Raw genomic sequence first — 133,692 nt, 5'->3', positions numbered from 1 at the left:
TACATGGAGCAAACTTCCCGGAACATAGTAGGTGCTTAATATATGTTAGCTATTATTACTGTTTGCTTTTATTTTATTATAAGTATGAAAGTATACAAGATAGAAACTAAAAATTTCTTTCCTTATTGTATACTTTTGCCTCCCCAGTCTCTGCCTCTGCACCAAGAAAGAATCATCATTAAACATTTGAAATATATCTACCCACACAAGTGGGACTCACTTTACACATGTATGTATTCTCCCTTGTAAGCTTATAGTTGATGTGTATTTCAAAAACTCACAAAAGAAATTTGGAAAATTTCTATGAGACTGAGTCAGATATGAAATACAGAGGGAACAGATCTCAGAGCTTTAGAGGTTTGGAGGTTTGGAGGTATATCTAATTTTCAAAATAAAAACTGCCTTGTTCTACAAGGCTATTCCTATCCACAAAAATAAGGGTCTGGATGAATTTTATTTTTTCAAAAAATTTACCACCCTCTCAAAGCTGCTGATATTATCATCAAAGCAGATATTTAGAAGACTGTGATGCTGGCCCTGACGGTGACCCCAAGAGAAATGTTAACTCTGTACACACACCCTCATTCCCCCATTTACCTGCCAGCCCAGTAGTGCTGTGAAGTCGCAAATCAAAGTGTAAACTCTGGGATTCTCCCTCCAGTGCAGCCGATAAACCCAGCAACCTTGACTGCCAAGAGGTGAGACTTCACTGTTGAATTCCAGGTTCTCCTTTGCCAATGCTTTATGCTGAAAAGTTCATGATAACATATGGTTCCTACACATGCTCTTATAATATTCCCAGGGGGAAGCGTAGTAGCAGGGAGTCCTGGAGTTAGGGTTCATATATGTCACTCCTGGCTGAGCGTTTGCATAGGTACAGGTATATTTTCCTTGTGTCACCACTGACTGAATGCTCATATTTATCATGTCTACCTTGTCTAGAAAAAGTCCACTCAAGGCACATCTTATTAAAACTCAATGACTTTTAGACTCAACAAGCCTTCTATTACAAATCTTCTGTGTCCAGTTACATGTCTCAATACTGGATTTTTTACACAGAGAATATCACTTAATCCTTTTTCTAATTACCCTGTCAGTTCTATAGGTGAATAAACAGAGGCCAAGTTCACTTAGAGAGTGAAAAAAAATGAGATTTAAACCCAGGACTCTCTCACTCGAAAGCCCACGTTATTTTTGCTACAAAAACTACTCAAGACCCAAGAATCACTGAAAGGCTCGTGAGGGAGGGCTTACCAAGATGCCTTCTGGTATCTATATTCTACTTTGGTTAATGTCTTCCTATCAACCTATTGATTTAGCCCTAGCAAGAAGTGCCATCACTTAGCCACGGAAATATTGGCCATAGAGCTCATGGTTGACAGTTCTACTGCTGGGTCTACCTACATCCTTCACAGGCTGTGCAGCCATTTCAGGCATCAGAAGCTCAAATCCTTGCTTCCCCAACCTTAACTCCCACAATCTATGGACAGACAAGGACGTCAAGAAGGTTGAATAACCTCCTAAGAGTGTGAGGACATACTTTCAGGAAGCCAGGCTTCCAGGCTGAATTTCTTGAATGGGAAGGTAACTGTTGTTCTTTCTCCCACAATGGAGAAGTCAAAAGGCAGGTCACATGAGAATCCCCTAGGAAATTCTTCACTTTCATTCTCAGCCCACTTCCAGGGGAGGGGTGGTGAGGGGAGACTGTCAAACAAACAAAAACCAAACAAATAAGTAAAACACTTTTATTGGATCATGGAAAGCATGAGGGCCTGAGGGGGAGAAAAAAAGTAAAAAGAGAAATAAAAAGAAATCATGTATATTCCTCCTGCTACTGAGAGCATGTTGTGGAGAGATTACAAAGGGTTTTATATTCCTAGAAAGAAAGCAAAGTGCAGACATTAAGGGTTACTGTACGAAGGGCACTGACCTTCCTTTTTTCCTGAAGGGCTTATGGACACCACACAAAGAAAAATGGATGTGTACTGGGGAGAATCTCTTTAATTTCTTCTATTTGTCTGAAGGAAAAGGTCAAGGTGAAAGAACTGGAAAGCATGAAAGTGCCATTTTCAGAAAAAAAAAAATTGAATGTCACTGTTATCCTTAGTTATAGGATAAAGAATAAAATATACTCTCCTTTTTGTTTTCATCATATAAAATGACACCTCAACTCATTCCATACTTTCTTAGTTGGAGCACTTCTTCCTCCTGAATATATACGGTACTATAAATCTTAGGGATGATCCTTTCTTTGTGTTTAGTGGAAGCTAAATCAAAGGATTTGACAAGATTTGAAGTTACATTATACACAATAAACTTGACCTCACATTCTCAATCTTCAGAGCTCATGGATGAGACAAGCAAAATGTGGCTTGTTTGTAAAGGGCAGAGCACTCTTCTGACCTTTAAGAGCATTGGTCGTCATGCAGACTTTGGAATGGACAATCATATTTCATGCTTTTAGGCGTGGGCAGGGAGCAGATCACCTTAGAAAAGGACATTTACCCTCACACGCTTCTGAAGGGAAGAGAACATTTCTTGAGTTCTTTCACCTTTAGTCTAATGGGCAAACAGGCTTATATTTTTAGCAAACACTGCTGGAGACCAACTCATTCAGGAAAACAAACATAACATTAACTCTGCAGGTCTCTGAAATGGTTCTGGGAAGTATATGAGCTTGGGTCTCACTTGGAGCCCTTCCAAGATTCATTCATCTACTCGACAAGAATCTACTGGGTGCCTACTAATGGGTCAGGCACTGTTCTAGGTATTGGGGATACAGTAGTGAGCAAGATGAACAAGGCAGATGAGGTTCTTGCCCCTGTGGAATCTATGTGTCTCTCACCCATCACACATTCCCACATGGTCACAAACCCATAACCAGTCTACAGCTTTTCAGCTTGCCTGGTCATTCCCTTCTTGCTCTCTCCTAACCTCTGCTATCTTGCAAGGTGGAATTTTTATTGCTTTGGAGTACTTAGGTCCTGTCAATGAATAACTTGGTTTTCATCTGCTTTTATCCTCTAGTTCCAAAAAACAAAAAACAAAAAAGGAAGGAAGGAAAGAAGGGAGGAAGGGAGGGAGGGAGGGAGGGAGGGAGGGAGGGAGGGAGGGAGGAAGGAAGGAAGGAAAGAAAGATCACTCACCATGTTGTTTCATTTACATGAAAAGCCCACCCACTCTCTCTTGCACCTTTGCAAACCTTTCTGGCTCTTTGAGATGGAGGTGGCCTTCCATGTCCTGCATGAAGACATTCCTGCCTGCTCCTGCCTCCATCAACTCTCCTCTCCTCTGAACCTTGTAGTACTTAAGTAGCCACCGAGATGTTACAGGGGGGTATTGTTGCATACTTTTCCTATTGTTTGCTGTTTTTTATCTCCATTAATCTTGTTTCACCTGCTACATTACACAGCCCTTGCCAGTGAGGACTGTTTTATCCTTTGGTAGTAGCTAGGTCATTGGTATTAGATTTGAATATGAATTGTATACATTTGAAATACACCTTTTCATATGCTAATGTAAAAGCTTTTAATAATTAAGTAAGGTTCTGAGTCATATATGTATATATTCATTTAACATATTCTGAGTTCCTATTATGTCCAAAACCAGGTACTGCTGTGGGGGACAGAAAGGAAGTTGAAAACACAATATATGCCCTTGAGGGGTTCATGTTCTCCTAAATGAACCAGGAAAGGTCAAGAAATGATTCAACAATTTTGAAATTAAAAATAACACCATGTTGTAATTCTTGGCTTCAGTTATCTTAAATTGCTTGTGTGTGTGTATGTGTGTGTGAGTGTGCATTCATGAGTGTGTGTGGTATGTGTTACATTTGGTTTATAAAAGGAAAGGGCCAGCTCTGCCCTATTTTAGAGAACTTTTATATTATGCTAAAACTGTCTACAGGACAGCTAGACGATTGGATAAAAGCTGAAAAAGATTCAGTTGATCATCCAGATGTTGAAAATGTACAGAAGAAATCATGAGAAGATGGACCTGTATCTTCTCAACAATTACCAATTGATTCATGAACTAGTTCGAAGTAATCAGTTGTTCACATTTTTTTCTTCATGCAATTTGAAAAATGGGCATCACTCTGCTCAAAACAATTTTGCATTCTGTATCATTCATTTGTAAATTGGGGGTAAGAAAAAAGTAGCTCTGGATATGGTAGAGAAAATACCATTGGAGGAGATGGGGAAAGTAAGGCCCATTCAATTAGTATGACTCTGTCTATCCACCTCAACACATGATGATTCTCAGCCATTCACATCTTCTTGTTTTTCTTTTAAACACACAAATGAGCACTTCAAGTTCACATCTCAGTTCTCTCCCTTGCTTGCCAAGCCGTTCTGGACAAGTCACACAAAATGCATTTCATCCTTGGTGGGTGTTTGGTCTGTGGACCTGTGTGTGTGTGTGCTTGTGTGTGCACCGCCTGGCTTCAAGATAGACAGATTTCCCCCACACCCCTGGGCTTTGAATGGAGCAGAAAGGGGGAGCTTGTTTTTCACTTCATAATCACAATGCTGACTTATGGAGTGCTTGAGAAAATACCTAAGGCTGTGTCGAAAACAGCTGACTTAGATGTTATACATAGCAACTGTAACTGTCTTAGAAAAGGGAGCCAAAGACAATATTTGTGGGTCCTAGGGCCAAATAATAGTGGGTGTTGAGGCAGATTCGATGTGCAAGGGGATGGAGCATGACATCTTATTTCTAAGTGGGGTATGCTGATTTTGTTTCTGTGTTTCTACAGTCTTTTTTCTGATGTTACGGTATTTTCCACTTTGGGTGTATGTGTGTACCTCTGTACAGATTAAAAACGACTTATAATTTATTCTTTCATCCAAACAATCCTTTTGATTGAAAATAAACTCATGTTTGATATTTTGTTTTATTTTGTCCTTGTTTTGTTTTGTTTTGCTGTACAACAAATGGCAAAGCCAGAAATGGTTCCAGGTAAACTCCTGCAGAATTATTAAATAATCTTTAGATGTCTGTCCTGCCAGTCTAATGTCTTGTATAGCAATGTAACGTGCCTTTTGAGCATGAGAGTTGAAAGGGGGCAAGTGGTTAAATTCCAAAGTAAATAAAAGGAAAAAAAAAAAAGATAATTGGGATTCGGAGTCCGTAAGGTGGCAGATGCCTGCGTCCTGATCCTACTACAACATCCTGGGATCTCTTTGTGGCCTGAAAGACATAGAACCTGTGGAGGAAGGAGAGTTCTAAGGCAAATGCCCCACCCCTATGACTGCAGCTAAATTCTCCATTGATTTTCTAAGTTTCTAGACAGGAACATGCTGCAACACTTAGGCTTTTCACAGGGTGAGAGGACACCCTTGTCATAGATGGTAACTTATCCTTTATATGTTTCTGTCACCAGACGCCTAGCACTTTGAGTATAAGACCACATGGCTTACTCATCTGCATTGCCCCATTGCTAGCACAAATTCTATCAGGTTTGTTCAAGGAATGAAAGAATGAATTTTAAAGGCAGAAAACAGAGAGAATTCTTATGATACTCTCTTCTCTCTACAACTGACTTTCCAACATGAATTTCCATCCTTCATCTTGAACATTACCTCAAGGACTGCTTTGAGATAAAGGTCATAGGAAGGAAAGAGAAGCGTTTGTGGTTCTGTAAGAAAATGCACAACCTGAATGGGGGAATAAAAAAATATGTTTCATGGAAACTGAATGTGGACAATTGAAAAAAAATCATTAGCACAGAAGAATGTGAAAATATCATTGGTTAGCTGAAAGGCATCTCACACACACACAATTTAAAAGCTATATACAAGGCTATGCTCTACAAATTTCCCCATGTTGGAAGTAAGTTTCCAAATGTAATTTTAATGAGCTGCATGCTCTTTCATCGTGCTGTTATACCATATTTATTTTAACCGATCTCTCATTTGGGGGGTTCTGTAGTAAAGAATTAATGTTACCCAAAGAGAGGTTTGGCCTTTCTCTTTGGCTACTGGGAAGTTTTCTGTTGGCTTATCACGAATGTTCTGCGTGATAAGAGTATCTTTATTTACCTTAGGGACTTCTGCCACATCAGACAGTGGAACAATGTGAGGTTGTAGGTTTTAGGCCCTGCAGATTCTGCTCTACAGCCAGAGGGGCTGCAATTAAGTAGGATATGTCACACAGTCACACAGGCAGTCAATTTTGTCTATGTGATTGAATCAAAAAACCCTGGACACCCATCAGGTGGCCTTCTTTGGTTGTCAGTACTCTGTGCATATTGTCATATATTGTTGTCCGAGGACTACAAGTTGCCCATGATTTTACTGGGAAAGGATAAATCAAAGCTCCACATTTGGAATTTTCTGGAACTCTACTCTATGTATATCTTCCCTTGGCTGATTTTAACCTGTATTATTTCCCTTAATAAACCATAACCAAAAGTATAGCAATGTTCAGTGAGTTTTGGAACTCTTCTAGTGAATTCTCAAAACTGAGGGTGTTCTTGAGAGCCCCTAAACCCTGCAGTTGGCCTCAGAAGTGAGAGTGGTTTTATGGACTATGTTCTGTAACGTCACAGGAGTATTGCTATTTCCCTTTATTCTAAGTTGTCAATGATTTTTAAGTGAAACAATGGGTTTAAATTAGCATTTTACAGAAAAAAAGGAAAATTACATTAAGTATATATAGCATTTGTAATATGCGTTGTAAAGGTTAAATGTGTTAAAATATGGCTCTTAGAATTAAAAAACTATGGCAAATTATTTCAATTTTTATAATGTAAATTACATGATAATATATATTACACACCTCTATATGTACCTTTGATCATTTCCTTTCATTAGATTCATAATAGTAGGATTAACAGGTTAAAAGGCCTGCACATCAAGCTTGAAGAATGTGAAGCATTTGGATGTATACCATGAGATAGGGGAAGGGAGGGAACAGCTTTCAGGCTGAGCCACAGAGAAGAGGCAAATGCACAGAAGCAGGGGGGCATAAGAAATTTTTGAAGGCCAGTAAAAGAATGATCTGGGCTGAACAAAATGAAATCTTGGACAGGTGAGTATTTGAGGAAGAGGATCAAGAAGGTAAATCCCATTACGATAGTGAAATCACCAAAGATGCTTAGAGGCCTGCAAGGTAAGGGAGACTGAGAGTCAGGCTTTGTACCATATGAGACTAGCTGCCATTAACGCTCATTCCACAAAGGATTAGAGGGAGTTAATACTCCTATAAAAGACTAAGTTTAAAAGTCGGTCATTTCAGAGCATCCAGAGGGAATAGACAGCAAACAGAGCATATGTCATATGGGCAAAGTCTAGACTCAGAGACTTCTTAATTAAGGATACTTACTAAGACCACAACAATTTTATAGTTCTTACACACATTTTGTAACAATACTAGGCTTTCTTCTGAAAAACAATAGTGAGGAAATAGTCCTAGAACTTTGCTATGAGGTATATTAACACTTTTAATGGAAGCTTCCAACTAGCGCCCCAGCTCCCAGGATAGGCTTTTGCACAAAGTAGGTACTTAATAAATGTTCTATCAAATAATAAACGGATGGACAGACGGACAGATGGATGAAAGCTATTACCCAAATTGCAGGCCTAGTATCAGGAAGGAAATATTAACCTTCTAAAAGTATGGTGTTCAAATATTGTGAGATTTCCAAAGATTGTTTTCTAGAAAATTTGGAAAGATTGGTGGAAATGACTACTCTATTTGAAAGAATGTGCTCAGTGGTCCTAGAAAGGGACAGGAAAAAGATGTGTGGCTTTCCCACAAGGATAATATAGCTCTGTTTACTGCCAGTGTAGCCCAGGTAACAGTTCTCTTTGTGTGCTCCTATAAGGACCTGCTTCGCGGTGTGTGAGCGGTGAGTGGCACAGGGTCCTACATTCAGAAGAACCCGAGCTTTGTTTAATGCTCTGTCTTGAAATTCACTGAACAAGGAGCCCACATTTTCATTTTGCACTGGGCTCTGCAAATTATATACCCGGTCCTGGCTCCTACTGAGAGGTGGTCCTCCAAAGGCTTTGCTGTAAGAGCCACTGAAAAGCTGTCAACAGTAGCTAAATTGTTAACAAGCCTTTCAAAGTTGATGTAACCATCTGAAGAAGTCGGGTCTTAGCAAGGAAGTTTTCTTTACTTACATTAACACTTCAAAACCTACTAAAGATTCCACCCCACCCCCCCACCCCATCTCTTTCCTTCCCTGTCTCTTAATATTTGAATAATTGTCATTCTGGGCTTATCTAGGTCTGCCTTCCCTTTCCTTCCTTCTTAGATCTTTTCCTCTTCTCTGTCTTTCTGCTTTTAGGATTCACTCTTGCCTTTACTCTAGTGAAGAAAACTACATCTAAAGCTAAATTTGAATTTATTAAAAGAAAGTATGAATGTTTCTCATTTTATTTTTCAAATAGGTAAGTCGGTATTCTATATTTCTATGATTCCACAAAAACTTTAATTATAGTTTTCATCATATGGCACTCAGCTAAATTTTTGCCCTTTAAATTTGGGACCTGAACTAAAACAAAACAAAACAAAATAACTACAACAAAAAAAAAAACCCCAAGCAAACAGAAACAATAATAAACATTTTAAGCAAAGCTAAATGATCTCATAATTCTTGAAAAAGATGTTCCATTTTAGGCCCCCAAATACAATTTTTTCTAGAGGAATACTCTTATATTTGTTAGGAGAAATACATTCATATTATCTCTTCTGATATTGGCTCATATCTTACCTCTTTCTAAAAGCAAGATACATAGAGACTAAGTTTTTAGAGCTATCAGTACACAACATATTACCACCAATTAAGCAGCTTAAACCAATACCCACTTATTAACTCATAGTTTTCTATGGCAGAAGTCTGGTGTGGCATGGCTGGGTTCCCTGCTCAGGCTGAAATCAAGGTGTCAGCTAGATGCATTCTCATCCTCTTCTAAGAAAAAGTTGCCATTTTTTTTGCTGGCTGTTGTCTGGGGATAACTCTTGGTAACTAGAAACTATCTCAGTTTCTTGCCTGAGGTCCCCTTCCATCTTACATTTCAAATCTCTCTGACTTCCTCTTTTGTCCCCAGCTGAAAAAAAGCTCTCTGTTTTTAAGGGACTCATGCCATTAGGTTAGGTGTACTAGAAAATCTTCCTATCTGAAGGGCACAATTTCTTTTCCATGTAAAATAATCTAATCACAGGAGTAACACCAGGGAAAGGAGATCGTGGTGGCCATCTGAGTATTCAGCCTACCACAGAATAGTCTAGAAGCAGTTCAGAAAAGGACCCCAGAGACAAATGTACGAAAACTGGCCAGAGATCTTCCAAGTATGATTAGAGTCCAGTGATTAGAGTTCCTGAGAAGTCCACGAGTCAAAACTATTTCAAAATAATATTAAAATATAACTTGCCCTTTTTACTCTCGTTTCTCACAGGTGTATGATGACGCTTTCCAAAGGCTGCATGACTTGTGATATCAGCAGCGATTGAATACAGAAGCAAATATGAGATCCCACTATCTTCTGTTAAAGACATTAAAGAGGTTTGAAAAAATACAGAACAATGCCACTCGTCATTCAACTTGTTTTTGTTTTGGAAGGCACGATTATTTTTTCGCACACATTAAAAAATGTTATTTACAATAAAGGATTTTTTATTGCAATTTAGAATGAAGTACTGAATATATATTTTAAATTTCTGATTTAATTTCTAATGTGGTTAATCTTGATAAACATTAGCAGTACAATAACATAGCATAAACAAACAAACAAAAAAACCCCTTCTCATTTAATGTAGAGTTCCTGAGACTAACAAGTGTGAGAAATGCTAGTTTCAGAAAAAGAAATATTTTTGAGGAAAACTTATTAGGAGAAAATGTGTTTTATCACATTATTTTATTCATAGATAGACGTTCCTTTTTTTTTTTTTTTCCTCACTGTTAGCATTATAGGGGAAAAAGCTCATTCAACTGAGTTTTCCAGAACAGTGACTTACTAAATACTCCCTCACTTGATGGGACAGAGAATAAAAATGTCAGCATCAGACTATATTCTTTCTGGAAGTTGTAACCCTGAGATCCAGGAAGAAATAGCTGGAAGAATCACATTTGGAACCCACATCAAGTTCAAAGTGCTTCTACTTTGTGCTTTTAAGTAACTAGGAAGAAATATATTCTCTTCTCAAGCATGTGAGTCCCGGAACCAAGGTCTCAGTCTCGGCAGAAGGCTGTGCTTCCTCTCTCATTTTCATGCTCAGCTCTCTCTGGCTTGACTATCAAAGGAGCTGAGAAATGAGAGCTCTATGAGGGCTGTGTGCAGAATGCAATTGCGTTGTATAAGGAAATGTTGCAGCCTCATGGTTCCCAATTTGCATAGAAGTGACAGCATGATTCCAATATCAGCTCTGTCACTTATTGTGAGTGTCTTTGGGCAAGTATTTAACTTCTCTGAGCTTCAAATAAAATGTACATGTTAACACCCATCTTAAGAAGGTGTTATGAGCATGAAATAAGAAAATACAGTATATCTGAAGTATTCAATGTAGTGCCTGGTACACAATATGTTATAACCATTGTAACTGTAATAATTAATATTAAAAAAATAAGTAGAGCATGATTTTTCAATTTGTGTTCAAAAATACACTATTCCACACTGCAGGAAACCTATTCTTAGTGTGTTCCACAAAAACAAAGTATTATGTCTCTAAGTCTATTTATAAAATAAATAATAAAATAATAACAATAAAAAATATGGAACACCTGTTATGTGCTAGAAACTGATCTAAGCACTGTACATATATCAACTCATTTAATTTTCACAACACATCCACAGGGGTATTACAATGCTTACCCTTATTTTACAGATGAAGAAATTGAGGCACAGAGACGTTGAGAAACTTTCCTAATGTCACATGTGTAAATAAATGGCAGAGGTGGGCTTCACCTGATAGGTAGCCCTCTTTCTTTCTCTCTACACAATTCAGTCTGAAGTCTTGGGTTTGCATTCTTCCCAGGAAGAAAAAACTATGTGAAGTCAGGGCAGGTGCCTTACATGTATCTTACATATTACAAAACCAAAGGTGCAATAGACAATATTTGTTCATGAATAACTGATTTTATCTTAATACTATATTCAGATTTTAGTTTAAGAGAGAAATCTCATTTTCAAAGAAATATATTTAGTAGCCCCAACAAATGATTATCAAGCCACATCTGAAAATCTTTAAGCTTTCCCCTCATTCTTTGTCTATATATTTCCTACAACCACACTCTCTTATGATTCTGGTTTATCCTACCCCTGAAGTTTGCTCACCATCATGGTACACATTCCTCTCTTATTAAACAATTTTTTTTCATGGTCTCATTTCCTGTTAACTTTGGCTTTTCTACAGCTGTTGAACAAGATAATCAACAGCACCCAAACAATAGCTGACATTTCTTCTGAAATAAAAGCATCAGAATCCATCCTTCAGATAGGAAAGACAGGCTTATGTTTTCAACTGCATGGTACAAAGGTTCTTTTGTGATCCAACAGTAAAGGAACCATTCTTTATAAAAGGATTTTAGAACTTGACCATTGCGGACCCATCAAAGCCGCTTCCAATGGCATTTCCATAAAAATGGCCTATCTTTGCTCACACTTTGGACATTGCTAAACTCTCGCAAAGGTTCACAAACTCCAAATAAGGAACATTTGGCCTTGGTGTACCGCCTACCTCTTGGTAAGCAGTCCCAAACTTGGCACTAGCAGTGGCCAGCCTTGGTTCACAACTTAGCCTCTCCCAGACACCTCCATGACCAATGCAGGTGGTGGCCATCTGTAGATTGCTTTGTGCTCATTCCAAGTGACCCCAGCCAGGGTGTAAGCTATAGCTGAACGTGGCCTGTGGTGGGGCCCATCCCAGGAGGCCCTGGAGCCAGCACACACAGTGGCCAGCTTTGAACTGAGCCAGAGTACCACGGGGCTACCTCTGCAGATGGCATACCCAAAGGGCAGACTGGGCAGGCACTGGAGCCCTGCTAAAGTGAATCGTGCTCCATAGTGTCAGCCCTTGCACAGCAGCTCCTCCACTGTAATCAGAGCCAGTCCTTACAACTAATCCGACCAATGGTCAATCCCTCCCATTGACATGCAAACAGCAACAAAGGCTCAACTATAACAGGAGGGCACACACAACCCACACAAGGGACTCACCTTGGTGACCAGGTGAGACTGCACCACTGGGATACCTACTACATAAGGCCACTCTAGTAAGACTGGGAGACATAGCATTCCTACCTAATACATAGAAACAAACACAGAGAGGCAGTCAAAATGGAGAGACAAAGAAACATGTCCCAAATGAAAGAGCAGAACAAAGCCCCAGAAAAAGAAATAAATAAAATGGAGACAAGCAATCTACCAAATGCAGAGTTCAAAACATTGGTTATACTCAGTGATGTCAGTGGGAACTTCAACTAAGAGACAGGAAACATAAAAATGGAGATGGAAAACAAAAAAGGATCAGTCAGAAATGAAGAATACAGTAACTGAAATAAAGAATACATTACAGGGAATCAACAGTATATTAGATGAAGCAGAGAATTGAATCAGTGATTTGGAAGATAAGGTAGCAGAAAACACTTAATCAGAAGAGCAAAAACAAAAACAACTCTAAAAATATGAGGATAATTTAAGGGGCCTCTGAGATAACATTAAGCATACCAGAATTCGCATCATAAGGGTACCAGAAGAAGAAGAGAGAGAGGAAGAAATTGAAAATCTATTTGAAAAAATAATGACAGAAAATCTTCCTAACCTGGTGAAAGAAATAGACATATAAGCCCAGGAAATGCAGAGAGTCTCAAACAAGACGAACCCAAATAGGCCCACACCAAGACACATCATAATGGCAATTAAAATTCCAGAGCTTAAAGACAAAGAGAGAATCTTAAAAGCAGCAAGAAAAAAGCATTTAGTTACCTACAAGAGATCTCCCATAAGACTGTCAGCTGATTTCTCTACAGAGACTTTGCAGGCCAGAAGGAATTGTCACGAAATATTCAAAGTGATGAAAAGCAAGGATCCACAACCGACATTACTCTACCCAGCAAAGCTATCATTTAGAATTTAAGGACAGATAAAGAGCTTCCCAGACCAGAAAAAGCTAAAGGAGTTTATCACTACTACTAAACCAGTATTCCAAGAAATATTAGTGACAATGAAGAAGAAGAAGAAGAAGAAGAAGAAGAAGAAGAAGGAGGAGGAGGAGGAGGAGGAGGAGGAGGAGGAGGAGTCAAAAATATGAATAACAAAATAGCAATAACTATGTATCTATCAACAATTACTTATAAATAGATTAAATGTTCCACTCAAAAGACATAAGATGAATGAATGGATAAGAAGACAAGACTCTTACATATGCTGTGCATAAGAGACTCAGTTCAGATTGAAAGACACACACAGACTGAAAGTAAAAGGATGGAAAATGACATTTTATGAAAATGGAAACAAACAAACAAACAAAAAGCTGGGGTAACAATTACTTATATCAGACAAAAAAGACTTTAAAACAAAGGCTATAACAAGAGACAAAGAAGGACCCAGTAATCCCAATTCTGTGTATAAACCCAAAACACTACTTCATAGGGACATGTGCACCCCTATGATCATTGTGACATTCTTTACAATAGCCAAGAAATGAAGGCAACATGGGTGTCCATAATGAATGAATGGATAAAGAAGTGGAGGTCCATATATACAGAGGAATGTTACTCAGCCATAAAAAGGAAGAAAATCCTGCTACTGCAACAAAATAGATTGTTGTTGCAGAGGGTATTATGCTGAGTGGAGTAAGTCAGACAGGGAAAGACAAAGGCCATATGATTTCACTTACATGTGAAATCTAAAGAACAAAATAAATGAACAAACAAAACAGAAACGGACTCATAGATACAGAGAACAATTTGAGTGTTGTCAGATGGGAAGGGATTGCAGGAATGGGTGAAAAAAGAGAAGGGAGTTAGAAGTACAAGTTGGTAGTTACAAAATCATCATGGGAATGTAAAGTAAAGCATAATATAGTCAACAATATTGTAATAACTATGCATAGTATCAGATGGGTACTAGATTTAATAGGGTGATCACTTCATAAGTTATAGAAATGTCTAGTCACTATGTTGTACATCTCAAACCAATATAATAATGTATGTCAACTGTAATTGAAAAATAAAACTTATTTTAAAAAATAAAATTCAAAAACTAAATTTAAAAAAATGGTGGCTGTGTCCTAGTTGGTATCAGATGAAGTGGCTGACTTGCATTTAGGGGCTATGTGATCTGAGAAATATGCATCTCAATCCTAAAAACACACTCAGTGTGATAAGAGTTACTCTCAGTGTTAGAGAAACATGGGCACTGAGGCCGTTTGAGGAAATAACTGACTCAAATTCCCCTTCTCCAGACCCTACCTTTAATATAAGTGTAAACTGGGATAAGAATACAAATAGAGACTCACATAGTCCATATATTTTAAAGTTATAACTTTAAACAGATAAACAGTTCAATAAAATGTATTTCATCCTTCTTCCTTGACCAATATACTTTCATAATGGCCTGGAAGGGCAGTTTCAAATTGGAAAATTTTCAGACTCCTTGAAATTTTGTGCCAGAATATGTCAGTGTTGAGAGGGGTCACCCCCAGCTACAGCTCTCCTTATAGGGCCAAAGGGACTAGCCCATTAGGAGCCCATGCCCTCCCCCAACCTCTAGACTTTACCTAGCAACTCCCTGCCAAAGATCCCCATCTAGTTTTCTGGTCCTGTGTGGGCTTTTTCCTTGGAATGGACTGTACCACTGGTGTGTACACCTTTAACCCCAAGGGGTTAGCCAAGGGTGGTTGTTTATAGGCCGTGTGGGTAGAGTTTAGATGTGCTGAACCTACACATGGGGATGTGCAAACCCCACTGGATGCAGGAGGCAGCCAGCAGTGAGCACATCTAATGTATGTGGTCGGAGAAGGCTCCTCCTGACCAGATCTAGGTGTGGTCCTGCCCGTCTCTGACTTAGTAGGAGGTCTGTGTTAATTCAGTGGGGTGGCAGGCAGAATCCCCTCAACTGTTTAAATTATTTCTCTATCTTTATTTCTCTGCTGATGGCATATACCACGTTTCCCCCAAAGTAAGACCAGGTCTTATATTAATTTTTGCTCCAAAAGACACATTAGGGCTTATGTTTAGGGGATGTCATCCTGAAAAATCATGCTAGGGCTTATTTTCTGATTAGGTCTTATTTTTGGGGAAACACGGTAGTTGAATCAGCTTAAGTAGTAAAATGTGTTGTGAATACCCATCTGGCTAGGCTGAAGTCACACGAAGTGGCACAGGTGGGGCCTGAGATGCAGGGACACAACAACCCGACTGGGAGGTGTGGAGATCTCTCCTTATTTCCAGATTCTGTGTTAACATCTTCCACCTTTACTCCCTGTGGAGAAAGCCTTTGGTAGTGGGTGCAAGCACTCATGTTTCTTTCCTGATCTTAAACACCAAATAAGATCCTCCTTTTATATTCCCTGTCTCAGAAACCATCCCCTTCATTGATCTTCTCAGTCTCTCTGGACACTGGGGCGTTGTCTTCCACGCCTTCCTCTTCTTCACCACGCTTTCTCCCAACCAGTTTACTAGCGTATTCTTTTTACCTCCTAAATATTTCTCACATCTGGCCCCTGCTCCTTATCTCCAGTTCAGAGAAAGAGACTGGAGATAAATGTATAAAGCCTGGCATTGTTTAAGCCCAAAGTTATCAAAGCGAGGTCTAGTGGTTACTGGTGCTCTCCACAATGGACAGTTCAAGGTTATAATGTCCTTGCTTTGTTCCATTGCCTTTTACAGGTGTGTTATGTTGTTGTTTCTGCAAATATTTTGTATTATGTTAGAACTGTGTGGGATGGAGTCATGTGTAAATCATGCAAGATTATAATTGACCATAGACATTTAAGATTTTTCACTTTATATTTACAATTATATACCATGTTGTTTGAAAGTCCCCATCTCTCAAATTAAGAATGCTGTCTAAGAAAAATAGCTTTTCTTTTCAAATTTTTACGAAGTCCCCAATGTACCCATGAATCTACTCTTCTATAACTTACCTTTCTGAGTGGTATGTACATGAAAAATCAATTTTGTGTTGGTCACAGCCATATTTCCTGATAGCTTGGGTAAATATTTGCCTTAATGTTTCAGAGGATTAGGAGCAAAGTGTTGAAATAAAGGTATCATTTGCCTTCACTAGGAATTGCCCTAGTAAATCTCAAATTATTTGCTTCCTTGAGGCAGGGACTTCTCAGTTTCAGCAGGAGATCCACCTCTTATCAGGAGGTGTCTGTACTTTGGGGGCAAATAAGAGCATTGGAGAAAATACCCACATTGGTGAAATAAGAATCATATTATGAGGAATGATATTAATTATCTTCCATTAACAGTGTGTCATATTTAAGGCTTTGCAAGATTAGCTTTAGGGAGATTTCCCTAAAGCTTTTCCCAGGCTCAAGCTTTGTTCTTTCCTCTCTCCTTCCAGAGGACAGAATGTCCCTCAGCATGGAAATGAGCTCTCCAGATAGACAACATATCTTAGAATATTCTCATTTAAACAAACAGGAACAAACATGTTTAGAGAGTTTCTCTTGTTTGATGCTATGGTTCTGGTTGAGATTATTCAAACAGAAGTTTTGAAAACAAATGCATTTCACAATCTCCCACCCCTGAAAAGCAGTAGCCGTTCCTTTTTCTACGGGTGTTCTTCACTCCCATGAAAACTGAATAATCTTTTCCTGCATCAACAGTTAGATTGTTATCCTTGTGTGTGTTCTTTAGGACCCAGAGTCGCCCCAAACTGGAGATTCTAATTGTTCGCAGCATCAGGCATCAGGTGTTAATCAATATGAGCTCCCTGAAGTAGATGTGGACTTCTCTGTACATCCAGATGTGGATTCTTGTGCAGTTTCCATCCTCAGTGAGCAATTGTCTTAAAAACAGTCACTCCCACTTCCCGAGGTCCAGTTTTCCCACATATAAAACAAGCTAGTTGAATTAGATTCATCCAATATACTGCACACATGCTGTCCGTTCTTCTTCCATATCCTTGGCAGATATAGCTACTCCACCACTGAATTCTTTTACATTTAGCATTGACTTTGTATTATCATCCTTTCCAATTAAATGCTACAAGCAGCTGTTACCAATTGGATAATTGGTTAGACTTGGTATGCTTTCCAGTGTGGGATTTGTGTGTGTGTGTGTGTGTGTGTGTGTGTGTGTGTGTGTGTGTTAACAGAATAAATAAATATTTGGAAAAGTTTTAGTGTATTCTATGAAATTTTTAGTTGTATTCCTTAAATTTCAGTTATGGCACATGAAGTGTTGGCAATCAAAAATACCAGTTCAATGGACGGATAGATGGATGGAATTCTCACCTTCCCATTTACTAATCTATTTTGCCCTCTGAAAATTAGCTTAATAATACCTGACTTAATAATACCTGATTAATGTACAGATGCTCTGAGCATCATGTGTATATGGAAACACTTTGGAAGCTGTTAAATAACGTAGAATTATATTATTGTTATCTTGCCACTGCCCTTAGGTTTGGAAGACTGAGGAATCCTGTTAGAGTAAATCAGTAATATTTTGCTTCTTTTCCTTTTTTATGATGCTTAAGGAAGGACAACTCCAAGTTAGTTCTGCTGTTTGATGCTTCCTGATCCTTAAAACCACCCTAATAGACTAGGCTAAGAAGAGTTTTTGCACAGATCTGGAATTTGAACCATTACAATGGGGAGCTGCGAAGAGAGATTGCCTTTAATTTCTCAGAGGAAGTTCTATTAGTGCTATAAATTTCTGGATAGTCAAAACTAAGAAAAAAATTTTAATGGGAAGTTCAATCTGAATAGATATTAAAATCGACTCATTTAGAGGAGGAGGCTTCCAGAAGTCCTTGTTTAATTTAATTCAGCAAAATTTCAGTGATACTGTCTGTGTATATAGTATCATGTTAAGGACACAAGGTAGATAAAGAATAGAGACAAAAACTTTGGCCACAGGAAGCTCACAGTTCAATAAGGGGAATAAGAGAAGAACTCAGATAACACAGCAAGAAGAATATTCTTCCCAGAGGAGACTAGGAGGTTCAAAGGAAAAGGTATCTACTGGTTGGGAGGGTCAGGTAAAGCTTCATAGAACAGAAAGCAACTGAGCTTGAGCTTGACTTTGAAAAATGTGTAGGATATCCACAAATGAATATCAGACTCAGATTTTTCAAGAATGAATGTGGTACCAGTGGGTGGTTTGACTTGAGCAGGAGAGAGCCTGGGAGAAGAGAGCCCAATTTGGAAGACTATTTAAAAGTTTAAGGGTGAAGCAATGATGGCACAAATGATGGCAGTTAGTAGAGACCAAAAAGTGGAAGCAAAAAGGAGACACATTGCCAAGGGAAGACTATTAGGACTTGGCAGCTGACCTTCACCATGAGATGAAGGAGAGGAATGAATCAAAGATGCACTAAGTGTCCTCCAAAGGACAGGAGGAATAGCCATGTGAACGGCACAGGGGCAACTCCAGGGGAGGCGACTTCATTAACACATTTGGAATAGATTGGAATTCCAGCACAGAAGGCAAAATAAATTTAAAGGGAGACATTTGGTCTTTGCAAATAAATAGAACTACCACTGCAAAAACATATATTTTGCCTTAGTCCTTGATAATTTGAATGGTCTGATAAAATGGCTTTTGTCTTCCAAACAATTATTTACAGATGCAAATATTGGACTAGATCCTAATATAGCCAATTAGAAATGTCCTTTCAATGTTTATTTGTAGCCATCTTGCATGAAAATTTTTGAGTATTAAAAACAAACAAAAAAACAAACAAAACCTCTGCCTTCTAACTATCTAATAGGTTTTTATATTCTAAGACCAAAGACAGTATTTTGATACTACAGGCGCATGATTTACAACTCATTTTCAAGCTCAGTTTTGGCTAATGAAGATATTTGTGACTGGAAACTCTTAGGGTCTCAATAAGAAGAGCATAAATTATGCACCAAAAAAATAGTAAATAGCAATTATTAGAACTGAAAAAAAAAAAAGGCTGAGTAAACGGAAAACAACTGATGGTATTTAATCACTGAAATAGACCGTTGGGCATTGGGTAATACTATTAAAAGAACAATATTGTGTCTAACATTTATCTAAGCATAATTATGTTGTTTGTGGCAATAACAGAACAATATTTACAGAAAACAGTGGAAAATTTCTAGGTTAAGCAGAAAAGATTTTGATATTTGATGCTAAAATGTCCAAACAGAGATAAAAAATAATGAAACAAATGATTGTGATCTAAAATGGAAAAAATTTAAAGGGCTTTTTAAAGCATGAGTAATAAAATAAAAATATTTGATACATAAAATCTTTAAGTATGCATTGATTTAAAAGCTTGTTGAGAGTTGTGCTTAGGTAAATTAAAAAACACGTAAGCCAGAATACTCAGCGTAGTGTGAATTTGTTACCAGGAGACAAGGTATCAACTTGTGGATAACAATGACATTCTATGGAACAATTTAAAGATTATATATGTTATTGCCTGTATCTACCAAAGGATATAAAATTGAATCTAATATCAAATTAGACCACATGACCATCATTAGACATGTCATGGCAATGGTGACTGAATGTTGTTTCAAGCAGTAAGATTTAATTTGGACAACACATTAGATGAATAGGAGAGTTAACTGAACCAACAAAAGAACTTCAAATAAACAGCAAACTGGTCTTCAGCAAAGAATTAAATTAATTTTGAACGTGAGCTGCCCAAATTATTTTGTATTTGGAATGAACTTTGTTTGTTTGATACGAACAATTAGGCAAAGTCCTATAAAAAGAAAAGATCAGAGTTTGGCCATTTCACTTACAAAAGGGTTACAAATGTTTTTTAAAGACCGGGTGTTCTTAGAAATCAAAAGAAATTGCATGTGACCTGTACAGCAAAGTGACATTCCAGTAACATATAAATTAATTAGAACAAGAAAACAACAATATATGTATGGACATGAAGAAGATTCATGTGCAAATAATCCCCAAAGAAATTTCTGTAAGGATAATTTTCTGGTTATATGGAACTAGGTATGTTCTCTATTAAAGAGAGATTTGAAAAATGCAGCCATTTTAAGTTTTCTTTGTACTATCCCAGCTTTGAAAAAACTTGAACTGAAAGGAAATTTTAAAATATCATATGGATCGAAATTTTGCTTTAAGAGATGGTTAAAATCATAACACATAACAATTTATGGATAACATTAAAATATAGTATGGTAAAGCTAATTTATCATATGTGATATTACAACATTTGAATAAGATATGTAAATTTCATGCTTATTTCTCAATCTAAATATTTCTTTAAGACATTTATTATTAATTCTAGTTGCTACTTTCCCTACAGAGCAAAATTTCTTTAAATTTAAATCAATTTATAAACTTAGAAACTATAATGACAAAAAAGGCTAAGTTGACATTACATCATCAGAACAAAACCTTGATTATAACAACATAATTTGTAATTTTGTTTAAGTTAAGAAAAATAAATTTTATGAAATAAATATGTAATTTACAAATTATGTACATTTTAATTTTATTAATCATTCAAACTTCATTGACGGGTCAAGAGAACACCCAGAAATGGGCAATAATAATTACTTTATCTTTGATATTTCACTGATTTGTCAGTCATTTAGAAACCATTGTTTAATACATATTTTTAAATATTATCATCCTGATGATACATTTGTCAAGGTTACATATTTTGCTTAACAGTTTGCCAGTGTGATAATCAATTTTATGTATCAACTTGGCTACATTACAGTCCATAGTTATTCAACCCTAATCTATGTGTTGCCCTGAAGGTGTCTCATAGATATGATTTAAATCTATAATCAGTTGCCTTTAAGCAGAGGAGCTTATCCTAGATGACATGGATGGGCCTGATTCTCCCAGTTAAAAGGCCTTTACAGCAGAACTGAGACTTCCTGAGGAAGAAGAAATTCTGCCTGTGGACAGCAGCTGCTGCTAGTGCCTGAGAGTTCAGCCTACATATTCTTTCTGATGGCCTACCTTAAAGATCTTGGACTTGCCTAGTCAGCTCCCACAATCACATAAACCAATTCTTTGCAATAAATCTTTTCAAATATATATATATCTCTTACTGGTCCTGGTTCTCTGGTGAAATGCTGACTGATACAATTATCTTAATTTATAACTCAGATATTATGACATAGAGTTTGTGACTTTCCATGAGTAGCCTTGCTCGGATCTACAGATGTAGAAAGAGGCTGGCAGGCATGGCACTTCTCCCCAAAATGTCTTCCTCAAATTTAACCTGAAATGTCTACCTTTTCTCTTTCCTTCCTTTCTCTTTTTTAAATCTATTCTTTTTTGCCCACTAGTAGGATTTTGACCATTCCCCTGATAACCAATATATCTCAAGCTCTTCTTTGGCCTCCACTATTCCCTAGCTTTACAAGACTCCCATGAGCTTCGAGCCTGATGGCCCAGGACAAATGCTCCTCAAGCTGAGAGATGGATAGGCAGCAAATCAGCCCATAAGCTAATATTTTTTTACCCCTAATGTGAATTAGGTACTTTTTAATCTCTTCTTTTCCACCCTTAACCATTCAGCTTCTAATACTATTTTGCCTTCCTCTCCAGCAATTCTTTTTCAATTATTCTAGAAGAATTTGTCCTCCTCTTTTCTTTGGTGACAGCAGCCTCCCTCTGAGCACCTCCAGGTCATTTGCGTATGGAATTTGGAGAGGCAAGTAAAGGCTGCTAAAGCTCAAAGGGCCATCCTTCCCCAGGAGTGTGGGACTGGTTGGGGCTGAGTGGCTGTTCTTCTCTCATTGTCTTGCACACATGCTCCCTTAGTTTTGGTGACTCTTCTAGAACTGGGTCATTGCCAGATCTCTGACCATTCACCTATTTCTAGCCACCTTATCAGTATCTGAATGCTCGATGGGCCTTGGGCCTGCCCTCCACACTACCCCGCCCTCATGATTCCTGTTTTTTATCAGGCTGTGAATCTGATCCTACCCCAGCCAGCACTGTGCCTCCAGCTTCCAAGCCTTGATTCTTCAGGGGCTCCCTAAGAGCGATGCGGTGAAGCGATTGCCGAAATCAGATAAGGATTCAGTAATGTTAATAAATTAATTTTTCCTCAAACTCCATGTATTCCTAAAACATCATCAGCCCAATTTTTGATAAGTTAAAGGAAATTTTGCTTGTGTTTCAGTAAAAATACTACACTTTTCCCCAAATAACACTATTATACTTTTTAAGTAGAATTATTATTTCAACTACTAATTAATTTACTTTTCTAAGCTTATTATTATTTTTAAGCTGTAGCAATGTTTACAAACTATAATATCATTAATTTTTTTATACCCTTAAAATGAAAGATCAATAAAGATCAGTATCTATGAACATTTCAATGTCCTTAGTGGATATTAAAGGGTGGGAGAGAGGAGGTGGCTGGGATTTTTATTCCTATTAGGATTTGATCCAGAGTCTTTAATAATGACAAAGGATCATAAGATATAAAATGTGAAGAGTCACTGCCCTTGAATTCCAGCCACTGTAATTAGGGATGATTCATTTTATTCTATATGAGAGCTGAAAGGAAAATTGACATGATGGTGAAAATAAAAGTAGTGAAGAGAAATACTAGCATCAAGGAAAAGTGAAGCCAAATGATTGAATAAAATTCCAAAGTCACTAGAATTATCTCCCCAAAATGTTCATGTGCCCCCTCTATTTAAACCAATTCCTGTCAAACATCAGACTTCAATGTAAACATCTTTTTTTATTAAAAATTATTGATTTTATACATCATTTTATCCCTAAGATTATAATTATTTTTTGTGCTTTTTGCGTTTGGACAATTACATAGGCAGTGTGGATTGCTTCAGGAAGTCACTGGTTCATATATTTAGTCATTCTTTCCCTCATTGATTTATTCAGTATTTACTAGGCGAGCTAAAACGTAACTCTATATTTTTAAGCATAGCTAAGTCACCAACTAAGTTACATAACCTCTCTGAGCTTTAGTTTCCTATCTTTTGGAATTGTTATCACTAGTGAGTGAAATATCATTCAACCTAGCACAATATCCAGTGCAAGATAAGTACCCAATAAATGATAGCAATTGCAGTTGTTGTTTCAGAAATTTTCTTTTTCTTAAAAATATATTCTGTGTTCCCAAATAAATGATTATGTTTCATAATAGAGTCTTTTTGTGACTTCCAACTACCTTATCTTCATTTCTATCTTATTTCTATCAGATATGGGATGATGGGAAGGACTGTTAAGATAATAATAGATAGTATTTTTTTCCAAATTACATTAAAGTTGTCTTCATACTCTCAATGAGGTTAAGATTCTGAGGTTAAAGTGTTTCTAAACATAAATAGTTATGAAATTATATAAGTGCATAGATTGTGAGTTGCTTGGGTCTCTAGTGTTGAGAAGAAAACCTGACACAGACGCTGGAATAGGACTGTCAAATCTTTGGTGGTGTTGGCAGAGTTTCTCCCTAAGGTAGCTGGGGATAATTAAGAATAGAGCATGTTAAATGAAGAAGATACTTTGATTATCAGAGAGGAATAAAGAACATGTTTTTATAAATTTTAGTTGATTTGAAGAATTAATAGCTGGGAAAATGACTATTTCTGTGAGAAGAAATGACATTTTATTAAGATAGAGAGACTGGAAGTCATCCCTTGGGAATGAACTGAAATATTAGCTTTAGGGCTATTTCAACAATGATAAACCAGAGGAAGTGGTTTCAACTGAGTGCTGCCCACGCTATGGCGCGAGGGTTCAGTCCAGTGAGACATTAATGTAGGCTTATTTTTCCTACTTTGCTCATTCCAGAAAGAAGGAGTTGGGAGAATACCTCATATCATTTCCTAAGATGTTCAATATTTACATAATACATTTTTGCCTAATTTCACTTCTGTGTACTTTTCTATCTCCCAGTGTTGGGTCATCTCCAACTATGAAAAAGAGGCCTTCTAAGTTTTTCCAGTCGTTGATAGAAATCAGTCCTCCCTTCATTTTATCCATCTTAAAGTCCCTCTGTCCTCATGCCTCCTATTATTTTCTCTCTCATTAATTTATTTATTCAACAAGTTATGTGGCACAGAGAAGAATGCAAAGTGGGTTAAAAGATGTAGTCAAGATGCTTAAAATATAGTATACAAGATAAGATATGCATATATCAGGAAGATAAGGTATACACAGGTGAGGAAGAAAAATAAAATATGGCTATTTAAGCTGATTAAAGCACTTTAGCCTTCTAAGGGAGTAGCATAATGATGGACGCTTATTTAAAACATACTTCACTTGGGTCATTCAGGTGACAGATGAAAACCTCTGGCCGTTTGGGTGAGTGGGCACAAAACAAGAACTGTTTTGCATCACGAAGTGAAAAGAATTAGGAGGATGGAAAAAGAATGTGTTTAATCTATGCCTCAAAATGTCTCTATATTTTAAAATACTATTTTAGTGACTTTCCTCTAGAAAAAGACAAAGTATAGAGAAAAACAAGCATCTGTAATACATGCCACACAGACTTAAAGTATTGATTTTTTTGTTATTTGTGTTTCTTTATTTATACCGAAGACATAGAAGAGAATGGAAAATCTCTTTTACACCCTGCTTAGTCTTAGGCCATACCTTCCTTTTCCTGAACTGCATTGTGTGTGTTTTAAATTAGGTATCATTGTGTATATGTTTTTCTGCAACTGACTTTTTTTTCACTTTAAAAAACGTATCTATCCATGTTGATACCTATCAATCTAGTTCACTATTCCTGTAATAATAACTAACTTTTAAATCCATTTCCCTACCGATGCATATATATGTTCCTTCAGATTTTAACTAGTAATAACAAAGAGTAGTGCAGTTGAACACATTTGTATTTTCTCCTTGTATATAGGCAAGGATTTCTCTAGAATATATACAGTGACCAGATTTTGAACTATCGTGGATACTGCCAAATTGCTCTCCATAGTGACTGACCAAATAACACTCATTTAGCTGTGTGAGTTCCTAATTCACCCTAAATCACGCAGTAGTGTATGAGAATTCCTAGTTTCCCAAACTCTTGGAATTATGACTTGTGTCTTCCTTCTTCTCTTTTTTCCTTCCTTCCTTTCTCCCTCCCTCCTCTCCTCTTTTCTCTCCTCTCCTCCCTTCCCGTACATCCCCTCCCTTCTCTTCCTTCTCCTCCTTCTCCTCCTCCTCCTCCTCCTCCCCTCTTCCTTCCCTCCTCCTCCTCCTCCCTTCCTCCTCCTCCTCCTCCTCCTCCTCCTCCTCCTCCTCCCCCCCTCTTCCTCTCCCTCCTCCTCCTCCTCCTCCCTTCCTCCTCCTCCTCCCCCCTCCCCCTCCCTCTCTCTCTCTCAAGGTTTCCTAACACCTTTACTTTCCAGGGAAGCATATGATAATGCTCTTACTTAAGGTAAACTTTTTATTCCCCCCAAAAGCAATCTTACTGATGTTTCTCGCATATGCTCCCTCTTTGATAGGTTTGACATGATGGAAAACACATTTCCTTTTTATCTCTCAATGAAATAATGAAAGTCTTAGAATGTTAAGTAGTCCCCTCTCCGTCTTCAATGACAAATGTGATAGTAGTCGGCAAAGAGAAAAATGGCTAAGGGCACAAGACTAGCCTCACCTCTAACGTAGGTGGTACCACGCTGGCAGGACTGATTCTTCCTTCACAAGGCACTGCGAGCTCCTACAGAAAGGGCTGCACTTTTGCGGTTAAGTACTCTGTGGTACGTACTGCATGTCTGTGGTAAGTGATGTTTCAGCATCTAACAGATCACATTCATTCTGTTAATTGCCATGTTGTTTATACTATTCACAATTCCTCCAAAATCAGGAACTGCTTTTCTCAGGAACGCTGTATTGAACTGTTAGGTGTGTTACTTTTTTCCCTCCAAATAATGGAATTAATTACAAATTTCATTTCAAAAACAAAAAAACAAAACCAAAAGTCTTTGTTTCCCTGCATATCTGGTACTAAGATCTTTAAGGAGAAGTTTGAACTAATTGACTGGACCATTCCTTAAAAATAAAACATTTCACGTCTTTCCTATTAATATATATATATTTATATACATATCAAGTCACATTAATTAAAAATACAACAAATCTCAAAAGTAAAGACAAACCAAACCACACAAATATACTGATGTAATCTGGATTCTTCCTGACAAAGTACTATTGTCCACTTTGTTGAAGGGTTTGCTATAGCTGATTGATAGTAAGATATTTCTAGATGGTGTGTGTCTGTGCAGCTACAATTCCTGAAAATACTGTTTTAAAGAACTATTGAACACCTGAAATATATGCCCTTTGTGTATCAAGTTATTCTCACTTCCAAGGTAGTAGTTTCAATGAGTCAAGCCTCAGCATATTTGTCCTACCTGGTGACCCTGTGTCTACTTATGGTTTTATACACTTTTGGCTTTGCCTGTACTTCTGCCCTGTTCGAAAAGCTGTACCTTCCTAACTGTTCAGCTGAGGCGGTGTTGTCATTCACTTTTTAAATTTTTTTAATTTTTTTTAAATTGGGGAATATTAGGGAATGGTGTGTTTCTCCACGGCCCATCAGCTCCAAGTCATTGTCCTTCAGTCTAGTTATGGAGGGCACAGCTCACTGGCCCACGTGGGAATCGAACCAGCAACCCTGTTGTTCAGAGCTCATGCTCTAACCAACTGAGCCATCCAACCACCCTTGTCATTCACTTTGATAATCACCATGCTTTATTTATTTCCTGTGTTTATTTTATATACTCAGGGAATATAAAAAAAACTGAGCAAAATATTAAAGAAGACAGTTCTACCACTGCGAATTCCCAACACAACTTCTTGGATTCACTATTTATCACCTTCAGCTAAAAGATCACTTATAAAAAGGTAAAATCATTGCTTTCATACAAATAAAAAATGAGCAAGGGATGGAGATTTTGTTTAACTCCTTAATTAATGGAGGGATCGTAGATGTTATAACTTGTTGAAAGGAAAATCTCAAAAAGACATTTATGCAAGCAGTCAGGAACACTGACCTGAATTTTTTAATAGATGCGTATATGTAAAGACATAATAGCATGTACAGCACTTAAATGTAATGTTTGGAATAATCATTTCTATAGGGTGGAAATCATTGGCATTTTTACTGGAGAAAATTAAGTTGTATTTCTGTGGATAAGAATCATTTGTATTACTATGAGTTTCTACATCTTTCAAAATTAGAAAATAGCCAAAGACCATCAAAGGTGTAGATACTCTGGATTCAGCTCCTCACAAAGGGTCTGCTAGACAGCGCTCCACATTCTATTGAGGGGACCCCCAGCCCTCTTTTCCCACTTTAAAGGCTTTCTTGACTATTTCTATGTTTCTTGACTATTGCATTTTCAGTGGAAGTAATGGCCATTAATTAGGATCAAAACTGAGACACCCTGAAGGAAATTCAAACTATTGCTTTAATAAACATCTTTGCTTTATTAGATGTATGCATATCTGTGCATGTAGATACAGGCATACATTAAATTACAATTAATTGATAAAACTAGATAGTCAGAATCATGCATATTTAGATTATGTTTATCAATATTAGACAATGAATCCCTGCTACTGTAGTTTGTACTCTCATCAGACAACCTCAACTGCAGTCTCTCAGCCAAATACAGCCCTTAGACATACACAAAATGAGCTTTTGGTTCAGAGGAACCGTGACAAGTAGCCTTCTAGAATATACATGCTCAGAAATCCTACCGTGTTTCCCCGAAAATAAGACATAGCCGGACAATCAGCTCTAATGCGTCTTTGGAGCAAAAATTAATATAAGACCCGGTCTTATTTTACTATAATATAAGAGCAGGTCTTTACAATACAATACAATACAATATAATATGATATAATAATATAAAATAAGACCGGGTCTTACATTAATTTTTGCTCCAAAGACGCATTAGAGCTGATTGTCCAGCTAGGTCTTATTTTCAGGGAAACACAGTAACAGTAGTAACACTGTCATGGAAGTGTTCAAAACCGTGAAATGAAAAATGATTATGTAGCTTTAAAGTGGTTTTGAAATCCAAGCAAAACGCAGAAGCTAATTTCTGTGTCACAGCAGCAGCATTGCGGCATGTCCTTGACCCCTTTCTGCTGTTTGATTTTTAGAAAACATGGGCTTGATTTCTCGGCGAGCATAGGAAAGGTGCAGGAGTCAGGCAGGGAGTGGCCTACGGGGGCTGCTTGCGGATGAAACATGGGCCTGGGGCATCGTTTTCGTCCCATCCCCCCACCTTGCTGTTTTCTAATCTTTGCTGGAGGATCCTGCTTCTTCCCACCTCTCTGTCTTTACCTCTCCCTCTCTTCCTCCCACATCCCTCCGTCCTCCTTCACGCTTTCCTTTCCACGCTCCCCTTTGGCATCCCCTGCTTTCTCCTCCTCCCTCTTCTCACCTCCAGCAACTTCCCAGCTTTCTTCACTCTTAGGAAAGAACGAACGTCAGGCGTCCTTCCTGTTGCCATGTCTAAAGCTTCATTTTCTGAATAGAGCCACCTCCTCCTTCTAATATAGACCCTAGGAGAACAGAATGTACAGCACAGGACAAACGGTGGCATCTCAATAAGGATTAAACAACAGCACTGCAATATCGCCTATGGAATTGCTCCACTGTGCCAGAGTTTAAACTGTAAAACCATAGCAACAATCTTACGTTTTCCTCTGAGTCTTATGTTTTCCTGTCCCCCAAATGGGGATAACTAACAAATGCTCCTCCTACTAACACTAAACGTACACAAATCACACCCTCCTGGGTCTTACATCGAGGGACTTAATGCTGAATGAAGCACAGTCCATGACTTAACAGAGTTTATAGTCTTGCAGGAGGCAGGGACTAGTGCTTTAAGTTAATGACTGTTTTGAGAGAGAGAGAAGCATGGTTTGTTGAGGAAAAACACCACCGGGGCCCAGGCATCCAAAAAATATTTTCTGGAGGATCTGAGATTTGAAGGATTGGGGGTTGAGGGGAGGGCATTGTTCTTAGAGTGATTTCCAGGTGTGGAGAAAGGTGGGGAAGGAGGGAATGAGAAGCTGGTGAGGAGAGGGCAGGTGAAGGTGAGCTTTGAGGTAAGGTGGGAGAGGTTAGCCAGTGCCAGGTCCTAAAGGGGCTGTAAGCCATATTAAAGTGTTTGGCCTTAATTCTTACGTGAAAGATGAACATGTGAACCCTATCATGATGGTTGCATTTGAGAGAGATTGCCCTGGCAGTGGGGAGGAGGATGTATTGGAGGTGAGCAGATCAGCAAGTAGACCACCGGTGTGATTTTAAATCAGTGATACATTGTGGTCAGTGCCTGCTCACACCCACAAGCCAGCGACTTCCCTCCTTGCCCCAGCTTCTAAGTGCACTGCTGTTCAAGGGCTGAGGGTCACTCCGCTGAACAAAATGGTGGTAGTCTGGGCTTCCTGATAATTCAGCTGGTTAAAACCAACACACCCATAGTTCCAAACGTCTTCCTAGAGCCATGACTGGCTGCGTGGATGTAGAACCTGAACAGTCCTCACACTAAAGGAAGAAGCCCCGCCCACCCCCTCACTTGATTTAATGTTCTGTTGTCACCATCTTGAAATCCTTAATTTTTTTTATTTTAATAATTTTAATAATGATACATCATTTCACAATGCACTTAGTTCCTCCTTCAATATTATTATTTTTTAACAATAATGTCGACTACAATTATATATATATACATACATATATAGATAGATATAGAGATATTTATCTATCTATCTATCTATATATAAATCCTTAATTTTTGAATGAGTGGCCTCATGTTTTTCATTTTGCACTGAGCCCCACAAATTACATAGAGGGTCTTGCCTCCAGCAATCTCTAGGTGGTAGCTTTCAGGCTATCCTTTAAACCCTAGGGCAAAATGGCTTGAGGACTTTAGGAGGTGTTATAATATTAGACACAGAGTGTGAACAGTGGTTCCAATGACAGAGACTAGAGGGTCTTGCCCTAGTCTGGCAAACAGACTCTTCTGGGGCCTGTTTTGACCTGCCTCTCACCAGAGCCTCTACAGCATGACATACGGACTGAGGCCAGAAAATGCTTCAGCTCAGTGGAAGAGGATGAGGGTATTCTTGACTTTTGCAGGATTAAACACTTGGCGGAACTTCAGGAAGAAAGCACTTGGGAAAAGGTAAAGCTAGCTGCTCCCTTCTGCTGCCCTGGCTCATTCTCATTTTCATGGTTCTTAGCATGTTTATTCTCTTCTTTCCAGTGGCCAAAGGACAAGTTTAAATTTCTTATTTCCTCTAGGGAGCCTGGAGAGAGGCAACAGGCACCAAATACAGGAAATCATGTGGAGAGGATCTCTTATTTATTACAGTTCCCATATTACTTCCCTTCCCCCAGCCTCCGCCCCCACCTCCAACCACACTGTGTCTCCCAGCTTTTTCCTGCATCACAGAACAGAAGGCAGTTCACCTCTGCTCCCTAAGGTCTGTGGGAGCCTTGAGGAGCTACAGTCTGGTTTTGTGAAAACCCAGGCTCCTGTGTCTGTGTGACTGAATGGGAAACTCTTAACTTGCATCTCACATAAGAGGGTCTTGGGAAGATTTCCAGGATAGGGTTAAACTTCAGGAGCCTGCAAACCACAGAAGAGAAAGGTAGGTCACTGCGTTATTTTGTTTTGTCTTGTTGAATGTGAATCTACTGCTCTGAAGTAGATGTGTCTGTCCCACATGGCTTTTCTAGGTGGCTGCATGTTTTCAACCTGTGTCTCGTTGTGAAGTACGGATTTACGGGAGAGTGAGGAAAAATAGGGAGGGAAATGATCTCTCTCCTCTTGGGTTTTTGAATTTGTACCTCTTTGGATAAAGCAGGCCAACCAGCATACTACATGAATCTGATTATTATATTCTCTTTGGAGGGAAAATCCCATTGGAAGCTGTATTTTTAATTTTTTTTTGGCTTCTGCATAAGGAAAAAAATGTTTACCACCTGCCTTATCTTTTCAACAAGGTAGACCCCTCCCCCTCCTTTTTTTCCCTACTTTCTAAGTGTTTTCTTTCAGTTAAAGATATACTCAAGATGACAGAGAATTTCTAACAGGGATAGAAATAAGAGTTTCTAATTTAGGGAACCTGTGAGTTGTAAGTAAATGAACAAGCACTTTGCTCAGGATCCGGTGGGCTTCTGTGTTACTTTCCAGAATTTGCTATGACACAACTGCTCTTCCTGAAGTTTCCTGAAATTAAATGCTAGTAGTGACAACATATATCAAGTGATGGCTGAGAAGGATGACTTTATTTACTCTCTTGTGAAAACTGTCTGCAAGGATGTCACTCAGCCCTTAGCTGGCTGCTCTTTTTGGTCACTATTGGGCTCAAGATAATGTGTTCACTGAGCTATGGAGAGGGGTCAAGGTTTATTCAAATAACACTGCATATTTCTCTGGATTTTTTGTTGTTGCCTTTTATGTTTTTATTGTTTCATTTGTGTCTTCACAATCAGCCTTTCCTCTGGGAGAAATATTTTATAGCAACTTCATAGCACATCAGCCAATTCATACCTATGTATTGGACACTGACGACTCTTCCATAATTTATTTAGCTCAGACGCTAAACATTTCTTGCCACTCATGTATTTCACCTCAGCATAGTCTCCCTCCAGTCCATCCTCCATATCCTGCCACAGGGTTCTTGGGAAAATACAGTTCTGATAGTGTCACTCTCCTCAGTGAAACATTCCCGTCACACCCATGGCTTACAGCCTTGCTGCCTAAAGGGTAGTCTCGGAATCAGCCGCACCAGGCATGGCTTGGGAGCTTAGAGAGGCAGATTCTCCACCCCTTCCTCAGACGTCCCAAATCCGCGTCTTTGGGTGATTCCTATGTACGTTACACTTTGAGAAGCCCCAACCAACGGAGGGTAGACAAGACCTCCAAGGTCTGCCCCTTATCATCCTGTCACCTCTCCTTACCTGACTTTCCAGCTGATTTAATACCTTCCATTTCCCCAGTACACGAGAGCTCGAATGCCTACATATGTCTATGTGTGCTGTTCTCCCTGTTTGGAATACCTCCGTTCCTCTTCTCCACCCGAATACCTATCGCAGCCTGATTTCTGCCCCCTTCTTCCCCCTCATCCAGGCCACCTCATAATAAGTGTCCCTCGGGTCTCTGATTTTATGGTATACTTTGCGAAATGCTCGGTCATACTCGTAGTCCTCAGCACATTAAATGATGGTTACTATGTTTATTTTCATCTTGGAAGAGTTATCAGCCCTTGATTTCTGAATCCATAGCACTTGAAACAATGCCAGGTGCATAGCTTGTGCTCAGTCAAATGTTTATTGAAGTTATGGACAAATGAATGAACAAATGAATGGATACATTGTTTGTAGAACCCAAATTTATGTCCAGAGTGAGACCTACAGTTTGACGCTTCCCAAGGAGATTGCCAGCCCCTGCAACATTTTCCCACACTCTCCTTTATGAGACTGCTGGATTCAATTTTTTTCACCAAATGTTTTGAGTATCTACCATGTGCCACACCTTTCAGACGCGATTCTTTATGTCCCCTCATTCTCTACCACTCCAACCCAGAGACTTACTCATTTGTCAGCAAGTACTGCACAGCTTCCATACCCCGGGCACTGTGCTACATGCTAGGGACTCGATGGCAAATGGCACAGATGTGAGTCCTGCCTCCATGCAACTCCCCGTACAGAGGACATATCTATTCTCAACCTCTATCCTGCTTCTCCCACGAAAACATTAAGGAAAACTGAAAGAAGTCTGATTTCTAATACATGTTGGCACAGCCAAGCACAGACCTCAGGACCTTGAAGGCAGCGTGATTTAGTAACAACAAAGCTGGGCTGTGTTTTGGGGCCCTGATTTAGTCCTGCATCTGCAACTCACTTACCATAGGAATTTGGGTGGGTCCACATCCATTCTCTGAGCCTTGATTTTCTCCAGTGGTGAACAAGACAGAGAGCTACAAGGAAGAGGTGTCCCTGCCTTCATGAGTGCACAGAGAGGGTGATATCATTTGCACTCAAGTTCCCTCATGCTCCACGATTATTGGAAGGGCATTGTTCTGTATTTTTCAGAGTCAAACTGGCCAAAGAGACTTTAAGGGAGTCATTTCATTACCACGCCCATATGCTCAGCCACAGACATTAACCTTGTCCTTTGGTACCTTCCATCGAGGCCAGTGTGGCAGTGGCTCTGCAGCTTAAAGGAACCCACTTGGCGTTAGTTGTTAGGTGTAGCACTGGTGTGAAGTGGAGCCCCTGAGGAGAGGGGCAGTGTCATCCTCGGGCAATCTCTGCCCTTGTAAAGCAGCCGGGAGAAGGGAAGGAAGAAGCTCTACCAAGTGGTGCAGGAAAAATCTAGAAGCCTGTGGACATATAGCCAGTCCCTGACCCTCACTGTGGCATAGCTGCAAGGACTCCCTTTCTGACGACATGTTGGCCTTTTCATGTTCCCACCTTAAGATGTGTGGCTTGACCAGATCTCACCCAGAATCAGATGTTGGGGTAGGTTCCCAAAAGGACACAGTACCCTTTGTCCTCAAGCTTTGCACTCCCATGGAGTGCATGGTCAGCTGGGGGAAATCAAATACTTTCTCTGTATTCTGCAGACACAACCCCTGGGCTCAGGTTGAAGCAAGCTGTGTAGGCAATTCGAATCAACCACTCTCCCAATTTGAGTGTTCTTGTCTTGCTCCCCTATCATCTGAAGCTTCTGTACGAGATGCCTCCTAGATTTCCCAAATTCCTCTGCTTCCTGTTGCTCAAGCATTGCTTTGCTGCCATGCTTCCTGCATGCGCACCTTGTCTGTGGTTGCCCTTCAGCAGCAAAAGTGTTTTTTGTTTTTCTGGTTACTTCCTAACTGTTCAATTAACATTAAGTTCTGGCTATTGTAAAAAAAAACCACAAGAAAAACAAGTGTTGGCAAGGATGTGGAGAAAAGGGGACCCTCGTGCACTGTTGTTGGGAATGTAAATTGGTTGCAGCCACTATGGAAAACAGTATAGAGGTTCCTCAAACAACTAAAAATAGACCTACCTTATGATGCAGCAATTCCACTTCTGGGTATTTATCCGAAGAAAACAAAACCACTTTTCCGAAAAGATATGTGCACCCCTAAGTTCATTGCAGCATTATTTACAATAGGTAAGATGTGGAAACAACCTAAATGTCTATTGCTAGATGAATGGACAAAGAAGATATGGTACATATACACAATGGAATATTACTCAGCCACAAAAAAGAATTTGTGACAACATGGATGAACCTTGAGGGAATGATGCTAAGTGAAATAAGCCAGACAGAGATAGACAAATACACAATATGATTTCATTTACTTGTGGAATCTAAAAACAAAACAAATGAACAAACCAAACAAAACATACATACCAGAGCAGAATGGTTCTCCCTAGAGCGGAGGGGTTTGGGAATGGGCAAAACGGGTGAAGGGGGTCAGGAGGTACAAACTTCCAATGATAAAAGAAGTAAGTCATGGAGATGTAATGTACAACACAGTGACGATAGTCAATAATATTGTAGTGCGTAATTGAAAGTTGCCGAGAAAGTAAACCCTAAAAGTTCTCTACACAAGAGCAAAAAAGAATTTTGTAAGGCAACAGATGGTAACTAGACTCCTTGTGGTGACCACTTCTCAGTATATACAAATAGTGCAACCTAATGTACACCTGAAACTAATATGTTATTTATACTTCAATAAAATAATGTCATTTATATTTCAATAAAATAAAATAGAAAAACCCCTTCATCTCTATTAGTAAGAACAAGTTGCAACAACAAAAGGAATGTTAACCCTTGTGGAACGTTTCTGGTGGCCTGCCACAGAGCTCATAATGTATCTGAGATCAAACTTGGCTATAGACCTGGTTCAACATTTCTTTTTGAATGAGAGGCGCATGGTGGGCTAGAAAGAGGCAGACCTGGTTTTGAATCCCCATCTGCCACTTTGAATGAGCAAGTGTATCCTGCCAAATCTGTTTCATGCCTGAAAATGCAGATACTATTGAGCACACAAATTGTAGAGATGACTAATTAGCTAGAGTACTTAACATGTTGCCTCAAGAAATACATCAGATCTTAAAAGAGGAAGCTGACCAAGATGGGAAAAATGAGAAAACTGTCATTTGCAGGATAGTTGAAGGAACCAGGGGATATTTGAAGTGAGAAGTCGGCCTTAGGGCACGTGAAGGCTGCCTCTCAAATATTTAAAGATTGCTCTATGGGGGAAAAGAGGTCAACAGAGGATCACGAGTGTAAATTATAGGGTAACAGGTTTTAGCTCAGTGTGGAGGGATTTACCCACCATCAGAATTGTCTAAAACTGGGAGAGCTGCCTGCAGCGGAGGGAACGCCCTGTTCTGGGCAATGAGCCAGCACCCTGGAAGACCATGGCTGGGGTGTTCCAAAAGGGATGCCCGCACTGGGTGGGGTCCGGGTGATGACCTCAAGGTCCTTCCCGCTCAAAGCCATCAAGAGTATTGTGATGTCAGGGCCCCAACCCAAGCCACCAAATGAAGGTCTGCAAAAAGCATTCATCAGGCTAGAGAGTGATCACAGCTGCCTTTTTACTAGCCAGCCCTACCTATCTACTCCGATCATTTTAAAATTAGGATCTTTGCAACAGCAGAGTTAGGTTGGACTTCCAGGAAAAAGCAAAAAAGAAATGTGAAGGATGAGGTGGGAAATGTTCATTCCAAACAACTCCTCTTGGGTTACTCTTTAACTAGATTGTGGGTTACTTGTTGTGCTGCAAACACATTCCTGTTTGATAGAAAATTGCCACATTTTGGCACATTTTCAGCCAAACTAGGGTCAGCAAGTAACAGCAAGACTCAGAGTTATGTCCCTGAGTTTTGCTCTAGCTATAAAATGGAAACATACATCTATGGATATGTATTCTTGGCCATTCAAAACTCTAATTTTAAAAAGTGTGAAATGATGATTCTACCATTTTCTAAATTGCGGGGCTTCTGGGTGGAGTATTTAACTTTGGGGGAGACAGGAGAACTTGCTAGAACTGTCTGCCTGCTCTGAGTCAAATTCGTCAGCCATTGTTCACCCACCTTTCCTTTTCTACTAAATGAGTCGCATGAGTAACAACAGCCTCTCTGCCAGCTATGGATCTGGAAAGTTTTTGGGAAGGGAGAACTTAGTTACACTGGGTCTTACACCCAACACGCACTGCTTTAGGCCGCCCCGGGGGTTCTTTGCTAATACTTCATCCTTCCTGCACTGGGAAGAACTGGTTGGTCTTGTGGTTTTGAACGCTCACATCTTTCTGCAGTTGTTTGGGCAGCATGTCAGCATGGCTTTTGCTTCCTTTCTTCTTGTTTTGAAATCCTGGGGCAGGAAAAGCAGCCCTTGCAAAGTAATGGGTAACAGCAAAGTTTTTGATTTTGTCAAATCGAAATGAAACCATGAAATATTTTATTCTCCAGGTTTACCTAGGCTTGCTTTCTTAAAAACAATAAAAAAAATATCCCTTTGAAATATAATCCACTGTGCAGGGCAAAATCATAGAAACCCATGCATGTTTATTTTTAGATGCAGATCAGCCTGCCCAGCATAGCAAAGCAACTGCCTAATGTCCAAACTATGGCCCTGGGAATTTCCTCTAACAAGCCTGTGTTTCCGCACATTGTTACAGTACAAAGGGCAGAGGAGGTCTGAGTAGGAAGGCTCATGGTAACCCCGCCTAGAGTGAAATCAGGGACCTGTCATTCCCTCAGTCTACATGGTCCTTAGTGCTGGGGTCAAGATGGAGGTCACCTGCCAGCTCTGGGAAGATGCAAATGAGTAGACATGTATGATTATTTAATCTAAAAATATCCCAGGGACCCGTGATGGCATTTCAGAAATAAAGCCTCCGCTTTCTATTAGTAGTCTAGAATCTAACTCTCACCTGTGCTGTGAAGTGGAATCTGGTCTAGCCCAGAAACAAAGATGTCATTCGAAGATCTTGGTTTAGCGATTAGTAAAGGGGTTATTAAGCATATTAATAAAAGCATACATGTGCATGCATACAGCCCCAACACACACACACACACACACACACACACACACACACACGAGCAGTAATCAGATCCCTGAATCACCCAGATCTTTGCTATTAATGTATCTTAGGCCAGTTTCTGATCCTTGATTTACTCATCTACGAAATGGGTGCAACAAACCTGGCATCCTATTAGTTTGGGGACGAATAAGGTACATTGTTACAAATAAGCAGACCCACACTAGAGTTTTGCTTAAGATTTTGCATTTTGTTTCTAATGTGCGTGGAGCTCCTTAGAAGAGCTCCTTATAAAAATATTTACCAAGACTCCAGAGACTTTGTTGTTGTTTGGGGTTTGTTGTTTGTTACTTATTTTGGCATCCTTTATTGGCAGAGCTTTTCACACCTTTGTCAAGCCCTCCCACTCCTGGGGAAGGTCACTGCATTATTACTCAAGCTTGTGCAAAGCTCAAGGTTGTATCTGGGGGTCACTACAGAAGATGCCAAGATGGATCTCAGGTCTGCACACAGCAATCCACACGCACCCTGTGAGAGATCTGCAATCTACATTCCAGTAGCCCCGTATGATGATAGGGTTTCTGCACAGAGCCCTAAGGGGCGTGGGGACCTGCGCGTACAAACTAAGCCCTGAGCCAGGACAGGCTTGCTGGGCTCTGCCAGCAGGTGGATGACCAGGTCCCTTCTAGATCTACAGATGCAGGAAAAGGTGCTTTAGCCCTTTGGTGAAAATGTGAGAATGCTAGTAAAAACGCCTTTACAGATTGTTTTGTTTGCAAGTGTTTATCATCAGACACCCCTCAGGGGTTCACAGGGCAAGTTGCGAAAGTCCGAAGTGAAGCCTGGGAATTTCCTTCCACAAAGGCTGTGCTTCCTCTCTTTGTTACTCCTCAAAGAACAAGTGGAAGCATTACTAGAGATCCTTACTTAACCCTTTCTCCTGTCCGCCACTCCTGGGTCCTCACATTGCAGAAAAATCATGCTTCTAGCCTTCTAAGAAGCAGAAAGATTTCGGACTTGGGTTGTGTGTGGGCACCTAAAATTTCTACTTTGTTTACCATAATATGCTTTCCTACTAAACAAGCTGACCCAAGTCCCGTTCCCTGTCCCCAGGGCAGGACCTTCCTAGAACGATAGTTGCTTTTCCCCTCTGGAGTCTGTTTATTGGCAAAAAGAGGGCCATGATGAGTTGAAAGATTTTTCAATCAACCAGGTTATTTATTGAGCATATGCTGCATATACTCTACTAGCCACCAAGGGAAAGCAGAATTTCTGCTTGCAAGAGACATCAAGAACATATGCCCTATATATACAAACACATACACTCGTGCATTGTAAGTGAGAATGCAAAGAACCCAGAGCACTGCTTGTTCTAAGTCCAGGAAGATCAGAAAAGGCACTTGAACCCTTATCCAGCCGGAGACTAATCATATCCAGAGACATTTTCCTGGTGTGTCCACTGTTCTCAAATCTCTAAGCACTAGTGTGGCCAAGTGCACGCACGCACACAGACGTAAGATGTACACACATGCACACACAGCGCATCTGAGGAGACAGCTTTGCCTTCTCAGAGGAAATAGCTCTCTTGGCCTCTGACCACCAACTCCTTGAAAGTATCTACTTCAACACTCATCTCTTTTTCCTCCTTTCCTGTCTCCAGGGAAGAGACGGCCCTTTCCTGCATCCGGAACTCAGCTCTCACCCCCTCCCACCCTCCCTATGGCCTCACTACTTTCCTCTCTGATTGGCTCTTTCTCATTATCATTTAATTCTGCTTAGGTCCTTCTCATCTCAAAACAATAGGAGCAGCAGCTCTTCCCCAACCCTACAGTTCCTCTCCCATCTTCCTTTTCTCCTCACCAAGAAATGCTTGCAAGAATTATGGATATTCATGTTATTGCCAACGAGTCACCCTGCAAACCACTCTTTCTGTCTTCCCGTCTCCCCTCCCCCCAGTGCACCTTAGTGAATGCTCCGGCTAAATTTCTCTGTCACCTCTATGTCCCCAAGCCCTCCTCGCCTCATTGTCTGTGGCACTTGATATTGTTGACTGCTACCTCTAGTCTTGTCCCTGCCTTCTGCGACACCACAGTTTCCAGGTTTTTCTCCTACTTCTCTCGCTGCACCTTCTCAGTTTTCTTTGCAGGCTCCTTTTCCTCTGCTGTTGTTCCTCACCTTCCTGGTGGCTGTGACCTGGGCCACCTTCTCTTGTCCGTCTACACCACCTCCCTACTGCAGGTCATTCCTCTGCCTAGAGTCCCCTCACCCCCTTCTCTGCCAAGTAAACTATCGATCCTCCAAAGCCCATTTTAAATGCCACCAGATTACTTCCTTTTTACGTGTCTCCCATCCTTGTGCAAAACCCATGTCTCATGTACGTGCCCTCACAGCACTTTCTCCAGCCTCTGTTATGGTGCCTTTTGTATTTGTATTCTGAGTAATCGTGCACACGCACGTCTTTCCTAGGATGTAGAGGTGCCATCTTATTCATCTTTTTATTTCTTCCCCTAGCATAGTAACCTGGCACGTTAGGTTTTCAATAAATGTTTGATAAAGAATAGGGAATATAAAACTGTCGTTTAACAAACAGACATTTTGATGAATTTATCCCTGAGCTTAAAATAACATCCTTACTATTCTGGGATGGATGTATTCGTCATTTTTATGTTAATGTAATTTAAGTTTAACGACTCACATTTAGCCTACTCACAATACCTTTACTCAGTGTCAAAATCACAATTCTTAACACTTCCTACTTGAGTTTTAAACCTCTGTTTAAAAGCCAGGAAGTCCAACTGGGACTTCACACTGAATTTAAATTCCCTTTAGGGAGAATTTCTGACTGTGTCATGGGTGGCATTGTATTTTCGTGCATCTGAAGTGGGGTTGCCATGGTGGAGCAGAACTAATATTTTGTCAAGGTCACCACTTGACAGTGGAGCTGGCATTGCATAAGCTTTCCACGGCTGCACCTGCAGATCTTTTGAAATCACAGAGGTTGATTTGCCGAGTTGTCTGAAGGAGAACCGTGGGGCCCACAGGAAGATGAGCCTGAACATGGAGTCAGCACATAATCCACAACCTCCTGTCTCCTGGGAGTGCACAGGGCAGGGATGGGTCTTAGAGGACAAGGCCACAGGCTCACCCAGACCTGGGTGGTGAGGGTACACGGCATCCTCTGTTGGGCTATGAGGACAAAATATGGGACCGGCTATTTGTTTTGAAAACTCTCATTCCTGTAAAATCTCTATTTTGGGTTTTTATAATAACGTATGTAAAATATTAGTACCAGAGAACTGTAAATGACAAATAAAATACTGGAGATACAAAGCATGGCTCATCCAAGTGTGGGCTAGAGATCACCAGTGGACAAATTGGCTAGTGCGCTGGTCAAAATGCAGATTGCCAGGCCCTAGCTGCCCTGTGAAATCAGAACCCGTGCGTGTGTGTGTGTGTGTGTGTGTGTGTGTGTGCACGCATGGGGGTGGGGAAAAGGAAACAGTGCTGCCGAGTCCACATTTTTCAATCGGCACCTTAGATGTTTCTTCCAAAGTCTGAAGCACATTTGATTATGTGTAAGTAACAGTAGTTAGAAAATATCTGACCGTTTGCGTTTAGAAAAGTGTTTCTACTGGTGGTTTAAGGGGCCCCTTCCTGCATTCTTCTGGGTAGGTTAGTCATTTTGCCATCTGGGCTCCTCTTTGTAGAAACATTCTTCCTGCTGAATTTGTAACCCTTCTCTGGGCCACAAGTTTGGAAGAGAACCCTGTACTGCTTTATACCATCCCTCAGACCATCATGTGCTTAGCATTTTGTTCACATATCTTTCGGCAGTTTATCTTGGAGCACAGCATAGCATAGTGGTAAGAGTTGGGTTTAGGGTTCGGAATCTGCCTTAAGCCCTTCAATTGGCTTGACCTCCTATCTATGGAGTTTTTAAACGAAGCTTAGCAAGTTGCTAAACCTCGCCTCCCTTTCTAAAATGGGAATAGCTAGCTAAGTAGTTCATAGATTATTGTCAAAATTAAATGACATTGTACATAAACAATCTTCTAAAAAGCACGTAGTCGTAGTCCAAACCCTTTGATGCAGCTGGTTCTCAGCAAGAGATAGCAATTAATAATAACAACAAAAGTATCATCCACGCCACCGATGATGACAATAAACTTTATACACTTGGGAAACCCATGGATGATTTGTTTTTACAGAACCTAAAACAGTATTCTGCACAAAGTAGGTGCTCAAAAACATTTGTTCAGTAAATGAGTATGTTGTAGTTTATTGGTAAAAAAAATAGGATTTTTGAAATATAAATATGTAAGCAAACTGCTAATGTAACTAGACATGTGACTAGAGAGCAAACTTGGGATGCTCTTGATAAAACTCGAATAATTTTGTGCTTTTGCACACCTTACCTGTGAATTCTGCTTATTTTATCAGGCAATTCCCTGTTTTGCTTGTATGGTTAAGTTTCATATCTGCTGTACATGACTAAATCCAGGGTTGTCTTCTCTTTTTATTTGAGACCCGCCTTAAGTCAACAATTTCATAAATGACAACTTTTAAGAACATGGGGGTTTTATTGATTGTTATGGATTATCCTTCAAAAAGAAGGCCTCTGATTAAGGGATTGGCTAATACTTATTTCCTATTTCCTGATATACCTTAGTTCTGTTTTTAACTTCAAAAACGAAACCAACAAACTTCATCTTTTACACACACACACTTCCAATGGTTGTAAATGTAGGATGTTGTTGTAGACTTATAGAGTACTGTATCAAAGAAAGAGAAAGGAGAAAGGAATATTAGCAGCCTAGAGAAGAAATAAGGAAGTTTGGAGAGAGAGGGATCGTGGGAGAGAGAGAGAGAAAGAGACAGAGAGAGAGAGAGAGAGAGAGGCATTATGTGGCGCTTCCAACTGCAGAAGCCTCTTAGGTCCTTTTTGTAGTTAGCATTGAAGCATAAAACTCGAGGCTTTAACATTTATCAGGCTCTGCTCTAAGCACTTGAAGCAACAATTCTATGAGACCATTGTACTGCTATCTCCATTTTATAGATAAGAAAACTGAGGAACAGAGAGATTACGTAACATGCCAAATTTACATAGCTAGTAAATGGTACTAGGTTGGTGCAAAAGTAAATCCGTTGTTTTGCAATTTTTTAAAAAAATCTTTTAAACCGCAATTACTTTTGCACCAACCTAAGAGCACTAAGACTTGAACCCAGGCAGGATGGTGCCATAGCCCATGCCCTTAACCTCTTATAGCACCTCTAATGATGTGCCTCCCTGAGGATTCGTTTATAACAAACATTGACTGAGCACCTGTGCCTGACACTGTGCTAGATACAGGACACAGAAGAGTAGACAAACAAGGTCCTGCTTTGGCGGTGAGAGCGGGGGATTGGGGATCATAGGACCGCAGAAGAGCACACAAATAGCCCATTATAAGCTCTCTGACACACGGAAGTGAGGAGTGGAAGTGTACGCAGAACTAGAGGGAGTGAAAGGCAGCTTCTTGCAGGGAATGACCTCGATTTGGGCTTTGAAGGACAATGGGAGTTAGATAAGTGACAATGGAGGAAGGAGGTAGTTCCAGGCAGAGGCTAGAGAACAGAGTGCTTGCAGGGCACTAAAGGAGTCCAGAGTAAGGAGAGTAAGATGAGAAAAACTTGGGAGAGAGAGGTGAAGCTAGATGTGTAGGCAGAAGCCCTAATGATTCAGGTTTTTAGCTTAAGATAATTGTGCCATTTTGGAGAGAGGATGGACTCCCCGTGACCTAACCCGGCAGCTTATCTATTGTATCTGCTAGTGTTTCTCTAAATGCATGCAGAGATTCTGATGCAACTGGTGGTTTTTCACAGTGAGAACCACTATGGTGAAAACAGTCATGCTGTATCTCAATGGTTATTCAACTTTCGTGTGTATCAGAATCACTCTGGAGAACTTGTTTAAACACTGATTACTGGGCCCAACCCCCAGAGTTTTAGATTCTGGAGATCAGGGTGGGCTCAAGAATTTGAATTTCTCACAAGTTTCCAGGTGGTGCAGCCCTCTGCAGAGCAGAATCTCTGAGTGTGAAGTCAAAATTATTTGGGTGATTCTTAGGCCGCACTAACATTTGAAGATTCCTGGGAGGAAGAATGACTAAAGCTCTTCCTTTGCTGTAATGCTCCTTTAATTTTTAAATATTTCTGTAGTTTAAGAAAATCGAATCCAAATATTCCTGATATCTTGTTTCATTCTGGTCTGCAAGTGGTCAAAATATGGTGACTTGTAGAGTTCTTCGGAATTTGAAAAATCAGCCCTTTGGAACATTTGTTTGCGAAGCAGGAAGTCACTTGTTACCCAGTGCAAACACTTGAGTCAAAGGTTTGCCCCTTTGGAGGGCTTTAGAGCTGTGGCTTTGAGCATGTGTCTCTGCATTTTGGAATAATTTGAATCTGAGCCTTTATAGAGTGGACTGTGAATGTGGAAATATGAGATTGGTGTCTCTGAGTGTGGCCAACTGGCTAAGGCCAAACTATACCCCTTGGGTTGTTATTTCCTTTTTGATAGATAAGGCAGGAAGAGGCTGAAAATCCAAAGGCACCTTGAACAAGGGAGGGGTGAAAGGATGGATGGGGAAGAAAGGATCCTAGATGCTTAATGTTCCCCTTCGTTTAAAAAAAAAAAATTACCTCTTTTATGTCATGGTCACAAACTACATTTCTCACACCAAAGATGTAGAAGAGAAAGATTCATGTGAAAAACAGCAAGTGGCCAAATTAACAATCTTTAACACAAGGGAGTAATGAAACAAAGTGAGGTTCCTAGGAGCAGAAATAATTACAAGTCATAAGAAAATCACTTCCCGTGAGGATAACATAAACTCCGCTGTCTATAGTATTGGAATGCAAATGCCATTCTGAATATCTGGAAGCTTCTGGAAATCATCATTCATCCAAAGTAGATTCAACTCCATTAACTCTCTCATAGAGAAGAAATGGGATAAATATATGTTTTAAGATTTTTCGATACTAGTTTCACCATAGGTTACCAGAGAAATTAGTGGACACCCCCACCCCCTCATTCTGTATCCTCATCCTCACAACAAAATTCAACCTTTACTGAAAGTGACTTTTGAGTTTTGAAACAATGGGTTCAAAGGGAAGTTACTAAAAATAATTCAAATCGACAGTGATTGTATTATATAAAAAGGAAATAAGCAGAAAACTACTTTCATTGAGCCCAAGAAACAATTAGCTTTTATTAACTTGCTCTTTCCCCTCATTTGTTTAATTTTCACGTAGGGATTTTAGTTGAAGTCCTCCAAATATACTGATTTGGTTGTCTATTTATTTACTATGCGCTTCCATGAGGTTATGGGGCAGCCAGTACCCTCCCATTTCCTAATGTCTCCTCCTCACCTTTGAGCTCACTGGCTCCAACCCCAGCTCTGCCCTGCCCATGCTAAAGTCACATACCTTGAGCTTAACCACTCAACAGACCACGTTAAAGCAAGATTCCCACTCCTGCAGGTAGAAAAGAGTCACTCATTAAAGGAGGGAGTAACGAGTCCCTGAGACGTTTGCTTTGATATAATCAGAAAAACGGGAAAAAATGGAAAACTAAGGTAAATTCTGGGGAGCGATGAGGGCCTGCTGAGAAATGCTTTGCAGTAGAACATTTGTGTAGTCTCTAGAACAGTAGTTCTCAGAGTTTGGTTTGCATAAGAGTCACCTAGAGAGTTTGTTAATAATAAAGATCCTAGGCTCCACCCTGCGACTTTGGTGAGAAAGTCCCAGGGGTCTAGTCCCAGGGGCTGACCTGCACCTACCAAGACGCTCCGAGCCTCTTATGGCGAGAAGTACAGGTGGACGGCAAGATTTCATCAGCGTCTTGGAGGTGAAGGGAAGGAAAAAGTTTTCCTTTACTTTCTTAGAGTCCCTGGCGGGGTTTGAAAATTAGACTGACAAAGTCATGTTAACAGGAGAAAAGCATATATATTTATTGAAGTTTTTCATGATACAACAGCCTGTATAAAGAAATGAAGACCTGAAGAAATGGTTAAGCCTGAGTGTTTTTATGCAAGGTTTGATAGAGTGGAGAGGAGAGGAAAGATATGACAGGACAAAGAGTATAAGGTGAGTGTAGTAAACTTTTCCCAATTTATTTCTCAAGCAAACATTGTCATCACGCCTGACATCTCTCTCTGTCTTGGAAATAAGGAAGCTCCCTTCCTCTGCATAGAAGGTGGGCAGCTCTCACATGAGGGTCTCAGGGTCTGATTCAGGGGAGAAGGATGGGGGAAAATCGGAGAGACCTTTCTGTTTCCGCCATTTTTCAAACTCCTTCAGCTTCAAGTATCCAATATACCAAGGTGTCATATTTTGGGGTAGCGTGTCCTGAACCCCGTCAGAGAACAACTCACCTCCAGTGGCCTCATCTACCAGAACCTCACTCTCCTTTTTGACAACAACCCCAAAAGTTGCTCATTATCATTGGCTTCCTAGATGTTTGACAGAACAGGGGAAAAATACAGAAATAGACAACAGTTAGTTACTTTCCCATCTACAGTGTTTATTAAGGCTTCGAGGAACATGGGAGGGAAGCTATCAGACTCAGCTCTGACTTTCTGCTTAGGAGATGGCAGGGGGCAGGGTTTGATACTGGGAAAGAGAGGATGATGCTTTAGAAGGCACTCAGAGCGTTGTCATTCTTACGACAAAGAATTTGCAGGCCAAGCATTTGGAATTTATTCTGCATGCTTTTCATGGTTAAACAGTGCACATGCTTTCTAAATACACAAAATTAAACTGTAAATCATGTGTATTCACAAACTATATATAATAGAAAACATTTCTGGTTGTTGATAACTCCTAATATCACCTTGGGACTAGGATGGTTAACTCATAGAGGTCACATTGCTTGGGAAACTGACATACACATTTGCAGGTAGGAGCCACGATTGGCCTCTGTTTAACACAAATAAGAAAAATTGAGCACCCAGTGGAAAACCCAGTAACATGAGATGTGAGCTAGTGAGACTGGTAGGGGTGGTATAAAAGTTGGAAAGGGATTTTCAATAACATGGAAGAAAGAGAGGTGTGATGCCACCCCCAGCAACACACACACACTCCTTATAACTCTGACTCTGCTTTATGTTTCTACATAGTATTTTTGCTCATCTGATATACAGAGGGTGCCAAAAAATGTATACACATTTTAAAAAAGGAAAAAATTATTAAAATTGTAGTACTCAATATATACTGATAACAAAAGATGAATACAAGTCACATTTGACGTCTGCAATGACAAGAGGTGCTCAAAGTGGTTACCATCAGCGTCCAGACACTTCTGAGTACGGCAAAGTACTGCTTGAGCAACGCTGACCAAAGTGTCCACTTGTATACATTTTTTGGAACCCCCGGTACAACTTATTTGTTTGTTTATTGCCAATATATCTGTATCAATCAAGGCACTGGTTAGAAAGAAATGACACTCTCAAAGGTTAACTGACAAATTGTGAGCAGTTAAGTCAGCAAGAACTGGCAGTATCAGGAAGTCCTTGATCACCTCCCCTAGGACATGCAGGGGCAAGAAGGTTGGGGTGGGGTGTCAGAGGAGCCTGACAAGATCTGTGGATGTGGGTGAGGGGGGTCCCCCAGAATCTGTGGCTGAGGGTGCAGGCACACAACCACTGACAAAACTGCAGCCTAGCAAGAAGGGGAGGGGAGTATATGCCGGGCTCCCCTCCTTCCATCCTTCAGTCTCTTGCTCGGAACTCCCATGCTCCCGTTCTTCCCATAACCCTCCCAGATGACGAGGTGTTGGAGGTTGTGGTGTTAGCCTCTTGGGGCACAGAGCAGGGCAGAGAAGGCAGAAGACATATCTGGAGGCTAGCCAGCGCTCTCCCATGACTAGAAAGCAGACCCCTAAGGGACAGTGTTTTTGTTTCTTCTTATCTCCAGTGTCTAGATTAGTACCTGGAGCATAGATTTTTCAGTAAATATTTGGTGAAGGAATGAATGATGCATGAGGTGGAGGAAGAGACAAAAGAGGATTTAAACAGTTAGTAGATGATAATGATGCAAACCCACCCCCTGTCCCTATTATCATATTTAACTAAATTCATCCTTCTTCATAATGCTTTCATGAGAAGTACAGGTATAGCAGGCAGACCTGGATGAAACGAATGAGAAGATACCTGGCATCTGATTACAGGCATATTATGCTAATCAGTTATGCAAAATTTCACTTTACACATTTCTAAATCTTGTTCTATGAGCAGCTCGTCTTGATTAGCAATAGATGGACCCCAACGCTGTACACCCAACAGCATGACTGCAACAATCTGAAGGTTAATGCTCCAGTGTCTACCGATCCTGGAGTCATGAGAAGGTTCAGCCCCAGCGAACCCCACCCCAGGCAGGACAGACGGCCTCAGGCATGAGGTAGCTCTGGGTTCCAACCTCTCCAAGTCAGCTGCTCAGAGACTGAGTTTCCTGGCTGTAAAGTGAAGATGACAGTGGTTCCTCCTTCACACAGTTGTGAAGCTCAGTCGGGGCCTGACCCACTGCCTGGCGTGGTGGAAACACTTAGGAGTAACCAGAAGGATTGTTTCTTGCACAAGACAGGTCTCTAATCTTGAGAGAGGTGTGGAGAGTGCTGCAGAGGCTCTGCGTTTTGCCATTCATTCTGTACTCTTGATTAGGGAGAGGGTCAGGAGGTAATAGGACAGCCCGTCCCCAAGCAGAGCTTCCTGCTTCCTTCCTTCAGGGTCAAGTGAAGGGAAAGCTGGTTTCCCTTCTGAACCCCGGTCAGCGCCACACACCACATTATTATTTTTCTTTCAGGTGGCCTGGTGGGCCTAGAACTATATTGAGAAAGAGAACTGTGCAGCTCTTCCTTCCTCTGGTCAGGGAGATGTTTCCAGATGGAGTTGAAATGAGGAACAGGTGGGGGTCTTGGGCAAAATTCCCCCTTGCTTTAAATCCAGGGGGAGGCAAGATCAGTTTCCCTTGGAGAAGATGGGAAATACATTTGTGAGTCTTGATGTTCACATGGTCTTCCTTTTCCAAGGCTCTCCTCACTTCAGTTTGCTAGTCCTTCCTCTGCCCTCTTTGGGTCTGTATCCCTACAGGACTGCTATGAGTTACAATGGATAGGCTAATGAAATGGGGTGACCCTCTGACACAAAGGTCTCCTGTGCTTGTGTTATGAGCTTAGAGAGACACTCTGGAATCGGTGGCACTGAGGGTGGGATGTGGGGAGAGACCCCACTGGGTGCAGGCAGTAAGGTAGGAAATGTCTGTAGAGAGTTTAAAATCAATAGTAAAACCAACTAAAAGTCCTTTTTAAGTTATCACATGGTGGCAATTCCAAGCAATGTTGGTGATAAAATATTCTTTCTAAAAACTCTTTTGTTGGTGTAAGTTCTAAACAAGTGCTCCCTTCACTGGTGAGTTTTAGTAATATAACATAAGCTCATAATCAATAGTTTTATTATCTTTGAATGAATGCTGTATTCTATATATAAAATTCAGAAAACTCAGTTATATATGGGCTCCTTATATATGGGCTCCTGACTTAGGGGGCCTCAGCTACACGTGCTGGCTTCAAGAAGTTCCTAATGGCTTGGGACTGTGAAGTACCTCTAGCCCTTGGAATGTGACATGTCCCTCCCTGCCTTTGAACAGTAGATTTAGAGTCAATAATGTTGGCATGGTGGTTGTAAAGACAAAAACCAAACCAAATCAAACCTGAACAGCAGTTGCTTCCATTCTGTCCTTCTATCGGACCACGTAAGTAGAGTTTTTATTAGTGTTTGAAATTTAAAACAGTGAGGGAGAGTGTAAGCTGCAAAGTGTACTCTTTTTATTTGGCAAGTACAAATTTGAGTTTATACTTAAATATTTTACTGAATTTTAATAATATTTTAAAGTGAAATGTTTTATTTTTAGTCCATTGCTTTAAATCCAGAGATTAATCAAGAAAATAAGGATTATTACTGAAAATAATCTTCTCATAGAAAAAGAGGGGGAAGTTAATAAAGGTTGTGGTACAAATGTCAAATACACTACATGCCTCCATGGTCCAGAATTATGTGGCTGATTTTACAATTCAAAGGGTGTGTGTGTGCATGTGTGTGTCTTATTGGGTTTAGGAAAACAGTTTTCTCTCTTTAAGTCATTATGTGATTCCTGGAAAATTCTATGATTTTAAACATAGACATGTACTTAGATATTTCTCCTGCTGGTACATATAAATAATCCCTGGGCAGGCACCTCGTGTATAAGGTGATTCTGGCTCTTAGGAAGGGATGATATGAGAGCATTTCTAATTCAGACTAGTAAGTGACCTAAGGGCCAGAGGTCACTCACAAGAGCGCCCATAGTTAACGAGAGCCCAGCAGGTTCGTGTAAAAAGTCCCAGGCAGAGGTAAATCCTAAGTGTGTACACATAATACCATGTAAAACACAAAGGCCAGATTTTAATGGCCTTAAATAAAGTGGAAAGTGGAACGACATTTGAGGAATTCAGGAAAAGACTAAAAATATATGTAGTTTTTCCTCCCAATGTTTTGGGTCAGATGAGGCAAACTCAAGGGGTGTGGACATGGAATAATGATGTATTGTTGATACGTAGCTCTGTTTTGTGTACTATGTGTCAGCTCTAAAAATAGTATAGTGGTCCTAAGAGGCAAACTTTGAATTATAGAAAGCAATGTAGTTTGGAAAGGTCTTGAACTTGGAAAACTGGACCCCTCATTGTCCTGGGATAGGCCATCAGAGAGAGCGATGGAGGGCTGGGCAACTTCCATGCAGCAAGGTGACAATCTGCGTGATGGTGGGCCATTTCCAAGGGCAGTAGCAGCCACCGTGAACACCTTTCCCTTAATCTCTTACTCCATCTATTTCTGAAAAACTCAAAAAGTACAGAGTAGAACCCAAGGCAACTCAACTCTGGGTTTACCACCATGGTCCCCAGGCTGACTAGGAGATCAGACAGACTCAGAGTTTGCCATAACTGTATGAAACAGAACAGACAGTGAATAAAAACAGTGCCAAAGCAATGGCTTACCAATGGCTTAGATTTGGGGAGGCAGGGAATTCAGTAAAGCTACGGGGAAGCCACTTGAAATGAATGGCTAATGGTTCTCCCCGATATTAAACAGGCAAGTTGTTTTGAACAGGAGCTACTTTCCCGAGTAACGTGTGTAATATTTGGAAACTTTGTACCCTTCCATTTTTCTTTAAAAGTAATTGACTATAGGTGAAATAAAAAGTGGTATTCGTGGTTTAACAAGATCTTGCTAACTATCAAATGTTTAATTTCCACAAAGCTAAGTCACGAGCTTTGTTATTTTTTTAACATTCCACATTCTCCCTTCTCCCCAAGGAGTTGAATTTCAGAAAGCTTGATTGATTTTCATTTGTGCTTCATTTTCCATTCTCACAATTGCTGCCCCCAACTTTATACTCCTCCTCAGCGATCTTATTTTAGGCCCTTTCTCGGGGCTGAATTTCAGAGCCATTGTTGTTCTTCATAGAAACAGGCGTCAGCCGGTCTTTGTCCGATTTCTCAAGCAAACATTGTCAATGTGCCTGACATATTATGTATTCTTGAAAGGGCATTTAAAAAAGAACACATCATTCCTCCAAAGGACTGAGAATAGTATTAGTACCGGGACGTAACTGTCAAACATATGGTAGAAACAAAAAAGCGGGGACTCTGAAGGGAGGTGGGATGCCCACTTGGGAAGTGGCAATTTTTACCATCAGGATAGCTTTCCCTGGTTGACCAGAAGGTGATATTGACCTACTAGTGATACCTTCATATTATAGGTCTTAGAAAATGTATCGAGACTCTGTTATGTGCTGGGGTTGTCTACTTCTACCTCAGACATTACTTCCACCCCTTGGCTAAGATGATGGAGTACCCCTTCTTACATACGGGGGGACTCCTGTGACTCTACTAACAAGCAGAAGGCAGGGCAGGTGGACATTAGTATGCATGGTGTGCTAGCAGTCAAAGCGATGCTGCGATTATGCTTTTGGAAATACTAAATCCCCCCGTTGGGGTATGTACCCTAGCCAGCAGAAAAAGAGAAGAGAGGCAAAACAACACTTCCCCTTGATTCATTTATTCATGAACAAAGTATTCATGGAACACCTACTATGTTCCTTAGTATTTTAGTTCATATTCCCTTTAAAATTAATCCTGCCTCCAAATCAGTCATTTTAAACTAAGAATTTAAAAAACTAAGAATTGAAAAAACTAAGAATTAAAAACACTAAGAATTAAAAAATAGTTTTTAGACTATCAATTCTCAGGTGTTCAATTTCCTTCTTTCTTAAATACATCCTTAACCCAGGTCCATGGATACCACATGAATAAAATTCAGGGCGTCCATGAACTTGAGTGGGAAAAAAAATACACCTTTACTTTCAATAAACTCTCATTGAAATTTAGAATTTCCTTTAATTAGAAACATAGGTAATAAACCACAGCAGTATTAGTTGTACCGATGACTTTATACAAATAGAAATCCCAGATATTTTTATATCACATTATTATGTTGCAGAGCCTCAAAATCTAGTTTATTCCCATCACTACTTAAAATGTGAGCGTGATTAAACCTGCCTCTTTAAATCTCTTAATTGAACAGATTAGTAAAGAAGTAAATATATTATTACTAAATCCCATCTTGTTTTAATATTTCAATAACTATATTTCAATATGGTTATTTTCCTGCCTAATCCTATGTATTTTGTTCTATGCATTTAAAAACACGATTCTGAAAATGAGTTGATAGGCCCCACCAGATGGCCAGTGGAGTACATGGCATAAAAACTTTTTTTTAACCTTATTTTAGTAGTCCTGTCAGCCAGGACCACTGACATACAAATGCTTTCAGTATTTGTATGCCTAAAAATACCTTTATTTTGCCCTTATCCATGAATGCTTTTTCAAGTATGGAACCATATGAAAGCATCCTGGAAGAAAGCATGTAAAAAAAGACAGTGGGATCCTGGAAGCCTGGGGCACACCAGCTTTTAGGGATCAGGTAGAGGAAGAAAGGCCACCAAGGGGACTAAGAGGAGGAACTGGTGGGGAAGAAGAGACATAAGAAGAGTGGGTGCCACAGAAGCCAGAAGCATATTCAGGAAGGAAGGAGTGGCCAACTCTGAGAAATGGTGCTGCAGGTTCAAGGAAGAATAGGAAAGGCACCACTGACTATGGTTGCATGGAAACCATGGTGACCACCATGAGTACCGCTCTGTGCAACAGTAGGGGGGAAGATTGATCAAACTGACTCCGAGGGCCAGAGAAGAGGACTGAGGAAGTGCAGAAAAATGTATTCAGCCTTTGGTCAAGATTTGCTATGAAGGGGAGCAGGAATCTGTTTCAGTCACTTGAGAGAGAGAGACATACGTCAAAGGAAGGCTTCTAAAGAGAGATTCTAGAGCTGTATGTTTTCCCTCAGACATAGTTAAGAACTGCTGCCCTTCTCTATTGTTCCTCACTTTTCTCTAACCACATTGCCCTCTTGTTATCTCTACTGTCTTCCACATAAAATCTCTTTCATGATAAACTAATTTATGCTTAAGAAGGTCTGACAATTAAGTTCGTGAACTTGTTGCAGTGATGTTGCTAACCTTTTTTGCCATCAGAGGGATTATTCATTATGAATTTGTACCCACTGGACAAACAGTTAACCAAGTTTACTATTTGGAAGTGCTGAAAAGGCTGCGTGAAAAAGTTAGATGACCTGAACTTTTTACCAACAATTCATGGCTCTTGCATCACAACAATGCACCTGGCACTATGAGGGAGTTTTTAGCCAGTACACAAATAACTATTGGAACACCCTCCCTACTCACCTGATCTGGCCCCCAATGACTTCTTTTTTGACACAAAGATAAAGGAAATATTGAAAGGAAGACATTTTGATGACATGCAGCACATCAAGGGTAATACAATGACAGCTCTGATGGCCATTCCAGAAAAAGAGTTCCAAAAATGCTTTGAAGGGTGGACTAGGCGCTGGCGTCTATGCATAGCTTCCCAAGGGGAGTACTTCGAAGGTGTCATGGTGATACTCAGCAGTGAGGTATGTAGCACTTTTTGTCTAGGATGAGTTCGCAAACTTAATTGTCAGACCTCATATATACAACTCACTAGAAATGGACAACATGTCAACCTTTCAAAGAGTCAGAGTAGAGGCTGTTACTTCATTTAAAGTAGTTTGTCTCTAAAAGTGTAATTTTAGGAATTAGGGGCAGACGGACATAGGTTTCTTTGGTTGCTTCTCAAATCCTGCCACAGGGGTAACAGCCTATACTGCTGATGTCACCTGGCACCATGTATTTCAGGTCACCATGGTGCCATTCATCACAATTTTAGTTCCCCTGTATTCTAATAAGTTAGAAAGAATTATTTAACATCCTTCCATGAAATAAGCTAGGCTCTGGAAAAATTTGGCTACTTTATTTAGAGCGTCATTTTTGGCACTAATTATTGTGATCCAAGAATCCTAAAGATGAACATAACACAATTTAATAGTGTCTCTTTCTCTACTTGGAAATCCTTACTCCATCTTAGACAGGTATAGGAATAAACACCCTACTCGTACTGGTGGAATTGTACCACTGTAGAGGCAAGGGGGAAAGCTATCTTAGCAGTGTTGGAATGGAGGTGGGGCAGGCATGCAGGCATAATGTTAAGAGTACTGCATGGGAAGACAGAAGATCGACATTCTAATTCTGGCTCTGACAATAATAGGTGTCGTGACCTTGGTTAAGCCTCTCAATTTCCCTCTAACATAATGTATCTGAAACAAATGATCACCACGTCCGCTTTAACATTCTTTGATTCTGATTTTCACCTGGCATGGAGGACTCTTCACCTAATATTTGCCCAGTGGTTTTGGCATCATGGTTGTTCAGTAATTAACTTGATACATTCTGATGAAGTGATCTCTAATCAGAGGCAAAAATGGGGGAACCTTTTCTTTAAGGTCAAAGGAAATGCCGAGGCCCTGAAAACAGCAGAGAGCAATGGAATCTGAATGGATGGTGACTTCTTGGGGACAGGGCTTTGCAGGCCTCAACTAGGGTCTGCCAGATGTTTGCAGATCACCCTCCCTGTTACCTGAGGTATACAATATCTGCCAGTGCAAAACGTCTGCGTGTAGGTTGCCTGATAAAGAAGCAGAGATAAAAACAGTAGTGACTGCCAAGTGTGCATGGACAAAAGAACACATATACTTTAGAGGAAATGCAACTTCCTCCTAAATAGATTCCTTCCCAGACTGAGATAAGAACGAATGCCCATGTCTTCAAATACCCTGCTCTTCTCCATGATACTGATGCAGGACAGAGGGACTGACGGAGAAGTCAATGACACATTTTGTCATTCAATAATGCTGATATCACGTGCATCATGGCTGCAGCATGTAGGTGGCCTATGTCATGCTGTGGGCAACAGTAAGCCCTTCTGCTACATGGATGACACGTCACCTAGAAGAACTAAGGGTGGAACCTGAAGGCTGGGGATGGCTCACAGGTTCCTGATGGTCAACCTGCCACAATAAGAAGTCAACAAAGGTAGAGGGCTACTGATCACACTTCTTTGGAGCCATGTCCTAAATCTGCCTCCATTTCCCTTATATGCTGTACTTCTCTCTTCCACCAAGAGAAGGCAGGAAAGGTAGTGCTGGAAGTAGAGTCCAAAACAGGATTCCACATGGAGCATGCTTTAGATTTCTGACGGAAGCTGGGGCCATCCTGGGAGGCCTAAAAAGGTGGGTGGAACAGGGGTGTCAACTGTATCAAACTGGTTCAAAAGATGGGAGCTTTGGGCTCTTCCATAGCAAAATAATGTAAGTATCTGAAAGATATGTACACAAAGAAGGAGTAATAACTCTGTCTATGGGTGGAATAGGTCCAGTAATAGCAAACACAAATTAAACCCGAGAGGCTGCAGCTGAGTAGAAGTACGAGCCATTCCAGTTAGCAGAGACTCTGCCAAGATATACACACAAAAGATAAGAAAAAGACCATTTGTATATTATAAAACTGCCCAATTATTTGTCGGTTCCTTCCTTGCATAAGGACAGGTCAGTGCCAGAGGGGAATATCTCTGGCCTCGATATAGAAATACCAAAAGAGACCTGACCCTGGGCCACATTGGGTCAAAAGGGTTACCAACATCTGGTTGTGGATTAAAAAAATTAATAACAGGGCTTAGCCTGCCAAAATATGGAGGTCAGAGTGCTTTGGAAGTTGAACCATTATATACTTCTGCATATGCTTCTTTTGTATATATGCTAGTGCTGTGGCATTCATAACTCTGCTTGTGTGTTACACTTCTAAATATTCTTCTTTAGTGAACCAAACAGGCATCTCTACCCACAGAGAGCTTACATTCTAGAGGGGGGATGGAAGGTGGAGATAGCCAATAAACAAAATAAATAAATACATTATAGTGTATTAGAGGTGATATGTGATATGGAGAAAATTAATCAGGGAAAGGGGAGTGGGAGGGCTAAAATGTGAACTATGGCAGTCAGCTAAGTCTTCACTAAGAAAGCAATGTTTGAGCAAAGGTGGGAAGGAGGTAAGGAAGTGAGACATGAGGATATCTGGGCAACGAGCATTGCAGGCAGATGGAAGGCCAAGCATAAAGATTCTGAGTTGGAATTGTGCCTGACTCGCAAGGTCAGCATGGTGGGAGAAACGTGAATGAAGAGGAGAGAAGTCAGAGAGGGATCAAGGGAAGAAATGATGAAAGGACAAGGGGTGTCGGGCTTACAGGCTATTGAAAGGACTTTCACCTTGACTGTGTGAGATGAGAGCGCCAGAGGGTTGAGCATAGGTGCACATTATATACGTTTTACAAGGACCATGCTAGTTGCAGTCTTGCACACAGACCAACTAGAGGCAATAATAATAATTCAGTCAAGCGACAACGATGCTTTGAATGAGAATGAAAGTAGTGGAAGGGGTAAGAAATGCCCCAATATGCATATATTTTGAAGGTAGAGCTAACAGAATTTGATGACACATTAAACATAAAGTGTGCAAGGTGCAAGGGAAGACTTGAGGATGACTCTTAGGGTTTTTTGGGGGGTAACATGGAAAGATGAAGATACTCTTTACTAAGATGGGAGAGACTGTAGCAATAGGAGGGAAAATTAGTTTAATTTTGGACATGTTCTGTGTGAGATCCTATTGGGCCTCTAAATGGATATTTCAAGTAGGCCATTGGATATATGGGTTAATAATTCAGGTGAGAGGTCTATGATAGAGATATACATTTGGAGGTCATCAGTGCAAAGATTTAAACCATGAAACTGTTGGAGATCACCTGGGGAATAAGTGTCAACAGAGAAGAGTTGCAATGACTGAGCTATGGGGCATTTTAATGTTGAGAGGAGGAACCAGCAATGGAGTAAGATGGAGTGGTTTCGTTTTGTCTGCTTTTATTGATGGCCGGCGATATGCCAGTATGTGCTAAGAGCCTATACAATAAATGGGACTAGTCCTTGCCCTCGAGTTGCTTGCAGAAAACGCATTAAAATAATCATTTGAATGCAGTGTGGTAACTACAAAAAGACGTGCACCTGGTAGTGTGGGACCAGGGAATAGGAACACTTGGCCCAGGCTGGGAAGGCTAGCAGGATCCTTGGGATAAATAACACCTGTAACTTAAACAGCAACTAAAAGTTAGCTAGATGAAGAAGGGGTAAAGGCAGAGGGGTGAAACAGCCTAGAGAATGCAGGGAAACACACATTCATTGGTGATGACCCTTCTGCCTAAGAAAACAGCTCTGTCTCTAATGAGATTATACCCTCAAGTCCTACGAGACACCTCATACTAACACAAACATAGATAACATGGCTGGCAAATTAGTTACTCTGGCTATACCATTGCAGTGTGGTTCAAAAATCTGGGGTTCAATTTGCCACCAACTCCAACATCTGTGAATTCAGGACAGGGGCCTCTGTCACAGACCTTGCAGCTATAGCAGCAACAGAGCAAAGTCTCCCCATCAGCAGTTAATTCTGGGTTGCAGCCGAGACCATATGGTGGTTCCATTTTTTCATTTGTCTTTGTTTTCATTGTAAAGTGAGTGCGACAAGCACAGAGTGTTCCTAGCAACAAACAGGACTGTGGGTGAGAGAGGAATTGCTCCTCAGGGAAGCAAAGGACAGCCCCATTGACAACGCCCCTTTCCATGTCCGAAAGCCAACTGCACCCAACAACCCAACACAAGCTGGAAAAAACAGCAGTTGTAAAAGAAGCTTTTACTCAGGAGTTCACTCTGACAGTGAGCAGGGTGTTTCTTAAGGCAAGATGAGTCCAAGTCAAGTTTCACCACACTGTTAATCTTTTTCTAAGTATCAAGGTCTGCTAGCTCCCCTTTCTCCACTTGTGGGCTGACCCTGCCACCAGATATCTACTTCTCAAAGCTGTCAGCCTGCAAAGTTCTTTTTGTGTCCTTTATCATCATTTTAATGTCCAGTGTCCTATGTTTTCATCATTCCTCCCCAACACAGCTGCCACCAATCACACATCTACATTTATACTAATCCATTCAAGTTACCTCCAAAGGAATTGAATCTCAGGACAGAAACAACAAGATGCATTTCGGAAGCATCTTCAAAGTGCCAACCCATCCGTGCTTGCAGGCAAAGCTAGCAGAAAGCAAAGGCAAAGACAATACTAAATCCATACATGCAACTATTAGTACAACAGAAATCTCTTCTCTGCAGAACAAAAAATAGCCAACACTTAGACATGCTCATTATGTGCCAAGCACTATTCTAAGCATTTTTACATATATTTAACTCATTTAGTCTTCACAACAACCCTGAGGTAGGTATTATTATTACTCTGATTTTTACAGATAAGGAAACTGAGGCACAGAAAGATTAAATAACCTAAGTTACCACAGAGCTACTATTTGGAGGATCTGAGGTCCAAACACTTAACCTCAAGCCTACTCTGGGTTTTCAAGACCCAGGTGCTTTTCCATTACTTGTATTTAATATTATCGATTTTTAGTGTAAGAAAGAATCTGGAGTATCTTTGTCCATTTCCTATAGAACAAATCGATGCCACAAATATTTAGCATAAGAAGGCGAGATCCAAGATGGTGTAGATAAACACTGTGCCTGCGTTCTTCCAAAAACACATTAAAATCACAACTAAATTATAGAACAATCAACCTGGAGGACCATTTTAAGTCTAGCCAAACAGAAGTCTTATAACTGAAAATATAAAGAAGAAGCCACGTCGAGACCAGTAGGAGGGGCAGAGATGAAGAAAGGGCGCCACATCTTTGTGTGGTGGTTGAGAATAAGGAGGGATATCTCAGCCACCTTGGTCCTCCCCAGAGGAACAGGGGACCCCCAGCTCCCCAGACCAGGCTCCCTAGCCCAGAGTCCTGGTGCCGAGAAGAAGAGCCCCCACAACATCTGGCTGTAAAAAACAGTGGGGATTCCGACCACTCAGTTGTGCGGGAAAGCTGCGGGAAACCCAAATGTCCTCTTAAATGGCCCACGCACAGACTCACTCGCTCGCAGGCACTTACCTTACCTTGGGCTCCAGTAGAGGGACGGTGACTTCAGGACAGACTGAGGTGTGTGGCTTCAGGGAGAGAACTGGAGGACAGCCAGCATTTTTCTGGTGAGGGACCCACCTTTCGTGCATCCCGCAGGCGGGCGCCATCTTTCCTGTGTTGAGCCCGCCCCCTCCGGCCAAACCTGAATCTGATTAGTCTGATGAATTCCATGCTCAGCTCTGCTGACTCACTGGGATCCCGCCCCACCCATCTGCACCGCTGGAGGCACTTTCTCCTCGAACAGCCAGCCCTGCCCACAATGTACTCACTCTTGGAAAACTATTGAAGTCTGGCAAGACCCAGGCAGGTGGCAACTGCTCTGAGACTTTTGCTGAGTCACTCCAGGCTCAGCACTGGCACCAAACCAGAATTTACATTAACCTGTGACCACAGTTCTTCCCACTCTAATGACTCCCTGAGACCCTGACTCACCCAACTCATGTACTGCACGAGGCATTATCAGTGGCTGAACCTTAAGGGAGCCAGCAGATAGCAGCAGGCCTTGGGGTGTCCTGGCTTTTTGCAGAGCTACCCCAAACCTGGTACTGGTGGCAGCCATCCTCAGTTCACAGTGTGGTGTCTCCCATGCCCCTCCAGGTTCAGCACAGGCAGTGAACAACTGTGGATCACTTTGTATCTCCTACCAGGTAGCCCCAAGCCGGTTACAGGCAGTGGGTGACATGGAACTGTACTGGAGCCCCTCCCAAGAGGACCCAGAACCAACACACTTGGAGATTGGCTCAGACTATAGCAGAGCACTGCCCATTTAGCCCCCCCACCCCCACATGCATTACACACAAAGGGAGGTCTCAACAAGCACCAGTGCCTGCTGGGGCGAATCCCACTCAGTGCGGTAAGCATGTGACACAGCAGCTCATAAGCTGTGGATGTAGCCAAACCCCACAGCCAGTCAGTCTGAAGGCCAGTGCCACCCACTGACATGCCAAGAGCAATTGAGGCTCAATAACAGGATAGCACACACAACCCACACAAAGGACATTCTTGGAGCACTCGGCTCAGGTGACCAGGGAGACTGTGCCACTGGGCCCCACAGGACAAGACCACCTGGTCAAGACTAGGAGACATAGAAGATGTACCTCATATATAGAGACAAACACAGAGGCAGCCAAAATGAGGAAACAAAGGAAGTCACTTCAAATGAAAGAATGGGAGAAAACTTCAGAAAAAGAGCTAAATGAAATAGAGGCAAGCACCCTACCAGAGACAGAGTTTAAAACAATAGCTATAAGGATGCTCATGGAACTTAATGAGAACTTCAACAGAGAGATAGCAAGCATTAAAAACAAAAGCAAAAAACATAGAAACCATAAAAAAAACATTCAGAAATGAAGAATGCAATAACCGAAATGAAAATGCACTAGAAGGAATCACCTATTTACTATAGTTACTTTTAGCTTCAAATAATACAAAACCCAGTCGGAACTGGATTAAATAAGGAAGGCCATGAACAGTAAATCCACAGGTAATATGCATCCACGATGGGCCACGTGTCCAAGCTTACCCCAATACGCCCCAAGGGAGTGAGATCAGTGTTTTAGACCAACCTCAAGTCATCCTCTTAGCATCTTGCTGTGATGGAGTGCCCACAGCCAGACCAGGACAGTCAGCCAAGAGGGTCACGGTGGGTGGGCAGCCACCATTGTCTCCCAATGTCTGCATGGAGTGGGCTGGACAATACAATTGAGAATCAGTACTGAGAATTAGAAAAATAATATTTTTCTAATAAAGTTCATCCTCTTTGTATCAAAACACTTAAATTTTGTCTCAAGCCTGATTCTGCTGATGGTCGCTGACATGTCTAACTAAGGGTGATAGCTTTTGTCGGGAGAGAAGACAGGCAAGAAGAGCGGGAGACGTTATGGAACAGGGAAGACGTCTGAGCTTAGAGGATTAGAGCCCAGGTCTCCAGATAGTCATGAACAGTTCTCGAGCTCTTCCTCTGTCACGCTATCTCTGGAGTCTATATAAGCTCAGCAGTATTATTATCTACTTTTACATGTTACAAAACTGACTCTCAGTGAGGTCTCCTAATGTGTACAAGGCCACATAAATAGAAATTGAGGGGACTGTGGTTTGAATCCCTACAGTCTGACTCTGGTGTCCTTGCTTCGACACTATGATGGTTTCTCTAAATACAGTCTGGGGACTGTCTGCCTCAAACTCACCTGGAGCAGGTATTTGCAATGCAGATTCCTGGATTCCAGGCCAGGCCTCATTCATCAAACTTTCTGTGGACAGGCCTCCAGGGCAGGCAATTGAACAGCATTCCCCACACTGAACTTTAAGGACAAGTGGATGATAATCAATTACTTCCCATCTGTGTTCTGTCTGACCTTGGGCAAGTCTTTGTTTCTCCTAGGGCCTCAGTTTCCCCACTTGTAAAATGAGGGTAGGTAGGTCACTTCCAGCTCAAAAACTCTGATTATTGTTCATGTATCTCCTTATCGTTGTATATTAGTGTTATGGAGATGATATTTTGAGCGTAACAGAATTTATAGTTGGATGCACAAGTATTCATAGAGCTTCCTTGGAAATCTGGGAGAACTAGCCGTCTCTTCTTGTGACATATTTGAACCGCAGCCTTGCATAAAGCTCTGGGCTGGGATTAAGTCACTTCTGTAGGTCTTGTTATGCCCGGGGAATTTTTTTATTCTCTGCCTTTTTGGCACTGCTAGAGACAAGGAACTCATCGATAATCTTCATTTTCCCTCTGGAATCACAGTCTAATTTGGTGGACATCTTTCAAAGGTTTAAATCAGGCATCCTACACCGGTCATTAGCTCTAACCCATTTTGGGTTTGCTCTGGTTTCATTTTTCTGATTTTTTTTTTCTTTGGCGAAAGGAAAGCAAGAACTAAGGGGCATTGGCCAAACAAGTCCAGCCACTCAGTGGGGAGGTTTCCAGATAAGAAAGACCTGAAGGACTTCCTATGGGCGTGAAGGAAATCGCACACACCATCCGGGGAAGAGGACCAGAAAATCACTTCTTGTTTTTCAAACAGCAGCAGGCTCTCAGGAATGGCTCTGTGAGGCTCAGAGGACCGCTGCAGGCAGGTGCTGGTCCGGGAAAGGCCAAGCTTGGTGCACAGCTACCAGTCCTGTCTGAGCCCCGCAATGAGTCCTGCTTTGCTGTCCCTTCACCGGACGTGAGGCCTTCAAGGAGGCTGCAGGACAAATGGCCTCGTAGTAGAAACCTGGAAGCTTTTAGAAGTCTGGTCAGAGCAGGAGCCAGCTGGGGACCGCGGTGCTGGACAGGTAACAGGCATTTCTCCTCCTGTGGTCTGTCTGCTTTTGCAGCAAGACCTCAGGGACACCCGTCACTCTGACACTCCTTTTAAAGCATCTGCCAGTGATGATCCTCTTTGCCTGACTTTCTTTTTTATATGTAGCTGTGGCATGTATGTTGGGAGCATAAAGCGTGTGTGTTCAAGAGCGCTGTGCAGCTTGTTGGTTAAGTTGAGATTGTGTTTAGGGAGATTGAGTATCAGGCCACTAGCTGGGATACTTATTATTCTCTGTAACAAAGAGAGTTTTTTTTGTTTCCCCCTTTTCTTTTTTAAATGAGTTTTCCCATCTCTGAGCCAGAAAATACCATAGAGATCGGAGCCTTTGTGAATCACTACAGGAGTGTTTCCATGACCAGGCATGTTGCGGGTGTGCTGATGAACGTGGAGTCTGCTCCTGTGTATAGCAGGAGAAGCACGGGACACGCTCGGTCCTTGGGGCAAGGGGTGATCTCTGAAACGTAAAATGTAAGCGCCTTCCTGCCACCCAACGACTGAGGGGAAAGGAGTTTACAGGGGGCACGGGGAAGGAAATCAGGAGGCGTGCTGGCATTAAGAGCTTGGCAGACTGGCCTAGGGCATTCTAGAAGGGAGGAAAAGCTCTGAGATGTGTGGCTGGCTTAAATTGTGTTTTCTTATGCATTGTAGAAAGCCAGGCCATGCCATTGCACAGCAGCTCAGTTTTTCCTTTCATAAAAGGCCAATGTTTCTGGTCTTTCTTTTCTAAAAGTTGCAGGGCCACCGGAGTACCTAATTAAAATAATAATAATAATAATAATAATAGTAATTCTGGGCCCAGGCTCCTTCCCCAGAATTCTGATTCAATTACCAAGGAAGTGTCTGGGTGTTGGGTTTAGAACCATTAAGTCCGAACTGAAACAGATATCCTGTTATAGTACAAATATTTTCATGTACCACTAGTGTAATTCAGAAACAAAAGTTGTCCGAACTGTCAGAGATAAAATGGCTAAGTTGAAAAGCAGGAGCAACACCTGTTCACGGAGCCTAGAAGTAGGGGCCGCAGGGCCAGCAGCTGTGAGCATCATGTTCTAGGATTCTGGTTACTGCTGTTTATGAGACGCGCAGACATAGCTCCCGTCTGCATGTGACAATGACGAGGAGTGTTTCAGCTCCCTCGGCCATGGCGTTGCCTTTCGAATTTAAACTGAAACAACCCCACCGCCTTCACTGCAGATACCCTGGCTCCTGTTACGTGTGGATTTTACAAAATCAGATTAAATGTTCTAGGTAAACAGGATGTGCTCTTCAAGTGCCAAATGACTACGGGAGGTTATACATTTTACTCAGTGTCACTTTAACATGTTTTGTCCCAATTCCAAGAAAAAGGGGAAAGAGACACACTAATTGTCTTTTGCTGATCCACCACTTTCTGGATGGATCTAAATATGGATGGACAATAATTCAGGACTGTTTTTTAATCATAAAATGGGTCCCTAGAACCTTTCCACCCTGACATTTCCTGATACAGTTCAAGTTGGTATGGCTCGTCAGGACAGTCTTTGTCTCCTCTGTAGAGAGAAACAGGACGGGCTCTCTCGGCTCCTCTGCATTTCCCCCTGTACCTGTGAATTTTGGCACAGAATAGGTGTCGCAAGAAAGGCTTGTTGAGTTAAATATCTGTATTGGCTGTGGGTACACTATGGATTCACCAGTTATTTGTCAGCTCAGCATTTCAGCTCACATTGTATGATTCTGGTCATGATCGTTAAAACAATTGGAATCTTGCCTATTTCCTCAAAGGTAAACACAACAGTAAAACCTTTAAACTCACAGCTTAGTGGAGGCACCTACACTGGAGAGATTTGCTAAGGGCTGTAGAATTCAAAAGGCAAAGAACCCTTTCCTTTAGTTAGCTTATACTCTTAATGGGAGGCAAGGCACAGGCGTTGGAAATTTTAATAATAACAGCTAATAATTATTGAGTGCTTACTATGTGCCAGGCATTCAGTTCAGTGCTTTATAAAGGTTGTTAACTCCTTTAGTTATTCCAATCGTCCTATACCGCAGGTGCTACGATAATCCCTATTTTGATGAGGGGACACTTAAGTTTAAGTAAGTTGCCTGAGACACACAAAGCTCGCAAGCTAGAGTCAGGATTCTAGCTCAGACAATCTGACTTAAGAGTCCTTACGCCTAATTACTACACTGTGCTACAAAATCCACAACAGTACTGCAAAAAGACCCCCATGGCAGGGCCACCGGAGTACCTAAGGAGAGAAATACAGTGCATTCAGGAGAAAGCTGTATCTCTGAAGAAGACGAAAAAAGAGGCAGTGTGCTATGAAGGTTAAGAGTTCATACGTTGGCAGCAGACTCTGCTACTTACTGTGTGACCTGGGTGTTATTTAATCTAATCAAGCCTCAGTTTCTTCATCTGAAAATAGGGATAATGATACCTAACAGTATAGGACTGTAGGATTACATAAGCCTAGTGCATGTAGAGTGTTTAGCCTGATGGCTGGCACAGAGCAAGGGCTCGAAAAATTATGTAATTGCTACTAAGTGAGTAGGAGCATCTGAAATGATGAGTGGAGCTCAGAAAGGAGGAACAGGACATTCCAATTGCCAGAATTGTCCAAAAAGAAGCTGAGGGGTAGCAATCCAGTTGACCGATATTTATGTTTGGCATTTATGACGTATTTTGCAGAAGACGGGACAACAAAAGCACTGCATCAAAGTGTTATGGAAGAAAAATGTGGCAGAGCTGGGTTTTTATCAAGTTGTGTTGATCACGCTTGTCAGGTCAATTAGCCTAAATATTCTCTGGGCATTTGAGAAGTTTTAAAGCATTTGAATGTGGTATAGTAGCAATCTATGTAAAACAGAGTTCTAGACAAATTAATCAGCTGGTGGCATGGTGGGTTATCGGACAGGGAAGAGGGAGGAAGGGATCCCATTGAGGAGATCACTGCTGTCATGCAAGTGTGACATGATAAAATCCAAACCAATGTGGTGGCTGAGAAAAAGAAAACATCAGCCGTGGGGTCATGAATAGGACTTAGTGAGTGACTTGCTGTCCCCACTTGTGCCCTCGATTCTTGTGTCCAAGAATACCTGTGAGCCAAGAAACTGGAGAATGAAGTCAGACGTTGGTGAAGGTGTGTTAGGAGAAGGCAGTGGGCGAGAAGAAGACACGTTCAGTGTGAGAGAAGCGGAATTTAGATGCAGTTGGACACAGTAGAATCAGAGAGACGCTCCTAATGTTTAGCAAAGAGATCAGGGTGAAAATGAAGCTTGGGGATTGTCACACAAATGAATAATTAAAACGATCAAAGTGGACACGGTCCCTAAGAGGTAAGGTGTCGGGAGAGAGAAGCCAAGGACACAGGAGAGGTTTTGGCAGGCCCGCGGTGAGGCGGTGGTGGACTAAGGAGGATGGACTCACAGAAGGAGCAGGGCAAAGAGTGACCCAGGAGAAGGAAAAGGGGGCTCCACGAAGGAGGAGGCGCCAAATGGCATAAGAAACCAGGGAGGATGAGGACCAGTGAAGAACGTCATTGGGTTTGTCTTCACAAAACACTTTTCACCAGGAGGTGAGGACTAAACTCATGCTGTCCGGGTTAAGGAAACTTTGGAGTGACTATGACTTTTCAGGGTACTGTATTTTGGGGAGAAAAGAAGTAGCACTTTTTTTCTTTCTGAGTAGCACACACATATCATTCTTAAAGTCGAACAAACTCCCTAGAGAAGGAAATGAAAATTTCAGAGACATGAAGCTGCTGGCCAAGAATGGCAATGGCCAGACTCAGGGGGATGAGGTGGATGAGGGCTGTGAAAGGAGGAAAGACAGAGGGCTAAGACGGCCCTGCCAAGGATGAAAATGTTGGAGTATTTTCAACCATGTGGTAAATAACTGCTACCCTGAGCCCCTGGAGCACCCAGAGTGCCCCCTCCACTCTGCCTCAGCCACCCAGCCCCTCGCCATGGACCCTCTCTCAGACCTCCCCACTATCCAGCAATGAGGGCCCCCAGGTCCTCTGATTGGTCCCTTATGATTATTATGAAATTACTCCAGTGTTATTTTGAATCTCACCTCGTAAAGGGTAGAACCATAGTACTGTAAGGGTTGGACTGACACCCAAGCCCTCTGATGCTCTCTATACCACGGCAGCCAAGCACAGGGCTACCCTCCCGGTAACCGGAATGCACCCCTGGCACTGGTTCACCAGGACTTCGGGAGACCCTTTCCATGCGGTAAATGAAAGTTGTAAGATAGATGAGATAAGGGCACAGCTAGGAACTTAATGTTTTCATAAAGATGGCAATCTCTTACTAAAAGGTTAAAATCCTCCAGTGATTTACAACAAGGAAAGACGGATAAAAGGTTATCAACGCTGCACACATGTGCAGTGTGTTTTGGAAAACTTGGCCCCATTGTGTACAAACAAATGGTCCTCTGGAATCTGATAGTACTGAGCCGCTCTGACACAATGCTACTGCAGGACCTTTTTGCAAGGCAAAGGAAAATTAAATAGAAAAAAAAATTTTTTTCGAGGCAGGTCTTTAATTGGTATTGTGTTTCATGCTTGTGTTAAATAAATATTTAGCTTATAGTTCTGCATGTGAGAGGGATGAATCATCTAATTAAATATGGTAAACAAAGATAAGTCTTACCACCTCTGCTGCTGGAAATACAGATCTACGAAGGCAGGCTCTCAAAGTTATACTTAAGGATTGTTAAGCTGTAATTCTGTAATTCAGGAGGAGGGTTATGGAAGACGCTCTATCCTTACTGCAACCCATTGCCTCATGGAGATAAGCAAAGAGAAATAAGCACAATAAAGTTTGCAATGAAAGTCCTTGAAATTCAGTATTACCATCCTTTATTTGCCATCTGTCTTGAATTATTCTCTAGTACTAGAATGGTATATATACATTGCTATTTTCAGTCTCTCCCCTAGTCTCTATTTTGATCAGAAGTAAATGTTTAAAACATAGCTGCTTGAGTATATAGTCTATACCCCAGAACATGGAGAGTAGAGCATAGGGAAATATGCCCTTGGCTCATTTCAGAGGATACAATAACTTGTCTAGTTAGCCAGCCACAGGCCAAGGTTTAGTAAAAGGCCGGGCTTCATTTGATATTGTCCTAGCATGCAATACAATGAGTTCCTGTCTTAAAAAGAAAGCCATGCATATACCATCACCAGGAGGTGATGTGACATGAATACTTAGCAGTTCACATATGGGAAGACTCTCCACTCTCCTCCACTTTGCAACCATTTCTTGAGTTTTATGTGCTCACCATCTCTAAGTTCTCACCTCCCACACTCTACCACTCTTCCCAATACGATGTGTTCTCCCATCACCCGAAGGAGATCCCCCTTGCTAAGAACATATCATGTCTCCAAATCTAATGTGCAATCTCAGTCTTCTTAACAGGTCTTTCGCTCTGTTGGACATAGCTGACCACACTCTGCTTCTTGAATTGACCTTCCCTGGTTCCAGACTCTCATCTAGCCTTGTTTCCCTCCTTCCTCTCTGGTCTCTAGTTCTCAAACATCTTGGCTCAATTGTCTTCCTTGACTGGACCTTTGATCGTTAGAATTCTGTGGGACTCGGTGCTAGGTCTTCTTCTCTACTCTCTCTACTGTCTTCCTAATCAATCTTATCCACTCCTGTGGTTATAATTACAGGGCTTACCTGCCTGGCTCTAGCTCACCTCACCAGCCCCATCTCAAACCGTCTCCTGCTTTCTTTTGGTGTTCCAGCCACTCTGGCCTGCTTACAGCTCCTTGAATATGCCATGTGTTTTCCCACCTCAGGGCCTTCGCACATTATCTTCTTTCTGCCTGGTACCTTCTTCCTCCCCACCCTCCAACCTCCTCTTTTGTTTTTAGCTAAGTCCGAATCATGCTTCAGATTTCAGCTCAATGAAACACTTCTGGGACACCTTCCACAAATTCTGAAGACTAGATAATATCCCTCTCTTAATAGGCTTTATTAGACAGTTCACACAGTGGTTAAAATGATGGGCTCTGCAGTCAAACTTCCAAGGTTCAAATTCTGGCTCTGCCACTTACCAGATGCATGATTTAGGGTAAGTTATTTAACCACTCTGTGGCTCAGATAATTTGTTATCATACTATTAATTAGATATCATCCTATAACCCCTTCGTTGGAATTGCTGTGAGGATTAAAGGGTTTAATACAGTCAGTGCTCAGATGAGTGACTGGCATATAGTAAATGCTCAATAAATATTAGTATGATGACTATTCTCCTTGGTAGCACAGTCATAGTGAAACAAGGAATTGAGTAGTCGATTCTTTAATTAAAGTCTCATCTACTCCATTAGACTCTAAGCTCCATGGAGACAGGGACCATTCTCTTGTGTTTTTTTGTTTGTTTGCTTGTTTTTGCTATTTCCTTGCACCTAACAGAGCACCTTGGCACTTAGCAGAACTTAATAAATGTTTGTCCAGTGAATGAATACACACATGAATTCATGGGTCAGGGATAAATAGATTTGCTTCATGTAATACTTACAGCAATAAATACCAGGGGTGCCAAAAAAAATGTATACAAGTGGACACTTTGGTCAACGTTGCTCAAGCAGTAGTTTGCCATCATTAGAAGTGTCTGGACGCTGATGGAAACCACTTTGAGCACCTCTTGTAATTGCAGAAGTCAAACGTGACTTGTATTCCTCTTTTGTTATTGGTATATATTGAATATTACGATTGTAATACAGTTTTCCTTTCTTAAAATGCATATACATTTTTTTGGCACCCTCCGTATAATACAAGGAGGTAGGCTAAGGGCCTAGATTAAGTGTGGGTATTCAGAGGAGCAGGGACTGTTTGTTTATAGCTGAACAGATCTGGGAACCTCCAGCTGGAGGCAGCTTTTCGCCTGGGCATTGAAGGGTGAATAGAATTTCAATATGCAGTGATTATCCTGGGGGTAAAGGACCGGAAAAGGAGGAGACTAGCAAATCAAGTAAATGGCAGAATTATTTTGGTTTTGCTAAACACCGAAAATAGTTTGATACTAATAATCGCCTCCCCCACCCCCACCCCAGATTAATTCTCAAATATTAGTTTTTGTATTTTTAATGTTGCATGGACACTGGAAAATCTCTTGCACTATTTTAAATTATGAAAGAGCAACCAGTTTCAGTAGTGAAAATATGATAGATGCTTATTAAATATGGCAGCTCTGAAAAATAAAATCCAGGTCATAGAGGGCCTTCAGTATCAATGAAAGCTATTGCCTTTATTCTGAAAGCAATGGGGGAACCAAACAGGGAATAACACCTGAGAAGAGAGCTACTGGAAGATCAGTCTTGCATTCAGGTAGATGATGGCCAGAAAGGAAAAGGATGGAAGCCATTGCAATGGCATATATCAGGGGCAGTGAGGAATGGACTGGTAGAAAGTCAGAGGTGTGTTGGATAAATGCAAGAGATAGCTATGATTGGGCTCATAAGCCTAAATAAGGTTACATTGTATTTGAAATAATTATGAGGAATTTTAGACTCTGAACAGTAATGGGACCTTCAGAGGCCAACCCCTACACCTCTGATAATTTTTTTGGAATTCTGTATTAGTTTGCTGGGCCTGCTATAACAAAGTCCCATAGACTGGGTGGCTGAGACAAGAGACATTTATTTTCTCACCAATCTGGAGGTTAGAGTTGTAAAATCAAGGTGTTGGCAGGGTTGATTTCTTTGGAGACCTCTGTCCTTGGTTTGCAGACAGTCGTCTTCTTATGGTGTTTTCACAGGGTCCTTTCTCTGTGCAGTCTGTGCCCTAATCCCCAATTCTTACAAGTCACTGGTCATATCAGAGTAGGGCCCACCTTCATGACCTCATTGTAACTTAATTACCTGTGTAAAGACTCTGTCTCCAAATAAGGTCCCATTCTGAAACCCTGGGGGTTAGGATTTCAGCGTATCACTTTTGGAAGGCCACAACTCAGCCCGTAACAAACTCCAGCTATGACCTGGCTCTTGTGTTCTTCGAGGGCACAAGCTCACCTTTACAACAATGCTGCAAGACAGGTCCTATGACCCTCTTTATTCATGTCAGGAAACTGAGGCTCAGCAGGGTTAAGTGTCTCGCCCGCAGTTATTAAGTGGTGCTGCTAGAAACAGAACCACAAGCCTGTTTTGCTTCAAAGCGGTGCTCTTTCCACTGTATCCTACTACAGGAAGGAGAGAATCACCTGAGCCTAAGGCCATCAAATTCATTCTTTTTCCAAGTTAGAACGGAACTAGCTCTGCCTTTTTTGGTGACGGTGATTGTTCAGAAAAACAGTGACCTCCTGAGGACCACAGCTGAGCTGTTGTCACAGGGGTTGGACAAGCTGCTCAAGGGAACTTCCACAAGAGGCTCAAGGGGCTGCTAAACATCACCCTTTGAACTGCTTCATTCCCTTTGAAACAAAGATGGTGGCCTCTGCTTATGTTGTTCTCTTTTGCCTGAAATTCTCTTTCCTTTCTGCATTATACATTGAAGCATCACCTCTCCTTCAGGGTCTGGCAGTGACCCTGGTCATTCCAAAGCTCACTTGACTTCCGGCTTTCCTCAACTCCTGTCATGCTAATGTGCACGCTGCAGCTCATTTTGGAGAGAGGCCAACTCGGGGGTGGTCTCACTCTGCTACCCACTAGCTGGGTGGCCTGGATGAATTCTGTAACCTCTCTGGGCCTTCATTTTCTCATCTATGAATTAGGATTAAAGTATCTATCTCACAGAATATTGTGAGAGGTAAATAATTGAATTAAGGTATTTATTACACTTAGCACTGTCTACATAGTAGGCTTTTAGTAAGTAGTGTCTTTAAGCTTATTTTCCGTTGAGTCTATATTATTTTAATTGTTATGTTTCATACCTTCCAACGAGATTGAGAGCTTCTTAGGGGCAAAGACCATGACTCATTTCGATTAGTGAATGCGTAGCACAACTTTAGGCCTATAAAAGCAGTCTGTATTTGTTGGTCTATAGGTGCAAAACACATTTGATACCATATGAGATATATAACACAAGCTCAGATAACAGCCTAGGCTATTGAACTGCAAATATTGGGTAGATCACCTCCGAGTCCATACTCCCACTAATCCATTCATTCACCCATCATTGATTGATTACCTCCTAAATGCATCCCCCTGAATATTCTGTTTCTACATAGTTTCTTTAGTAGAGGGAGAGCTATAGGCTGGTGATGAAAAGCAGCAGGAGTGTGCAGGGGGTGCCGAGAGATTGATGGAATGCTGAAAACATGGATCTGAAGACCTCAAACCTCCCTATACATCAGAAGCATCTGAGATGCATACAGACTCTTAGCTAAAAGCCCTACTCCTCCGAAAATGTGATTAAATTGACTGGGATGGTAGTAAAACAACAAACAAATAAACAAAGAAAGAAATTCCCCAGATGATGGTTCTGATGCTCAGACAGGGATAAGAACCACTGAGGCAGAGGAGGCACAAATACTCCAGGGAACTTCCTTCCAGGGTGGTGGTAGGGGAGGGGCCTGCCCCACAGGGATAGGGGAGCTGCCGTGGGACAGACTGAAGCCAGGAGCAGAGGCCGATCAAACATGGGCTCACTTTCACTTCTTACCTTTCTGCTTCCCAAGAGGAGCCAAGGAGGTGATCAGGGCTAGGCTTCCTGGGGAGACGGGCTGAGGGTACCAGAGAGCGTGCATGGGAAGGCAGAGCTTAGGAAATAAATCATTTCCAGAAAGAGTCCCACTATTGACCTATTTAGAAAGAGCTTAGCATCACAATTTGATGATGACATTGGGTGATCAGACCTCACAGATGTGGTCCTTTTGTGAACATGCTTTGAACTTGCAAGGTACGCAAACCCGTTTATTCCTCTTCCTACTGAAAGTCTGGGCAGGTTAAGGCCGATGAAGCGTTTCTACGAGAGCAGTTGATCTTAAGCACTGGTGGTTTCCAAGATTTGGGAGAAGAGTTAATTCCCTGGTATGTTTCAGACCCGTCACAAAGACCTCTCCTGATGCGTAGTCACTCTCTAGGGGCTGTCCTTGCAGACTGCTTCAAGGAACCCAGAGTCTCATCCTCGAAATGCAGTGCTGCTGAGAATCCCGACGGCTTATTTATAGCATATGATGTCAGAGTGCCTGATTTCCCTCTTTCTCTCTTCTAACTTCACGGAAAGGAAAATAGAATTACAGGAGGCCAGGAAGTGGCTCATCACCACTGGGTTAGTACTGGGTACGAGATAATCCCGTTTCCCCCAAAATAAGACCTCACCGGAAAATAAGCCCTAGCATGATTTTTCAGGAGGACATCCCCTGAACAGAAGCCCTAATGCGTCTTTTGGAGCAAAAGTTAATATGAGACCCGGTCTTAATTTCGGGGAAACATAGTTCCCAGCTTTTTCGAAGATTCATCTTGCTCATCCTGGTTGGTGAGTTTTAGTAGAGTCAGTGCTCAGGACTTACACTTTTAAAAGAGGAAGAAATGGGGAATAGTATCAGATCATTTTCTTTCTCTCTCTGCCTCTGTTTGTCTCTGTGCCTCCTAGTCATTGTCTGCCCTTTACTCCAGGAATTTGGAATAAATATGAACTTCTAGGGGATTTACAATGAAGGGAGCCCTGCTGAAGACACATTGCATTGAACGTAGAATAATTACTGTGCTTTTAACGGGATACATTTGGATTTTTTCCTCTGTTAGCCAAGTTAAGTAGCTTCTCCTGGCTTCCTCACAGATAACAGCAGGAGGGTTAAAGATGTAGGTAAGAAAAAGTTTGTCTTTAGGTCTCTCCCCAAATGTAGCAGCCACCTGAAAAGCTGACCTGATCTTCAGCTGGTATCGCTGTTCGAGTTCGTCAGGCTAACGACACACAGGTTGTCAAGTAGTTTGAAATGACCTCTCTCTCAAAGTGGTGGCATTCTCCTTTCAGGTGGAAAACCCCTCACCCTTGTCGTGTACCTATGCCGTGTGCCGTGATGAGTGTACGTAGCTATTATTCTCCTGCATCCAGAGAACCACCCCACTTCCACAGCGTGGGGTCCTCCCTACATCTCTATGTCTATTGACTTGTCATTTTTGATGTCAACAAATAAGACAATAGACAAACGAATGTTGACTTAATCAAGAACTGTCATGGAGGAGGCTGAGGGAAGACGGGGGCCATGGACAGTCGTGTCTGGTGACCTATACAAAAGGACCAGAAGGAACCATTTGGGGACGTTATAATTCTTGCTAACTCGACAAAAAGGCCAACATTGGGAAATGGTAGAAAGACATGGAGTCAACTTGAGTCCCACCTATACCTGAGTCCCTCCCTGGGTGTCGCATACTAAGGAAGGCTCATTCACCATTCAGTTACTAAGTCTGACAAACTGCCTCAATACAGAACCAGCTAGTACAGTGCACTAAGTTGGGTCCTGAAAAGAATAAATTGTCTCCTGAATGCTTGATTCATCCCAGGAACAGTTGCTATCACCAGGCTAAATCAGCCTTCCCAATACCCACGGAAGTCCATTCCTTTTCAACAAGGGAGGGAAAACCTTCAATGGAGAGCTAAGCAAAGAGTTGCCATGATTTCTCTACAGCAGACACATCTGGTCTTAAGTATCTATTCCTGTAACCTAAATCGCACAGCATTTTCAAAAATCCACTGAGTTGCAGAATTTAAAAAATGTATTTCATTGCCAGATTTGCCAATTGGGTCAGTTTTCCAGGGCCTTATGCTTCCCTCTTTTCCACTGGGGAAGAGGAAAAGGAGGCGGCAGGCAGCTGGTGATTGAAACACAATTCTCCCTGGCATGTGAGTCTTGGCTATCATCTGTGTGTTATCCTGGCCACAGTCCCCTGGCACTTTCTGCAATGGCTGGGCCAAGGCCCGCCTTTCCTGATTGGTTGCCCTCTGGATTCCACCAGCAATCAGAGTGAAAACCATGGCAGACTTCATCCCTGGAGTTCTTCATGGCTTTTAATTGCATGTGAGTCTTAGAAAAGTCCATGAGAGAATTAGAGGAGGTATAATGATCCCCATTTCACAGATGGGGGGAGCTTGGATTCAGAAAAGATAAGTGACTTACTCAAGGATGCATGGTTAGTTTACAGTAATCTCTACCTCTGTCTCTTAGTCTAGTCCTCTCTCCAGAAAAATACGTGGACATAGAAAAGTCAGTAAGGAAAGGAGGCTGCACAAAGTAGTTTGTCTTGGTCCTCAGACCCACGAGGGTTGGGATTCTTCCATCTGATACTCTACTTTTTAAAGGCCACCATGAGTAATCTGGTCACCAAAATCTTTTTGCATCACCAGCATTGTAAAAAGACAGCTATCACAAATCGATACATAGGATGGGATATATTATATTAATATTCTATATTACATGATATAATTTGATAGAGTTTTATCATAAAATACAACTTATATTTTATGACTTAAGTCCAGGATTTTCCATTCTTATGGGTTGTAGTCCATTAATACAGTCGTGAAGTCAATTTAATGGGTTGCTACCAGAAGGAAAAGAAAGATAGGATAGACTAGAATAGAAAATATCAGAATGTGTTGCATGTAGCAAAGGTAAGTATTGTTTTCTGAAATCTTTTGTTCATATACATATATTATGTATACTAGATCACAATGTTAAAAGTATTTCTTACTGAATAGTCTTCCCCTTTTTCTTGCTTTCCCTCTCTCTCCACTTTCTCTTTTCTCAGTCTTTCTCTCTTGTTCTCCATGTATATATACCCAACTGTCTGCCACCTTAGTCTTATTTACAGGGATTAAACCCCATCTTCCCCAACCCTCATCCTTGCTGACATTTCCACACCCAAGGGTCTGGAGCACAGACTGTTCTGAAGAGTCGATACCTTTATGCTCCTTCCTTCCTTTCTCCCCTCTATTGAAAAGGTCCTTTTATAGTGTGACTTTCAAGACAGGGTTTGCAAATTCTTTCCATGTTTCATAAATAAATTGTTCTATCTCTAAACCATCACATTTCCATTTTAGGCAAAGCAACGCAAACTTGAAGAAATGAAATCTCCTGGGAGAACCACCTTGTGCTTTGTGGTCGTTGTGATTTATTCTTCCCAAGTTACACTGAACTTGAATTTAGAGTCTATTGTTCATCCTTGGGTGAGTAAATCCACATCTGCCCTATTTTCCCTTGTCACATTTTTCTGATTTCCTGGGAACGTCACAAACGGAAATTGCTTTAAAAAAATGTTTTTTAGAGCCTTTGAGACAATGTTGCAAATAGGGGTAGAGAGCAGTGAACATAAAAGGATATTAGTGTATCTACGGGGCCACAACTCTGAAATCAGTGGTAGTATCAAGGGGACATCCCTCAGGCTTAATTAATTAAACTGCAACCTCTAGGCCTGAAGTTCCACTCTGTGAAACTGACAGCAATGACAATAAAGCAGATTTTTTGGACTGAGAAGGACACATGTTCTCAAAGGATTCGTTTTAATTTGAGCATCACACTAGAACACATTTCAAAAGGTGTTAATCTGTGTGTGTATATGTGTCGCGTCGAGTGCAACACAGGCAGTAAGAGAACGAGAAGGGGCAGCAAAGGGTTAATAAAGAAACGGAAATCAAGAAAGTTATAAAACAGGGGCCAAGAGTCTCCCAGCCTCAAAGGACTGAGAGCCCCGAATCGGGCCGCTTTCTGGCTTTTATTGATGAACACACAAGGAAGTAGCATTGTTTTCTCCACGGTCTGTGAGTCTCATACATCATACCAGAAAACTGATTCAAATCAATCACCCTTGCCTGTAAACAGCTGGAATAGAAAGTCCCATGATGTCTTAACAATGACGATATGTGCCTCCCCAGGAACAATCCTTTATGCTAAAACTTATTGCTAAGAATGGAAGGAGAACTGATGTTATTACATCATTGGCTCACTTCCCAAGCAGGTTGTGGGAAGGAATATAGCCACACAGGCAGAAGCTCTCCTCAGCCGGGGGAAGGTGCGGGCTGTGCCCACCTTTGTTGACCCCGTGAGTTCTCCTGGTGGTCCCCATGTGGCTGCTCCTGGCTTGGGTTCTTCCTCCCGTGAGGAATCTTACCCATCGTTGGCTGACCAACCATCTTTTGGGGCCAAACAGAGAGACGTGAAGTGTAAGCACAAAGGTGAAGCAAAGTCCCTGAAAGGAACAGTCTCACAGACTCTTCTTTCTTTAGGGAAAGGCACGAGGGGACAGACGGTTAGGCTGCTGCGTGACAACATGTATGACAATCTCAGATTAATATAATTGATGGGGCCATAGATATCATCTAAGCTTTTTGCTGACAAAATTATCCAGTTCGTTTTGTCTTTCCGGAGTTAATGGGAGTTTAGCTTAACTAAAGGGTTGATAAGTACGCTCTTATTTTTCGTGTGAGAATTATTCAGTTATTCTTTCCTTAGCTTACTCCTTACAGAGAGAGAGTGTGTTAGAGGTTCTGAATTCTTGGGAGACTGATGTAATTCTCTCTGTGTCTCAGTTTCTTCCTCTGTAAAACAATGATAGTAATAGTGCTGATTTCCTATGATTGCAATGAGAATTAAATTAGTCAATATTTATAAGATGCCTTAGAACAGTGCATGGCACAGATTGAGTGCTGTATCACTCTTCGCTATTATTAGTTTTCATACTGTATTGGGTTTTTTTTCTACTGATTTTTTAAAAAGACAGTTTAGTGTTACTTTATTTAATCTGTCGCTATTGTTACAGCTTCATTGGTAGATTTCAGCATTGTAAAAATGTCCCTTTTTTCCCTGCTTGGTACTTTTAAATTTTAATTATTTGCCTTCCATTCCAGCTGTCAATCCTGTTTTTGTATTTGTGTGGGCCTGATCTTTGCCCTTTATTTTTTGTTTAGCCTTTAATATATCACTTTGCTTTAAGGGTTCTTGTATAAACCACATGCATTTAAGGCTTTTTTTCTTTTAAATCACATCTGAGGAAATCAGACTTTGATTGTGGAGTATAATTTATTTGCATTTAATGTCATATCTGAAATGCTTGATCTTACTTTTAGGATTTTGTTTTAAGACTTGATACACTTTCCATTTTCTGTTTTTGTGTCTTTTATCGTTTAACCTGTTTTTTGGTTCGTTTGTTTGTTTGTCTTTGTTTATATCTCTCATGACCTGGGAGGCATACTTTGTATGTCACTTCTTCCAAACTCCAGTGTGCAGAGTATAACCTGTGCAGTCCTGTGCGGCAGCTTGCTCACAGAGAGGAGAGCAATGTTGACATTTCCTGTGGATTCACATGGTCAATGCAGAGCTCTATTTACTCCAGGAATGTGGGGAGAAAGCCAGAGCGTGAGGTGATCTCAGCCATGGGGTTAGCCTTGCCTCGGTTCCAGAGTTTCCTAGTGTTTGTGGCCACAGCAGTGCCATCCCACTGTGCCAGGCTGGCGCTCATCACAGTGGCCCTAAGAAAGCCTCTCCATCTGCCCGGTGGTGCAGGTGGGGCAGGGGATACGCCACCGACTTCCCAGGACTGCTAGTAAAATTTGAACTTCACCTTCCTAGGTCCTACCACCACCCCAAAGGGCCCCATTTTTCCTCCCTAGATCTGCCTTCAAGATATACCTAGTATCTTCATACAGCTGAAAGGCCAAAGACCCCCACTGGAGGGGTGCAGCTGGGCCTGCCTTATCAGCTTATACTGCCCTAAGTTTCCTCTCAGCTCCCACACTGACCTCCCACCATTTTAAATGCAACATGTGGTGACCTTAAAAAGAACAACAACAACAAAAACTGTAGCTTTTTAAAAATAAATTCACCACGTTGACCATTTTTAAGTGTATATAGTTCAGGCGTGTTAAATATATTCACGTAGTCGTGTAACCCATCTGCACAGCTTTTTCATCTGAAACTATATCCCTATTTAAAAAAACAACTTCCCACTCCCCCTGCTCCCCAGCACCTGACAACCACCCTTCTACTTTCTGTCTCTATGATTTTGACCACTTCGAAGTACCTCGTGTAAGTGGAATCACACAGTATTTGTCTTTTTGTGACCGGTTCATTTTCCTCATCATAATGTCCTAACAATGTATCTATGTGGTAGCATGCGTCCAAATTTCCTTCCTTTCTTAAGATTGAATAATGATCCATTGTATGTATAACCCCCGTTTTCTTTATCCACTTATCCATCAATGGATCCTTGGGTTGCTTTCAACTCTTGGTTGTTGTGACTAGTGCTGCTAAGAACGTGGGTGGGAAAATATGGCGTGATGGGCTTTCCACGTGTGACGGATGTAGCTTCTCAGACTTCAATGTGGGTATGAATCCACCTGTGGACCTTCTTAAAATGCAGATTTCAATCCAGGAAGTCTGGGGTGGGGCCTTGGCTGTTGCTCTTGTCCCAGCTGCAATGGCCACACTTTGAGAAGCCAGGCTGTCGACTCTCAACTTCGCCTCAGCCCTGAGTCTGAAGCCTGGCTCTGACCCTCACTAGCTTTGCAAACTTAGTCACTTTTCTTCATCTCCCTTAACCGGTGTCCCCTACATCACAGGAGCGTGAATAGGAGCTCCTTCATCAGTTTGCTGTGAGGATTAAACGTTCTCGTCATGTATGTCTTAGCACAGTGACTAGCGCAGAGCAAGTGCTTAAGATTTGGTAGTTAATCTTACTATTCTAGTACAAATACACCTGTGTTAATGTACCTATGCGAAGAGACATTCCAACAGGATCCTTGCTGAAACAATTGTTTAACGTGGAGGCAAAGACGTTAAATCTGGGATTCCAGGTCAAGACAAAAAGAAATGAGTAATAGGGCCTTGCCATGGAGGGGTGAGATCTGGTGACAGCCGGCGACTTTGGGGACCACCTTGTTTGTCATCAGGTTCCCTGGAAATTTTCTTTTCTACCCGTAAAATGCTATGTCTCATTACGGACTGATTGCCCACTCCTACTTCAGGCTGCCACCCTCACCTCCGTAGTTATTTGTAAAGTCATCATGTCCAACAGGTGGAGCATTTCCTGGAGTTAGTGACCTTGTGTCTTCCGGCTGCAGCTTGGCCATCAGGAAATCCCCTCTGCACAGAGCTGGCCATTGTCGCTCAGACATTCCTCTGGGTACTGCTACACGGACAAGCAGACGGAGTTCCAGCTGGAGGCTGTGTTGTCTTGGCTAAAGAAAATATTTAGCTGAGCTCTGGGAGCCCCTGGCAGGGTCTTTGTTTTCTCATGGGATCTCAGCACCCAAAGTTTAAGAGAAAAGACAAGTTCTGGAATCTCACAGTTCCCAGAACTTGGGTGACAGGAAGACTCAGGACGGAAAGGCTAGCCCCCTGTGGGCCCCAGGCCAGCTGGACACATGGGTTCACACCACTGCCAGAGACGGCACAAACGTTTGTTGTGCCTGGTACATTATTTTTCACAATGTCAAGAAACTGAGGCTTAGAATGAGTGTGTGACATTTCCAACCAGGAAGAGCGGAGGTGCTGGGATTCAGTTCTTGGTGTGACTCCAGCATTTGCCTTATTAAAAGCCAGGCCCCATGACTTGGCAGCCAGCCCTTCGTCCCTTCTCAAATCTGGGAAGGCCAAGGGTAGTCACCACCGCCACGGGGGACCTCGTCAGAGGTTTTATTGCTTTCAGTATGGTTTTTCCCATATGATTGTGCGGCTCAAAATAGAATGTAGGTTATTCTCACAAAAAGTTGTGAATCCTTACTGAACACATAGAGGCAGTAGGTGACAGAGCTGTGGAAGCTGCACTTTGCAAACATGTGCCCTGAAAATTCGAGATAGTCATTCTAAAGATTCAGGAAATAGTTAAAATGCAGTGTTTCTCGAAAGGCGGCCTCACGTCCAGGGATGAGCTGATGAATCAGGCAGTTTTCTTCACTCCACCCCAGACCTACTAAGTCAGATTCGGGGGAGTGGAGGCAAGTGGTCCTGAGGCTCACAAAGATTGGAAATACTCTGCACGAGAGAGCTGACATGTGTCTTGATTTTAGCATGCAACTACCAGCCACAAGTCCTCAATTCTTTATTCCCACTGGAAAATGGAGAAAATGAAATCTCGACCTGGAAGAGCTGGCCAAAGGTGACCTCCAGTGGTCATCTTCTCCTGGGCTGAGGCGCCCACCTGCAGCCCATGAAGAGTAGACAGAGAAAGCTTGCCAGTGGCTCCCCCCTCCCCTCCCCCAGGCTTAGAGAGGATGGAGGCAGGGATACAAGGAAAGGACCTTCCCCTCCTCCTGGGCACAGAACCAAAGCGGGCTCCAGGGGAAGGTGGGCAGGAACCAGCCCTGTGCATTTGCTTCTTCAGCTCCTTCTGGGTTCCTGCCCATTTCAGCACAGCTAAAATGACCTCACTGCAAATGCAGCAGCAACTGGGCTTTTAAATTTCCAATCGTTCTCCATCATGCCTCTACTCATTTCTTCAAGAATATTTATGAACTATCAGGTACACAGTTTCTCCCCAATTCCTAACGATGTTAATACTATTCATTGAAAAGAAAGAGGGGCTAGAAGGAGGCAATAGAGAAATAAAAACTGCTAGGTAAAGGGAGACGGGGTCCTGAGACAAACCCACATTTTCCTGGGATATCTCCTGATAAGATGATGCAATGCCTGTGTGGACAGGGCAGACTTTGGAGCCAGGCTAGCTGGGTTCAAATCCTGGCTCTACCATTTAAAGGCTGTGTGACCTTTGCCAAGTTAGTTGACCTCTCTGTGCCTGTGTTTCTGATCAATGAGTTGTGGATAATAACAGTGTTTGTATTTTAGGCTGTCGTGAGAACTAAACACATTAGCACACATCAAGTACTCAACAGTGCCTGACACGGGGTGTTGAGTACATCTTAGGAATTATTATTTTTGTTATCACTGTGATGTGAGATAACTAGAAAATAATGGGAGATGCCACAGATGGCAGAAGAAGCTCAGCCATGGGTGGGGTTTGTAGGTGTGTGGAGTTCATGGTAAAGGACAAAGCTCTTTGGGCAGAGGTTCTCTGGGGAGACTTCATAGAGGTGTGGCTCTTCTATTGAGCCTCGAAGGGAGTTCAGATAGGGAAGCACATCATAGGAAAACCCACTTGCAGGCAGGGATGAGCTAGGAGACATGTGTCAGGGCAAGGTGACCAGCTGTGGAACTGGCAATGTCAATAAATGTCAGTTCTTAAACAAAGGACCCACATGACGATAGGAGATGAGCTTTATAGAGATAAAGCAAGAGGTGGTGTGCAGACAGAGGGATCCATGTAAATGGTGCCCCTAGAACTGTGTGAGGCCCTGTCCTCGAATAGTATTTATGGTGTCACCAAAACTAGGCTCAGTGTTTTATACTTATTCATCCTTTGATCTTCACAACAACCTAATGAAGGAAACTATTTTTATCCGTATATTATAAGTGAGTACTGAGGCACAGACAGGTTAAGTAACTTGCACAAGGTCACACAGCCATTTTATGGCAGAGCTCAGAATTGAATTCAATGTCTGCAGAGTGTTTATTCTTAACTGTTGTGTGTACTATTGTATGTATGATATAACGAACAATTATTAGAAGCTTACTATGTGCCACATTGCAGTTTGCTTAATTCTCATAACAATTCTATGAGGTCGGTACCAACACTATTCCATTTTACAGAAAAGAAAACTCAGAGGGGATAAATATATCCCTCAAAGTCGCATAGCTAGTATGTGGCACAGCCTTGCACCCAGGTAGTCTGACTCCAGAGCTGACTTTTGTGGCTCCTGCCACAGAAAGCAACAGTGGGATCCATCCGGGAGAAAAAAGACCGGGGAATGAGAAAATAATTTCTAAGCATGGAAAATCTAAAATGGCCCTCATGTTGCAGAAATATTGGGGTGGGGACAGGCTGAGTGCCAAGAAGAGGTCGTGAGACTTGTCAAAAATGTCACTGGAATGACTCAGGGTTCAAATTTTAGGCAGAGAGAGCACAAGTTGAGAACACCATTATTTATATTTCTTGACAAGACACAAACTGCCGGAGCTCCAAGAACCTCAGATAGGGTGATTTCTTCCAATCCTGGATCTAGAGTCTGGTCTATCAAAAGTGATATTCCCAGGTCACGGCACATAGGCGACTCCTTTCCATCTTCCCGACTGTCGAGTTGCTGATTGCCTGACATCTACGAGGCACAAGGTGCTAACACAGAACCTGCAACGCTATACTGAGCGCTAACATTTTGGGGCATGTGAGCAGAAAGCTGTAGCAAAAAGGCATCTCTAACACTAACTGACACTTTTCTAAAATGTTCTTTCAGATTCTCCATGAACATGAACTAGCAGGGGAAGAGCCACTAAGGCAAAAACGAGCAGGTATGTAAACTCTTTGCTTGGCAATCACTTCTAGTAAATCCGATCAGATGACATTTGCTGCAACTTTTCAAAACACTGCGATCCACATAATTCAATCTCCAAGCACATCCGGTTTCAATTTCTAGAAGTAACTAAAAAGGAACTGCATTCTCTACTCTATCAAATGGCGTGAAACCATCTTAGCAACACATCCCAATTCCCCTTGCCTCTCCCATCACTGCTCCTTATGTCCTGGTTATTTGCCTGTGCCTTTCTCCTCAGCTGCCCTCCACCACCACCAAAACGCCTGCTTCTCTACAGCAGCCTTTCCTTTGGCCTTTTTTTTTTTTAACTCCTTCTGTTTTCACTCATCATTTTATTTTGTAGAGCACCTTAACCACTAGACCCAAGCCCTTTACCTCTGTCTGTCTCCCACTCTAATTTTCCCATTGAATTCCAAAAAATGGTCTGGAAAACATAGGTTCCACCCTTTGGAGAGCTGAGGGCAGCTGAGAGCTGTGAACACTCACTCTTGCACAGCTGCTCCGTGTCCTTCCTATGCGCAGGCCTCTGGGCAGGTGTCAGGGTCTGTCTGTAAGCTGGCTTGTTCCCAGGACCAGATCCTCCTAATTCCCTCATAGTAACCTTTCGAAAGCATCAATCTGATTCTGTTATTTCCCTGCATTAAGTTCTTCATGGGCTCCCAATTGCCTTGGAAATCAAATCTAATCACCTGCTCGAGTCGTACCGGACCCTGCCTGCTTTTCCCACATGTTCTCCTATTCCATTCACACAGTCTATGCCACCATCCCTCTTTGTCTGGGGGACTCCAACTCAAATCTCAGTTCACATGGGCTCCTGGCATGTACGGCCTTCCATCAAATCCCCAGACAGGGAGGGGCTGCTTTTCTAATTTCCCTTTGCCCTTGATACATTCCCATAGCACAACATTTGTCCCAATGCATTGTAATTATTTTGCTTCCTGTTTGTCATACCTTGTAGACAAGAGCTCCCTTGAACTCTCTTCCTCTTTCTAGCCTGGCTCCTAGCCCAGTTTCTGAATAAATGAGTGAACAAATGAAAAGTGCATGTCTCTGTCATAGCTGCCCCTTTGTGAGTTCAGAGGATCCGTTCTCATTGTTAAGAGTCTGCTGGCCAAGTGGCTGTATCAGCTGTGTAGCAAGTAAAACTTCTTAACTACAGCACTGTGATGGAATCATTTTCCAGGCATGCTGTGACTTGGTCTGTTCAGTCCTGTGGTCTAAAGGAGATGCTGGGCCAAAGACAGCAGGCTCGCCCTGAGGTCAGGGTCGAGGTATCTGTTAGAGCCCCTCCCAGCATGGCAACCGGACCCAACGGCTGGGAAATGAGAATCTGACCCCATTTCATTAAGCTCCCAAACGCTCATTGGAAGGTCATGTCACTGATCATTTTCTCTTTCCTTCTTTCTTTTCCTTTCTCTTCCTTTCTCTTCTCTTTCTGCTTCTACGTTAGCCTGTTTTATACCCCTATGGGAGCTTCACTCCCTTTTTCTTTCTTCCTTCCTTCAATGGTCTGCAGTACAGACTAAACTGCCTGGGTTTTAACACAAGCATCATTACATCTACCTCATTCTTTGAGCCCTCCTGCACTCCCTGACAGGAACAGGGCCAAAGGTATCCGCATTCAGTATTTTGAAAGACTTTTCTTTTTAAAGTCAAACCCTTTGCTGGTAAATTCTAGCTCCAGGTTTCTGTCAGCTTCTTTTGGGGCCCAGGCTGTCAGCTTCCTCAGGGGCAGTTGGTGACGGTACAGCGATAAAAGTAACGTCTTCCTGCACTTCTGAGCCAGGCCCTTTATGACCCACGGCAACAGCGTGAGAGGAAACCACTTCTACATCTAAGGATTGGACATTCCAAAAATTTTCCAGATGTGCTTTCATTAAAAACAATCAAGACAATGATAAATCACCATGAAAACATGTTTTCCATTTATGACATGTGGTCCTCTGGCCTCTTGGGCCTCAACTCACCATCTGCAGAAGATGGATTGGCCTGGGTACTTTTACAAAATCACTGAAGTGAGACATGGCCGTGGAAAGGCCTGGGCGCTAGACAGCAGACACCCAAAATATCCGGTGTAATGAAGAGTCACTCTCCAGGAAAACTAGGAAAGAAAGCAGTAGGAGGGTTACATTCAGCAGAGACCGCACAGAGGTGTCTGTGTTCTGCTTGGTGTGTTAAGTAACTGAGGTGACAGGATTGGGCTCCGATTGTCAGAGTCGCATTCCCTTTTCTGTATACATACCTCTCTCTTTCTGGAGTCTTAGTTCCAGAAAGGGACAAATAATGGTTCCAAGAGAAAGAGAACTCTCAAAAAAGAATTTCCTGTTGAGGCACTGGACCAAGTCTTTAGGATTTGAGATAGAACTGTCTTTAAAGGTAGGATCAATATTCACATTTATTCTCAGAACACTGTGGACTCCTTCTGAAACACTGTGGTCAATTATGTAGCTTCATTGAGCCCTTGAGATATATATAGTATATGTATATATGCATATATCTCTCTATATATATCATATATATATATATATCACATACATATCACACACACAAACACATATATATATACATACAAATATACAAATATATATGTATAGCATATATATTACATATACAGCACATACACAGGGTGCCAAAAAAATGTATACACATTTTAAGAAAGGAAAAAAACTATTAAAATTGTACTACTCAATATATAAAAGATGAATACAAGTTACATTATTTGATGTCTGCAATTACATGAGATGCTCACAGTGGTTACCATCAGTTTAATTTTAATATAGTTTTTTCCTTTCTTAAAATGTGTATACATTTTTTGACACCCTTTCTATATGTATCACATATATCACACACACACACACACACACACACACACACACACTCACACACGTCATTTCCTCAATGTTATTGAAAGCATTAAATTCTATTGTGTACATATCCTTTGAAAAAAGTTAATGGCATTATCTATCTGAGAGGTTATTTATTTTTTGTCTACTTTAAAGTTTTTTTAATTAAAAACAAAGTCCATTGATTTATTTATAAAAATCATACTGTATGTGACAAAGCCTCAATATCCCTGGTACAGAGAAGTTCCCACATAACTACTGAAGGCAGGAAGATGGATACCATTATATGAGTTAGCATTCTAGGAAAACTATTTCAAAACTATGGGAAGAGAAGTTTGCACGAAAACCCCAGAGGCCAGAGACAAGAATAAATGTGTTAGAGCTGAGTGAGTTTTGGGGAGCAGAGAGAAATAAGCATGGATTGAAGCATCCAGAATTGTGTCCTGATTACACCAGAAAGTGGATTCTAGCCCAGCTGAGAGGCTGGCACAGAGAAGAGATGGATGGAAACCATCTGAAGTGAAAGTTAGCCGGATGGTTATGGCTGAGTGAACTGGACGAGGAAGTCAGTGCCTGGGAGACTCGCGGGGAAGCTCAGGTGTGTGGACCACCATTGGATGAGTCCCCGGAGTGATATAGAAGAGGAGCAAAGGGAATGCTTGTGGACGGCGTTTGGAGAAGTAGATCAAAAGGACCTGGAGACAAATCTGATGTGGGGGTGAAGGGGTGCGATGACCACGTGACACTCCACGAGTGCACAACCCTGGGTGACTGGGGGATGTGGAGGCCAGAGGTGGAAACTGGAGTTGGAATGAAAATCCTATTTTGGAGGTTTGCCACTACACTTAAAGTTTCATCTTAAGGGTATTATCCTTCACAGGGGACTGAAAGTCAAAGTTATTGGTTAGAGTCACACCAATGTGACCTCTATGTCACTTTGTAAAATTCTCTATGCCAGGTTTCTAATGAGTCTTCCACGCTGGCTGAAGAGTCCCCAGGGGTTTTTCTTTGGCTTCCAAAGTAATGGTTAGTAGGAGACAAAATGCCAAGAAAAGGGGATCGAGGACATCCTAACCCTGCACGCTTACCTTTTTCACATCTGGTTAGTGAGAACAAGGATTCTACTAGGTCGGGTTGCTGGCTGCCAGTGCAGAAATCCCGAATGAATTTGCAGACCTGGTAGCCCAGGTGGGCTGGTGCTTTGCGATCCGGGTCCAGGAAATGCTGTGCATTTTCCAGGTTGAGGAACAGATTTGGGGGTGTTCATGGCTTTCATCTTTCTTGTGACAATGTGTGGCCTTTAGTGGTCTGAGGAGGCAGTTAGTGGTGGCAGAGAAAGATGAGAAGGCTGGGCGCTCTTGGCCTGCTGTTTGGTTTTAGGGTTGACCTTGAATGTTGGGAGTGACTTAATTTTCTGATTAGTGTTGTTTGTTTGTTAACTATCTCAAAGGTGAGAGCTGACTGGAAGAGCATTAGTTTTTCTTGACCTACCAGCAGACGTCTGCCTAGGATATAATCATTACATTTTTTTTTATCATCAGGATTATTATTTCTACCTGCTGTTTCAGAATGGCTATTATATGCCAGACAATTTGCTAGGGGTCTTCATGCAGTATCCCAACCCCTTCACAACAATTCTGCAAAGAAAATATTACCCTAATTTAAAGATGAGTGAAATGTGGCTCACAAAGGTGAATGGCCTGCTCAGGTAAGAAGGCATTCCACCCCACTCTCTCTGGCTCAAAGGCCATAGTTTTTAATATCTGCTTCTAGCCTGTAAGGTTCCACATGGTTCGTGGAGCAGCTTGGTAGAGCGAGGAGAAATGGCAACACTACCTTCATCTTACTGGGAAAGAACTTATGTGGGGCTGGCTTTGATGATTTGGGTATGTGATGAGCTTATAGAATTGATTCTTTCCCCTAGACTTCATATCCCAGTGTTTTATGACACAGGGCTGCCCCTTCTCCTCCATCCATACCCGCCAGGTAAGACACAGCCGGGGGTTCTGGTGGTTTACCCCTGTGTGAACAAGCCTTGCTAAAACCTAAACAGAGAACAGGATCCTGTGACGATCTGCTAACCATTGCCCAGTAGGATACAGATGATGCTGGCAAATTGCTACCTACTAGAACGTGTCAAGAAACAAGCGGAAAGAACAGGCATCTCTTGATACCTGCTACAGAACTAAGGGGGGATAAATAAGAGAGCCAAATCCAGTGATAAAGAAGTATTGTCCCCTTTAGTCAAGAGGAAACTACACCCCACCTTGTTTCTCCTGGGTGAAGTCAGCAGGCTTCATTCTTTTGCAGGTGGGAGATCAATGTATGTGTCTTCCTAGGTTCCAACTTTTGAGAGTCCATAATTCTTATTAGAGTTGCCAGGCAAAAATAGTGTTGTTTGCTTTAAGAGTTATGATTAAGGCAGAACTTCTTGTCGCAGTTTGTGGCCAACTTTCCAGACATGTCTCTTTAAGATAAGTGCTGTGTGGCTGGCAGTAATTGGTGGGAAAGAAGAGGGGAAATCCTGGCTGGTTGGTGTGTGCCTCCGGGCCTGGCCTGCAGATAGGCCTCCTTCTGTGACACTGATGACAGCTGGAATGTGCTACCTTTCACTAGGGGCATCGGTGAGTCAGAAAAATTCAAACAAACAACACCTGGGCAAAGGAGCCCAAGAAAAAGAAAACATATTAAACTGTCTGGACTCAGATTGTCCAAAGGCAACAGAGCATGGAAGAGGCTGTAAAAGGCACACTCGTAGAGAGGTGGGGGAACCATCCTCTGTTTCTCCTAGGTCCCTGGGAGCCTGGGGCAGGCAAGAAGCATCACTTTCCCGAGTTCTGAAGTCCTCAGGTTTGGAAGAGAGGAGGGGGACAGGCTTTGGCATTTCTATCCCAAACTGTAGGCCTGTATAAGGGCTGTGAGCAGAATGTGCCCTGTGTCCCCAGCACCTGGCACAGTGCCTGGCCCGTAGGCACTCAATACACATTGTGAAGTCACTTATAAGTCAACAAATCAAGGAATAAACTTTGCAAGGTTCGTGCCAAAATCCAATGGGTCGCAATATGTTTTTCCTCACTGTAGATTGCTAAAGCATTTATTATGTTGAATCAAAGTGAACAAAGGTTTAGAGAATTCTTCCACGTGTTATGAATAGTTTTGTCTTTAAATTTGATTTTGTTTTAAAATTTACTTTGGGTATTGCACGCTGAGTTCTAAAAACCCATTTAATAATAACACCTCATAGTTTTATGATACTTTAGGGGTTTACAAAATGTTCACTTTTTTAAAAAATCTTCTTCCATTTGAGTTGTGGCAGGTTATGGTTAAAAGAAAATGGACTTTGGAGTTAGAAAAATGGGGTTTCAAATCCCAGCTCTAACATTTGCGATCCATGTGGCTTCAACTATTAGACCTCAGTTTTTTTACCTGCAAAATGGGGGTATGCACACTGTCCTCATGGCCCTGGAAATTACCAGGATAAATGGCAGCTGCTATGATTATTATTTTTATCATGATCACATTGGATCCATCTGGTATCACTGCAGAAAAAGGTGAGCAGTATCAGCTCCGTCAAAGCAAAAGAGGAAAAATAAGAGTAAGCAAATCCACTTGGAAACTGCCTGATTGTTTGCCCCCATGGAAGCACTAGCAGATGGTGTTTGAAAACGAAAAGCAAAGCTAAACCCAAGAATAAAGTTATGTGCTAATATTGGCTCCCCGAGATTACCTTCTCAGTTTCCTCATTTGGATTAGGACATTAATTCCCAAACCTGCTTGATCACTAGTAGCACCAGTGGCAATTGAAAAAAATACAGATTTCTGGGGATAACACATAAAGATCCTACTTTGGCTCATGTGGGTTGAAGCTCCAAAATATCCATGTATGTAGAATTTCTTACATGTATATAATCATCTGTCAAGGGTGGGCATCTTGGAATAGATGATTTCCAAGGGCAAACCTATAGCTTTCTGAGTTACTGTGGTATTTTTGAGCCTCTTTGCAAGAACTGACCATTTTCAAGGAGAAATTTCCCTGTCTATTAGAGGTTCCCTGTTTTATCATTCTCTAGGGAGATCTGATGCTCAGACTGAGGGTGGTTCTGTAACTCTTAGAAGTTATTAAAGAACATAAAAAGTGGACAAGGGAAAGAGGCTGCTGCTTTATCTAAGAGTTGTGCAAATCCCATAGACAGGAACTCGCTCTAGTCACAGGAACTCTCCTCTTGTATTGTAAACTTTTGGCTCAGCTCCTTGGAAGATCTCAGGGAAGAATGAACTGCCTTGGTTTTAGAGGGGAACGATGACATCAATGAATCACCATGTGCTTTTGACGCTCATGCTTGTCCTACAATTATGTGTGTCAAGAGCACTGAGAGGTGTGCTCAGCGATGGTTGATGGGCACGACCCTCAGGCAGGCACTGATGTTGTCCTAGGATCAGACTCTGCGATGCAACAATACGAATGATGCGGTGGGTGATATGGGACTGTTATTGACCTCACTCATCTCAAAAGCAGCTCCCGTCCAGGAAATCCTGTTTACATTCATAGGGGGAGTGGATACGGATGGACCACAGCAAAGAGGATCCTGGAGCTCGGAATCCTCCGGAGAATATAAACATTACTTTTCAGGAAAAGGACTGTGTTCTAAGACAGACCTTGTAAATACGCAGCCGCCCTCCTGGCAGATGTTCCCAGTGGGCAGTAGTCTGTGTCCAGATTCCGGATCACACAAATTAAGATACGCAGTTCTTTGTGCAGGAAGCTTGTTTTCATCACAAAACCGTTTGAGAATCAGAAAACACCAAAACCAAAACAAAACAAGCAACAGGAAATTTGAGGCAATGCCCTAATGTCGTGACAGACCGAGATTCCACATTGAGTTTTAAAAGTCACTTTGTTCTACAGTAAATGCATTTTTTATGAGGAGAAAATACACCTTCAGGTGCGTTCCTAATTTTAAGAAAATATACACAGACTTTTTTAGTTAATTACATCAGGTTGAATGATGTTAAAATGAAATAATTCTCAACAAGCTTGATGAGTAAAACCAACCTCGTAAGACAAATACTATAGTTTGCAACTCTAAGTGAACAAACATTATAGCTTTCTACTATAAACATTTATCAATTGGAGTTTCCCATAGTAAACATTCTATTTTAGTGTTTCACATAATTAATCATTGTAACATTTAAGACAAATTTTGCAATATAATAGGAGACATTCTTTGCCCTTTTAGACAATATGAGACATAGAATTTTAATTTTATGGTAACGTACGCATCATCGATCCAGGTTTTACTTAAAATTGAAGGTAATAGTTTTGCAGGTATTCACTAATCTTTTCCTTATTTGACTGAAAAAATGAAATAGGCCACAATTAGCCTTCTCAATGCATCTATGTAAAAAATTTTCCTGTTCTTTGAAGGTTCTTTAGGGGCTTACCGAGTCCATGGCTTTGCTCCAATTATATGTCTCTGCCAAGAATAAGCCAATGATTCTGGCAGTGACAGAGAGGTGCATCTGTAACTCAGCTCAGAAAGTCACAGGCTTAACAAAACTTGGTTGGGCCCCCATTTATTATGTGGTGAGCTCCATGCCCCACGGAGTAAGAGAGGCTTTGAGAAGTGAAAGAAAAAGCCCCTGCCCTTGAGAAGTTTACAACTGGTGGACCAGACATGATGTAATCTAGGAAACTATGAAAGGACATTTGTATACATATGAAATATATGTATATGTACTTGTACATAGTCTGCCTTGCCTTCAGTGGGCATGTATTGGGGAGCAGATGCATCTAGAATGCCAGCCAGTCAACCAACCTGGAGTCAATTTGGGAAAGCTGTGAAGAACTGAAGATCTCTTTTATTTTACTTTCCAATTTACCAATTTCACTTTTGTTGAGCACCAATCATGTTCTGGACACCAGAGATACAGAAAAAGATCAAAGAGCCACACTGTGTGCATAGACTAAGAGCAAAGGGAATTTACTACCATGTTTCCCCGAAAATAAGACCTAACTAGACAATCAGCTCTAGTGCGTCTTTTGGAGCAAAAATTAATATAAGACCCGGTATTATATTATATTATGCTATGCTATACTATACTATACTATACTATACTATACTATACTATACTATACTATATTATATTATATTATATTATATTATATTATATTATATTATATTATATTATATTATGTTATGATCCGGTCTTATATTATACTAAAATAAGACTGGGTCTTCTATTAATTTTTGCTCCAAAAGACTCATTAGAGCTGATTGTCTGGCCAGGTCTTATTTTCAGGGAAGCACGGTAGTTGACTTTTCCCAGAAGTCTTCCAGTTATGCAAAGTTCAGCTCTCCAAATACATGAATTGAATGGTGTTTGAAACATACTGATTCATCCTGGTGTGGCACTTATTGTCTAGACTATTGACATTGCCTTCCTGCTAGGTCTCTTTGCTTCCCTTCTTGCCTCTTATAGTCCGTTCTCCATGCGGCAGACCCTGGCCTTGGATACCCAGGAGGGGGTGGTAATAGAGAGGAAGGACAAGTCCTAAGCTTAGCCTGTGAATCTCTCAAATGGCCAGAGACCACTGCTCTGAGACCAGACAGATCAGTTGCCTTCCTCCTTTAAATAGTAAAATTGTAGGGACGGAGAACCAGGAAGGGAGACTTGCAGTGACCAGTCAGCAAACGCTTCTTTTCCTCTAAAAAGGTTCATTAGAAATGCATAAAGGCTGATGTGTCCAGCATCCACATGTTCGTGGAGGCCCTTAAGTGTTAAAATGTTATCATGTTGTCTCTCCACCTCCCATGGTAAGTTCTCACAGCTCTTGTATGCTTTCATTTCAGTTGCCACGAGTGGTCCTGCAGCTAAAGAGTACACTGTTGATATTGAGATCAGTTTTGAAAACGCCTCCTTCCTGGAGCCTCTCAAAGCTTACTTGAACAGCCTCAGCTTTCCAATTCAAGGCAATGACACTGATCAAGCTACCAGCATTTTGAGTATAGGAGTGACAACAGGTGAGTAAAAGACCCATTGCTTTAGAATGGAGGATTGGGGCTATCAGGAGAAAGGCTGTCTGAGAGCCTTACAATGAAAGTATACTTACGTAGTGGGCAAGAGAAATGACCCAGCAGGCCTGATGTGGTTTTATGATTTCGTAGCCTTCCTGATAAAATCCCTATTGGTAAATTGCAATCAGTTTCCTTATTTTAAATGGTGACCAAATGTTTACTTGGTGGTTTGTTTGTTGGTTGTCGTTAAGTGGTCTCAATAGATGGCCACGACAAACTACTGGGTCCTCTTGCCCTGGGCAATTAGTGGGCAGAGCAAGGACTGGTTCAGGATATTAATTAGTAGTAAGTTCCTTTCTTGTTGGCCCCATAAGTCAGGATATAGGAACCAGAAATATGCCTGGATCAGAAGAAGGCATTAAGTAGAAGCTCCCATACTATAGGATTGGACTTTCTGGTCACTGACTCCCTTTCTAGGTTGTGCTAGATCTCATATGTCTGAGGGGACCATCACCTGTATGCCACAGAAGTTGTGAGACGGGTTTACCCCTTGTCCTATAAAAGGTTACCGTTTTGTAAATTGCAAAGCACTAACAGATGTTGGGCTTCATTATTCTAAAATGGAAGCAAGAATATAATTTCTGTTTTTCAAAAGTCTTTTCAAATTCTTATATTTAAAATAGTCTATCACAATGTCAGTCCATGCATCTTAATTTTTAGTTCTTAACATATGCTGCTCGAACCTGAAAGCTGTCTTCAAAGCTCCTTTTGTATTCCATTGTCCAACACATTCTACATTGGCACTAATTGCCTTGAGTTAGTGGTTCTCTGATCGGATGCCAATGGGCAGTGTGACTCATCCAGCAGCTGAAAGCATATTCCATGCTCCTCAAATGTAGTTGCGCACAGCACTCTTCAGGGAGAACATCTCACGAAACTAGTTACATTGAAGCAACAAAGGAAACTCCCTTCTCAGTTCCCACTCAGCACAGATCTCCTGCCTCTAAAATTACGTCCCCTACTTATGGGAAAAAAATAATAATTTGATAGATGTCTAGTCGATTTTGTTTTGCTTCCCCATTTTCTTAAAACCCTTGGTCTCTACTTGGGTACTAGAAAGCAAATCTACTAAAGAAAACAGACCAATTGGTATCAAAGACGTCATTCATTTTCATTAAACAGCTTGTGAGTATGAACATTTGAGCTTCAGTGGTGAGTTTATGTTACGTAGACTCAATATAGACATATGAACAAACTCTCCTTGATTTATTTTGTTCTATTGGAGGCGTGGCTTCAAGGGGCCCCACTGTTTCGGCCATTTTAGAAACTTGTTAACCTAAGTTTACAAGTTGGGTTAACAAATTCACAACTTGGATAAACAAGGTGCACTTTTAAGATGCAAATGCCCTGGGAAAGTGTAATTTATCCTGCCAGCAAGACTGGTCACTCACATGTTGGAGGGGTGAATCCTTTCTGACAGGTGAGAGAGTCTGAGGCTCATGGACTTCAGGGCTGGCTGGGAGGGCTGGGGACATTGACCTCAGAGAGGAGCGGGTGGGATGGGTGCGTAAGGAAGGTTAGATTCACTGACTCTGATACTAATGCCTAAGCACCCTCAAATGTTCTCCATTCCCCTTTTCCCATGCTTTCCCCACCCACTCTTCCAATAGCTGACCTTATGATCCTTTCAAGAAAGACATTTTTAATAATAGTAAACAAAACAGGATTTTTAGGATCAGACAACATGTGTCAAACACCAAACAATACCTAGAGTTCAGTAGGTGGTCTTGAGATGATTGCTTTTGTCATCCTCTTAAAGCATGTATGTATTTTACATGGGAGGCAAAAGTTCTTCAAATACTACCCTCACATCCCTCTCAAAAATGAACGAATGAAAAAAGAAAGAGAAAGAAAGAAAAAAATGCTTTAGCAGTGGGATTTCAGGTCAGTAGGAGAGAGATTTTGATAAAGGGGGTCTTGTTGGCTCCCTTCAAATTACCCCCTGCCAATGTTCACCAGTCTCACTAGCAGCCATGATTTCCTCTGTCCCTTATGCTTCTGTTCAATTCCCACCTACTTCTTGGGCACAGGATTGCATCAGCATCCAAGGATTAACTGGAACTTGGTTTTTCCTCCTGTTTCAGGAAAAATTATTTGATGGCTTTCCTTTGAATAGTCACTCTGTTGAGCCTTTGCCTAGGTGCCTATCTGCGTAACAAACAGCACCCAGTGATATGCCTTTGGTCCAGTTTTAGAAATAAATTCAAAGCCCTCCGTTTTCAGAGCATTTTTCAATGTCCCCCTGGGATCAGAGTCTGTGGGGGTTCTCACATTTGACTTGAAATGTGAAAGGCACAATGTTGCTTGTACTTTATGTTTTTTATCTATTGGCTGCATAACAAATTACCCCAAAACTTAGCGGTCAAATAAAATTTATCATGTCACAGAGTTTCTCAGGGCCAGAAATCTTGGAGAAGCTAAGCTGTGGCTCTGGCTCAGGGTCCCTCATGAGGTTGCAGTTGAGCTGTCAGCCAGCGGGGCATTCTTATCTGAAGGCTCCACTAGGGGTAGAAAATCCACATCCAAGCTCACTGCTGTGGTTGTTGGCAGGCCTCAAGCCTCACTAGTTGTTGGCTAGAGACCTCAGTTCCTCCCTCTGTGGGCCTCACGATGGCATGTCCTCATTTGATAACAGCTGGCTTCCTCCAGAGCAAGTAATCCAAGAGAGATTGGGAGAGAGCCACCAAGATGAAAGACACAGTGTCTTTTATAACTGAATCTCAGAAATGATATATCATCACTTCTGCTACATTCTGTTGGTCACACAACCCTAGTACACTATGAGAGAGAACTACAAAAGGGTGTGAGTACACAAAGGCAGGGATGGTCAGGGGCCATCTTGCTGGCTGCCTACCTAGTATACACTGAATGTCCAGGAATCTGTTTATCATGTTATCATTGGAGGCATCCTCTGGGTTAGTCAGAGTAGACATCTTTTCGATGGCCATGCCTAATAGTATGGTGATGCATACGGAATCATGGGAATCTCATGCAGTACTATTGCACGTCCCAGAAAGGCAATGTGGCGTCGTGTTAGTCTATACATACTTGTAGCCTATAAATACAAAGGTAGTGACCACCTTATCTCTCCTCACTGTTCTTGGTTAATGACAGTTTGCAGACCTACTGGAAATGAAATCTGGTGCTCCTGTGAGACAGGCTATAGGTGGCCTCAGGAACAGTGCCTCCACAATCTCACTTGTCAAGAGCATGGCAGCTCCCCTGCAGGCCATCACTGTAATTGCCTTAAAGGATTGCCTCCCAAGGGACCTTATTGCCAGCTCAAGAGAGGTAAGTAACTGCTCATTAAATGTTTGTTTGTTGAGTGGCTATTTAATACCAGCTCAAGCAAATGTTTCTCCATCCTATGTGTCCTTAAATGCTAACATGAGATTATTAAATACTGTTTTTCAGCTGTTACCCTGAGAATGTCAGTCAGACTCAATGTGGGCTTTCAAGAAGACCTCAGGAACTCTTCCTCTGCCCTCTATAGGTCCTACAAGACTGATTTGGAAACAGCGGTAGGTTTTGTCCCAGGAGCCTTTTAATGAACTAATGCTTTAGGCTGAACTGAATCTATTGTGTTGACAGTGGATAGTTTGCTTGGATCTGTCAGAATTTATGAATGTGGATATCAAAGTTGTTCCTATACATCTGGGTTAATGAATTAAGAAGTGCTCAAAAGAAACAGTGTTTGGGGGATGAATGACATCATCTTGACCTACAGGCATAACTTCTTCCCAGAGTAGAATTAATTCAGATAAGATTTAGTTGCATCAACTCACTGAAACCTATTCAGAGGCCCAAGAATTTGGTCTAGAAGCACCAGATTGTGCATTTCTATTCATCCTCACACACCGCATGGATGAAACCCCAACATCTTTTGGGCAGAACAGCCCAAGCCTGGAACAGAGGGTTCCAAATCACTCCACACATTGAAGACATTTAAATGTACTCAGGTGAAAATCGAGAATATCCTATGAGTGTTAACTGTGTGCCAGACACTATTCTAAGTGCTTTACACTGGATTAATTCATCTAAGCCTAAGTGCTTTACTTGAGGTGACTCATTTGGAACAGAGCTTCCTGACTGGTATGGCACAAATTATTACAGGTGGGATGGAATAATGACTTCCCTTAACTCTTGGGGCAGCTGAGGCCCTGCCTCAGGCCAGAAGGAGGCCAAGAGCTTCTCCCAATGTGCCACAGAAATGTTATCGTTTTCCATGGGTACCATGATAAAAAGCTGATACAGAAATGCTCTTGAGCATCTGATTTGCATATGTGGGTTGTAGTAGTTCTCCACAGCATGAGAAACACCCCATCCCCTCCCCATCCCCCCCCACACTAAATTGCATACTTTTGAGGAAAGAGAGAGTTACATATTAATCTTAGAAGTCCACCCATCAGTTACTTGCACAGTGTTTTGCATATCACATCTGCCCTACAAATGTGATTTGAATCAAATTAAATCTCCTGTAGGGTTGGTATTCAGAAAAATAGAATAAAAACATCATCAAAAACCACACTGGCTCAACCAATGTTGCCCTATGTTAAGTGAAGGAGACTCAGGCAAGGTTGTGGTCATGAGCTCCACCTCATAGATCTCTAACTATAGGAAATGTAATTGATGAAAGGCCCCAGCTGCTGCCCCCAAAAGCCATGACAGTGCTTGCTGCTCTCTACTAATGAATGAGCATGGCAGGTCTGTGTCTAGCAGACATGGGACTCCTTTGAAAGCTTTACTGAACCTTCCCAAGTTCAGTCTAGGATGAATCCATCCAATCTTTCTTCCCACTCTCTTTCACTCAGGATCTGATGTTTTGCCCTGCCTTACTGCTGCCTCCCCCATATTCTTGGAATACACTTTTTGCACATTTATTCTAGTGTTTGCTTCTTGGAGAACCCAGACTGACATAGGCAGATAGGAATTACTTCTTCAAAGGTCCACCAATGCCAGCGCTAATAAAATACACAGGAGAAAAATCTTACCCAGGGTTATAAGGAATATGCACTTTTTAGTTTGTTTCAAATCTTTGACATATCTCTCACTGGACCTTGATACATGACACTGGTCTTGCTTTATTTTCCAGTTCCGGAAAGGTTACAGCATTTTACCAGGCTTCCAATTGGTGACTGTGACAGGGTTCAGGTAAGAATGCTATTATTGGGTTCTTTCTTTCCAATGGCAGAGGACAACACATTAGTGAAGGAGAAAAAGCCCATTAGAAGGGCATCATCTGGGACACTCAACAGGAACATTTTGGTAGCGGTGATGACAATGCCAGGTTGCTGGGGCTTAAATACTGAGAACTGTAGCTCACTTCTTACAGATGGATCTACTTAGAAGGAAGGTGAGAGAAAGACTCACGTCCATTCTGTGCACACAAGAATTTGGACACAAGATTTGGGATAAGTTTGTAGTCTAGGGAGGTCAGAAATAAAAAGTTAAATTATATCATGCGATGACAGCTTTATTCAATAAAAGTTGGCCAGCCAGCCAGGACGACAGATGCACGCTGCAATGTGAATTGCTCCCTCTGGAGTTGGGCACCCTGGTAGATCTGAGCAGGTTTGTTCAGTGTTACAAAAAGTTAGTTGCCAATCTTAAAAATAAAGAATGTTTATAGAAACATTCAGGATTTTGATTTCACTTGACATTTAGCATATGTCTAACTCTGAGCCAACATGGCTGTGTGACAGCAGTCTCTGCATTGTGGCTGCCACCCTATGACCAACTTATGTGATTCAGTTCACTCTTCCCTGGCTATTTCCTTCATTGATGTCACCTGTTTGCAGACATTTGAGTGTGCAAGCCCTGCCTCGGGCTTTCACCTAGAGCTTGAAAATACGTTGATTTCAGTGAACCCTTGAAGATAAAAGTACCCAGGCTGTTTCTGCCATTTTGTTTTCTCATGCAAATAAACCATAAGGATCTAGACTTTTCATATTCACTTTCTGCTTTACTGAACTGAGTGTTCTCCATCCAGGCCCGGAAGTGTGGTTGTGAGCTATGAAGTCAGGACCACCACACCATCACCTGAGTTAATGCATAAAGCGAATGAGCACGTGTCCCAGAAACTCAATCAGACCTACAAAATGGACGACAGTTCCTTTCAGGCAGTTACTAGTAGTAAGTAGAACCTTGCTACATTTGTTTAATGCATAGATTCTGTTTAGATATGGCAATGGTGTTTATCATTATGCTTAATCTAGGAAATTGCATTAGATGTCCCCTGTGGAAAGCGTTTCCAGTCCTGGCATAGAGGTTAACGTGTCATCTCTAGGTCTTTGGCTGGTGCAAAGCCTCCTACTGCAACTAATATCACTAATGGCGCAGGGCTTATAGGGGAAAAGATTTTATAAGGGAGCCACAGAGCCATCTGGGTTTATGGAAATTTTCCATTAACAGGCCCAAAACATCCAAAAAAGTAAAACCATCATTGTGGTGGGGGGTAGGATAGTCATGAAACGCACTGATATTAAATAGGGGGCCACTGTTATTTTAGAACAGTAGTTCTCAAAGTGTGGCCCCCCACCAACAGCATCAGTAAGCACCACCTGGGAACTTGTTAGAAATGCAAATTCTTGGGGCCACCCCAGATCAAGTGGGGACAATCTGTGTATCAGGTGATTCCGAAGCATGGGAAAGTTTGAGAGCCACTGCTCTGGGCCACGTATAACAGTTGTAAGAATCTTGGGATTTTTGACGTTCTCCACCATTTTACAAATGGGGTACAGAGTTGGGCTTTGTTCTGTTAGTAGGTGGGCAGACCTATTATTGCTTGGGGGATAGGAAAAGGAGCTGGCTGGGCAGGGATTTGGTGGGCAGGAATTAGCTGGCAGATGTTCTAGATAACTCAGGCCCATGGTTCCGTAGTGAGGGTGATTCCTCTTGGAGCAACGTAGTCTGCTGTATGGGAAGGCACTGCACGAACTGAGAGAAAGTGTGCCCTTCTCGCCAGTTAGGCTGTCCTCAATAGCGGGTTTTTACTCTTTCTGTTTACATTCTCTGCTGGTATTTTTAGACATCAGATCATTTATGAAAAACAAAAGATTGAAAGAGATATACCCAATGGTAAGAAAGTGCTATACCATCGCACCATAGCAAGATAAAATAGCAAAATCAAAACTGAGGATAAATAAGGCGGCAACCACATAGATAAAAAAACAGAAAATTAAAGGAAAGGGTGTATATGGCCTAAAAGTGTGGACTTGCATAGAAACAATTTCAGCGATGCCACCACTTCCTGACCCTTCCTTCCACCCCACCAACCAACAGATGCTTTACCCTGACAAATTCTTTTTATTTACTCTTCTGAGCGCATAGGAAAGCAGAAGTTTCTAGTATAGGTAAGCTTCAATTCCGAGTACTCTTCCCCAAAATTTTCAGTTGTGCCGACAAAGGTTAGCCATTTAAATGAATAAGGATCCAGGAGTTTTACTGGTTGGTGGCGGACAGTCAGTTCAGAAATAAGGGTACTGATAGCACAGTTCACAAAAGTGCTTTAGTATCCATGGCTATTCTTTCAAAGGGCAATGGAGTCATTGTGAAAGGGGCTCCACCCCCTTTTCTGCAGAGGACCTACATTTGTCCCTGTGCTCCTTTGAAAACCAGGATGTGATTCTGTAACATGTGCAGCTTTTTTTACTAATCATGGTAATTAGCAACAGCAGTAATGCAAATACAGACACTATTATTGTATCTTTTCTATCTTTTCCGTGTGAAGCTCAATGGGTTACACATGTTTCATCCTCATCTCTTCTGTGAGATGTTATTATCTTCACTTTACAGGTGAGGAAATGGAGGCTTAGAGAGGGTAAATAATTTGCCTGAGGACACCTAGTAAGTCACACAAGGCTGTGTGACTTCAAAGCCCATTCACGATATTAAACAGTCACAGATGGCCTTGATTCCTAATCGTTGAATGTGCTTTTTAAAAATCTTATTTTACTCAGGAACCTATAAAAAGTGGTAAGAAATATTTAGATCCCTTCATATTTTGACCAGAACATCATACCACCGCAAAGTAATTTGATGGGGTGTTTTAGTCCGCTATTTACAATATAGAGAGGCTCTGACAGGCATGAAATCCCAAGCGAAAAACAAGAGAGGCTTCTTAGAGCCTCCTGACCCAGCTCCTCTGATTTCCTCAGCACATGGTACTCATGACATAGCACAAGAAACACCTTGGAGGAAAAAAAACTGCCTGTTGTGTAAGCAAAGGATACCCTTAAAAAGACGTACAAACTTAAAAGACATTGTGTTTTTATTTCTGTTTGTGAGATGACTTAATGCAGTGATTCCCCAGAATTTTAATGTAAAACAATAATAGATACTATTCCCCCAAATCACCTCCCAAGGTAGCTTGCATTGCTTTCCAGACAAGGGAGCTGCAGCTCAGAGAGGCTAAGCAAGTGCCCCAGGGTCACACAGCTACACGTGGCACAGATCCAGGATTCAAATCTAGACCTGTGTGTCTGTCAAGCTTCCACACGTAAGGGCCCATGAGTATTAGGTCTTAAAAAATCATTCCCCAAGCAGACTTTATTATTTTAAAAAAAATTGTTTTCCCATTTCTAATTCATCAAAGACGTAGAACAGAGTTTTCAGTCAGCATGAGATATCAGTTATGGGTAAGAAGCCATTGATATTATTTAAGTCCGTAGCAAAGAAACTTGATGTTTAATTTAGTAGGTATGGCTTTTTCATAAGCAAATAGGCATTTTTCTACCACACAATTTGAAATAGTTGAAAATGTCTTTGGGACTCCCAAACTGTGCAAAGTGTGCAAAGACCCCAAACTGGAAACAGTCCTAGTATCTGGGACTCTGGCTGTAACTCTTTGGGCTTCAGGTACCAGCCACCCAGGGATGGAGTGAGGAGGACGTGTTGCCTCATTCCAGTCAGCACCACCGATGCGGTGGCGACCTCCCTGGTGGGGACATCTGGTGAGTGGCATCAGTTCCGTTTATTGGCTTTGGCATCCTAATAGTTCTTTCCTTTGGGTTTCCAGATGAAACGAAATTCTCTATCATACCAGAGATCATCTTTGAAGGGGATACGGTAACGCTGACGTGTGAAAATGAAGTTTTGTCCTCCAACGTGTCCTGGCACCACGTCGCAAGACGCTTTGACATCCAGAACAGCAGCAGGTTCTCCATTTACACCTTCGTGCTCAACAACATGACCTCAGTGTCACGCCTCATGATTTATAACATCACCCAGGGTGATGCAGGTGGGTTTCCATCCGGTTCCTGGGGGCAGGAAAGAAATGAAGAACTCACGAAGAAGCAAACCATAGAATGGGTATAGAGCATGTTCCTCTTTAAAAAGAAGGCACCGGGCTCAACTTTTCAAAATTGAAAATAAATCTCAGGCGTCTCAGCCGAGCAAATGTAGCCTTGGGAGACAGATACAGTTTTCCACATTTACGGAGGCTTCTGCATTGGGACCTGAGACAAAAAGCAGACATTTGTTTTTAATCTTTTAAAATTTTAACACAGCTTTGTTAAGGGAGAATTGACATATAATAAGCTGTACATACAGAGGGTGCCCCCAAAATGTATACACATTTTAAGAAAGGAAAAAGAACTATTAAAATTGTAATATTCAATATACTTGTATACCGATAGCAAAAGATGAATACAAGTCACGTTTGACGTCTGCAATTACAAGAGGAGCTCAAAGTGGTTCCCATCAGCCTCCAGACACTTCTGATTACAGCGAACTACTGCTTGAGCAACGTTGACCAAAGTGTTCCCTTGTATACATTTTTTTTGGCACCCCCGGTTTTTAAAATATACAATTTAATAAGTTTTGACGCATGTATACACCTGTGAAATTATCACTATACTCAGGACAGTGGGCATATCTGTCCCCCCCAGTTTTTTGTATTCCATTGTAAATCCTTCCACCTGCCCCTGCTGGCTCCCCCTCCCCCAGCATACTACAGAAGCATACGTCTTAAACCTGACATCCTAGAATTTAATAACTCCATTGTAATCCAGAGGTCAACAGGGCCATCTTTTTCTCTGAATGAGAAGTTAGGTTGCAGACACATGTTTCCTGTCACATCTTTGTCGATTCTGATTTTGCCATGTCATATAAATAATATTAACTAAAATGCCAAAATTATGCAGTCTGCTAATTCTCCAAGGCTTTCCAATTTTCCTGTCTACCTCTTCTATCGCCACTTTCTTCTTACCGGTGAAGACCCTGAGATTTCTGCTATTTCCTTAGAACACCTCTCTACTCTACCTTGTAGCATCAGAAATATCTACATTGACGTTCTGCACTTTCTGAATGTTCCTTCAGGGTTGTTCAGACCAAGTTTCAGATGCTTTTGAAAAAATGATGTTTCTTGAAGCGCTGACCTGACACCTGAGATGAGGTTATCATTATTCTAAGGAAATACCTATATGTAGTAATAATAAATGCTTTTGTGTATCCTCTGCAGGTGACTATATTTGCAAACTGACATTAGATATTTTTGAATATGAGTCCAGAAAAAGAGTTAATGTTACACCCATCCGAATTTTGGCAAATGAAGACATGAAGGTGTTGTGTGACAACAGTCCTGTATCTTTGAACTGCTGCAGCGAGATTAATGTTAATTGGAGTAAAATAGAATGGAAGCAGGAGGGCAAAATATATGTCCCAGGTAAGAATGTTAGATACCTTTTTGCAAAGAAGTTTTTGTCTCTTGGCCAAGTGAAAATGGGAGATGCAGAGGGTGGAAGAGGAAATGTCAGATGGCTGTTTTTTTCCCCCGGACTTCAGACAGTGAAAATTACTAGGTTTGATGCCAGCTCTAGCTTAGCTAGTCTAGAACAAAATTCCCAAAATATATGCATACAAGTGTCACATTTGAGTTGTAGACAAGATCCTGGCAGAGAAGACTCAAGAGGGGGTGATCTGATCACATTGCTCCATAGCATTTCCCGCCACAGCCAACAGAAAAGCTTATCCCCACCTACCTTCCCTTTCCATCTTCAGCAAAGAGCCGAGGATGAGGTCATCAGCTTTACTTTGGGAGACTGACTTGGAACACCTCATTTCTGTGTCTCTTCTCTTATTGTCTCTCCTTCTCATTTCTCCATCTTTGTATCCACATTTTCTTCTGTGTTATCTAATTCTGTGTCTCTGTGTTTTTTAATCTCTCTTGTAGACCTGTTTGCTTCTCAATGGTTTCCTGTTAGTTTCTGATCTTGTTTGCTTTCATTTTCGATCTGAGATCTTACTTGAAGTTCCCTACCACCCAGTTTATACTGATAAATGATAACAATAATAATAATAAATTAAAATAGCAATACTCTTTTATATAACAGTTTATGATTAACCAATTTTTTAAAAACAGTTTTTTACTTTTAATCATATTCAAACTTGAACACAAATTTAAAGCTGGTGTTTTTTGCCTCTAATTTTCAAAGAAGGAAAACAAAGTCCAAATTAAATGACTTGTTCAAGGTTGTCACAATAGGAAGTCCAAATTAAACGACTTACTCAAGGTTGTCACACTAGGAAAGGAAAAAGAATTGGGACTCACCCCAAGCCTTGTTTCATAAGACCAGGGTTTATCTTGGCCAAACTATATTACCATGCCTGGTGCACCAGCAATGGAGCAAGCTGATCTGGCAGAGTTTGTACTGAAGTAGAAGACTGTTTTCTGCCTAGAACCCTCATGTAACAAGATCCAGTCCTTCCCTTAAGAAATGACAATATTAAGTGCTCATCTTTACAGTAAAAAACACACAAAACGAAACATGAAAGTAAAATGCGGCTTTGTCCATGATATGCATTAGTGACTATATTTTACAAAGCCTTTGCTACCAGACAAAATTATAAAACATGAACTAATGGTCAATCTACATGCGACTTTTCCTGAGCCCATCTATTTTGCAAAGCACTTTTCCGCTGCAGCATTTGTATTCAACCGTAAAGCACTCAGAATGGGAAAGGCATCTGTTATCTTGAAAATGTTGACACATGGTAGGTACATTTAGTCACTTCCCTGATTTTTAAGAAAGAGGAGGTGTAGGCATCCTGAAGGAACTGCCAGATGGGAGAGAGACCTTGCACAGTTCCCGAGGTACTGACTTACCAGCTCTCAACTCTAAGAGGTGAACAACCTCGCCCTCTGGCAGAGGAACCAGGAAGACAGTGAGGCAGATGCTCCGGGACCTCTCCGTAGCCACCACTTCTTCAGACATTCCTGATGTCCCATGATAGCTGAACCGACTGCAGAACAATGGACTTCCTGTCACGGGGCTGGCCGCCAGGGGACCTGCACAAGTCAGTTCTTTGATGAATTAGCCTCTGCTCCAGGCCCCTGGCCCTTCTTCCCCCGCCCTGGCTGCCCCTTCTCTGTACCCGTCTTTCTCCAAATTCCTCAAGTGCTTTAACACCCATTTTTCCGGGTCAATGGGAAGCAATCTAGATAAACAATTCACCCCAAACATTTTGAACTGAATGTGTTACCTCTTCTCAGACACAGATACATTTCATTTTCAAAACACTCTGATAAGGGATAAAACAGAAAGAAGTAATCAGCAACAGCAGAATTTCTAGCTTTCAGGGTTTCTTGAACAGGGAAGGATTTTTGTGGTTTTCCAAATCATTGGGCACCAACTATTATATTCATGATAATGGTAGCAGAAGTAATCCAGAAGTGCCCCCTGACCCACGGAGAATGCGTTCCAAGACCCCCAGTGGATACCTGAAACCGTAGCTAGTACCAAACGCCAAATACACTGTTTTTCCTATACATACATACCTATGATAAAGTTTAATTTGTAAATGAGGCACAGTAAGAGATTAATAATAATAACTAATAATAAAATAGAACAATTATAACAATCTACTGTAATAAAAGTTATGTGAATGTGATCTCTCTAAATATCTTATTGTATTGTACATACAGCCTGGCTATGCTGGACAAAAGGATAATTAACATCCCAGGAGGGATGGAGAGGGGTAGCATGAGATTTCATCAAGCTACTGAGAATTGTGTGCAATTCAAAACTTATGAATTGTTTGTTTCCAGAATTTTCCGTTTAATAGTTTTAGACCATGCTTGACTGCAGGTAACCAAAATGACAGAAAGCAAAACCATGGATAAGGGGGGACTACTGTAGCATTGATACTATAATACTAGTAATAGTAGTAATAGTAAAGGTACCAATAGTTATTATCATTAGTTCACCTTCTAGTTTTTCTGTATCTGATACTAGCTTTGCCTGTATAGGAATGGCTTGGCAAGTTGGGAGAATGTAAGGGCAACAGAGTTTGTAGACTCACCATCGTTCTTCTTCTGCGGTGTGATGATAAAAAAAGAATGAAAGCTCCATTCCCATTCTGCCCACAAGTTAGAACAGTTCACAAATGAGTGCATAAACTTCTTTGTGACCCATGATACTTCCTTGGTTCACCGTCATGCAGAGCATTCATAAAACAACTGAATCTTTACAAGAGGGTGTCAGTTTCTTCCTGGCTGACTATCCAGGCCTGTGACAGCACGGAGCAGTGATTTGTGAGGGGGGAACAAACACCCAGATGTTCTGTTTTGTTTCTTTTCTTCCCAGTTGCCCCACTTAAGTTTCTAAGCTTCTGTGATTGTGTGTGTCTGTGTGCTATCGGAAATGTTCTTTTTGCATCCAAACAAAGCATAAATAAGAGATAAAGAAGTGAGACTGGCTTTTTTTCCTTATTGACTAGAAATCGGTCTTGTTGCTTTCAAGCCACTTTATAAAGTGCCACTAGCAGCACGCCTGCCTCAGGGACTGCAGTGAGACCTAAGTAGAGAGCAGCTGGAAGTAGCAAGCGGCATTGTTAGTGGTAGCATTCTCCATTCTGGCTGCACATGAGGGTCACCCCACTTGTTTTGAAAGACCAGGTGTCAGGACTCCACTGTACAGCAATTCAATCAGCATGCAAATCACGCTTGGTTTGGACTCCAAGCAACGGCGTATTTTCTTCGATTTCACAGGAGATTTTGTTGGGCAGAAGGGGAATGAGAGCCATGGATTTAGTCCCATCCCTCATTTACACAGGAGGAAATTGAGGCTTTCCAGGAGCTGTGTGGTATCTCCCTAGTGACAAAGTGCTCTATTCCCTCACTCACTGCTCTCTCTCCTTCTCCTCCATGTCACTCTCTGTGTCCCTAGGGATGCTATTGATAAATCCGATTTTAAATATATTAATTCCACAAAACTGGATTTTTTAAAAAAGGAGAAAGAAAGAACTTGAGCCAAGTCTTCTGTCCTAGAAAAATTACCTTTACAATTCGTGCTTTCCAGTAAGACAGTCTCTAGTCCCGAAAAGCTGAAATTTCAGCCCAGCCACGTGCCCTGGTCCCTAGGCAGGGCACGGTGGGTCACCTCATCGACTCCCCAGACCTTCGTTTATTAAATAATGATTTATGGTACCAACTTTACAAGACTCCTGGGGGCAGAAAAACCGAGATGATCAATGCAAACATTTAAAACAGACTTGAATACATTGAATCTGCCATGGTAAATATTTTCTGGAAATGATAGCTTTAAAAACCATCCCTTCACTTGTCCTCCGTGTGGTGGGAAATCTTCATTGGATATTATCTAACCTTAAGCAGCAAACTCATAATTACATCCCATTTCTTCTCTAGAAAGCACAGCACCAGCTTAGCTGAATTCAGTACTTGGCAGGCAGGACAGAGAGTGGCACAGCCCCAGGGTGTTGTATGAAATACAAGGTGAATGCTGCCAATTCAGAGCACGCACTTCTGTTTTCTGACTTTACCACCTCTTTGGAACCTTCTGTCCACTCTCCCAACAGGTGTTAGCCTCACAAAAATACTCGTTTCCCCAAATAAGACCAGCGTGCCGCTGCTTCTGTACTTTGACTTATATCACTGGTTTCTAATTTAACTGTAGAATCCTTTCTTTAAGCAAAACCTTGTGTGGTTATCTAACACAAGGTTTCCTGACCTCGGCACTAGTGACGTTTTGGACGGGATCATTCTCTGCTGAAGGGAGCTGGCCTGTGCATTGCCGGATGTTTATCAGCATCCTCTGCCTCTACTCCCTAGGTGCCAGTACCAACCCCAATTGTGACAACCAAAAATGTTCCCTAATATTGCCAAATGTCCTCCAGGGAGGCAAAATCGCCCCTGGTTGAGAATCACAAGTCTGATATGTGAAGCAGACCAGAGTAGAGCTGCTTGAGTTATAGAAAGAATGAGGAGCTCAGAGCCCACCTGGCCTATTACCTTCCCACCCCTCAACCCAGCCCCAGCTCCTGAAGCAGGAAAGTCAAGTTCTCCAAGGAGTGCTGCTTCACACACACACACACACACACACACACACACACACACACACACACACCACATGTAGAACCTCACACCAGAACCCACAGCCTCCTTTTCTATCTCTGTCTTTCAAGGCCTAGAACAAATCTTCCCTCTTCTCTGAAATGTCCCTTAGTCTCTCAACTGAAACTTTCACCCTAAAATCGCCACAATAATACATGCATTTCCTTCTTATGAAAGCTATCCGCTGTGTATTATAATTATTTCTGTACATCTCTTTTTTTTTTTTTTTTTTTTTTTTTTGCCCCGTCTTGCATAACTCATTGTCTTGCACATTAGTTTGGTGAGAAAGCTGGGCTTGGAGGAGGGAAAGAGAATATTCCAGATGTGAAGACAGGCATAGGTCTAAAGCTCCAGGGCGTGCTGAAGGCCCAGTACGTGACCTAGTTTTTAAAAGAGTGGCATAGAACAAGACAGAGTACAGAGGCAGGTTGGAATCATACCGTGAATAAATACATATACGACGTTAAGGAACATTTAATTTATTTTATAGACAATGGCAAGATTTTAAAGGTAAAAGGAGTGGAGTCAGATGACCAGGGCTGAAATTTAGAAAAATAAATTTTAGAAAATACAAATAAATTAAAAAAATAAATTTTAAGCTAGTGTAGCCAATAGACTGAAAGGCTAGGTGACCGAAAATAGAGATTCAGTTACAGTAGGTGTGGGGTTGGCGGATAACAGATCACAGGGTCTGGGCTAGTCACCGTGGGTCGGAGTGGGTAAGACAGTTGTGAGATGTTTTAGAAGTCTAACCTAAAATGTTTTACAACTGATTGGAAGTGGAATGTGAGGAAATGCAAGTAATTAAAAATGACCTTAAGATTTTTAATTTTGTGAACTGCCAATGGCAAAGAGAAGAAATATTAGATGATGTACAGTTTTTGTCTGGGGAGAAGAAAGATAAGTTCTTAGTTGGACATTTTGTGTTGGAGGTACCTCACGTGTCAAATTGGCCCTGGGGAATTTGCTTCTAGAGTTTCCAAGAAGAGTGGTCTCTTAGATAAAGAGGGGGTGGTCATCCAAATACAGGATATAATAGGAGCCATGAGTGAAGATGAGATTGCCCAGTCAGACAGTAGAGAAAAAGATGAGGAAAGGGTCAATAGCAGAATGCTTGGGTGAAGGCCAGTGTCTAGGGAACACCATTTATGAAGAAGCCTGGGAAGGAGATCCAGAAGTGAGGGATAAAGAGAGAAGAGAGGCAAGAGAGACCTGGGGAATCTAGTAAACTAGAGAAGGTGGGCAGCAGAAGGGGATGTTGCCGTCCAGGTAACTTGAGAAGCCACTGGATATGGGAAAGAGGAAATCCCAGTTGGCCTTAAAGGAACACTTTAGGTAGAATATAGGGGGAAAAAGGTAAATTACAATGGTTTGATGAAAAGTGGGCATGAAAGACTAAAGGTGGCAAATGCAGAAGCATCATGGTATGAAGAGAGGAAGAAAATGCCATGGTAGGTAGAGGAGCTTTCAGATTGGGGAAATACTATTTTAGGAAGGGAAGACTTGAGTATATCCAGGGGTTGGCATGAAAAAACCCAAGGAAAGATTAGACACAGGGAGAGGAAAGATAAAGAATGGAACAAGAAAGGCCTGGAGGAATTAAGAAGTGGGTTTGCAAGAAATAAGTGGTGGGGTGAGCCATACAGATGGGCAGGAATGCTGTGCTTATGAGCTAGGGGGTAATTCAGTCAAGGTGGGTGAAGACGGAAATCAATTTTGTGTTTTCAACAACCATTTTGGAAACTGGGAAGAAAAGCCACTTACGTATCAATCAAAATATTTCAAATATCACTGATTATCCAGCCAAGTCTGAAAATGATTCATTTATGTAGGAGCTCATCAGAAGATTGATTCTTTTTCTTCAATATTTAGAAGATTGACAGTGTTTGAAGGATGTCTTTAAAGTACATGGCAGTAGGCAAGGTTGGAGGCGAGAAGGACTGGAGTAGAAAGCATTCACCAGGAAGGTGTTCTAGAGCAAGAAGTAAAGAAGGCTTGGAGGGCATGGCACCTGGGGAATGAAAAGCAAGATGTGGAAGAAAAGCTATTTTGAAGGGGAAATTGCTGGTAACCTGAAAAAACAAGAAGCTGAAGCTTCCACTAAAACATATAGAGCAATAAAAGGGAAAGAGTTATGAAAATGTTTCTCAAATGAGATGAGTATCAGATGTTCCAGTCTTGTTTCTTTCTCTTTTTAGTAATAATAATGATAATAATAATAATAGTCTAAATAATCTGACATTTTTTTCTTTCCAGTTGAAATCGTCACCAAAGACCTTGCTTCTCTCTCTCTTTTTTTATGTTTTATTTTTCATGCTCTGACGACCATCACTAGTGGGGCAGGCCCCAGCCAGGCTCTGTTCTTAAGTGTGTATATATATATATATATATATATATATATATACACACACATATATATATACACACACGCGTTTTACCGGACTATAATTCTGGGCCATAGCTATTATTATGTCCCCATTTTACATCTGGAGAAACTGAGGCACAGAGCAGTTTCATGACTTCCTCAACCACACCGTGCCAGTAAGTGGTAGAGTCTGGGATGTGTAGCCAGGCATCCTGACTCCTGAGTCTGCAGACCTAACCACTGCGCCATCCCACCATCCATCCATTCAAAGAGAAAAAATCTAATGTAAACAACTGTTTTTCACTGGTTTGGCCTCTTTGCTACTAAATCAGAGAGTCAGCCAACTGTGACAGCAAAAGAACTGCTTATGTCATTGCAGGAAACTCTGAAACAGACTCCGATTCCAGCTGCAGCAGATACACCCTCACAGCTGACGGAACTCAATGTCTAAGTGGGTCAGCAGGAACAACAGTAGTCTACAGTTGTGAGTTCATCAGTGCCCATGGAGCCCGGGGCAGTAAGAACATAGAGGTCACATTCACATCTGTGGGTAAGCACTCTTACTGGAATGTTTAGCATTGCCCCTCAAACCAAGGGCTGCCCACCAGGAATATCCATGAGCAATAAAGCAGGGCCTTGCCTCATAGTGGGAATGTTGCTGGGGTGAATCACAAAATGGGAAACAGAAGAGGATTTCCCTGTCTGCCGTTTACATTCAGATAAAGTGTTTAAAATCAGGAAGGGCGGGGGTGGGAAAGAGTGCCTGCAGGGAAGGAAGGCCAACATTGTACTGGTAAGGCAGAGAGTAGACTGGGAGGTCATTTCACACTCAGATTAGTCCTATGTAATCATTGAATTTATAATGAAGATAACAGTCCTGATTCCCAACCAACCCCCATAATTTTATTCTCTCTCCCTTGAGTTGCAATAGCCTGGCTCATTTCCCACCACCCTTTACCTCCCTCCCTCTGTCATCCCTCCTTTCCCATCTCACCTATTCAGGAAGAATGCTGCAGAAAGCTTTAACAATCTGGTACTTTGTGGTTATTTTACAGTTGTAGCAAGTGTTTTCTAGTATTTTAATTAATTCAGCTTACTAAGGTTCCTTAAACATAACATTTGTTCTCCTCATATCATAAAGCATTATAACTTCAGCTCTATTGGCAAAAATGGGGCAAACTTGCTTTTCCACCCATCTTACAAAAAGTGAACTATTAGATAAATCATCAGATCCCCTTCTGGACACTTTGGAGAAAAGAATAACACAAATATACTTGCTACTCTTGTTCACATTTTTTATTATCATGACTTGGCATTTTTAAAAGAGCAAGATTAGGTTTATCGGAAAACAATATCACTGTAGAATTCATGGGTCTTTTGAGCAATGTGCAGTTATCTATAGTGAGAGTAGTTGTGCCCTGCGAGTTTTAACTCTGAGAGTCATGTCCGTAGGTGAGCTTTTGGCTGTCTTAGGGGCATGTGTAGCCTTCGCTGAAAACCACTGGTCTGTAGTTTGGACTTCATCTGAGAATCAAGAGAAACGGATTCAGGGCCCATGAACCTTTTCCTTTTCTCTCTCAGAATCCGCCACCCCTTAGAAAGCCACTTCAAGATCCCTACAGCCAGGGAGGGCAATGTAAGGGACATAGTAATCCATGCTTGTGTGACTTTGGAGCTCTAGCTGAACATTTGAATGCCAACTTCTGAACGGTACTATGGAAAGCCCTGATTTCTTTTGATTATGGTTCAGGATAAAATTTTATACTGATTACAAAAGTAGGCTGGCATCAGTGGGCTCGAGCTCTGAAGTTGTTCACCTATAGAAGACAGAACTGAGTGGCATTTCGAAATGTCAACTATGTAGAAGGTATGCTCCAAGAGGAGTGGAAAGATAGGGCCAGAGGCAGAAATAGTGGAACGTTCATATAAGGTTTCATATTTGTAAAGGTCTTGTTAATCTTTTTGGTGAATAAATCCTCATGAACCTATGAGGACATTCTCCGAAAGAGGAGTAAATGTAGAGAGACTTACAGTTTGGGTGTCTATGCATCCTCCTTCGCCTGACAAAGTACGGGTGTAATTATTTGGGCAATAACTCATGATCCCCCTACTTAAAATATAGTTCCCCAAATCACTCCTGCTTACTGGGCCCAGTGCTAAGTGGTGGGGATGCAAAGACCCAGAAGACAGAGTCCTGTTCATGAGGGGCTCACCTCCTTATGGAGAAGAAACATAGAAAGAAAGAAGTTAAAACACAATGTGGTATTATTGTTATTATTATTTTAAGTATTTTAAAAGACTAAAGAATGAAGTTGTTACCAGAACTGAGCCATTTACTCTCCCCTGAGGTATCACAGAAGAGGTGGGTGGGGAGCTGGGTTTCAGTCAATATCCCTAAGTTTGCAACCTTTTCCCTGCTGAACATCAGGAGATAATTCCAGCCACAAAGGGGAAGTGCACGAGTTCCTAAGGCATGTGATGGAAATGAGTACAGTTCAGAGCACCACCGGAAACAGCCTAGAAACAAGTAAAGCCCAGGAACAGCAAGGTACTCATCCGCATTGACACAAGGACAGTCAGGACGGTCCACGCCTTCTGTCTCTCTGTTAAATTTCACTCATGTGTTGATGGCACCAAAAAGACTAAACATTGTACTTGTTGTCGGCTTTCTTTTGTCTGTTTGTTTGCATTCTTTCAGCCAACCTAACAATAACCCAGGACCCAATTTCTGTTTCTGAGGGACAAAACTTTTCTATAAAGTGCATCAGTGATGTGAGAAACTATGATGAGGTGTATTGGAACACTTCTGCTGGAATTAAAATACACCAAAGGTTTTATACCACGAGGAAGTATGAACATGGAGCAGAGTCAGTGCTGACAGTGAAGACCTCGACGAGGGAATGGAACGGTGAGTGAAAGGCCAGTGCCCATCCGGCTGCCTGGACCCTGGACACACACTATAATAGTTACCATCCACGGAGGGCCTGTGCCTGCTGCTCTACATTAATAGTCATCATATTGAATACAACAGCCCTTTGGGGGAAGATGTCATTATTCCCATTTTACAGATGTGGAATCTGAGGGTCAGAGAGGAGAATAAATACATCTAAGCTTCTACACCTGAAGTTATAGAGCCTGGACTGGAACTAGCCTCTCTCATTCCATGAAGTTAACAGGATTGCTTTTAAAAATACTTTGCCAGACTCTTAGGAAGGTATCACCCAATTATGGTATCAAAGAATCTAGGTAAAGGGTGTATATGCCTGGTTCCAGAGAAAGGAACATTTTTGTTTCCTCTTTATCTGTATATATTATTCCTGTTGGGAAAAATGCAAATCTTTGGGAAAAAAAGAAAACTTGACAGAACTGCTGCAATAATAGCTAACATTTATTGAGCCCCTACTATGTGATGGATACTGTGCTAAGTATTTAAGTGTATTAATTCATTTAAAACAATAAACCAAGAGGATGGTGCTATTATTATCCCTGTTTTACAGACGAGGAAAGTGAGGCCGAGGTTAAATAAATTACCTGAGGTTATACATCTCATAAATGGAAGGGCCAGGGTGAAAGTGAAACTGGCTCTCGTGGACAACTCTTAACCACTTCATTCTGAAGTCTTTCATTAAGTGTAAGGTTCCTCAGTCCAGATCCTGTGAGTTCCAGGTCTTCCTCATTTTTTCACAGGAAGGCCAGGTAACAAATAACTTGGTATTGTTTGCCTGGACTTGGTAGTATAAAATCAGGAAATAGAGTATATTTTTCCCATGCTGAACTTATACCTACTCTGTCTAAATTGCTCTTTCTTTCTACGGGGCAATAACTTAGGAGGAGCCATAGCGTTTCCAGTCACATTAAACTATTGAACTATCATACACAAGTACTAAATATATATATATATTCTCATCTAAATCAACTACACTTTCATTTTATATTGAATTTAAATTTTCATTCCATCTCCTTTTTGCGTCCTTCCACTCAGGAACCTATCATTGCATATTTCGATATAAGAAGTCATACAGTATCGCGACCAAAGATGTCACTATTCACCCACTGCCTCTAGAGCCAAACATCATGGTTGATCCGTTGGAAGTCACAATTCTTTGCAAAGGTTCCCATTACTTCAAGTGCTGCGTGGAGGAGGATGAAGACTACAAAGTAACTTTCCAAGTGAACTCTTTGTCCTTTCCTGCTGGTAAGAGGCCAAGTGCTGAATTGTTAGGACATAGTATTTCCTACATGGGGAAGCTTAAAATTTACCCTTAAAGTAGAAGTAAAGAGATCTAGGGATTGCATCAGAGACAGGATGTGACAGAGTGAATCCCATGAGTCATTGTTACCTTCTATTTGCTCTGTGCCCACTGGCTCATTGGCTTGTGGTAAAATCTTAAGACTCTATGAGGGTGGAGCCCATTGTTTTTCATGGGAGCTGTTGAAGACAGTACTATGGTAAGATACCTTCACAGGCCTTCTACTTCCAGTATAATAGACTAGCTGAGGTCCCTCCCATCGTATGTTGATGCAATGAATCAACATAGCATCAAGGTACCATAAAATCATTTTAAATGCACAGCTGAGCAGGCAAGGAAGTAAGAGAAATAACCCAGGGCCAAATATAGAGAACAATAAAAATAATGCTACAGCTCATGCTGGGTCTTCCCTGAGGGTACCCGCCAATATCAGGAACTTAGAACCTTGGGTTTTAAGGCTCTGAAAGGCCATAGAAGTAAAGGTCTTACTCCCTAGGCAGTAGCTAGGGTCCCTCCACCCCACCAGCACAATGTCAGGAACGTCAAATGGTGACATGTTCGGTAAAAGAACAAACCAGAAAAATTCATCTGCCAGAGTTAAGAGCTAGGCCTCATCTCTGAGTGGGCAAAAGCTTCCCCTGAGAATGATAACCATCTTGCCCTCACTCAGGTTTGAGGTTTGAATTTACACTGCCTATGTGTTCCGGAACTCCAAACTAAGGAAAAAAACTATACCATGGGTAGTACCCTATGACACCTGGTAAAAAATGCAAATCCTCTCTTGTAGAATGTACCCTTCCTCCAGATCCTTCGGGATCCTTTCAGTTTAAGATTAACCAAATATGAGCTCACACCTCAGATCTCAAAACACAGACAGCATCACGAATGATTTACAAGCTTATTCATTCTTTCAAGAACAATTCTCATGGGCCTACTCAATACAAAACACCTTAGTAGGCAATGAAAAGGAGACAAAAGAAGTGGGGCACATATATTAATAGGTAGAGGGGCTCACGTTATAAAAGACAATGCATATAACATTAAATATCCAAAATGAGCAATACAGATCAAAATAACTGGAAGTTCGGAAAAGTAGGGACCCCAAATGTCTGGTAAGTTTGAAGAAAGTTGCATAGTAAGGGGATATAGAGTCAATCTGGATATTGAAACATTCAAATATGTCAATATTCTGTGTTCAGCATGCATACATTCAGTGTTTTCTCAATGTACCAAATACTGAGCTAGACACTAGAAGATTAAAAGATAAGTAAGACCAGATCCTTTCCCTTCAAGACCTTATGGTCTAGTGGAAGAGACAGACCCATAAAGAGACGACTCTAAACCAATGTCGTAAAGGCAAGATAGGATAGATAAATGCACAAGATGTGATGGGATTTAGATGGGTAGAGGATATTTTGAAAGGCATTCTGTTTGTCCAAAACTTAGAGCCATGAGCGGTGAAGGTAAAGATTTGGCTAGCATGTATACAAATATGGACTTACTTCTTGGTTAGGGGCATTTTTAAAGCCACATTAAAAAAAAAATTGAATGTGGCACATTCCTGGGGAAAGTTTGGACAAGTGTATCCATAGTAGATAATTTCAACAAAAGTAGTGCTTTGGATACTAACGTTGTGACTTAATTCTTTCCATAATTCTGTCTTAGAGAAAGAAGTTAATGGAAAACAAGTGTGCTACCAATTCAATTTCAAGGCAAATTCCATTCCCTGGTGTCCAAAAACTGTTGACGTGTTTTGTCACTTTACCAATGCTGCTAATAATTCAGTCCGGAGTCCGTCTATGAAGCTTAATTTGGTTCCTGGTGAGAGCATTTTACATATTTTAAAATGTTATAATCATAAGCAGGGATTCATTTATTCATTCACTCCCTCATTCATTCATTCAATAAATATATGTTAAGCACCCTCGTGGCGCAGGCCTTGGGCTAAGCATGGGGGATTTGAAAAGAAATCAGCTCTGTATCCTGCCCTCAAGCCTAGGGGAGAGATGGATGTGATAAAAACATGTTATCACATGTATTGTGGTAAGTGCTAACCTAGAGACGGTGTGGGCGGTCAGAAATGACTGCCTGGTTTAACTTTTGTGGATGACAGGTGAGACAAAAGTTATGAAGGAAGCCTTACAGAGAAGTCATGTTTCATCTGAATCTGGGAGGTTATCCACCGCACCCGGCAGATAAGAGTGTGCTATGTCTGTGTGGGGCTAAGACCCCTTTGAGGTTTCAGCAAAGACAAAGTGTCCCCATAAGCACTGTCTCCCTGAGACAGGGCTACGTGAAAAGAATTGACCTAAAGAATAGTCTTTCCCATCCTTTGTTATCATGGAGCCAATTACTTTCTCACCAACCTAATATTTTCAAGTTCATGATCTGTGGAATCATTTCATTATAGCCCAGGCCGAAAAACTGTCCTCAGTAACAGCAGAGAAGTAAGTGGATGGTCCCAGGCTTCCACCTGCCCCAGAACTCTTCTCTGTAATAGGACCCCTGATATCAGAAGAATCCGTGGCTCTATCACCAAGCTTATTTGAGTTCACTGAGTGATTTGTGGTTATTCTCTCATGTGTGGGTAACTGAGCCCTGGAACCAAAGTAGGAAGAAATTTAGAGTTCCCTGTCTCTCTGAGTTACTGTCCCTTACCCTGTCAATCATACCTCTTCCAGGAGGCAGCCAAGATCACTTAATTTCCCCCCCATCTTAGCCCAGGCATCAACATGTTGTATTCACTTATCTTTGTTCTTTTTCTCTTTCCTCATACCAAGTCTGATTTTACCTTCTTTTCCTAGCAGAACATTACTTATGTATTTCAAGATTTTATACAATGACTGAGAACTCAATTAATGCTAAATTAAAAAGTTGGTGAGAGAGGGGTCTGCTCCTCAGAGAAGCAGGAGATTAGAGACTCTGCAACAAATGTCATTTTCCCATTCAAGTCTGATCTTGAGTAGGGGTGAAATAGAATTGCCCTTAAGGGAAACCAGAAGGAACAAATTCTTACAAATATTGTCTAGAATATTCAGGCCATGGTGCCTGGAATTCCTACTTCTAACTATATTTTTGGATTAAGGTATGCTTTTCAAACTTGCCTGCACGTTGGAAACACCTGGGAAGCTTAAAAAACTGATGATGGCCGAATCCTGGCCCAAAAGCTCCTGATTTACTTGGGCTGGAGAGACCCTGTGGTATTTTTCAAGCTCCCCAGGTGACTCTAATATGCCAGAATTGAGAATCCCTTGAATAGAGACATTATATCCCTAAGACTCCTGGAAACCATCTCTTATCTGGATGAGCGTCCTTAAACTCCAATTATTTTCCATGGCTTAGATAATCGCAGGCGGCAGAGAGAAGATTCCTGGGGGTTGGAGGTAGACATGAGCCAGAGAGGAAATAAATTCTGTTAGGAAAAGCAAGTGCCAATTAAAGTCAGATATGTGTGGAAAGCACTAAGATGCTTTGGAAAATCGGGCAAAGTAAAGAAATTGGCTAACTTTAAATAGGTCACCGAAAGTAAAGGGAAAGATAAATTCAAACATCAAGAGTCTATGTAGGCCGCACCCCATTTCCACTATCTTTTCTCCTCCTTTCCATTGTCCCTTTTATTTCCTTGTTTCCAATGCAGGAGAGAACATCACGTGCCATGATCCCTTAATCGGTGTGGGGGAGCCTGGGCAAGTCATCCAGAAGCTATGCCAGTTCTCAGACCGCAGCAGCCCTGGAGGGCCCATTGGCGGGGTCATGACTTACACATGTGTGGGCTCCGAGTGGAAGGTGAAGCGAAATGACTGCATCTCTGCCCCAATTAATAGTCTGCTCCGGCTGGCCGAGGTGATTCTTCAGCTTTGTCTCTGAGCGCTTGGTGGGGTGGTCTGTCTAGCTTATCCTATTTCTCAGCACTTAGGAAAGGGAGCCTTGGGCTGGTTTCTGGTGGTCTCAAAGCTACTTTTATTTGTAGAATAAAGCTACTTTTATTTGTAGAAATGCTTAAAACTTTACTTAAATACAAATATGAAGGGAACATAATATGTGCTCCGCTCTACAACCAGCTGTACAACTTTACCTGGTCTTCTCAGTACCTTGTATCCATGACCTGCAAGGGGCAGGTAGTGTTATCTTTCTAACTGCTCTCTTTGCATAACGGTGATACCAAGCGAATAACTGTAATCTTTTCAGAAAGAGGAACAACATAATAAAATAAGGTTCATCAGTGGGGGAAAAAGAAAAAAGCTAGAGCCTTAGGCTTTTACAGGTCTGAGATTTCCTCCGTCCTTAGAGGAACCTATAGTTGCAGAAGAAGCCTGCGTCTCGTACCCACAATAGAGGTCACTGCCATGTGGTAGGGGAAAATTCCTTTCTTTGCATTAAAATAAATATCATCTTATGGTTAAGTCATTGGGAATTAGAACCTCCTAAAATTCTATGAGTTACAATAAATAAATGCTTATTAGGCAACTGGTTTCGGGAATACAGCTACTGGGGATGTCGTCAGCCAGTTCCAAATCCTCTCATCTTTGGAGGAAGAATTGAGGGAAATAGGTGATATTGATGTGCGCTTTATCAATGGTCTTCTGTCTCTCCTCTTGTGTTACACCAAATTTATTAAAATAACTACTATGCGCAAAGCATTATTATAAGTGCTATCAGAGTAAAGAGGCCACATCAGAATTTAACCTTTGATTTGACAGGGAATAAAGATGTTAAATACATATTAATTTTGGCTAGGGTAATCAGGAAGTCGGTTTGAAAAACTTGGCTTCTGAGGTGGACCTTGATGGATGAAGTATTGAAGATATAAATTATCCTAATTGAAAAAGATAGAAATTATAATTTGAACTCAACATTGAGCACTGGTCCCAATTCTAGATATCTAGATACATTTTCAATGGAAAAGAGGCATGCTGGCCTGGCATGCTCCATTTTATTTATCCATTCAACATGTATTATTGAACACCTACTAAATGCCAAGTTAAATGACTTGTACTACGTTAGGCATTATGGGATATGAGAAGGACAGAGAAATATAACACACAGTTCACATTGTTAAGGAGCTTATAAATTAATCAGAGACATTAAAATTAGGAGACAAGATAACATTGGTAGAGCTATTACAAATGTGAAGTATATTAAATAAAACAAATACTTACACATTCAGAGGGAGAAATTTCCCTGAGTTGGAGCTCTCATCAAAGTTCTTCCTGGAGAAGATCAAATTTCAGTTCATTTTTTACTCATAAGTAGAAGTTAGATAGACAACACCAGTGTGATCATTATCGATAGGGTGATCTTATCATTTATCATCAAAACCAAGACACTTTTTGAAAATAAAAGAGGGCACTATTAATAATTACAACAGATACGAGCCAGAACTGTCCAAGGAAAATTCGGAGGGACAGTCTCCCTAATGATCAGCAATGCAAGTGATCAGAAAAGGCCAAGAGTAGCAAATGTGCTTACAGACTACCCAAGTGTCAATTTTATTCAACTTCAGTCTAGCTCTCTAGCAACCACATCTCCTTTCCTTTTTTTAAAATTAGTCATCAGGTTGACATATGTGTTTTCTGTTCCCCTTTTATGTGTGTGTGGGGGGGAAGCAATATTATGTAGCATTCCATTCTGAAGAGCACACACAGTTTAAGAGAAAAGTAAGTTATTACATGGGATATAATTATGGGAATGGGGAAAGAAGGGAACTACAGATATGAGAGATTTTGTTGTGGATGGAGCAGTAAGATTTGATGACTGGACTGATAGGCAAGTTTTTTGTTTGTCTGTGTTGGCTTTTGTTTTACTAGGCTTTGATCAAGAGCCCCTTTCAGGACAAGAAGCTGCCTACATACCTACAGGATCTTTCTAGTAGCACAGACCAGATGGCACACGAAGTCAGCTCATCTCCTGGGAGCCTGGGGGCCGTTGTTAACATCCTTGATTTACTCTCAATGGTTCCAACCAAAGTGAATTTAGAAATGATGATGGTGAGTTTGCTTAAGCCTCGTAGGAGTGTTGGGTCTTGTGTCCTCACCCCTCAAGACTGTGGTCAAGAAACATAATGCCTCCCCACTGCAGCTTCTTCTCTGTCTTTTCCAGACCTCTGTTCTGGATATAAGAGTCCTATAACATGCTTTGCCAAGCTATGGCTTTTAGGATACCAGGGAGTGTTTCCATATTCATTTGGGAACTTTAAGCAGATTTCTTTAGTGCATCTCTGCTTTAGTTTCTTCATTAAAATAGAACTAATTCTTATCTTCTTTCTAGGAAAACTAGGAATTAAGGTTTTCAGAATGGGTAAAAGGTGGGATTCTCAATGGTCTCGCACAAAACATGAACTGTGAAACAGCCAGATTTCCAGGAGGAAAGGGAATTCACTCACAAGAATGCAGATGAAGAGACTTGAATGAAAGGATATTTATAGAAGTAAAGAGAGGATTTTAAAAAAATAAAAAAGGTGATGAGATATCCAGAGACCAGAAACATTTAGGAGCCATTACTACCCCTGGGACTAGAGGAAGGAGAGGAAATAGGGCATCCACTGCTGAGTGAAAGCTGAAGCCTTGGAGGTAGGGGTCACTCAGCAGGAGCTATGATTTTGGGGGGATAGCTCTGTTGCCAAAGGTGTGCTGAGGAGAGTGTGGTGTGGGGGTGGGAGGTAATCGAAAAATACGTTTCAACTTCTTTCTTCTCCCACCATCCCATCTCCTGTCAATGCTTCCCATTGGCTGAACCCAACCAGAGGCCAACCGGCAAGCAGCTTCGGTCACAAGAGTCTAAGGAGGTTACATAGATTTCCTAGGGCTGCTATAACACATTGCCACAAACTGGGTGGCTTACAATGAAAGAAACATATTGTCTCACAGTTCTCAAGGCTAGAAGTTCAAACTCAAGGTATCGGCAGGGCCATATTCCCTCTGAAGTTTCCAGGGGAGAATCTTTCCTTGCCTCTTCCAGCTTCTACCATGTTTCCCTGAAAATAAGACCTAACTAGAAAATATGCCCTAGCATGATTTTTCAGGATGACATCTAATGTGCCTTTTGGAGCAAAAATTAATAGAAGGCCGGGTCTTATTTTCGGGGAAACACAGTAGTAGCTGCAGGCCTTCTTTGGCTTGTGACTGCCTCATTCCAGCCTTTAACTTTGTCTTCACATGGCCTCTCTTCTGCTCCATTTATCTTCTCCTTTTCTTCCTCTTACAAAGATACTTGTCATTGGATTTAGAGCCTACCTAGGTTATCCAGGATGATTTCCTCTCAAGATCCTTAACTTAATTACATCTAATAAAATCTGCTCCCCGCCCCAAACCCAAGACCCTTTCTCCAAATAAGGTCACATTCACAGGGTCTGTGTATAGGATGTGTATTTGGGGCCACCCTTCAACTAACTACAGGGCTTATAGTTTCAGAGAACAGAACAAGGCAAAAAAGCGTAGAGAAATTGTATTGAGAGAAGTCACAAACGGAAAATGACAAGCTCAAGTTGATGAGAGAGAATCAAAATGTTTAGCAAGCAAGAAAGATGCCTTGACACCAATGGCATTGCTTATTTGATTCTCAGCAGCTGAGAGTGACTTTTGTGACTACCTTGCTAGTGAAATACCACCCACCAAAGAGTCTTTACAAGCTTGAGAGTTAAAAGAAAATAAAACAATTAATGAACATCTTTGCCAGCCTGTTGAATTGGTCTTAGCGAGTGGTGGGGGTTGGTTCTCACGATCACTATTGTTAAATGTTTAATGAAATCTCATGGTCTTAGGGACTGACTCAGCCTCTGCTAATTCCCTGTCATAAAAAGGTGGGTCCAAGATCCCTGCAGCCCATGATGCCTTATTTTTCTCTTCTCTTTTCCTCTTACCTATACCCACTCAACCAGTTTCCAGGGAGATGTTACTGTTTTTTTCTCTTTTATGATTGAAAGAATTTGGTTGATTTGATCCCATGTCATGTCAATTACAGCATGTTCTCTCCACGGTTAATGTCATCGTTGATAAGCCCATCTTGAGTACCTGGAAGGTGTTAAAACAGCAGCAAACCAATCACAGCTCAAAGCTACTGGATTCAGTGGAAAGATTTTCCCGAGCATTACGGTCAGAAAACAGCGCTAGTTTGTCCATCTCTCAGACTAATGTGCAAATGAAGAGCATGGTAATAGAACCTGGCCCCTGCAAACCCTACAAACAGAGCTTCCTTTTCCCAGACCCTGACCTCTGGGGCAATGTGGCCATTGACAAGTATCAGCTGGAACACTTGCAAGCAAATTCACCTATTATTGTCACCGTGGCGTTCCCAACTCTCCAATCCATCCTCGCCCATGACGTTCAGGGAAATAATTTTGCCAACAGCTTAGTGATGACAACCACTGTCAGTCAAAAAATAACCATGCCATTCAGGATTTCAATGACTTTTAAGAACAACAACTCCTTCGGTGGGAAACCACAATGTGTCTTCTGGAACTTCACCCTTGCCAACTACACAGGGGGGTGGGATAGTAGTGGGTGCCATGCTAAAGTTGAGGGGGCCAGTATCTTCTGTAGCTGTGACCACCTAACGTCATTCTCCATCCTCATGTCCCCTGATTCGCCAGACCCTGATTCTCTCCTGAAAATTCTATTGGATATCATTTCCTACATTGGGTTGTGCTTTTCCATCTTGAGCTTAGCGACCTGTCTAGTTGTGGAAGCTATGGTGTGGAAGTCAGTGACCAAGAATCGGACTTCCTACATGCGTCACATCTGCATTGTGAACATTGCTGCCTCCCTGCTGGTTGCAGACATCTGGTTCATTGTGGCCTCCACCATCCGCGACAATTACTACCTACTCAATGAGACAGCCTGTGTGGCTGCCACCTTCTTCATCCACTTCTTCTACCTCAGTGTCTTTTTCTGGATGCTCACTCTGGGCCTCATGCTCTTCTATCGCCTGGTTTTTATCCTGCACGATGCAAGCAAGTCCACTCAGAAGGCCATTGCATTTTCTCTTGGCTATGGCTGTCCTCTTGTCATCTCAGTCATCACGGTGGCAGCCACCCAGCCCCAGGAAGTCTACATAAGGAAGAATGCCTGTTGGCTCAACTGGGATGACACCAAAGCTCTGCTGGCCTTCGTCATCCCAGCACTGATGATCGTGGTGGTGAACGTGACCATCACCGTGGTGGTCATCACCAAGATCCTGAGACCTTCCGTTGGAGACAAGCCCAACAAGCAGGAGAAGAGTAGCCTGTTTCAGATCACCAAGAGCATTGGGGTCCTCACACCGCTCTTGGGGCTCACCTGGGGTTTTGGTCTTGCCACTGTGTTCCAGGGAAGCAATGCTGTGTTCCACATTGCATTTACTCTCCTCAATGCCTTCCAGGTAAGTTCTGCCGGGCCAGGCTCTCAGGAAATGTCTATGCTGGTGGGACAAATTAATGCTAGAAACACAAACAGAAGTGGGGGTGGGGAAGGATTTTAGTTCAGAGGAAGACCTGGCTCTAAAGAGCAGTAATCACAAGACCTCAATGAGATCAAAGAACACATTCCTCTGCTCCCATGAAACCAGGTACCTCTTATCACCTGCATTATCATTTAGTTGCATGTGCGACTCTCCTCTAAGTACCCTGATAATGCAAGTCAGGAGGAAAGGCCCTTTCCTACACCGACTTTTGCTATTTACCTAACATTATCTTGATGCCATCCATTCTCTCCTAAATGAAAATGCCGCTATGAAACCAAGTCATCTCTCCAGTTAATTTCCGCAAGCAATTCAATGAGCTCTGTCCCTGTGAGGTCAGGGACAGCATCTGTCTTATTTATCGCTGTATTCCCTAGTGCCTAAAAAAGGCCTCGGCACAGAGTAGGTACTCAATCACTATCGGGTAAATGAAACAAATTCTCTGCCCCCACACAGTATGTTCTCTGGAATCATTTGCTGAAGAATGAAAGAATGGATGTCCTGTGTAGGTAGACAGTCTGCTGCTATACTAAAATGAAAAAGACATCCTCTTTGTTATCCTGTAGCACACAACTTATTACAATATGAGCCAAATTGTTAGAAAAGCTTTAGCAGAGGTACAGACAACAAGCCTTTGGAGCACAAGGAAGGAAATGCTTAATTGTGACTTAACCCGTGGCTTGGATGGTAAGCATAGGACCCATGAGCTGGAGAGGAGGAGGGGGTATGGAAGCCAAGGTGAGACACTGCCGCATGGATGCTCACGCCCGAACCTTGTAAATCCTGACTTCTACTACTGGGCCCATGGCTCCAAAGCATAGGGTTCATGTCTAATGACATTTATAATATGCTTGACTAGAAGGGACTGATTATTCCACCCCACACCCCAGGTCCTCATTACGGCTATGTAAGGAAGACCATGGACATAAGAGGTATTTATAGCACAACCAACAGGATCTCTGGTTCACAACTGGGGGAAAACAGAAAATAGCCTTATAACATTGAAGGTCGCTTGGGTGGACCTACTGCCTCCCTTTTACCATTATCATCTACTAGATTTAGTTAATAAATGCAAAGGTGGAAAGAAGTAATACAAATTCAATTCCAAGTTAACAATACTTCCTGTTTTGCTGGGCAATAGAATATGATTAAAATGCACTTCTTTTCAATTCGTTTTTCAGGGATTATTCATTTTACTCTTTGGATGCCTCTGGGACCAGAAGGTAAGAACATGACAGTTTCATGCTCCTAGAAAAGTCTGAAGTGCTTGTGGCATGTTGAATTTATGATGGCTTTTTTTTAAAACAATGCAGGTACAGGAGGCTTTGCTGAAAAAATTTTCACTGTCGAGATGGTCTTCACAGCACTCAAAGGTAACTTTTTCTTTCCTAACAACTTGAAAAATCCTCTCTCTCCACAATCAGTTTTAGCATGGATTATTCCCCTGTTTTTGCTTCTCCCCTGATTCTGCCTATTAAACACAGCCGTGAAAGTATCATTAAGATGCTGTCCCCACACCTTTAAACAGGGGTCAAACAGCACAGATAATATCAACTGGAGGTTAAAATCACATTTCACTGAGAAGCAACCAATGAGTTTCTGGGGACACGCAAGGCAATAGAGAACACAATTTGAGGAATAATGATGAATAGAACTTTCTGTAGTTCATTTTGGAAAATGACTATTGCACTCAAATATTTTGGACTGTTTTCACATGTCAAAAGACACTAAACTCTATAAAAGAGTGAAGCACTTAATTGAAAGTTCTTTTCCTAATACTGATGATGAGATTCCAGTGTTTCAAGGTGCTTTCCTGCTTGAAGAAGAAATTCATGATCATCCAAGCTCTCACCTTAAAGTGGGATGAGATACTCATGCAGTGACCACTAAAGGGCAGCAAATGAATCCTCCTAGTGCTAGAACAGGGCCGTGGTCTAAAACATCTGCTTTGTAATTGTCTTTTTTTTTCTCTTTTCCAGTCAACATCTCTAGGTTCATCTACACCTGTATTTTCTATGAGTTCTCCCATCTCAAGACGATTTAACAATTTGTTTGGTAAAACAGGTATGTAGTGAGCGCTAGACACTCCCTAGGTTGACGCAAACAAAGTTGACCTGATGGGGTGTCTCATACCCCCACTTTCCCACTCGCCGCTTCATGGCATTTTTTGCAATGGCCTCATTGGGCAGAGGGTAAATACAGGAAAAGAACTTGCTTATATTTTCCCAAACCACCAGGAGGCTGGCACAGAGGGCAACTGCCTTCAGTGGGCAACTAATCATAATTTATAAAGAATAAGATTTGGAGACTCTAGACAAGCCTAGGGAGAGCTATCTGACAAAATGATGTGAACCATTAAAATGGGAACGGTAAACTGCTGGCCTTATCAAGCACAGAGTTATTTTCTATTCATGTGAAAGAGAAATAGGTGGGTCATATTTCTTGGTTATGGTGCAGCAAAGAATATGGTTAGAAAATCCTACTATAGGAGCCCATGCTATGGGTTTCTTCCCCCCCCCCCTTTTTCCCCCCCATTTTTGGAGCATGCTTGTTTTACACATCAACATTATAAAACTGTGCGTCCATATAGAAGGGATCACCCATGCACAGTTAAAATGTCTACCTTGGAGGTATACAATAAATAATATTAATGGCTTTGGGCAATAAGTTTCAGCTATTCTGGCAAGATAAAACTCCTGTCCCATGTTCCTATCCCTGCCAAGGAACTAAGCACCACAATTCCTTTCAGCTTCTTGAAACCTAACAAATGCAGAATCTGGAAATGTATCAGTATTACTGCCTGAGGCTTTTCATATAAAAGCAAAATCTGAGAAGGCTCATGTTAATTGTTAAAACTCTGGAGGGGACTTGGTGGTTTGGGCTTCAGTTTGAGGCATTACTCATGAAACTGGAGGACCTTCACTTTTGATTTTGAAAGTCAGTGATTGGACCTGTTGTGAAATGATGAGATCTTCAGAGTGTCTTAGAACCATTGCATTTGACCAGCATGGTCACTGGGACCTGTTTACCATTTTCATTAAAGTGAAATAGAGAAAACTCTATGAAATGATTCTATGTAATCAGAATTACGTAATATGTAAGGCCAATAAAAGGTGTTCCTTGTATTTGAATCAGTCCGATAAAAGTTGGAGTTGGGCTCTGTTCCCAAAGTCCCAGGGCCTGAGATTTCCCATCATTGCCACTTGACAGTCTCTTGGGGTCATTAATACAGCTCCCCATTGTCTTATCTGAGGCTTCCATAATCACTGTAACTTTGGTTTATGTTGTCAGCAGCCCCAAAGGGCCCCCCAGGCAATGATGGAAACTTTGTTAGCAGTGGCAGTTCACCAATCTGATGGTAGGGTGGGCACCATGTCCCTTCCCTTGCCCAACACACACTCCCTACTCTCCCTGTGCGCAGTCCCCATCTTCCTGCTGACACAAGCCTGCTGCACCAGCTCTCAGCACTTTTGTTGGCACCCCTGAATTCTGCTTTTCTGGTCCTGCCTTCTCCTCTCTGTACATTTCTCTTCTGTTTCCTTTCCCCCTTCACCCCCCTACCCCATCACCTTCCAGCTCAGCCTCCAAGCCCCTCCTAAGAGCTTCCCCAAGTCAGCCCAACCCAAGGGGACCAGGGAGGGTCCCTCATACTGATGTCTGCAGGCCCATGCATGTGATGGCATGTGGAGGGCTGCCCATGTTGAGATCGTCCTGTCCTTTGTAGAAATCTGGCTGTGGGTCTGATGGGACGTAGTTAGTGCTTGTCTTGTTGGCTGCCATGCATGCTTGAGAACGACAGCTTTGTTTGTTCTCCGGCACTTTCGGGTCTCGGGAGGGAGGACGGCAGGCATGGGTTTGTTCCCAGGCATGGCGAGCTTACCTGGCTCCTGGACTAGAGTTCCCCCTGACGCCTGTAGGAGAGGGTCATACCCGAGGGGTCACGCAGGCTTATCTTTGAGGCTAAGCTGCTGTTCTGTTTTTCAGGAACATACAATGTTTCCACCCCAGAAACAACCAGTTCATCCGTGGAAAACACATCCAGTGCTTATTCGTTGCTCAATTAAGAACAGGAAAATCCAACCCACATGACCTCTTGGGGAACAGTGGATATATTCTGAAAAAGAGATCCTTTCAAAGCCCTGGGTAAAGTGTTTTCTCCATAGGCTTCTGGGAACAGATGCTGAAGAGACTTTCATGAGGGAAGAGGTTTTCTTTTGTAAAGACAGGCTAAAAGCAATTGTTCCATTTGTTTTGCTGCCCTACCCACACCTTTTGTGGGATACCAAATGTGTATAGTATTTAAGTGAAACTCAAGTCCCCCAAGGCCCAACTTCTCTGTCTATATTGTAAAATAGAATTTCAAAGAGACATTTTCACTTTTCGCATGTTGGGCACAAAGATAAACTTTGAAAATAAGTAAAAGGCTAGTATCTAGGAAATACTTTAGTGACTTTAAGGAAGGAAGGGAGGGAAGAAGGAAGGAAGGAAGGAAGGAAGGAAGGAAGGAAGGAAGGAAGGAAGGAAGGAAGGAAGGGAGGAAGGAAGGAAGGAAGGAAGGAAGGAAGGAAGGGAGGAAGTAAAGAAGGGAAAAAAGTGGAGAAAAACTTTAAGGACTACATTTTAAGATTTCCATGTTAATAATCTAATACAATTACTCAAATACCACAACACTGAGAATTGAAAAATGGCTCAAAAATGGAGACTGAAATCAAACCATGGGGAAAGTTCAATCAATATCTTCCTGGTATTTTCTTGGCGAAGAGAGGGAAAAAGAGGCAGTAGAAAAAAACAGGAAGAAAATTACATCATCAGGATTCTTTCAAGTGGATAATAATACTTACAAGAAATGCAATGTCAACTGTAATTGAAAAATAAAAAAATTATTAAAAAAAGAAATGCGTGGAAGGAGACATGAGTCTACTGATGTTAAATACATACGTATATATTTTTACATTTAAGGTCTAAGCTAAGCGGAATGAATATGCAAAGAAAGTGTGATAACCATCCTCTATCAGATCCAAGTAGGTCCAACTGCTGATTGCATTTTTATAGTTTATTAGAAAAGGCTTATGTTTTGATTTGTTCCAAGTTTTAAAAGCAAAAGATACATATTTTATATCCATTAATTGCCAAATGTGATATATTGCACTGAAAACAGACTCCAACTGTCATATAGGTATTATATTTAACAGCTTTAACCAGGTACTTCTCTGTGCATTATAGAATAGATTTGAATAATCTTATAGCACTGTATGTTATTCGTGTTGTTGTTACTGTGGCGTTAGTGACCGTGGTGTGTTGTATAGCTCTCTATGTATTAGCTCTTTCAGTCTTTTAGTTCCCAGACCAATATACGTTAAGAATCTTATACTGTCTAATTTGTGTTTATTCCAACCACTTGGAAATCTTCCAGAACGAAGTCTTATAGCTGGCCAGTCTATGCTCTTAATGACACTTTACCTTGACGAACAGATGGTGAAGGTTTTCCCAAGAATTTGATTATTTGTGATGCAGGCCTTTCATATAAATATAAATATTTATTAAAATTGCATCCATATGAAAGTTAACCATGTGCTGTAGCTACAGCAACTTTACATTCCAAATCAAAGTCTGATCCCTGGGAGACAATGAGGCAGAATAAAAATGTGGGGCAACTCGGAAAGTGTGGGTTGTGTGGTTTCCATGAGGACTGGAACCTAAGTAAATGGGCTCAACCATTGGAAAGGTGGGACCAAAGAGGCTGAGATTCAACAATCATTTATCACAGTTTGAAAGAGTTGTCTTTTAATATTTTAATTCTTTAAAATCTCTTCCTTGTATTTTTAATTTTTAATTCTACTCTGGTTTTCTTTTCTTCATGGGGAGGGGGAGGTGGAACAGATAGAAATACTAATAATACTGAAAGTAAATGAACTTTTTAGTTTTACACGTTCACAGATGACTTATACCTTGACTCCTACGTTTGCCTGAAAATTATCACATCACTACTCCAACTAAGTAGTTCATTATTTAAAGTCGTTAAAGGAAATCATTTTTAGGCTATAAAATTCTCCTGGGCGTGATCAATTTGGGGCAGAGCTCAGTAGTGAGAAGACAGAGCCAGAAGTTAGGTCGGAGGATCCATGGAAGTAGAATTAGACTTCAGAGAAAGATTGGCTTGGACTGATCTGTTTCCTGGGGTTATATCAGGGAGAACTGAGGCAGGGTTGCAGCACAATTTAGCGTGACCGTCTTGACAAGAGCAGCCAAGGAAAGCACAGCACTCAGGAGGAGGCCGTGGCCCTCATGTTAAAAAACACAATGGCACAAGAAACACTGAACTTCCACTCACTTCTGTGGGGGTCCTTTGGGAATCATTGTGTTTGACGTTATAAAGGGAACCTCTGTAATGGCAGGAACCTTCGGCAGAGTTCCATAGGATGTGGATCTGGCTCTCTGCCCATGTTCATTCACTGAGGCACGTCCTAACTCCCAACACACACACACACACACACACACACACACTGCATGTGTCCCCCACCTTCCCAGCCGCAGCACTGGATGCAAATTCTAGAGAAGTGATGCAAACAAAAAACTGGAGAACTATTTGCAGGTTTATTGCCCACCTGCAAGATACACAGCTCAATCCCTGCTCTTTGCCTAAAATAAGCAGTAGAATTCAAAATCGTAAAAGACAGTATCCATGAATCTGTAAATTTTGTGAAAGCAGAAGCCCCTGTTGGCTGTGAGGTCACCGGTTCTCAATCAGCAATGGGTACAAGGCTTTAATAGCAGATTTCTGAGGCAGGGGGCACGATGGCCCTGATGTTGGTATAAAGTGAGATGTGTGGTCTTCTTCATTTCGAAAGTGCTCCCTGCCTCCCCACGTTCCTGACATCTCAGTGCCTAAAGACAGTTCCATTGGCCAAAATTTTCTTGCATGAAGGGACCATCTATTCAGTCTGTTTCTTGAAAGAGATCTGTGCTAATGCTTCTGAGGTTGTGAGGTTGGACATTCACAAATGAGCAATTAATATAAACGACAGAAATCTTCTCTGCAAAGACTGTAAGTCCAGTGGAACACATCGTCTCTTGAATGAGTCATGGGTCTGCCATCCTTTTCCCTATTTCTTGTTGTTTAGGTGGAGAAAGAGGTCAATAAAGATTCATGAATTTTTTTTAGGGTGTAGGTTGCTAAGGCCAGAAATTAAGGAACACTGTGGGAAGTCATAGGCTTTTGTGGTTGGTGTAGAGAATTTCAGAGGGGTCCAAGTTGGAAGGTTCAAAAAACAAGTTACACGGAGATGAGAAAGAAAGATTGTAGTAACCAGTAAGTGCAGAAGTGGGGGAGGAGTTTTTCTGAAGTGAGTGGAACAGCAAGTCACAACCATTTGAGAAGATAAGAGGAAATGAGTGTGTTGGCAATTGTGTATAGTGCTGCAAGAAACATAGGGGTGCATACATTTTTTTGAATTAGAGTTTTGGATTTCTCCAGATAGATACCTAGGAGTAGAATTGCTGGATCATAAGGTAGTTCCCATTTTCAGATTTTTGAGATACCTCCATACTGTTTTCCATAGTGGCTGCACCAATCTGCAATCCCACCAACAGTGCACAAGGGTTCCCGTTTCTCCACATCCTCACCAACACTTATTGTTTGTTGATTTACTGATGGTAGCCATTTTGAATGTGATCACTGCCCTGTACACCTGAAGCTGAACAATAATGAATGTCAATTACAATTATATACATAGATATGTATATATATATGTATATTTACAAGAAGCGGAGTACAGCATTAGGAATAGAGACAGTGGAAATGTAATGGCACTGTGCGATGTCAGAAGGGTAGCAGATGGGGGGAGGGTAGTTGCCACTGTGTGAGGGATATAAATGATAAATGTCTAACTATTACGTTGTTTTATGCACCTGAAACTAATAAAAAGAATGTTAAAAAAAAAGAGGACATGAGTGTGGTCGTAGAAATACCATGTAGGTGGCATACATTTTATTTGTGGCATGTGATATTGATGTCACACGGGGCTTCTGCATCCCAAAGAGAAGGTCAGTCACCCAGGCCAACAGACGCCAGATTCCTTGAGTGTCCAAATTAAAGGAGGGGCTTATAGTGGATATATCTTTCTTATGTATTCTTTAAATAAGAGTCAATGAACACAGTGTCTCATCATTTCAAAGATGTTAGCTCTGAAGTGAAAATGCTATACGTTTTTAAAATTATGACTCAGGATTTAAAATCATGTCTTAGTATGCCAGCATACAGCTATGTTTCCTTTCCATGCTTATAACAATAAAATATCTTACAAGATCTGGTGACCCTTTCTTTAAATTGCCTGATCCTTTGCAATGTGCTACTGTTGCTGTTTCAGCCTTCCCCACATCAATCACAATTTAATTTGATTCTCCAGTGAATGATCCCTTCCATTTTCCAGGCATGGGGTGGAGTGGGGGCTGCTGCCAGAAGCTTACACCTGAGCTCAGCTGGCTGACAGGGCTGATGTCTGTCCTCATACTCTCTATACTCAGCAGGTGGAGCCCAGAAGCTTATAGAGGGTTTAAACAGGGGTCCTTGAAGTGAAGGATTTTAGGATCAAATTACCTGGGAAAACAAAAAAAACAAATGTGTGTGCTAACATTTGTGTGTGGCTTGGTTGGAATTTTCATGGACAGCTGAAAACAGATCCCTGGAGTTCCGGTAGCCATAGATAGCTGTGCAATACTGCCCCCTATCTACTGGGATAGTTTTCTCTTGCTGTGTCGCATATTACCACAAATTTACAGGCTTAAAACAAACACTCATTTGTTATCACACAGTTTCTGTAGGTCAGAATTCCGGGCATGCCTCCATGGGGTTCTCTGCTCAGGGTCTCACCAGGGGGTTCTCCTCCAAGCTCATTGCTTTTTGGCAGAAGTCCATTCTTTGGGGTTAGAGGACTGAGGCCCTCACCTCCTAGAGGTGTCCTGCTATCTCTTGCCATGTGTCTCTCTCCACCACATGACAGTTTGCTTCTTTGAAGGCAGTAGGAGAGCTTCTGCCCTGATTTGAATAATCTCTGACTTCTAGACTCTCTTTTAAAGACTTACCTGATTAGGTCAGACCCATCCAGGATAACCTCCCCTGTGATTAACTCAAAGTCCGGTGATTAGGGACCTTAATTACATCTGCAAAATCCCTTCACCTTGCCATTTAATGTAATCTACTCATGGGAGTGATATCTCATCATGTTCACAGGTCCTTCCCACAGTCAAGGGAAGAGGATTATACAGGATATTTCATCAGGTTGTTTAACAAACAAACCACTTGCCGCTGCAGAATCTGTGTGAGGCATTAGCTGTGAATATGTGACCTGTAAACATTTCTTTATCCATAATGGTAATCGCACTTAGAAGGGTCTCCCTGGCAGTATCAGTAATAAATCTCTCATGCTACAAATATTTTCTCAGCTGAATATGAATATGTGAGAGAAGTCACCTTTCCCAAAACAATGGCTTCCAGCTGTGTGGAAATTGAGGAAAGAGACCTAAGCACACAGGTGCCTGCCGGGCCTCTGAGTTTCGGTACATCTGAACTCCCAGTCCTTAAGCACAAGTCAAAATGCTCTTCTCATGCTGGCCACTTCTCATCCTTCAGACATGCAATGCTGCCACCTGCAGTCTGCATTTCTCTGGGACTGGAGAAGTTTTCATACCTCAATAGACCATGGATCTCTCGTGGGGCTAAACCTCTGCCATCATATGTTTGCATGGGTCACAGCAACTTGCCTGGAGTTTTCTGCTTATTCAGGCTGATGTTTTTCCTTTGTAAGATAACGTATACATCATTTAGGAGGAAAATGTTAGTTTTGTATTTTGAAGAATTTTTTTCCCTCTGGCTTTATGAAATTTGTACTTATTCATATAAACAGGGAGAAAAGCATGCCTCCTCTGAATGCTTTACGTGAAAGTGAATGCAGCTTTCTGTGAAATGTTTGGTAAGGACTTGAGAGCTGCATCGCATAGTAGAACTGTAATGTGAGTCACGTGTATTTTAA

General features: G+C 41.6%; 1 protein-coding gene across 5 annotated transcripts; it reads left to right on the top strand.

Moving 5' to 3' along the window:
- The first annotated feature begins 30,522 nt into the window (after nt 1-30,522).
- ADGRF5 (adhesion G protein-coupled receptor F5) lies at nt 30,523-129,032 on the top strand. Of its 5 annotated transcripts, XM_074333038.1 has the most exons (23): nt 61,759-62,037; nt 75,033-75,158; nt 82,272-82,326; nt 92,044-92,214; nt 95,383-95,559; nt 95,683-95,789; nt 97,361-97,419; nt 98,258-98,400; nt 101,285-101,506; nt 102,728-102,931; nt 110,362-110,532; nt 112,411-112,530; nt 112,681-112,890; nt 113,965-114,177; nt 115,898-116,053; nt 117,870-118,075; nt 120,040-120,219; nt 122,192-123,586; nt 124,846-124,887; nt 124,978-125,037; nt 125,644-125,728; nt 126,956-127,022; nt 127,649-127,787. In XM_074333038.1, exons 2-22 carry the CDS (start codon nt 75,057-75,059, stop codon nt 127,018-127,020), a joined length of 4,143 nt encoding a protein of 1,380 aa, XP_074189139.1. In that variant the 5' UTR covers nt 61,759-62,037; nt 75,033-75,056; the 3' UTR covers nt 127,021-127,022; nt 127,649-127,787. The 5 variants fall into 5 exon arrangements, with proteins under 5 accessions (XP_019590251.2, XP_019590249.2, XP_074189140.1 ...); XM_019734690.2 differs by lacking the exons at nt 61,759-62,037; nt 126,956-127,022 and adding an exon at nt 30,531-30,748 and having other exon boundaries at nt 127,649-129,032; XM_019734691.2 differs by lacking the exon at nt 126,956-127,022 and having other exon boundaries at nt 127,649-129,032.
- Nucleotides 129,033-133,692: the final 4,660 nt, after the last annotated feature.

Source organism: Rhinolophus sinicus, linkage group LG05, assembly GCF_036562045.2.
Source record: "Rhinolophus sinicus isolate RSC01 linkage group LG05, ASM3656204v1, whole genome shotgun sequence".
In the NCBI taxonomy this organism is placed as follows: Eukaryota; Metazoa; Chordata; class Mammalia; order Chiroptera; family Rhinolophidae; genus Rhinolophus; species Rhinolophus sinicus.
The sequence above is the reverse complement of the archived record's forward strand: the minus strand, read 5'-3'. Positions and strand labels throughout refer to the sequence as shown.

Bases quoted from the DNA above. Each gene is read 5' to 3' on its own strand.
- ADGRF5 (XM_019734690.2), top strand. From the start codon at position 75,057: ATGAAATCTCCTGGGAGAACCACCTTGTGCTTTGTGGTCGTTGTGATT. The intron at 82,327-92,043 runs GTATGTAAACTC...CTTTCATTTCAG, and splicing joins ACTAAGGCAAAAACGAGCAG to TTGCCACGAGTGGTCCTGCA. The intron at 118,076-120,039 runs GTGATTCTTCAG...TTGTTTTACTAG, and splicing joins GTCTGCTCCGGCTGGCCGAG to GCTTTGATCAAGAGCCCCTT.